Source organism: Medicago truncatula, chromosome 2 (assembly GCF_003473485.1).
Source record: "Medicago truncatula cultivar Jemalong A17 chromosome 2, MtrunA17r5.0-ANR, whole genome shotgun sequence".
Taxonomy (NCBI): Eukaryota; Viridiplantae; Streptophyta; class Magnoliopsida; order Fabales; family Fabaceae; genus Medicago; species Medicago truncatula.
This window is the reverse complement of record NC_053043.1, coordinates 33433221-33577068: the sequence shown is the minus strand read 5'-3', so window position 1 is coordinate 33577068 and position 143848 is coordinate 33433221. Positions and strand designations below refer to the sequence as shown.

Genomic DNA, 143848 nt, shown 5'->3' with positions numbered 1-143848 from the left:
TAAGAAATTGATTCGTGTGAATAGAGATACTTGACTAGCTTGTAGTTACAATTAACAAAGTTTATACAGGGCTATCGTTTTAAATAGGATCCCCACAAGTAGACGGTGGGGATGATCCCCTTAGATTAGTCTTTGCTTGGGCCGGATATCGAGTTTAAAATAAAAATAAAAAATCCTCTGGTTTCAAAAGACAGATAAGAATAAAAATATCATGTGGCATAATCACGTAAAATCCATTCTTAGTGATAAGGAAAAAGAAGGAATGCTAATTGCTAATCAATTATGTGGCATAGGATCATTGAGAGGGATATAAAGCCTAGTTTGCCAACCAAAGATTATGCAGCTGAGGTTTTCTAGAGCCCTGTGGGATCCATTTCCCTATCAATCATTCAATGCCTTCTTCTCCACACATAATGTGACTTATCAATTGTCATTGTAACCTCAACCAACAAGTAGTGGTAGAGACTAGAGTCTTCAAGAGTCACATGAACTCATATGTTGTCCATCTATATAAATCGACCTGTCATTTAATACAATCTGTCCTACCTCTCTACACAAGCTCAAAGCATGCAATGTCACAGTAAATTTAAAACTTGATTTATAATCAAATATCAAGAGATGATTAACGTATATTTGGATAAACAACTTAATTAAGTGTTTATAATTTATATCGTAAGTGTTTCCCATATAAATGTTTGTGTATAGGCTATTTCTATAACAAGATAAAATCAAATCAAATAATTTTCATGAAGTTATAAGTTGTTTTCATAAACTATCATGGAGAATCGATGGAAATAAGCTGAAAACAGCATGTGGTGATGTCATAAGTTGTTTTCATAAACTCTCTCAAACAGTCTCACAAATACTTACGCCAATAAATAAGTCAATTCAAACAAAGCCTAAAGATAAATGTAAAAAACAAACTAATGCAGCAACTAATGGAAGATTTATTTGAATTTATGGCTTTCAGCCTAGGTTCACAGTTACAAGCAATTTATGTGTGAAGAGAATAGGTCAAGCATGATAAAATTTACACTAACAAACTCGGGAGGGTACTACAACATAAGCTCTTATACAAGGTTGTGAGAACACTGAAACCGAGGGTGGGAAAAAATTACAAGCTGAAAATTGTCTTACACGGCGACTGGTGTGGCTTCATCAAGGGCAAGGACACCTGGAAGCTCTTTGCCTTCCAATAGCTCCAAACTTGCACCACCACCGGTGGATATGTGGCTCATGACATCGGCAACTCCTACTTTCTCCACAGCTGCAACAGAATCTCCTCCTCCAATAATAGTTGTCACCCCCTTTCCACTTAGGTCGGCCAACTTCTTTGCAATAGACTGAAAAAAGGGTAGAAAATGTAAATTATGTAACCGGCCGTGCAAAGTATAAAAATAGAATCTGTGGTAACGGTAGATTGACATTTGAATCATCCCAATTTCAAAACAATACTTTCATCATGTAAACGCATAAGCATACAATTCGCAAGATTTACGTCCCTTTTAGGAGCACCAACTCCTACTCGATGAAGCGGTGACACAGACACAAACATCGGACACGAGACCGACACGTAAACACACACTAACAATAATTTTAAAAAAAATAGAATTGATTCAATGTAACTACATGTGTTTATGTCAGACACCGGACGTCCGGACGTGTCTTCAATCAAAAGTGTCGGTGCTACGCAACTCAAACCACGCTTATAAGACTATGCATCACTATAGAGTGGAGATATTTTGACTGCAAACATATTTTAAATATAGAATATGAACCAAACTCTTTATGTGATGGTTCTTGCATACCTCTGTTCCAACAGCAAACTTGTCAAACTCAAACACTCCCATTGGTCCATTCCATATGATGGTTTGGGTGGTATCCAATGCTTCATTGAATGTTTTAATAGAATCTGGACCAATGTCCAATCCCATCCAACCATCAGGGATGGCAGATGCTGGCACGATCTGAAAGGGTTAATGCATAATTTAGGTTCTTGCAGCAAACAATTATGAACGAGTAAAAATGCTTAGTTATAATGTCTGTTGCTAATCTAAAGTAGCTTAGAAAACAAACCTGGCTGTTTGCATCAGGAGCGAATTTGTCTGCAATCACCACATCACTTGGCAGCAAGAGTGACACACCCTTTGCCTTGGCTTTAGCAATTAGTGTTGTAGCAAGCTCCAACTTATCTTCCTCTACAAGGGATGAACCAACTGCAAGACCTTGTGCCTTGTAAAATGTGAAGATCATTCCTCCACCGAGAAGAAGGATGTCAACTTTTTCTAGAAGTGACTCAATCACTCCAATTTTAGATGAGACCTTGGAACCACCCACAATTGCAGCAAATGGCCTTTTTGGGCTTGATACTGCCCCAACAAGGTAGTCAAGTTCCTAAAACATGAAAATATGCATGTGAAGTATAATTATTAGATATACATTTAATTAAAAAATTGAACACTAAGACCCTGTTTACCTTCTGAAAACATTTTTAATTATCATTTTCAAATGATAATTGAGGAAAATAATTGTGATAGGCTGAAAATGGAAGACAGGTTGGAAATAATGCATTTTCAAAGACAACGAAAATAACGTTTTGGTATTTTCAAAACTTCTGAAAATGTTCGATATGTTTTCCAAAATTGTAAAAGAAAATGGTGAGGAAAATATTGAATCTAATATTTATCTTGTGTTTATTAGATGAAGTAGAGATGAAAACATGAAACACGGAAAGTAAATGGGACCTAAGTTTTCCCCGGAGAATGATTCACATTTGACATGAAATTTTACTTCATGTCAAGTAATCAAACTTATTATAAGATAAACAGTAAAAACAGAAAGTAGCGGTTATGAAGTTCAGAAACCTTATTTTAGATAGTTTGCATAAAATTTGGATTAGCCATTGATGTTATTTAGTAGAAGAGGAGAGATAAACCAACCTTTTGCAAAAGAAAACCAGCAACAGATGGCTTCAAATATTTAGTGACTCCCTCTGTTGAAGCATGGGCCCTGTGAGCAGTACCGAATGCATCATTCACATACAGATCTGCAAGTGCGGCAAGCTTTTTTGCATGTTCAGGATCATTCTTTTCTTCCTCCTTGTAAAACCTCACATTTTCTAGAAGTAGAACTCCTCCGTCTGGAAGAGAAGCTACCAACTTCTCTACTTCTGGACCAATACTGTCTTCGGCCTTAATAACCTGTCAATAATCCAAATGCAAGAAAAGGGCAACAATATTTTAATTACTCTTCAAACATCCAACACGTTTCAACCTATTCCTCAATAATCATTAACCTGTATAAACATACCTCAATTCCAATGAGTTCGGAGAGCCTGGGAACAAGAGGTGCCAAGCTGTATTTGGGAGTGACACCCTTTGGCCTTCCCTGGAAATTTCATCAAAAGTCAGAATCATTCAACTTACAAGTTCAAAACCATAGCGTTTATACAAATTTCATCAGATTTTGCAATGACAAATCACATTAATATTTATATCAAGAGTAGGCATGGATTACAGAGCAGAAATAAAAAGTGAAAATGTAATTACAGAGTGGGAGAAGAATATTTTTTCTTTAAAATACTGAATTCAGATAAAAGCATTTCAAATTGAAGACTCAAGTCTTAACTTCACCAACAAAAAATATGACAAAAGGAAAAAAAAACTTCATAATCATGTAATTGTAAAAGCAAAATCTACCAGATATAACTATAGACAATGATCAAAGAATACATCCAACATGCATTGTTATAAAGATTTTCCTCCTCCAAAGCAAAGCATTTAGATAATGAAACATGGAATCTCTTAGTTTAAAACTCAACCCTTAACATTACAATAAAATGCATTTACATGTATTAACTACAATAACTTTTCAATCATCAACCATGATAACTTCAAACTTTACCCTCTAAAGTGCATCCCTTACATACTTCCGGGTCAAATTAAAACCCAAATACTTTATAAGAATTTGAGTTCTATCTCTATCTTATTTTTTTTCATGCCTCCATCTCCATACTTCATCATCTCCATAATCTTATTCAACATCTATCTCTCCATTCAAGCGAGATATGTTAAGATCTACTAAACTCACCTATTCTAATTTTCTTCAAATTTTCAGTCCCTAACTCAAATTCAAAACAATTTTTCTTCAACAACCTCAAAATATCAAATTTTTACTACATTTCAATTTCAACTAACATTCTGATTTCCATTAACATATAGGGAAAAAAAAAGAGAGGTGTTGAATCTAAGTAACTCGCGTACGATCCATATGTGAGTTACTCAGATTCAACACCTCAAAAGCAAACAGCTCACTTGTAATAAACAAATTAATTAAGAGAAATGATATTTGAACAACCATTTTTGACAACTTTCTCTCTTAAAACACAGAAATGCACAAATATAACAAATCATAGCTGGTTCAAAATATCAATTCTTTTTTTTCTTGAATTTAATTCATAGACAGACAGTGTAAAATAGTTTTAACACCAACATCCAATCAAACACTTCAATCAGATGTTGTCATTGCATACAAACTAATCTCAAATTTCTTACTTTACTATGGACCTATTTGGATAAACAACTTATTTGTAGCTTATAGCACAAACACTTATCATGATAAGCATTTGTGCACAAGCTGTTGTTATAGAAAAAGATTAAAACAAAAGTTATTTTGTTTTTGTATATGATATAAGCTGTTTTTATAAGCTATATTGGGGAACTTGTGAAAATAAGCCAAAAAAAAGCTCATGAAAGTATTAAGTTGTTATCATAAATTCTCTCAAAGAGTCTCGCAAAAATAAGTCAATCCAAACAGGCCATAAATACTCAGCTACCAAATCCACATTACTCCTACATACATCATACAAAATTTTCACAGTGACTAAAATGTGAATAAGAGATCATTAATCAATTCAATAAAATGTGAGAGAAATGAAATATACCAAATGACTAGAAAGAATAACTTTAGCACCATTCTGAATTAGATATTTAATAGTTGGAATAGCAGCACGGATCCTAGTATCATCAGTAATATTCTGATTATCATCAAGAGGAACATTCAAGTCAGCTCTCACAAAAACCTTCTTTCCCTTCAATTCAGCACCACTCAAATCTCCCACACTCTTCTTCGCCATTGACACCACTCCTCTTACTCCTCTCCCGCTTACTGTCCTCACCTTCGACGCCACCTGCACCGCCAACAGAGGGTCAGCTGCAGCGAACCCAAGTCGGCGAAGTGGGCGGGCGCCGAGGAATGAGGAGAGATGGATGCGGGAGGGGCATGGAGTGGTGGATGGGGAAGAGGATTTAGTGGTGGGGAGGAGTGAGATGGTTGTGGGGGCTGTAGCTGAAGCCATTGTAGAGAGAGAGAGAGTGTGTTTGTGTGAGATTGTTTTGGAGTGAGAGTGAACTCAATGAAGGAAAGGGGAATATAGAAGAAAGATGTGGACGTAAAGATCAAAGGAAGAACGATTGGGTGTGGTTTGGGGATTTTGGATGTCTCTTATCGTTGAAGTGAGGTTCTAGATCTTCCTTGCTTTTTTTCCTTACATGTCTTTCATTTCAGCCTCATTTTTATTTTTATTTTTTTTAAATAAAAATGAGACTGAAATGAAAAACATGTATTTACATTTTTGTTATATGTATGTTAATGTTAATTTTTATTTTGGTTAAATATGTTTTTAATTCTTGCAAAATCATGAGTTTTTAAGTTTAATTCCTGTCAAATTTTAAAGGTAATTTTAATCCTCCAAAATATTGTGGTTCGTAAAAGTGGTCCCTATTTTAAAAACTTTTTACAAAAAATAGATAATTTTAGTCCTTCTAAATAATCCCTATAAAATGTGAATAGGGATTAAAAGTGAATAAATTTTTTGTAGAGATTAAACTTGAAAATTTGTAATTTTATAGGGACTAAAAACATATTTAACCTTTTTTTTAGTAAATAAAGAATTAACCCAAAATTGTAAGTTTCGTCAAATACCTCCGACATTAACAAAACTTTAATCACCTTGCTGAAATTGCACATCGTTAATCAATTTACTCATTTCGTCAAATTCTTTTGTTACCCAATATGACGTGACATATGTGGCACTGCCACGTGTCTGACGTGTCATGCTACATCACACGTGATAATTTAAAAAAAAATTGAAAAAAAAAATCGGGATTTTCTTTATGGTTATGAACATATACCCCTGAAATTTTGTACTTATGTGCAAAATGCCCCTGAATTTAAAAATTTATATATTTTTTCAGATCTTTGACTCAAAAGATATTATTTGGAAGAAAAAAATATCACATGTGACGTGGCATAACACATCAAACTCGTGGCAGTGGCACGAAGACTGTCAAATGTCATGTCATGTTGACTAACAGAAAAATTTGACGGAGTGAGTAAATTTATTAACGTTGTACAATTTTTAGGCGGTAATTGAAGTTTTGTTAATGTTATAGACTAATTGACGAAACTTACAATTTTGGAAGTGTAATTGTCTATTTACTCCTCTTCTTTTTTCGGATTATATGGACTTTTGTTGTATGGATAGTTTACAAAGTTGAAAGATTAACTAAGTTTGGTAGCTTAATTGATTTAAGTGAGATAAGTAATAGAGATTTTGAATTTAAATTTGAATGAAGAAGTAAAATATCAATTTAACAACTAATTATTTATATTTGTCTAACACACGATTTCAACATATATATCTCTCATACATTTTTCGATCATTATAACAAAATTTTGCATTCAAATCCATTCAATTAATGATGTATATGGTCTTTCCTATAGATCACGTAATCATTTAATAAATAAATCTAAAAGGTTGATAAACTTATAATAGTAACTGAAGTGTCTACTTTTTTACTTTCTTTTTCAATAAGTCACACGATTTTTAATACAAATGATCGTGTTGAACGCCAAAAGAAGTGTGATCAACGCAACATATTCTTCATGCTTCTTTCCCATCATGGTTGGTTGTCCTTAGGACTATTATGTCCCTCGTGATTAAGTTTTGGGGTTTGTTATTGTTCTAGATATGGATATGGATACTACTCTAGTTATCATAATTCAGACGACAACAAAGTATTCAACTAAGCCATATGTTACTTGTATCACATGTGATATTGTTGTCCTTACACTTCTTGGAAATAATTAGAATTGCTATCTATGATTCACCTCTAAGCCTTGTCTCAAATGTGAACATTGTAATGGACTCGGACACTATTGATCGACGTTGGAAGTTGTATGATAGGCCTCCATGACCAGCAAATATGGCTAAGGTTGATCCTTCAGACACTGTTTAGACCACACCTCCTCATCAGGGCTCTCCAACAAGCTACGAAGATTTCCTTTGATGGTGTCAGAGTAATCAGAATATTAGTTTTACTTTTACTGCTTCATTTGCACGCGTTGATAATTCATTTGTTTTCCTTTCTCAATAATCTTTTCTTAACCCTTGGGTTCTTGATTTTAGTGTGTCCAGTCATTCTACTTATAATAATAAATAAAAGGTATTGTTAACGAGTGTCTAATCTTTTAAGTAATTATTTTTTTTAAATGTAAATGTTTTTCAATTTCCAATGCATTTATTACATAAATTTTTATAAAAAGTTACTCCATCCGTTTCAAAATATAAGCAAAATTCACTTTTTAGGTTCATTCATTTAATGATGTATGTGATTCATATTATGGACCACATACATCATTAAATGAATGAACCTAAAAAGTGAATTTTGCTTATATTTTAAAACGGAAGGAGTATTACTTAAGGTCCTTAACCAGTGTCCCGGAACACAAGTTAACACTTTTCTATTGGCTTTCTACATATGTTTTTTATAACTTATGTCAATGGTTTCAAACCCAATCCCAAGGGATAGGCACTATCTAAATCATCATTTGTTGTTTTTGTTCTTTGTGCACCTACTTGTCTATTTAATTTACATTTATTAAGTTATTTAACTTGTTTATTAAGTTATTTAACTTGTTTTCATAATTGTATTGTTACTTTCACTAATGATAATGTTATCCTGCAATATCGGAGTTCCTATAATGAATGAGGCTCCCAAAGCAAATCAAGCCATTGTGTATGAATTGCGCCGTCAAAATGAGAATCTAAAACACAGAATAATAACTACAATAGGAATGAGTAACTAACAAACAAACAATCTGATGAGGAACTAGAAGATTCTCAACCGATGTGTCAGGAATTCTAGAAAGCCACATCCTGTAGAAATACGCATGTTTCCATCGTAACCTAGTTAGTGGGAAGTAAACACCATAAGGTTACAACGACCAATCTGTTCAATATTTGTCTAGGTCATTCAAAATCTCTTCGAGACCACCTCTCATGTTTCAGCAAGGCTACCATCCGAGTATTCAGCCCTTAGCATGAGGTGTTCACGGGAGCATTCTAAAATGGATAACTGCCAACGAGGGGCAATCAAATACATTTTTTCTGTTGAACTATTTAATATTTATCATGGTTTGATATTGGTCGTGAGTAACTTTATTCAGTGGATTATTTGTGAAAAAAATTCTTTAGAAATTCTTCATCTTCTTTAACATTCAAATCACTCGCATGTGCACGCATATACTTATTTGTTGGTGAAGATTTCTTGTTTAAATGAGCTTATTTCCTAACATCTATAAAGAAATAGGATGAGGCAGAATGTGTTATTCATATTGATGCTCAAAGGCTGATTTATATACACAATGTACAGCTTGTCCTACATCAGGGTAATTACACCAAATCCCTGGATATCATCTAAAGAGGGAAATATAATTGAAAGCAATTGAAACCAAATAATTACACCTTAATGACAGTAAATGAGTATCAACTAAATTAGTCTCCAATATTATTCTAATACCCCCCCTCAAGTTGGAGAGTGGAGATGAAGAACGCCCAACTTGGACAGCAAAGAATCAAATTGACGTTTTCCTAGAGCCTTTGTTAGGATATCTGCAAGTTGTTTGGAAGTATGAACATACAGAGGTTGGATGTTACCCTTGACAATTTCATCTCGCACAAAATGACAATCAACCTCAATATGTTTTGTACGTTCATGGAGTACCGGATTATTGGCAATATGGAGGGCAGATTGGCTGTCACAGTAAAGACTCATAGAATCAGCATGCTCAACACCAAGAGAGCTCAACAATCCTTTCAACCACTTGAGCTCGCAAGTAGCTGCAGCCATGGAGCGGTACTCAGCTTCAGCCGAAGATTTAGACACTGTAGTTTGCTTCTTAGTCTTCCAAGAGATGGGAGAACTGCCCAACATCACAAAATAAGCTGTCAAAGACCGTCTAGTGAGAGGACATCCTGCCCAGTCCGCGTCACAGTAGGCATACAAGCGTAAATCACAATCAGTTCTTAGCAGAATCCCTTGCCCGGGATTACCTTTTAAGTAACGGACAACCCTAAGAGCTGCATTCCAATGCTCAATCTTTGGATTCTGCATAAATTGAGCGAGGATGTGAACACAGTACGACAACTCCGGGTGAGTAACAGTCAAATAGATAAGTCGTCCAATGAGACTCCTATATCCAGTTGGATCTTTGAGGTCCGCCCCTTCAACAAGGGCCAACTGATGGTTTTGTTCAATAGGAATGCTCGCAGGCTTTGCTCCAAGAAGTCCACAATCAGATATCAGATCCAATGCATATTTGCGTTGCGAGAGAAAAATACCAGTGTCATTCCGTGCAACTTCAATACCAAGGAAATATTTCAACTTTCCAAGGTCTTTCATGTGAAAACAGTTGCCCAAATAATCTTTAAATTTATGTATAGCATCACTATGATTTCCTGATATAATTATATCATCAACATAAACCAAGACATATATCTCAGTGTTACAGCGACGCAGCATGAAAAGAGAATAATAAGAATAGGACTGTTCGAAGCCATAAGTTTTCAAGGCATCTGACAATTTAGCAAACCAACATCTAGGGGCCTGTTTCAAACCATACAATGATTTTCGAAGACGAAACACCTTACCGGGTGATTGTTTCTCAAAGCCAGGCGGAAACTTCATATACACTTCTTCCTCCAAGTCCCCGTGCAAGAACGCATTGCGGACATCCATTTGATGTAGTTGGAAATTCTTGGCTGCCGCAATGGCTAAAAATGTTCGAACTGTCACCATCTTTGCTGTGGGAGCAAATGTCTCATTATAGTCAACTCCTTCAACTTGTCTGTTGCCATGAATCACCAATCTTGCTTTGTGCCGCTCAATGGACCCATTTGAATTATATTTGATCTTATAGATCCATTTGCATCCTATAGCTTTCTTTCCCGGTGGTAAATCTTCAGTTGTCCATGTACCATTTTCCTCCAAAGCTTGAATTTCTTCCTTCATGGCATTTCGCCATTTCTCATCCTTAACAGCCTCGACAAAAGAATTTGGCTCATGCCCTGCAGTAATTGCTGCCAAGAAAGCACGATGCTGTACAGAAAATTTGTCACAATTAAAAAAGTGTGCAATAGGATAACATGTACCTGAGGATTTAGAATGAAGCAGTGAACCGGCTGAGAGGCTTACAGTAGCAGTGTGTGTGACATGATTGTTCAGACGTGTAGATCGCTTCTTGAGTCTGTCTCCCCGACCAAGAAGTTCTTCTATTTCAACACTTTGCTGACACTCCAATCTTTCACCTTCATTTACGTCTTCTGTTGTCTCAATTTGCTGCTCTAGAGTATGTACTTCCTCATTACTTTGAATGCGCTCAACATCATTTCTCAAATTCGCACCTGCAGCCCCCAAATCATTTGTAGTCACGAAATTTCTTATCTCATTCCCTTCCTCACATTCATCATTTTGATCAACCGGCCAACCCCATTCATCTATGTGTGTTTCACTTATCTTTTCTTTGCTAGAAAAAGGGAACACATCTTCCATAAACTTCACATTCCGAGATACAAAATACTCTTCAGTTTCAATATCATACACTTCCCACCCTTTTTTCCCATAGGGGTAGCCTACAAAAATGCACTTTCGACTCCTACTATCAAATTTATCTCGCCCCCTATTTTCATTGAGAGCATAACACAAACATCCAAATGTCCTAATTTGTGTATATGCAGGCTTAGCATCAAACAACACCTCATAAGGAGTTTTCCCATCAAGTAGCACAGAAGGAGTTCTGTTAATCAAATACGCAGCAGTAAGTATACACTCTCCCCAGAACTTCAAAGGCAAATTGGCTTGAAACCTCAATGCCCTTGCCACATTCAGTATATGTCGATGTTTTCTTTCCACCCTTCCATTTTGTTGAGGTGTATAGCGAATTGAAGTTTGATGGAGGACACCACTTTCTTGAAAATAGCTTTTCAGTCCTCGAAACTCAGTTCCATTATCACTTCTCAAAACTTTAATTTGTTTGTTATGTTGCCTATGTACCATAGCAAAAAATTGTTTAATAATACGAGGAACTTCATCTTTTGTTTTCAATAAGTATACCCATACCGCACGCGAACAATCATCAACTATAGTCAAAAAGTAAACAGCACCACAAGAGGCATATGTTCTGTAAGGTCCCCATAAATCACAGTGAATCAAATCAAAACAATTCTTTGCATTATTGTCACTCAACAAAAATGATTCTTTTATTTGTTTAGCCTTAAAACAAACATCACAAGTCTTTATTCTACTATCAATATCTTTTTCAGTTACATCAGGCAACATACTAGTTATCTTAGATGATGGATGTCCCATTCTTCTATGCCATAACTCACAGAATCCAACTCCATTTGCTTGGTGTTATCGCGATTTTCGGGTGTCAAGTCATTAATTAGGCTTGAACCTTTCAATCTTTGATATTCTCTATTTTTTCTTGGGAAGGGCAAAATTGAGAAAAAACCCTTAGAGTCTAAGTTCGGGGGTCGTTTTCGCTACGGGAAGGTGTTAGGCACCCGGAACGATTATGGTATTCCATAAGAACCGTTCTCCTAAGTTTCTTTCTACGCTTTATTTTTTATTGCCTACTTATTAAAAAAAGAAGTTTTATTTGAGTGAAGAATGGGGGGAGAGAAGATGATTGAGATTTTATTTTACTTGGCTTGGAGGAGTTTTAACTCATTGCCTACGTACCCTTTTAAGGGATCAAAACCAAACGTAGTTCATTCTCGAAAATTGTTTTTGTTTTTGTTGGTTGATTTTAGGTTTGAAAAAGGAATTTTGAAGAATGGAGACGAGAGGCCTCAAGGGCATGAGATTTGGAAAATGTGAGGTGGAATTAGTTACTTTTTGCAAAATAGAGTCTAAGTATGATTAAAATTCATTAAGATTTTTACTTAAGGAAATAAAAGGAAAAACGAGGAGTTTTGACTCCTAATTTGGAAAAAAGGTTTTCAAGTGAGGTTATTCACATTTTTTTTTGGGAAAATGATTTTTGTCTAAGCATTGTAAAACCTAAGCATACATCTAAACATACATTCCCTAATCATGCATCTAGAATATCCATGTGGGGTGTGTGCATGTGTCGGTGCTCGTGTCGGTGTACATCACTTATAGTGTCCATAGTCCTTTACATCGAGTCCTAAATACATGCTATGGTCTTGCAAGAATTTTAAAAGATGAATTTAAACTAGCCTAAAATATTACATAACCATTGGAAATACAAAAAAAGGAAAAATTGCAAGAAATAAAACCTATTCTAATAGAAATGAGAATGATGAGGTGAGATGCTATGAGATGAGTGAAACATGAGTCAACAATGTTAGCAAAACAAGATGAAAAAATATAACATGAGTGATAGGAAAAAGTAATCAATTGAATATGAAATAAAATGGTGAAGAAATGGTGAAAATAACCAAGATATATTGAGAAGAAAAGTTGCTTAAAATGCAAGAAACACACAAATCATACCAAAACAGTAGCACAATCATAAAATCAACATCACATTTATCATAAAATTGTATACTAATTGTTCATAACATGTGCCAAAATTTATGAGGAAAAAAATATGGCAAGAAATTCACAAAAATTAGGTCAAAAAGAACAAATTAAACAAGAAAATGACATCTATATTTTTATCACTTTTTTAACATGTGAAAAGCATCATAAAAAATATCAAAAATGAATTAAAAAACAATAGGAATTTTTCTAGAATTTTTGAGAGAAAAAATTGAGCAAGTAGGGGTTCAATCAGCAAGAAATAGGGTGTAAATAGCAAGAAAAAGCAAAAAACGTACAGGAAATAGGCCCAAACCAATCTCACAAAAATCCGGATGCACAGGGACCATCAGATTGATCCAGGAAGCTAAGACCTAGATCTAAGGGCTCAGAATGAAGGAAGACAAACCGGACCGGTCTAAGCGCCTATATAAGGACACGGACTCCGGTCCAATTCATTTCCTTTCCTTCTTTCTCTCTCTAACTTGCACGCTCTCTCTCTCTTCTCTCTTCCCTCCTCGCCGGTTTCTGCAGGAAACGGCTGGAGAGGATGAAGATCGGCCGGAACCTTCAAAGGTCCGCCGGAATCTTCATCGTCTCCGGCGAGAACTCCAGATTCCGATGACCTAAATTTCCAGATCTCACCCAAACTAAACCTAAATCACTCGTCTCTTCAATCTAAACACAAATCTGATATTAGAATTGGCATGCAAGCTTTGAATTGATGTAGATCGGAGAAATTGTTTACGGTTTTGAAAATAATTTTAGGTTTTTTGAAATTTTTTGAAAGAAACTTTTTAAAACCTCAAGGATCTACATCGATTCGTCTCTGATGATGTTCTTGAGAAGGAAGGGATGAGGTTTGAGTTTACCTGTGATTTTCTGGAAAATTTCGAATCAGAGATCCTTCAGAGATCTTCGATTTGATGCTGTTGTTGACTTCGTTCTTGAATCCGAAAATAAATCGGTGTTCTTGCTTCTTCTTCTTCACCGGTTTAGATCTTCATCTTCTTTCCCTCTTCTTCTCAGATCCTTCGTGATCGTGCTTGAGTTCGTCACTGATGGTGATGAATTCGCACTGGAATTGCGAAGGGAATGGTTCAATGATGATGATTCAGTGATGAATCACTGAGAACCGTAAGAAAATCCAAGAAAAACGGTTGAATTTGGATGAATTTTGATGAATTTGTGAATTAGGGTTTGTGATTTTTCTCTATGTTCTTGATGATTTTCTGGGTTTCGATCTAACTGAATGGAGAGAGAGAATCTGATTTTTGTTTGTGATGTGGCGTGTATTCTATGGCTTGACTCTGACACTTGGCTATTTATAACCTGCCACTTGTGATCTTGACCAATGAAATGGTGACACCTGTTATGAACTTGATTTGGCTCGGCCTTGGGCAATTTGTGCTTTAAGGACCTTTCTGCAAAAAAGTGAAATTGAGGACTAAACTGCAATATATAAAAAAAGGACTAAAAAGTAAATTTAAGAATTTTTGGAATAAAATGCAATTCTGGAAACTATTTGAGGGACCAGAATGTAATTAAAATAAAATTGAACTAAAATTGGTAAATTGAACAAAACGTAAAGTGAAACAAAAAATAAAATCAACAAAAGGACTAAAATGAACCAGTTACTGACATGAGGTATTTTAAAATACCTCCCTGCCGAAATTGTGACAGGAAAAGACCAAAATGCCCCTAGGGACTAAACTGACCCAAACTGACTCAAATGCAATTTTTGAAATGATTTTTAAACAAAGACTCAACAATGATTTGTACAGACAAGTTGAAAAGACTCAGAGGCAAACACAGGGACTAAAATAGGTTCCACTGCAAGAAATGACCGAAATACCCTTTTGTATGATTTTTTGAAATAAAATGCAAGAAAAAGTAATGCGATGTTTCAGAGAGCTCTTAAATGACTTATAATGCAAGAACAGACACTTTGAATAATTTTATGTAAGAAAATCGAGCTTGAACGTACTTTGAGACAGAGACGGTAAACTATGCAGGTGAAACGAGAGTAAAGATTCAGAGTAAGACAACAGCGAATTGACAAGTATCAGTGTTAAAAAGGAAATTTAAATGAGTATTTTTAGGTCCAAAATCAGGGTATAACACTTGGCATGCACGAACTGGTGTCACCACACTAAGCACATAAAGCCCCTCAAATTGTTCACCCGCTCCAATCGTCATCCTCGAAGTGCGGTCCTGTATAACACACATTGTTTTAGTAAAGTGAACAATATAATCAGCATCATCTAAAAGTTGAGATATTGATAGGAGATTGCAATTCAATTTAGGGACAAAAAGAACATGCTTCAACATCAACTTGTCACCAATAGTGACTGTTCCTACTTTCGTTGCATATGTTTGTGTCCCATTGGGCAATCCAACAGGACAAGGCTCTATATCTCGAACATCATTCATGTAAACAAGAGCGCCAGTCATATGATGGGAGGCACCCGTGTCAATAATTCATGGATTCTTACCTGTCAGTCTTGTACTAGTCCCACCTTTTTGTGCATTAATCGCATTGAGAAGAGCATTCCACTGCTTTGAACTCAATCCCGGCAATACCTGATCATCTTCATCCTTTCTGTCATTCATCACTGCTTTAGTGTCATCAACAACTTGTGCCATATTCACCTTTGCATTATTGCCTCTTCCTTTTCCTGCACCACTAATTGACTGATGCATCTGCTTTCCGCGTCCAACCTCACGACCTTCATATCGTGGTCTATCTCCCCACCAATTTGGATAACCCACCACTAGAAAACATGTGTCGACATCATGCCCAAGACGTTTACAATGTGAGCATGGTCTCTGGGACCCTGTATGAGATTTCTTTTCCCATCCTGATGTTCTTCCAGACTTGACAGCAAAGGCGATTGGATCTCCACGTTCTTCCTTACCTCGCATCATCATGCCAACTCTCTCCTCTTGCACCACCATCTGGTATACCCTGTTTAGATTCGGCAGCGGGTCTAGACTCAAGACATTAGACCGCACAGTCCTGAACTGAGAATCATCAAGGCCCATCAGAAACTGGTGAAGCTTCTCCTCTTCTCTCTTCTTGTTCAGCGCTGCAGATATGCCGCACTTACACCCATTGCATGTGCAAACGGGTATTTTGTCGAGATCATTCAGTTCATCCCACAACTTCTTAAGCCGTCCAAAATAGGTCACAATCGAGTCTCCATTCTGCTTGCAATTCGCCAATTCAGACTTTAATTGTTGGATGCGAGGTCCATTTGAAATAGAAAACCTCTGTTCAATATCATCCCACAATTCTTTCGCATTCTCCCTGTATGTGATTGTCGATCGAAGTTTCGGTTCAATCGTATTGAGAATCCATGAAACAATCATGGAATTGACCGTCCACCAATCATCAATTTCAGGAGCAGCATCATCAGGTTTTTCAATCGATCCGTCTACGAATCGAAATTTTCGTCTTGCCCTCAAAGAGCCTTGGACGGCACGAGCCCATTCATCATAATTTTCACCCTTCAATTGTACCTGGGTTATGATATTTCCTGGGTTATCATTTGAATACAGATCGTAGGGAGAGATTTGTTTCCTTTCATCTTTGTTGGATTTGTCATTTATCTTGTTGCCATCATCCTTTTTCCCTGCCATACTAGTCATCGACAGGTTCTCAGGACCTAGCTCTGATGCCATAAAGAAATAGGATGAGGCAGAATGTGTTATTCATATTGATGCTCAAAGGCTGATTTATATACACAATGTACAGCTTGTCCTACATCAGGGTAATTACACCAAATCCCTGGATATCATTGTCATACCCCAAATTTGGACCATTTAAAATCTTCTTTGTCCATATTTTGAAATAGTCCACATTCTCTTCTATTCGTTTTTTTACCATTTAAAACTCGTGTTTTTCTTCTTTAATCATTTAAAAACTTTTATCTGCATTTTTATAACTTTTTGAGCGCATTTTATAGTCTTGTTAGTCATAATAATCAAGTCATTTTAAAAGGTTTAATCATATTTTAAAAATCGCGTCCTTTTAATCATTTCAGACAAAATTTCGGCAGGGAGGATACTTTGAAGTACCTCATGTCAGATTTCGAAGGGACTTTTTTTTTTATTATTATTAATTAATATTTTATTTTTATTTTATTTGTCATTTTTTATTTTTCTGTTTTTTGTTTCTTATTATTTTTATTTGTTAAGTCTTTATCCCCAAGTCTCCAACAGGGGTATTTTGGTCTTTGATGTGTACCAGAGCCAACCCTATTTTGTCACTATAAGTACACTGTCCAATCATTGGGGAGAGGGGGCTGCACTGAATTTCACACTAATACATTTTTACGGCAGCCAAAAATTATCTTGGATCAAAAATCACTTTTCTTTCATAATTCCTAAGAACACTTCACCGATTATCAAGAACAATCAACACAAAATTTTCCACCAGTGAAACAAATCGTATAACTCGCAACACATTTTCTAACCGATCCATTCAACCACAATTTACCAACAACTCAAACACAACAAAATCATCATCATAAAACCTTCGTACAGACTCGGATCCATTCATCCACAAGGAGCTCGAAAGACAGTGTTACTGCACCATACTAACCGTTTCGTAGCTAAACAACAACACAACCCGTTCTTTGAGCAGATCCGAAGTAAAGGAAGAAGAAGATCGGACCGAAACGTAGAGTAGATCGGACCGGAACAGATCGGACCGGAACAGATCGAAAGCAGAGACAGAGGAAGAGGTAGAAAATTCTTCCTTCATTTTCTTTAAGTCAAGATCTAGCTTTTTTCAAACATTTTCTTCAAAAACTAAGTTGATTTTCGTAATCTAGAGAAAAAAGGATATCTGAAAATGTAGAAAGTTTTTTTGAACGGAGGTGTTTCGTTCTCCGACGCGGCGGCGCCGCCTGTTGGCCGGCAACCACCACGTCGGAAGCTGCAGCTCACGTCGGAGAAGAAGGCTGCACTTGCAGACCTTCTCTCACTAGAAAATTTAGAGAGAGAGTTTTTGTGTAGTTGTGTTGTTTTTTTGGTAAAGATTCTTTTTATACTACTATATTTTTGTACTTTCCTGTACACGCGCGTATACTTCAATTTAGTGCTCCCTCGCGTTGTGAGTCATCAGATCTGGATCGTTCCTTGATCTGATGGCTATTGTCTGTTTTGATTTTGAATCATGTGTGTGTCTCTTTGGATGAACATTGGTATGCTTTTTGTTTAAACCGTCAGATCTTTGATCTGACGGTCACTGTGTTTCCTGTGGTATTTTTTTCTATTTTTGTGCTGTTTTTTTTAACCTTTGGATCGTTGATCCAATGGCTGTGATGAGATCTTGGGATTCAGATCTGGACCTCTGGATTCATCCAACGGTCCAGATTAGATTCTGCTGAGCCAATATTTTTTTATTTCTTATTTTTAATTGTCTTTATTTTTAAATACTGTTTTTTTACACTTTTTGACATTTTTGTGTTTAGAAAAAATTCCAAAAATATTGTTCTCACCATTTTAATTTTCTCTAATTTTTAAAAATCTATCCTATTTGTTTTCTTTTAAATTTTTTTGTTTATTTCTTATATGATGATCTTAATTGTTGCTTGTCTTAATTCCTTGCTTTTTATTACTTATGTCTCATTCACCATGATATTTCTTATGCTTACTAACGATTTAATTTTTGTTTTGAATCATAGCATGCACATTTAATTTTCTCATCATTTTATTTTGTCATTGACTTAGTGTGTATAAATAGGAAATTGATGTAAGTTTTATTTCTTGCATTTTATTTTGGCATAAAGGCCTTAGGGTTGTATTTAGGAATTGATGTAATAATGTAGGTAACACAAGCACCGACACTACCACAATTTATTTACCGCTTTCCGCTCGTTTTTCTACGACGTTACGTTAGTTTTCACCGTTAGTTTAGAAAAATCATTTTCTCAAAAAATCAAATATGCACAACTTCAAAATCATTTTCTTAATAACATTTTTCCTTTATTTTCTTAATCAAACTCTCAATCAATTTTAATTCAACTTCAATCATTTTCAAAATTTAAAATCAATCAACCTCACTCATTTTTTTTTATCTCATGCCTTGAGGCCTCTTTCTCTTCTTAAAACCCATTTTCAAAAATCTTAAAATCAACCTAACCCACCAAAGAAATTTTTTAGTGGAACTACGTCGGTTTTGATCCCTTTCCCAAAAAGGGTACGTAGGCAGAGGACTTGTCCTTCCAAATCAAATAAAAATAACCAAAAACATACTTCTTCTCCCTCCATTCTTTCACTTAGATTTTTTTGGTAATAATTTTTTCAAGTAAGCCAAACGAATTTAGCACAAGATAATCTAGGTAAGCGGTTCCTTCGGAGTACCGAAGTCGTTTAGGGTGCTTAACACCTTCCCTATTCGAAACCAACCCCCGAATCCAAAGTCTCGATAAGGGTTTTTACTCATTTTTTCCCTTCCCACGAATAAAAATTGAGAGTTCAAAGATTGACGATTCAAATCAATCAATGGTTTGATATCCGAAAATCGGGGAGCACAATCATCTAAAGAGGGAAATATAATTGAAAGCAATTGAAACCAAATAATTACACCTTAATGACAGTAAATGAGTATCAACTAAATTAGTCTCCAATATTATTCTAATAATCTATTTTCAACTTGTGCTTAATCAAGGCAACCGACGTGCATATTTTATGTCTAAATTCAGACGCTCTTTAAGCGCGATCTTTGTCTTTCTAAAAAAAAAAACTTAAATAAAGAAAAATTAACTAGGAATCATGTGACAACAATTACCTTAATTATTAATCATAGTCGCCCGAGACAAGATAACCATGAAGACCGATAATATAGACAAAAAAAGTATTATAATTTTTTTGAAAGAAAAATGTTATAACATTTTATTATTGATAATAAAAGTATCAATAGAAGAGAGTCTTTCAAAATAAGTGGTGGAACTGACCGATAATTTGTCTATCAAACAAGAAATTAATGAAATGTTGGAGTGACTTACATGCAAATATTTGTATTCTTGTTCGTTCGATTCTAAGATCATTCAAGCGCTTCATGATTTAGCAATGATAACTTACTTTACCAAAATAACAAATATTTTGTTCTTTACATAAAATACAACAACCTAAGAACGTTTAAACGAGATGACACAAATATCTTTTAACTTAATCAATTTCTGAATTCCTTTAGACATGCAACATAGTTAAACTTTAAGAAGAGTTTGTCACTTAAACTTTGGTTTATGCGGTATTGGGAAAAAAACAACAAAAAAAATATTTTGGTCAATGTATTAAAAAAAAACTAATATTTTGGTCAAAATCATTTTTCATCCTCTCTGTTTTGAAAACAAAATATATCATAAAAGTATCCTATTAAATCATCAATATAATTTTTTTTAATTATTCTTCGTTTTTAATGTTTTTCGATGACCATGTCTTCCTCTCCCTCTCACCTCCAAATTTTCCCTCATTTTCTCACCTCCCCTCAATTTTCCCGCACTTTCCCTCCGGCGACACGCAATCCTCTCCGTCTCCGACCACTCACCGCCTTCAAAGAATGGCGCGACTACGAAGAAGCAGTAAAACGAAAGGACCTCGCGGGAGCTCTCAGTTTCCTAAAATCCCTCGAAACCGAACAACGCGTAACTGCGGAGCCGTTCACCGATGGAGATTCTCTGGTGGCCGAGTTGACTCGGTCTCGGTTCCGTGAGTTGGAGATGTTCGGTCCGCAGAGGGATTGGGAAGTTCTTGATACGTGTATGAATGCGGATAATATGAAACTTGTTGCGAATGCTTATAAGTTTCTTAAGGATAGAGGTTTTTTGCCTAATTTTGGTAAATGCAGAAATATTGGTGAGTTTTCAATTTTAATTGTTTATCTTCATAGCAGAAAGTAGAGTTTGTTCAATTATTTTATCGTTCTGAATAGACACTAGTAATCCAGGGGCCTGAATGTGTAGGCTTGTGACCTCGGAGTGTGCTTAGGGCTCTATTTGGTAAAAAAATAGCGGATAATTGATAAGTTAACTTATATCGGATGAACTTATAGTGGATAGCTGATAAGCTAGCTTATAGCTGATTAGATTTGTAGTGTTTGGTAAAAAATAGCGTATAACTGATGAGTTAACTTATATCGGATGAACTTATAGCGGATAGCTGATTGATTTATAGTGTCTGGTAAAATTAGCGGTTGAACTAGCTTATAAATATGAAATGACATAAAAAAAATATTTAATTAATATTTATTATTATTTTTTCGATTAAGATTACATGGGTAAAATTGAGATAAATAATGATAAGCTATAAGCTTTAAGCCATAAGCTACTTGAATTAGCTTATTAAAAAACGCTATAAGCTAGTAAAAATAAGCTATAAGCTCGTGAGAATGTGACCGTTATTGAACAGGTCTTTTTTGCTCAAATGAGCTTATAAGACATAAGCTATAAGCTCAAAAATATGTCTTGCCAAACACACCCTAGGTCTCAAATTCAACCTCCTGATGCTAGCAATTCCTGTATTGGTCCAGTCCATAGAGGGCTTGGCTCAGGCTTCAATTGGGCTCCACTAGTAAACAATGAGATTGGTCTCCGGATTAGTCGGTCCTTGGACTCGAGACCGAGTTTCCAAAAGTAAAATAAAATAATAGAGACACTAGTGTTTTCTATCACGGATTGCAAAAAATAGTAGTTTGTTCAAATTTTGCTATGCTATAGCGCTAGTATTTGATAATATTTTATACTAAAATACTTATCACATAACAATAGTGGTTTGTTAAAATTCGATTACTTTATAGAGCTATAGTATGGCAACTATTTGATAACACTGATAGACATACACATAGTGTGAGCCTGTTTTGGTATTCAATGGATGCAATGATGTTACTCTGTGAACATTGGATGGTTTGATTACACGATTTTTGTTATATATGAAACTCAGAGTAAATCCCCAATCTATGAAAAATTTGGCAACTGATGAACAGAGTGATGACTGAGATTAGTTCATTTGAATGTTAAATTTTTTGCCGTCTTTAAAATTTCCGAATGTTAGTCCTTTTTGTTAATATTAACCAATTACATTACTTCAAAAGATTGAGGGTCAATTTGTTTTAGATTTTGGTAGAACCGATGTTATGAAAATTGATTTTGAAAGATTTAGTATCAACAAGTTGTTTTTTACTTGGCAATGATATATACTGTATAAGTTTTCTTAAGCACAATGGGTGCAAACGCATCACAATAGTGAGAGTGATCCAAACTAGGTTTGTACCACAAGCACCAACAATGGTATTGTAAAAATGAGCTTAGAAGAATTGATTTTTTAGATGATAAAGTAGAATCACTTTTAAAGTGTAATATATAAAGAACGGTGTTGTTTATGGCGGATGACAGTCCATGGCAAAGAGCCAAAAACCCGCTCTACCAGCTGCTTTGTGGCGCCGTCATATTGGATTATGGCGGAAAATCCCAACATATCAGCCAAAAATGGGCATGGGACAACAACACAGTTCTTTATATATTACACTTTAAAAGTGATTCTACTTTATCATCTAAAAAATCAATTCATCTTGAAATTCAATCAGATGTACACAATTGTCATTACCCAGTTTTCTTCATTAGCACCACACCAAACCGTTGAACAAACATATGGTTGATGTTTGTTGTTCTTAGGGATTACAGTGGGGCTTTTGCTTTCTCAAGGATTCACTCTAAAACTCAAAACCAATCTTTTGTTATCACTTACCACTTCGCTTTAGGAGTGTTTCTTTCTAACATGTATGAGTGTCTCTATGATCAAGTTGTTTTCATATTACCCCCATTTGAATTTTAGTATAAGGTAGAGTTGTGTGTTAGATATAAATCGAATCACAAACTTTTGTTTAACAGCATATTAAAGAGAGCTGGTCCTTAAAAATTGGTAAGATTATGAAAGTGAGAACATAGTCTTGGTTATGTTTGTTTGGTGATTAATTCTATTGATGCATTTCCTCTAGCTATTATTGTTATTCTTTTTGTGCCATGAACTGCGTTGAGAAAGAGAGAACATGAATTACATGTGAATGAATCCACTCATATTAGCATATAGATTATATGTACTCAATGTTGTCAAATAGAGGCTATACCGCTATCGTGGTGCAATTGTGTTATAGCCAAGCTGAAGTTTAACAAACCACTAATATTCTGCAATACACGATTTAGTACTAAGTTTTATCAGTTAGTGGCTATTGAAATCCTAATTTATGATTCTAAGTATTGACAAGCATTGCCTCTGCACAAAGTAGGAATGGGAACAATAAATTGTATTTTTATCTCATGCTAGAATTGCTAAAAATGAGAACAATTCAGATCAATTTTTCATGCAAAATAACCAAGTAAAACATGATTGATTATCGGTGTATGTAAGAAAGTACTTGGACTCTGTTTTGACTCGATCTGGAAAAGAATTGCGAGTTTGTTTTCTAAGTTGACATGAGTCTCAAGATAAAGTGGATAAATTGGCACTAGTATCTATTAGTTTTCAGGACTAGATTGACCTAGTAAATCATGTATCAAAAGGGAGAAATTATGGTCTTCAAATACGAGGATGGTTTCCTTCAAAAAAAAAACGAGGATGGTTGCAGAGTTGGTAGAGGTCATTAGACTTACAGCTGATGCCAATCATCTGACCTAAATTCTGGCCGTATAGGAAAACGTCTTTAGTTCAAGATATGACATTCTAGAGAGCAAGTCAATCAATTAATATCGGTAAAAAAAAAGTCAAATTGTAACATATAGTATCTGACTAACCAGTTAATGTGACCTTCCTTTATTCACTTTCACATGCAGTGAACATTTAACTAGGAAATTCCTTGACATAAATTAGAATTTGAACAGTTGTGTCTCAGTGACTATCGCAAGGGCGATGCTTGTCTGTCCTGGTCAGGTCTAGTTTTTTTCTTTGGCGTTGGTTGTTTTTTGTGTGGCTTTTTCTGGTGTGTTACTGTTAATTATTTCCCATACATTATTTATTGTGGTGTAAACTTTGATAAAGCTTTTTGTTGCAATAACTTACATTTTCCCTTTGTGTATAGTTTTGGAGGGTCCAAGGAATGTAACACCAGATGTCTTGAGCTCCTCAACTGGTTTGGAAGGTGCATACATGAGTTTTTGACAATAGTTTCTCCCTAGCTATAAATTGCTAAAAATTCCTGTTTTAGTCATGTTACACTTCGAATTAGTAGCATTTATACAATTCTATACTGCCCAAAAACTGGTTTTTCTACTTAACTTTTCTTTCCTTCTTTTGTCCAGTGACTAAACTTGCTCCAAAGAAGTGGGGTCTCTCGGATGGTTCAAGCACTGCTTTGTTTGCTTTTTTTGGTGGCGTGTCTTTTCTTATTTCACAAGGAATAGACCTCAGGCCCAACCTTGCAGTGATATTAGGTCTAGCCTTTGCAGATTCTATATTCCTGGGAGGTACCTGTCTAGCTCAAATATCAAGTTACTGGCCACCATATAGGCGTCGAATCCTCATTCATGAAGCTGGACATCTCTTAATAGGTATATTCATTTGTTTCTTAAAACTTCAGAGGTCACGTCATATTTGATTCCCCATTATTATATGCTGCCACACCTTACATGGCCCCTCCTAATAAAATTTCAGCTTACCTAATGGGATGCCCAATTCGAGGGGTGATTCTAGATCCAATAGTTGCAATGCAAATGGGTATCCAAGGACAGGTATTTTTTTATTCTTTTTGTTCATGATATGATAACTTATTGGTTCAGATGATTACTTAGTTCCTAGTATACTTCATCTATTTGACCGGACAATTTTGATACATTTTGTCATTTCAAATAAAATACTTAAGATTTTATCCTCGTTTTGATTCTAATCCTTCTCTGCATGGTACTATTCTTTATTTGCAGAATATGACTGAATTTCTTTTTACATTCATTAATACTAGTGCTGCTAGTATAATTTCGGTGATCAAGCAGCAATGTCATCAATAATGGATAATGTGTGATTTGTTTTTTTTAATAATTACATGCTTCCAAGCCAACAAGTATAGATTCATTTCATGTTCTGTAGTTTTTATATGCACAAAATGCTTCTGTATTTTTAAAAAGTTCTTCCATTATTTGACATCATTTTCGTTGCAGTAAATCTTTGTTTTTTAGGCAGGGACTCAGTTTTGGGATGAAAAAGTTGCCAGCGACCTTGCTGAAGGCCGACTAGATGGTTCAGCTTTTGACAGGTGAGTATGAGTATAGTAATGAATAAAGATATATTTTGAATCAAGCACTAGTTGAAGAGTTACAGGTGATATTGAATGCTGCATCAGTTAGGGTGGATTTACCTTGTAATGCATGATTAGACGACATTAGTCAAATAAATTGTGTGTGATGTGCCTTAGACTTCATTCGTACAGTTCTTTTTGCCTTATAGTTTGGAAAACAAACATTACAATTCATCATTGCTCTCAAAGTTTGATACCTCTTTTAGCCCTATTAAAGCTGCAGGGTTTCAGATAGAGGAAAAAAGACTTTGAATTATGATTGTAGTTTGATATGCTTGGTGATTTGATACAATACAAAACACTAAACACTGTTACACAAGACTACAAATCCTAATTAAATAGGAAAACAAATTGATATGACCTGGGATGAGAAAGTTGGTTCGAAAGGACACTTAGCAAAGAAGTAGCTAGGCATATAGTGGGGGAAGTTTGTGTTAAGAGAAATAGAGAAAGACAAAATGGGAATTTCCACATGGCTGAGCGTGAGAGGAGAGAAATGGGGAAATGAGCTGTGTAAGGGAAATTCTATTATAAGAATGCTGAGTGGTGAGAGAAGGGTAGCAAGTAAAATCATGAAGTTTGTTAAGGGAAGAGCATTGGTTTTCTGAAGGATCTTGCTCTGTGGACAATAGGATCTTATTGTATTTTCTTTTGATTTTCCAAAATTATACACTCTTAATTTGCCATTATTGCTTTGTCTTCTTCAATTTACTGTCTTTGTAATCCGGGTTCACATTACAAATCATGATAACAACAAAAAAATATGAAAACAAATTAGGAGATTGTTTAAAAATACGCTTGATATGTTTTATTTTTTTGAAGAAGGCTTGATATGTTTTATTATATGATATTTCATATCTTCTTACACTCCCTCTCATGCTAAAGCCTCTTAACTTTAAGCTTGTTACAAACGTAACCTTTGAAAGAGAAAAATAAACAAAATGTAAAATTTGTTATTGAAAATCAGTAGATCCAGATCATCATATTTACAATTGAAGTCAATACCAAATTGCAACTGAGACCAAACCAGTGCCAAACCACAACTGAGAAAAACTAGTGCCAAATGCAACTGAGATAAAACAAGTCCAAACCACAACTGAGAATAATAAGTGTTTTTGAAGAAAAACTCCAATCGTAGGTTGGATCGAAAATACAAGGACAAATCAGAAGATCATGTGGAGTTCCTACTGGAGCTGCAAATAGTGGAAAAACTAAACTTAAACAAGAGACACCCACAATCTTAAAGTGGTCTCCATAGATTAGAACCAGAAGGTTAAATAACCAAACTTGACTAGCAGCGTGGCGAATAGATGCCATGAAGGTGGTGTGTGGACCTCACATGCCTACGAGAGCAAAAACTTGATGCTTGGAAAGCAACATAATGGTCAAAAAAGGATTATGAACACAATTATTATTAGAGTCCCAAGCATTACAAAACATGGTAGCATAGTGATGGGACATGCCATGGAGGATGGTACACTGGTACCATATACTGAAATCATAGGGTATTTGATAAAGAGGGAAAGTAAATTATTAATACTTCGAATTATGATTGTAGTTTGATATGATTGATAACTTGATACAAAACCTATTTATACTATTTACTAATAGAAGACTCCAAATTCGAATCTAATAGGGAAACAAATCATGATAACAACAGAGAAATATGAAAACTAATATTAAGAGATAGTCCAAAATACCATCAACGTACTATAAGACATTTTCAGATTTTCCTTTCTCCTAACAAGCCCAATAGAAGATGCTATCTTTGTCTCTATTTTCCTAAGCTATTAATCTCTAGGTTTGTAGAACTGTAAAAGTGAAATAAAATGATTTTATTACCGAGATAGTTCTAGATTCTTCAGTTATCAATTTATTTTCCTATTTCAATTCTACTTGCTGTATCTTTATTCTCTTACACTTGCCTTCTTGCCCAACTAGCTATGTCCCAATGGTGATGTTAAACAGAAACAGTTTATTGTCTGGAGGCTTTAGCCTAAGCCCCCCCCCCCTTCACGCTTGCCCTTTTTTCATCTGAAGTATCTTGTTTTTTGTTTTGAGCATTTCAAGTGATATGTTTTATGTAATCAATGGTTTAGGTACTGTATGGTACTTTTTGCTGGCATTGCAGCTGAGGCTCTTATTTATGGCGAGGCAGAGGGTGGAGAAAATGATGAAAATCTATTTAGAAGTGTCTGTCTTCTTCTTGAGCCTCCATTGTCTGTAGCAGAGGTCTTTCCACAACTGGTTGCTCTGATTTAAATTTGCTGGTGCTTTTGATTTTTTCATCCGTGATGCTAAATTTTTTACCTTAACATTCTTGCAATAAACAGATGTCTAATCAAGCAAGATGGTCGGTTTTGCAATCTTATAATTTGCTCAAGTGGCATAAAGCTGCACACCAAGCTGCTGTTAAAGCATTGGAAAGTGGTGGCAGTCTGAGTACTGTAATTAGGAGGATCGAGGAGACATTGTATTCTGAAAAATGAACATTTGAAGTTTACATAAAAGAATTGCCTTTAAGTTGCATACAGGTTAGCATCTCTGTTGTTCTTGCAAGCTACTCACTTTTTCCTTTTCGGAATCTTTCAAGTAATTTGCTATGTTCATTTTCTCTGGGACAGGGTTATCACAGATTTGCAATGGATTTGACGTGGAACTGGTTTATATTTACCATTGTATACTTGCAGATGCCGCATGTATAAGATCTTGTCTACCATAACAGAATCAATCAAATGACTAATTTTATGTTTCAGCAGGTGACATTATTGAGGTTGATCCCAAATTGTGTCCAACGTGGTTAGATATGTAATACCAGTGGAAATCAAGTCATTGTATTTGTGAGAATGATAGCTGAGTTTAGAGAGGTTCTAAGCCGTGCATAAGATTTCTGTTACAAATTATAGAAAATGGTTTGTAAATAATAGTCATTGATAGACAATTGTTATTTACTGTTTCAATAAAAAGACAATTGTTATTTACCATGTTCCATAATGTATTAGCAAAAGCTATAAGGTCCTTTGTAAAAATATTTTAGGTATATATTCTTTATTAATTGATTAAATGAAACAATTAAATTGATTTTGGATTTAACAGTTCACCATTTTTCTCATAATTTGTAGTTTTCTTGCAGTAATTAATGGTAATGCAATCACACTAGCACGCTGAATTGCCCCGTCCCATGTGTTCCGTTCCTACACGAGATTGTAAAAAAAGTCTTTTGTTAGTGTTTTTATTATGCGAGACTCTTCTTCAATTTTACCTATATTAGGTCTCAATCCCAGATTTAAGAGAGCTGAATCCCAGGTGGAACAATAGAAAATGTTTGTTGACTACTATTTCAGAAAAATCATTTCAAGTTTTGCATGACATTGAAAAATCATAAATATGGAAATATATTGACATGTGACATCACATGCAAGAGGGAACGATAGATTGCCTTTGCTTTTAAACCAGTGCTTGGTTTATGCAACCAACTTTGCTTGTTTAAGTCCCAAGTTAACTAATCCGTTTGAAATCCTCATTCATCAAAAAATTGGTTGCTGAAAAGAAACAAAATCATATTCTAAGTTGCTTTACTCGACAAGAGGAGATGGTAATCCCATCCAATTTACAAAGGATGTATATATATAATACTATGAGGTAAATCCACACAAATAATTTTTCTTACTCATTGTATATATGTGTAATATAATTGTACACTTAAAGAGTATACTAATTAAATTTATGACAAGACAAAAAATTCAACTTGTAAACTCTATAAGTGTAAAATTATTTTAAATATACATTGTTACATCAATTAATGAATATGAAAGCACATGAGTTATTATATTCATTAATTTATGTGACAACACATTATCAGATAAATGTGTAAAATAATTAGACAAAGTATACTAATTAAACTTTATAACAAAATATTAATTTTTTAATTGATTTTTGTATAAAATATAAAATAGGTTTACATTGTGCATATTCTATGATTCTTTTAAGACTATTATTTTTTTCACCCTATTGCCTTCTCACGTACCCAGTAAATTTTTCAAAAATGCCCTTGTGCAATTCGGATTCTAAAATCCGAACGATGCTTATGTAAAATCAGTCATCAGACTCTCTCACATTTCAGCAGTTTTGAGTTTTGCTTTTAAAAACAACAAAAAAACTAAGTAAAAAATGCTAAAAACTTGTCAAATAAAATCATAAAAATATAAAAATACCACCAAAAAATTCTAAAAATCAAATAAAACTAATGCAACTTTTTTCAGATTTTTCTAAAAATATGAAAAAAAATTAAAAAATGAAAAATGGGTCTAAACGATGGAATTTTGAATTTTGAGGGGCGGAGTCCCATAAGAGGTCTCTTCTAAGGGAGTCATGGTCGTTGAATTTTTTCTGATTTTATGGGAAAGTTTCGGAGCAATCCGATCAAGTAGTCCGAAAACCCGATTTTTGACTATTTACAGGCCTACTTACTATTAAAGTCACTAAACATTCCATTTTACTACTTTTAAATAAGCTTAATAGGCCTCAAAGTCTATTTCAGTGTATGACTTGTCTATCACTACTATAAGGCCTTAAAAGTCTATTTCACTATAACGCTTTAAAGCCTATTTAAAAAGTCCACTATGAAGTCTAACATGCATAAACAGGCCGCCCTATTAGGCTTTATAGACTTTTTTGATAGCCTAAGCCTGACCTATTTACTTAAATAAGTTTTTTTAAAAAGCCTAAGCCTAACCTTTTTAATAAACAGATCAGGCCAGGCTTAAACAGGTCAAGCCATAGGCCCCTGTAGGCCGGCCTGGCCTATTCCCAACCCTAGTTGTGGCTCTGGAGTCGTTCAGTGACTTCATTTAGAATAGTATATATAAGGCAAGCAATTTCAAAATGTTGGAGTAAAATTTAGAGCGATTACAAGACAACTCTCTATTATGACATCAAACTAAGGTTTCAACCCCACGTCGAATAATTACCACAGACATAATATATTTATATATTGTTGACTCACGTTATTGAATCGTTAGGTTTGTAACCTGTCTTTTAATATAATATAGAAATTTTAAATTTTATGTGGATAAAATTATTTTTTGTTGTTTTAATGTCTTGAATTCAAAAGATAAAATTTGCAAATTAAACTTTAAAAAAAGGATACTTGTTAGCATTTTTCTATTGTTATTTGTTTGTTCTTTTCTTTTTTTAAGGAAGGGTTTGTTCTACTTTTATTTATTTAAAAGTTAGATTTGTATGTATTTTTATCTTTTATTTCTGGATATTAGTATCCCAATTTTAAACTGGTTGAAGATATTTCAACATAGTTTTACATATTTTTGTGTTAACTGAATATTTCTGCATGCAACTGTATAGACTAATCAATCATGCTAAAATGATCATAATGAGTTAGAAAATTCTCATTCAAGTCATTTAACATTGTTTTTTTTCAAGAGTTGGATTCAAACCCAAGATCTCCGATTAAAATGAAATAGACTATTTAACATCTCATCCAAGTGTTCTTGTGTATAGATGTTCACATCCAACCCGATCAAAAAATAAGTTAAAAACCTCACAAAATTGAAATTTATTGCATTTATTTGGATGTGCTTTTGCCACAAACGCTCAGATCTTTGGATCAAATTTTTGATTCATTTTTTAAAATCAAACCAAACTAAACTTAATCGCAAGCATAAATGTCAATAATTATTTTATGTTATATTTTACATCAAACTTATGATTGTACCATGTCTTTATTTATAATATTAATTTTAATATATTTTTTTTTTTGTAAAATTGTAATTTGAATATTCAAAAATTGATTCAAACAAAACCGCATAAAATTGGACTAGAGATTGTATTAGATTTTTTAGAAGTCATCCAAACTGAAACACGAATATTTAGATTTTGGGATCATGTGATTTTTTGGTCTCATTTTTTATCTTCTATTTATGAATTTCATTTTCCCCATTTTAAAACTAAGGTTTTCCTCCTTAAAAAAACTAAGGGTTTCCAATCCATTTTTCAGATATTTTTGTAATTATTTTGTGCGAACGGTGTATCTTTGATGGACTTTGACCAGTTTTTTTCTTCTTCCGAAGAGACATCGTTTTCAAGATCTAAATTATTGTTTGTTTTCTTCTGACCATGTGCAGAAACCGACAAAGTTTTTGAAAGGCAAAGAGAATACAACAAATCATTTCAAAAGAAGTAAAGGAAACCTTGAGTACGTTTCAACGAAATTATCAATTAGAGACAAAGCATTCAAACCTGATCAAAACTTCTCAATGAAGAATTAATGCGCTGGTACATCTTCAAACAACAACTCTATTCTCTTTCTCCTATCTAAACCACCAAATATGGAGCTTCTCGAGATTTGTATATCAAATCGGCTACAAGCATTACTAGTTTTACGTTAGCAATATTACACAATTTGTCTCTTAACTTAATTTCAATTAACACTTTCATCATTTATCTTTTGTTTTTCCCGACTTAATCATTTATCAAGTAACACTTTCGTCCTTAATATTTTTTATATACCAATTTAGTATTTTATATTTTAAAATGTCAACATTGTTATTTTTTTTGAGCAAAATAAAGAAATTCATAATTTTTTTTTATAGAATTCATCAAACGCATAAATAAACCTAAATATTCATTATACAAACATAAATATCTGAATTTCATTGAGAAAAAAAAAAAAAAAGAGTTTCATTGAAAAAAATCTAGTAAGAAAGGACAAGCATGTTGATATTTTATAACATAAATAACCAAATTGAAAAAAGAAAAAGAAAAAGGACGAAAGTGTAACTTGATTATAACATAAAGGATGAAATTGAAAAAATTAAAAAATAAAAGTCAAAAGTGTTAGCTAAAATTAAGTTAAATGACAAATTATTTAGTTTTACCTTTTACATGCTTATGATATCATCTTTTTGAAGTTTGTGTGTACACACACATGTCAAACCTACGAGCATTATACTATCTCTGTTCCATATTAGATGACCTAGTTGATTCAGACACACATACTAATGAATATTTTTTTATCTTTAATTATTTATTTGAAAGAATTATGAAAATTTAATATTTTAAAAATATTAATCGAGACGAATCCAACAACATTTTATATGATATTATTTATCTTTGCATATTACTAGAAAAATATGGTCAAAGTATGTCAAGTCAAAATTACAAATTGTCAAACAAGTCATCTAATAAGGGATGGAGGGAGTATGTTTTGTTTTACTTGGGAAGAATTGATTACAAATTAAACTTAGAGCGATGCAATACATCACGAGAAAATTTCTCACAAATGCATAGGTCCTTTGCTTGTCAACACTGTGAGTTTTAAGTCTCAAGTTAACTAACCCATTTGAAATCCTCGTTTCATCTGAAAAATTTTCACGGTTGCTATTTGATTGCTGAAAAGAAATGAATTCATAGCTTAAGTTGTTTCACTGGACAAGAGAAGGTAATCCCATCCAATTTACAAAGGATGTATTCATATTATACCATTTTCACTATGAGTTAAATCGACACACACAATTGGTGGTAAATTAGTTTTAGCCCTCTATTTTTTCATGGCACACCATTGATTTGAAAATGCAACAACAATAGAATGATATGACAAAATAGTAAATTTTTAATGGATTTCAGTATAAAACAAGTTTACATTGTGCCTATTCTTTGAATGTTTTGAATATTGCTTAGTTGTTTCTCTCAAACTAGGCCATTTTGCTCAATGAGATAGAATGGAAATCAACAATATAAGCTGCTATGTGTTGTTAATTTCGATACATGGCTCTGGAGTCATCACATTACCTCATGTAGAGTATATACGGGGCAACCAATTTCAGCGTTGGAGAAAAATTGAGACAGACAAAACCTCTTCGAACTAAGACTCTAATCCCACATAGAATAGTTATCACATATATAACATATTTATATATTGCTGATGCATGGTATATTGTAATGCAAACTTATAAACCTACTTTAATTTTATTGTTGTTCACTGTCATTTAAGATTGAAGTAGTTTGAATAGTTTGTTTTTTTATTTATTTACAGAATGTATTTTTGTATTTTTTTAATCTTCTTTTCTCCCTATTTTAAAACTATGGTTTTCTAACCTCAATTTCATATATTTTTATAATTATTTTATGTGTGATTTGAGTTTTAAAACTGTAAAGATTAATCAAACAAGTTAAGTAAGATTACAATGAGTTATGACTCTCTTTTAAGAGATCTAACACATTGCTAAAAAAAAAAGAGATCTAACACATGAAAACAATTAAAGGAGTTAATTAAAACAAAAGTGTTATTTAGCCTTGTTTTTAAAATAGATTTTAACTTGAAGTTTGAATTTATAACTTGTTTTTATATTCAGATTTATCGTTGAACTTACTATAATGTGATTTTTTTATCGATGAAAGTTTAAGTGGGTGGGTTCCAGAACACACCAAAATGGATGAAATGTTTGAATTTGCAAGGAAAAACAATGGAAGGATCAAAATTACAAATTTAATAAAAAAGGAATATCAAAATTATCATTTTTTTTACAAAAATAAATATATTCATTCATTCAAATTGATAGAGTACATCGTTACAATACAAATTTAAAATTACTAAAAACAAAAAGGATGATTCTACAAACAAACTCGCAACATCTATGCTAATAGCATAATGACTATATTACAGCCACCAAAATACTCATGTTTTTGAATCTGTAATGTTGATGACGCAAAAGTCATTGATTGAATATGCACTTCATCAAAATTAATCTTTTAACCTGAATCAAATAAACACCGCACTAAGACGGGAAATAAAAAACACACTGCTTAAAAACGGGAAATCAAAATAAACAAAATCGTGTTAGACGATAAAATCACAAAACCAACGAAAGAAAGCTGAAAATATATGAAAAAATTTATTTAATTAAAAGAGAAAGAAAAACAAGTTGACGGCTAAAGTTTTGGAAAGGGAAAAGAGACTGAGGATAAAAGAGATGTATATATTTGTCAAATTTATTTAAAAGTAGCTTTGATTATTTTGGAAAAGGCTAGATATGTTTTAAGCAATGTTAAATATATTTTTGATCTCTGATCAAAAAAAGAATATATATACTATTGATCTTTGTAAATTTGGGATCTTCTATGAAAATTGGAGGATCAGAGTTTTATTTTTTTTGACAAAAATAAACAATATTCATTCATTCTAATTGATAGAATACATTTATACAATACAAATTTAAAATTGCTAAAAACAAAAATGATGAATATTGCGAACAAACTCACAACATCTATGTTAATAGTATAAAACATCATAGTACATATGCCTACAAATATGACTATATTCAAGCCACCAAAATACTCATGTTTTCAAATCTACAACATTGACGACACAAAAGTCTTTGGTTGAATCTGCACTTGATCAAAACTTTTAAAAATCAAAATAACAAAGTCGTGTTAGACGACAAAATCACAAAACCAACGAAAGAATGTTGAAAGTATGTGAAAATAACTTATTTAACTAAAAGAGAAATAAAAACAAGTCGAATTGGTGATTTTAGGTCAAAATTTATCCTAAATCACCCCTAATATATCACGAAGAAAATAAGTTGTGACGACAAAGGTTTTTGAAAAGGAAAAAGAGAGGGAGGATAAAAGAGATGTCCATGCATACTATTTTTTTTTTTTTATATTTTTATAATTAAAATGCTTAACTTTTATCTGTATATATATGTCAAATTTATTTAAAAGTAGCTTTGATTATTTTGGAAATGGCTAAATATGTTTTTTTAAGCAATGTTAAATATACTTTTGATCTTTATAAATTTGGGATCCTCTATGTTGAATCCTTATTTAATTTTAGTAGTTTTTTAATCTCTTTCAAATTTTCTTGCATACAGTTTTAATCTTTGTAAAAATCAAATTTGTGTTAATTATCCTTTTTTAGGGGTTATTTAATTATGGGTTTGTCTAACATGTGCAATATTGCACATGTTAAGGCAACTAAAAGTAGTAACTTTTCATTGAAAACCAACAATTATTTATTAAAAGTTACATATTTAATATAAAAAACACAAGTTCCAAGTCAAAGTTACTACTTTAAACTTCTTATCATGTGCAAATTTGCACATGATAGAAAAACCCTTTAATTATTCATAAACTCTTTCATTTTCGAACGATCATTTACAAACATGTTTTTTTTTACACATTTGCAAACATGTTTGAAACATTATAAATTTTTTAGATGAAAAAAATTCAAAATAAAAGTAACTAAAATCTGAATCTATATCTATATCTGATTTTGAATTTTTTTATGACAAAAGTAAAGTTAATTTATGTCATTAATCAACCATTGTTCAATACAATTTTTTTTTTTTTAAAAGGGTTAATAATACCTTACCCATGGCTTACCCTTTGTAATATAGGTTATCTTCGGGTTTACACCCTGTAATTTTTTTTCTTTCTTCCGGATACCCTCTAACCTGCCATTTTCAGATTTTTTTTTTCTTCTAAAAATTTTAGTTTTTTGAATGGCCTATTAGAGGGATATTTTGAAAAACTATTTTTTTAGAGGAGATAAATAATTTTTTTTTTACAAGGTATAAACATTATTGTCTCCGTGAACTTAACTGAGTTGGTAATGACAATGCATAATATATTACAAAATTTGAAATTCAAATCCTATACACCATTAAAAAAAAAAAAATACTATTAACCCAAAAATACGATGACCAGTTCAAAAACATCAAATTTTGAACTTACCCTTATTTTCCTTTTGCAAATAAAAGACGTAAACCCTAAACATACATTTTCCTTTTAGCTGCCTCCTTCTGCCTCTTAATTTATTTTTCAGCACTGTCTTCTTCTACTTCATCAGTCATGGAGCAACCACAACCCCTTGTAGACCAAAATTTTCCACTCTTTAAACCATCTCGCAAACCTTCCATTAACCCTACACTCCCCATTTCCAATAAACCTCAAAACGACGTCGTTACACACGAAACCCTTAATTCAAACCCCGAAAACACCACCGCTACATTCTCCGATCTCGGCCTCTCCGAATGGGCGGTAAAAACCTGCAAAGAACTCGGAATGAAAACTCCACGGCGCGTGCAGCAACACTGCATCCCTCAGATTCTAGCTGGCCGTCATGTAATCGGAATCGACCAAACTGGAAGCGGTAAAACAGCGGCATTTGCGCTTCCGATTCTGCAGCGGCTTGCTGAACATACGTTTGGTGTGTTTGCGCTTGTGGTGACGCCCACGCGCGAGCTTGCGTTTCAGTTGGCGGAGCAGTTTAGGGCGCTTGGTTCGTCGCTTCGGCTTCGGATTGCGGTGGTTGTTGGTGGTATGGATATGCTTAGACAGACTAAAGAGTTGGTTGCTAGGCCGCATCTTGTTATTGCTACTCCTGGGAGGATTAAGGTTTTGCTTAAGGATAATCCTGAAATTGCTCCGGTTTTCGCCAGGACTAAGGTAATTGGTTAATTGATTATGATGAATTTGGTGATAACTGTGTTGTTGAACTTGTTTTGATGTGCTAATGAAATTGATTTTAAGCCGTGTTTGGATAAACAACTTAATTTAGCGCTTATAGCATTAACACTTACATGTTAGGCCTTATTTGGATAGACAACTTAACTTGCAAGTAATATCATAATTGCATCTTATGATAAGAGCTTATGTTTAAGCTACTGCTACAGCAGAAGATAAAATAAAGTTAAATTTCGTATAAACTATTAAGTTGTTTTCAAAAGCTATCTTGGAGAGCTTGTGATAATAAGCTGGAAACAGCCTATGAACATGTTATTAGCTGTTTTAGTAAGTGTTTATGGCGGTAGATAAGATCAAATAATCCAGTCCAAACAGGCCCTAAGTTATTTTTATAACACAAGATAAAAAGTTAAGTTAGTTCTATAACTATGACAAAAGATTAAAGGAAAAGCCATACTATTCCCGCATAAGCTAAAGGCTATTTTCATAAGTTATCATGACGAGCTTCTGGAAATGAGCTGAAAAGAGCTCATGGACATGTATATACATTTTTTGTTTCTATAAGCTCACTCAAGTAGTTAGTTAGTCACACAAGTGCTAAACTCAAATAAGCTAATCCAAGCAGCTCCTTACCCAAGTGAGTACAAATCTATCCATGATTGGAATATAGAATCTCTTTTGCATGTGTATGTGTTAGTAATCAAAATTGGATAATGTACTTGAATGGTTAAATATTAGAAATAATTTTGCATTGCTTTGTTTTAAAACATAATTAATAGATTAAGCATTATTATGATTATGCTGATATTTATGCATTGCTTTTGCAGTTTCTTGTCTTGGATGAAGCAGATCGAGTCCTGGATGTTGGTTTTCAGGATGAATTGAAATTTATATTTCAGTGCTTACCAGAAAACCGGCAAAACCTATTCTTTTCTGCAACAACAACTAGTAATTTGCAAAAGTTGCGTGAGCGTTATCAAGATAAGTTGTATGCCTTTGAAGCTTATGAAGGGTTTAAGACGGTTGAGAACCTTAAGCAACAGGTTGTATTCATCCCTAAAAATGTGAAGGATGTATATTTGTTGCATATCTTGTCTAAAATGGAAGATATGGGTATTAGGTCTGCCATCGTCTTTGTCTCTACATGCAGGTATCTTTCTATATGATGTGTTTGAATTTTTCATAACCATTTTTTGTTACATGTATTTTGGCATGATATTCATTTTTATTCTCAAGTTCATAACTCTTTTTTTTGGGGTTGCTATAGTAATAGAACCATGTTGCCACTTTCACTTTTTAGAACATTTGATTAAACAACCCTGCCTGCTATTTTTGTTTTTTTTGTAGCTTATATTGTACTTCTGTCTTTGATTATTTTATTTTTATTTGATCGTTAGGCTGTTATGTGTTTGTCTTCACTTCCCTCTTCCTCAGTGTCATTGTAATACCAACATGATAAAATTTGATTGTGTTAGTTTTGCATTTTCCTCTGTTTTCCCCTCGTTTGTTGTGGACAGTTTATTGGCAATAACTAGATATTATTAGCATTCTCTATGATTCTGAAGGACAATAAACACAGTTTCAAGCTTTTGGTTGTTGCCTATCCAGAGTCTAGTCTAATAATTAAATGTTTGTTTGTGGATGAGATCGTCTCTCATTAAATAAAAGCTTTCATGATGTGCCGATTTTTTTGATTTGAAGTCCAGCATTGTAATCTTGGTAGTAGGCACTTGGCGTTTTGATGTTCCCTGCTTGTTAGTAGACATAGGGTGCAAGTAAGATTTCTTTCCTAAAATATGGGATACCCGTCTTTCAGCAGATAATGTGGACCATGGTTTACTCATTAATAGTTGGAAAGAATTCTGTGTTACTTTTAGTTAATGATTTAAATATAAAGACGAGTTTTATTTAGTTGTATTCTATAGCAATTTTTTCCTCTGTTGCCTTTTCTACTTGTAGCATATTATAGTGGAGGAATTGGTAGAGTTAATCTTTGGTTCTGTTTTTACTGTTTATTCTTGGACATCAGAACTATTATTCTGAGTCATGCTTGCTTACTCTTGGTGTTGAAGTAGGAGGTCTAATGGTTGAATCCTTTATGACGATTATAACTAACAGATTATCCTAGGCAATTATATGTCCTTCTCTTTGTCTAAATATTTGTAGATACTCTAACAGTTCCCAAATTGCAGAGATTGCCATCGTTTAAATTTAATGCTGGAAGTGCTTGATCAAGAAGCTGCAGCTTTATATTCATTCAGATCACAGGCTCAGAGGCTTGAAGCACTTCATGACTTTAAATCGGGAAAGGTTCCTGTATTACTAGCAACTGATGTTGCTGGCCGTGGTCTGGATATACCTACAGTTGACCTTGTTATCAATTATGATGTTCCAAGGTTACTTTTCTTTTCCAAATTTGTTTTATTATTTGTTTACATTTGAAGCATTTGATGAAACAGATTTCGGCTATTCATATGTAGGTTTCCAAGAGATTATATCCATCGTGTTGGTCGTACTGCAAGAGCAGGTAGAGGGGGACTCGCTTTGAGCCTTGTTACCCAGGTAAGAGCAAACTTTGTTGTTTTTTATTTTCTATTTCACTTCTGATCACAAAACTTTCACGTGGTTTTCAATCCATTTCCTATCCCGCCCCCCGTTACATTTTCTGAAAGCAAATGGACACACCCTTACAAATTTCTTTCTTTTGTTTGAAGTCGAGTCTTCATTCATTGAATGCATTGGTTTTTTCCTTGTAATTCTCATGTTGACTGGTTGCTACGTCGGCACCATTTGTATGTTGAACATTGCTTCTCTGTCCACCCTATATAAATAGATAATGGAACCCAAAGCCAAGAAATTAGATGTCATGGTGAAAAATTTCATAAACATGATGAAAAATTTCAAATTTTTGGCTTGGAAGCCCTGCCATCTCCATGCATTCTTTATATCAAGTCCAGCTTTGGCTCCCTCACAAACATTACTGTGAAATAAATGTATTTAATTTTATGTACCAACACATACATCATGTTTAGGATCTCAATTATTCTAGTTGGATTCAAATGGTTATTTTTTGCGAACTCATATCCTTAAGGTTGTTAATTGATGAAAGCGGGACTGTACCGGCAAATTGTTTAACTATCTACCCTTTGGCTTGGCATGGTCCTTTGTTCGTCATACAATTTAGTTGTTAAAATTGAACCTTATTTTATTGCCTATGTACAAAATGGGGCATGTCATGCAGATGACAAGTGATTGCCTTCTTTGTCTCATTTATATATTCCTTATCCTTATTTTTACACTTGCACTTACATCCGTTCAGACATTAACCTTTTTGGGTTAAAGTGGTGGATCCTTCTGGAAGTTATCCAAAGCATTCACCACTTATCCCTTCCTAGTTACTTGCTATCTTCTAAACTACAAGCTTATTTATATCTTGAAATTTTGAACATCTACATATAATGAGCAAGTCGAGTCATTGCAGCTGTTTATTTTTTTAATACTGATATTTGGATATTATACTATGCACTGAACTATTCTAGTTTTTGAAGTGTAGTTATGTAATGGTGTTGTAGGGAGATCGATCTTAAAGATATTTTGTTAAAAAAGAAAGGATGATTGTGTGGTGCTGTTTTTTTCCCCCTTTTCGAACATTTTCTACTTGACAGAAACATAAGAGTTATTGATTTGAGATGTTTAACCAGAGTTAATTACCAGTAGATTCTAAACTTTACTTGTTGAAAAAACCTAGAGGGTATGTTTGGATCCCCTATGCTGCTGGTGGATTCTCAACAACTGAATTCAATATCGAGACCTTGGCTTTGGTGATGTCAAATGTCCTTTCCGTAGCTTTAAAGAGGTTTACAAGACTTTTCTTAAACTGTACATGTGTCTTGGTGGAGACCCTTGAGTATGCTGTAACTTGCATCAAGATGTTCTATCAACAATTGATTAGTACTTCATTTATTTTCAAACCAAATTGTGTTCAAATCTATGGTGTCTTCTGCAAATGCATCACAACAGAAACCGCTATTATTCATAAATCATACATATGTTCCTCTTTACTAATTTAATTTCAATTCTTTACACATGAACTTCGGCCAAGAGAAAATTATAGTTAATAGGCATATAGGTTGTTCAGATACATGTCTGGATTTGGGTTTTTTGAAATATTTAAGATATTAGTGTTTTATTGAGGGAAAGTTTTAGGAAGTAGTTTAATGGGAAGATATTAGGAAAGTTATGAAGTGTTTTATTGGGAGGGAAAGACCAAGTTCTCTAATTTTTTGAAGGGAGAGACCAAGACTCTCGAATTTTTTGGAGGAAACTGTTGTTTGCTGTATCTATCCTTGATTTTTTTGGGGAGGAAACCAGATCTAACTTTGTAATTAAATTCTGGCCACTGAACCAGAATTATTCAATAAAAGCCAGTATTCAATTCAGTTTCCTAGTTATGATTATGTTAGAAACTGGTATCAAATTACAATTTAACTGTAGAAACTGACCTTTACAACAGAAATAGAATTACACTCACTTTATAGAATGCACACATTTTAGGATTCTGCCATTTGTTGTGCATTGATTTCCTCTTTTGCCACCATTTGCAGAATGATGTTGATCTCATTCGGGAAATAGAGACCCTTATTGAAAGGCAACTTGAAATGATTGAATACAAAGAAAATGAGGTCCTTTCTCTCATGAAAAAGGTATGTTTTTACAGGTGTAGCTTGTCTGTCTAAGCATTGAATTGCATATTAGATATTATTTGATTCTAGCTTTTTATTAAAATGATAATTATGTGCTATGTAAGACTTTTGATAAAAAAAAAAAAAGAATCCCTAATGACTTCTTTACTTTGTGATGCATTGCAGGTTTTCAGTGCTAAGAATGTTGCAAAAATGAAGATGATGGATGATGGGTTTGAAGAGAAAGCGAAAGAGCGGAAAAAACAGAAACTGAAAATGCTAGAAGAGAAAGGATTATTGAAGCAAAGAAGTAAGAGAAAAAGAAATAAAGAATTTCCAAAGGGAAATAAACAGGAAAAAGTGGAATTGGATGCATCAGTAGATTTAACATCACTAAAGAAAAGGAGTAAAAAGAGAGAATAAGTTGTTATATCTAGGATCTAGTACCTAACATGATTGTTTCTCTAAACACGAAAAGAATTTGAAGATTGTTGCTCCAAAAATCAAGGATATCAGACAAGGTGAGATGTATTATTTTTTTGGTGGTGAAAGGCGAGATATATTAAAGTGGACTGAGAGGAGCAAAGTCCATAGTAATGTTTCACACATTTTTGTATCACATCTTCTATTGATGTGCGATTTTGGGTATCGCAAGATATACTAACATTATATCTTAGGAGTTGAGTACATTGTAATAGTCAACCGGCGACAAGCAGTACAGATTTTGACTTGGTAAATTATTAGCATTGTTTTCCTCTTATAATGTTTAGGTTTTTATGTGGTTTCCATTGTATTATTATTAGTAGCCGAAAGATTAGCACTTACGTGCATCTTTCCTTTTTCAGTGACGTGTATCTTTCCTTTTTCACTCCTTAAAATATCACCCTTTACCCTATACTATACTATCATGTTTTCACTTCAATCAAATTGAGAATGCACTTGATAATAATAGATTAATATCCACGAACAAGAAATTATAATTGGGTATAAGCTTCAAAATTATGTGGTCAATGACAAGTCCTGAAAATGTGAGGTAGACGTATTTTAAGTCGGAATAACAAAATCTCTGCTTATTCATTCTACTCTCTTTCTCATGCCTAGACACATGATAACTGGCAAGTTTTAGTTGATATTTAGAATTGGCTTAATACATGCTTTGGTCCCTTAATTTATTTTTGGATTTTATTTTGGTCCCTTAACTTTAAATTGTCTCAAATTGGTCCCTTAAGTATGTCTCCGTTTACCAAAGTAGTCCCGTACGTCAGTTTTTTCCAAAAAACGTTAAGTTTGTCAATGTTGGCATTACACGTGAGCCTATCATTTGATGAGATGGAAAACCTTGTCAGCAGTATAAAAGGGTAAAGAAAAGAGAAAATTAGGGTTTTGTTTCTCCTTCCTCACCCAATCTTCTCTTCCATCGTGACATCCTTCCTTCCTCCTTCTCCCACCATTCTTTTTCTTCTTCATTGTCCAGAATCCAGCTAAAAATGTCGAACCACACTACAAAAACTCAATGGGTTCATGATTCATCATATGCATCTGGTTCGGTTGGGTCTAGTTTGAGAAGAAGGTCAGTACCAAATTGTAGGTGTGGAGAAAATGTTGTCATTCGAACTGTAACTGATGCATTGAATCCAAATTGTGGGAAGAAATTTTGGGGTTGTAGAAACTATAGAAATTCGAGTGACAAAGGATGCAGTTACTTTAGGTTAGTTGACGAAGATGATGTTATGGATGAAAGGGATTTGAAGATTGAAAAACAGAAGTTGAAGATTGAAAAGCAGAAGAAAAAGAAAAACAAGTTGAAGAGTGATTTAGCAAGAACAAGGAAATGGTTGATAATGGCTTTAATTTTTGGATTTGTATGCTTTGGGATTGTGTTGGTCTTAGGAACAATGTTAGTTTGCAAAACCACATCCATGATGAGTGGAATTTATTTGAAATAGGGACACAAATGTATTTTGGTTTTGCTATGAATGAATGAATGTTTAGGTTGATTATAAATGTAATGTACTGATGAATGAATGTAATGTGTAGTGTTTGATGAATGAATGAATGCAATAATTTGGATGAATTATGTTTTATTGATGTTCTGTTTAAACACATATGTTGATAGGAACCTTTTAAGATGATATAATAGTGTAACTGGAATTGGTATAAAATGCTACAATTAAGTTGAATTGAAACTATAACTTGGAAAAGGGCTATAACAGAAACTGTATTATAGGCTGCTATAAGGCATTAAAAAGTGCTTAATAGCACATCATTCCATATATTAATAAGTGCATTACAACAAAGTAGTAGCAATGTTACAGCACTAAGTGCTTAACAGTTAAAAAGTGCATAGACATTGCTAACCAAAAATAAAGTCAAAAGTGCTTAATAGCACATATTACATCAGTTAGTACTTAATAGACTACTTAATACCAGTTAACCAAAAATACATTTAGAAGTGCTTAATAACACAAATTACATTCCAAGAGACATTCACAATGCTTAATTTCTAAGGCTGAGATGCAGACCCTGCCCCTGCCTTCTTTGACAACCTCTTTCCTTTCTTTTGTGCTTGTGTTGGTTGAGTTGCAGCAACTTTGTCCACATTTTTTCTCTTCCTAGGTGATCTCATTTTCTTTTGGATTGGTGCCTGAGATGGTTGCGTCTGTGACTGAGAAGCTTGTGGCTGACCTAGTTGTGCTTGATTCACATTCTTTCTCTTCCTAGGTGATCTCATTTTCTTCTGAATTTGCGGTTGAGATGACTGTGCTTGAGAATCTTGTGTCTGTGACTGAGAAGCTTGTGTTGCCTGTGCTGGTTGTGCCTGAGAAGATGATGCACAAGCTGTTTGTGGCTGAGAAGATGATCCATGTGCTAGTTGTGTCTGAGAAGATGATGCACAGGCTGCTTGTGCCTGAGAAGATGATCCATGTGGTGGTTGTGCCTGAGCAAATGATGCCTGTGCGGTGGTGGAGGTAGTGTGCATGTTGATTTGTTGTGTCCAGTTTGCTTGCACCTACTACACTTAATTCCATAACTGGCTCTCTTCATCTGTTTGTCATCTCTCATCAGCTCACTTGCATCCAATCTTCTCTTCGTTTTAGGTCTACCTGATTGCCTTTTCATAGGTGGTGGTTGAAGATCAGTGCATTCTGTGGTCACCCATAGATCTTGGCCATTTATTGGGAAAATGTTGCTGGAGTAACATTCTGCATATTGCTCTTTCTTGAATATTGATGGCACATAATCAGCTATCTTGTAATTTTTATACTTCATGCAAGCAATGGCATGACAGCATGGCAGTCCTGTCAACAACCATTTCCTGCAATCACAAATTTTGTTCAACAAGTTTACAGCAAACTTGTCTCCAGTCTGTGACATATGTGTAACCTGGAAATCATCATCTCCACCTTGCCTACATTAAGGTTAACATCATATTAACACCATATTTTACCAGATGAATATAAATAAAAGCAATGATGTATTAAGTAACTCATACCTTACTAGCCAGTTATTAGTATATGAAGATTCCTTTTCAAGTTTTTTCTTGATATTTGGCAGCACCTCACCATCAGCATACTTTGCAATTTTCTCCCTATTGAGCTGCCACCTTTCCATCACATACACTCTGATATCCTCCAACATAGACACCACAGGCTTTGACCTTGGAACAACAATAACAGAGTTGAATGCTTCTGATATGTTATTTACTAGTGTGTCATACTTTGAATCACCTTTAAACATTGCCCTAGTCCAGAGCCTTGGTTCAATCTCACACAGGTAGTTAAAGGCTTCCTCACTTATTTCCTTAATTGTCTTCATCTCCCTCTCAAATTCACTTCTATATGTTGCCTTTGCTGCCCTTCACATCAAATCTTTCAATTTTTTCCCAGTGCGTCTCTTCCTAAAGTTGTTGTAGAGGTGTCTGACACAAAACCTCTGCTCAACTCCAGGAAGCAAAGCATCAATTGCTGGAAAAAGTCCTTGTTTAGCAAAATACAACAATTACAGTTAACATATGCAATTAATTACTAAATATAAATATTTGAACATATTCAAGAAAATTCATTAGTTAACTTTACCTTTTGCTGATCACTAATTATAGTGTAAGTTTTGCAAAGTCTAGTGCCACCAAGATTAGCTATGAGAAGCTCCAAAAACCATGTTCATGATTCTTTATTCTCTCCTTCCACGATAGCATAAGCAATTGGAAGTATTGGTCATTAGGATCCATTCCAATTGCAGTCAATAGCATTCCACCATAAGGGGTCTTAAGGAAACACCCATCAAGACCAATTATAGATATGCACTTGAAGAAACTATCCCTACACCCCTTAAAACACACATACATTCTTTGAAAGTGAGGACAAACTATATGGTTAGGAGATTCTAGGTCAGCTTCAGAACCTACATAAGGGGTACCAGTAATGGTTACAGATGATTCTGGATTGACTCTAATTAATTCTTTACCATAATCATGTAACCTTCTATATTGCTCTCTAAAGCTACCTTCAACAAATTCAACTGCATAGTTCTTTGCCCTATAAGCCTTGTATTCGTTGACATCCATTCCCCACTTCTGTCGAGCCCTCTGCATAATTGTAGTAACACTTAGGTCCCTATTCTCTCTAACCCTTGTGTGTAGTTTAGATCCTAACCATTTAGAGTTCATCATCTTAATTTTCCACCCTAGTGCACATGTATGCTCCCCTATAATTTTCCTCAATTGCCACGTTTCCTCACCTTCAATTTTACCACAATACATTTCCCATTCACAACCATCACCTTTGCAAGTTACCCTCATTCTCTTCAAGTCATTTTTTTTAAACTTCAAATCTCTAGCATTCTCAACAGCAAAAGTTCTAACAGCAAGCTGAAAATCAACCTTAGTCATAAATAAAGTTCCCACCTCCCATTCATACTTTTTCATACTATTTGGCATCTTAAAAACTGGAAATTGTGGATTTCCTGCATCATTTTCATCACTGTCAGACCCACTCACAAGCTCATCAGAGTTGTATTCTTCCAGATCACTTAATCCCTTGTCCTCCACAACATTTGATTGGCCTACTTCTCCTTCATTGTTAACAGATCTCCTAAAATGTTCAATTATATCATCTTCAAAGACAGGCTCTTCACTTGTTTTCTTCTTCTTAGGCCTTCCTCTTCCTCTCCTATTGCCAGAGCCTCCCTTCTTCTTTTTCCCCTTCTTAGCAGTACCTGATCCCTCACCTCTTAAGATTTTAAGTCGGAATAACAAAATCTCTGCTTATTCATTCTACTCTCCTTTGGATGCTTAATCAAGGCTTGGCCAAGTCAACTTTGATCCAAGCTCAAGAACATCTAAGGTAGGTACTCGTTGAATATCTAAATGACTACCAACGAATCAAGCCTATAGTCAATATGCTATTCACAACTGGTGACTCAATCTCTTGGATAATTAAAAACGATCTTTGATGGTCTCCTTGATGAATCCAAATTAACTTGTTATTGTGGTTCAAAACTGTTGTTGAACTTGAAAGTATCAACTAGTAGTTCTATCTTTAACTTACACCTACTTATTTTTTTAGGAGTATTTTAGCAATATTACATAAGCTAGATTACATAAGGAAAATTACTTTACTCTTTTGAGCTCTCAATTTTCTAATTTGCATATTCATAATACAGTATCAGTCACATTTTCATTCTTGTGAATTCCATTCCATTCCTGCACTTTCTAGGGTTTTATTCTTGATTCTTGCACTATCTCTACATCATGCTATTATCAGTGATATCTCCGCCTCCAACTTCCAATATCGATTCAATCTGCTATATTCATCCAAGTGAAGGTCAAAATTCAGTGGTTGTTACTATTCCATTGAATGTATCTATCTTGTAAACTACCTTTCTTGGTCTAGATCCACTCGACGAGAACTTGGCGCCAAGAACAAGTTATCTAATTTCATTGATGGTACTATACCAATTACTAATAATCTTCTAGATTTGAATCATTGTGCGTGGGAACTATGCAATCATTAATCCATTCTTGAATTAAATAACTCAGTTTATGAGCTAAATTCTTAAACAATCATGTTTTTCTAGAATGCTATTGATATTTAGATCAATATAGTCAGGGACAAGGGAGACCCTGATATTTAGAATGCATAATTTATTGTGAAGGAATTCTGTTGCCAAAATTAAATTTTAAACTAATTTTTTTTTGTCCAACATATATACAGTTTTATATGCACCCCACTATCTTGGATGATATATGTAGCTATATCGTGAATATGAAATTAAAATACCAAAGCAATTATTTTCATAATAGTAGAGACTCGTGATAGATAGGTTTATGTTGACAAAAAAAATATGCACATGTCATAGGTGAAAGAAACTGTAAGCTCCCATTTTGTTTTTACATGTTCATAGAAAAAAGTTATAATGCTTCTTTATCTGCTTTGACATTATGTCAAACTCATAGAAATTCACCTTTTAGCACACATTAAAGCCCTCATTGTACAACCCATCCCTATAGTTAACCCATTACACAATATAAAATAAAAAAAATTAGATCATGTAAAGAATATGAATAATCTTAGGTGCACAAAATTTGCATGCTTGGAAAATATCTATTCATAGGATTTGAACAAAACTTTGAAGAGATTAAACGTGTTTATGCGTAAATTTAGAATCAAAACCATAGGTCTAATAGAAAATTGGGAATGGTTAGCTGTTTTTACATTAAAAAAAAACTCGCTACTGGTTGGATGTTTCTTTCGTTAGCCAGTTCAGTCTGTAATATTGTTACAATAGACATAAATAATCAAACAGTAGTAGTGTTACTGTTAACTCCTCCTGCTCCTTGCTGCAATGGAATTGGTTCGTTCCCATGAGAAGAAGAAACATTGGCATCATGGAAATCAGTTAAAAGCTTAGAAATCGAGAGGAGCTGATCAAAGAAGTGGTCACTGGTCAGAGATAGGGTTGAGAAGCAAGTCAATGTGCTTCTTCTTATTCTACTGATGTTTATAACCGTTGTCTTTTGAGGCAAACCCGAGGATAGGGAGTGGCTGCCGGATGAGGTTAAGAAATTCATCATAGGCAGCCACGAGTTTCGTCAGTCTTAGGCTGGTAGATGCCTTCTTCATCGTTAACGATAGCGGGGTGGCTTCATTACTTGAAACACATAACTTGCTCTGAATTCGGTTTTCTTAATTTCGCTGCAGTTTTGCGTGTACTTGTATTCCTTGAAACTCAATGATTTTGCCTTACTCCTATCTTCTTTCATCTTTCCCAAGCAACCCTAATTCAATCAATTGTCTTGACTTTCTGCTTTTGCGCTAGTTACTTCTATAGAGAGATCGCAAGAGAGAAAGAAAGAGGAATTATGCTCTTTATTCAACACATTTTGCTCATTCCAACCGAAAAGAGCAAAATTCACGCTAGTGTTAAATTTATGTGGGTTGCCTCAGACTACGTGCTATTCTAAGAACCAGCAGAACCTCATTTCCTCGTTTCCCATATAAAATCCTAAAATATCTCTTAAATCACCTAAATCTAAAATTTATTCAACCTCAAATCAAACAACATTCCAATAATAAGTAAGTTTTCATAATCAAATACCATTAATCTTTTTATGTTGATATGTTAGATTTTTTTATTTTTTATTTTTTATCTTAAATTAGATTTTTTTAGTTTTAGGGTTTTGTTTAAATTTTAATATTTTTTGGCAAGAAATGGTACAATGTTACATGTAAATGACGTATATTGCTTAATTGTTTAGATACTTTGATGTTTGCATGTTTATGTTAAATTTTTGGTTTTTTCTAGATTACCTTTGAAGAATGGTGGGTAATTTACCCACCGCCCAATGAAAATGAGCAATTTGTTGGTGGGGTCAAGATAGTTCATGGATACCACTTAAAAATGTGCTTATGTGGCTAATGTGTATTGGTTGAGGTAAATTACCCACCATTCTTCCATGGGTACCCTAGTTGTCACCTAAATTTTTTCTATAGAATTAGATTTTTTTAGTTTTAGGGTTTTGTTTAAATTTTCATTTTTTTTGCAAGAAATGATACAATGTTACATGTAAATGACTTATATTGCTTAATTGTTTAGATGTTTGCATGTTTATGTTGTAGTTATGAGTTTTAGAGTTTATGTTTATTTTGCACTCCAAATGTTTGATGAAATATTTGAATGAGTTTTTCATTGATTGTTTAATTTTTTTAGGGTGTAGGTAGGTTTGAAACAATGACCAATTTGTTCAGTGTTAGCCTACGCTTCAACGGTGAAAATTCTCAGATGTTCAAGGTTCGGTACATTAATGTCACGTTAAATGGTCTCAATGATCAACTGGGTGAAATCAACCAAGGATTCAATCCCGGAGACACAAAGAGGGTGAAATACATTTGGTATGAACGTCCAACGTTGGACGACAGGATAATAGACTTCAGTAGGCTAGAACTAAAGAACGACGACGACCTGAGGAGCATGTTCTCGATTTTTTGGCAACACAACATGTTACCGTGGATCGATATGTTTGTCACGTTGCTGAGATCAACTGAAGATATTCTCAACAGTTTGATTCCGCCAGAAGATCGTGATTAGGTAGGGAATGCACCTTCCAACTACAACAATTGACTTACCTCTGAAGTTGGATAAGGTCAAACCTGTTGAACAACAAATCTCAAGCATTCACCCGAAAGTTATATTGTTCCTTTTAAAAAATTAGGTAGTGATTTGCAAGCCCCTTTGAAAAGTCAAAAGATCAAGAGAACACAACATATATTATATGCAGAATCAGCTATATAAGTTATGATATTGAATTCCTTCATATAAGATGAGTGTCACGGAATGCACCTCTAAGAGAGGTTCCTTTGAGTTTGATCGTGCTGCTCTATCAATTGAAACTTGTTAGTTGGCATGACAGTAAGATTAAACTCCAAAGAACCTTTTAGAATGCATTCCTTTATGTGATGACTCTTGGCAAGGCAAGACCTAAAGACAAAGAGGCTTGTCTCTCTGCACTGTTGTTTTTAATTTTTCTTTTTTTAATCTGGCTGTTACTTGTTTGTTGATTATGGCTACTGTTCTAGTATTTGATATAACTAAGCAGTTAACTGTTTGTTGATTATGGTTACACTATAAGAAATTTTCTAAGTCTTTAAAAAAACTATTTTTCTAATGTGAATGACGGGAGTAATCGTTGTTAAGTCTCATGAGTCTTCAATTTAGTTATAATTTACATTAGTCCTCAATCTATATAAGAATTTTATATTATATTGTTATTAAATTATTGTCGTCATTGAGAAAAATAAGTATGGTTTGTTGGGTTTCTTACCATTTAAAAGTATAATTTTAATTACAATTTGCTAGTATATTATAGAATAAATATGTATATTTTGTACTTTTATATTGTAACAAATTATATTTATCCTTTGATAACACCAACCGTATAGAAAATATAATATAATTTTTTTTATCTTTTTAAATAAGAATAACAATAAATCAACAAATTGTTTAAGGGTATAATTGAAAGTGCAAAACTCACTCCAAAATCATGTATTCTCATTATATATAGTTTATATTATTATTACTAACGTTCAGATGGACATTGTCGGCTTTTTTTATTGTGTAAATGCATACGGTAGTTTTTATGAAATATAGATTTCGATTAAAATTATAATTATAGATATTTTGCATTTCATATTGTAACAAACTATATTTATATTTTTCAATCGTACGAACAATATGGAAAATATAATATAAATTCTTATCTTTTTCAATGACATCAACAATATAGTATTTGTTACACTTTTATTTTAAAATTTAAATTTATTCTTATCTATTTGTTACATGTGCTATTTGTATTGAAAGTTGAGGGTAATTTTGGAAAGAGAGAAAAAATCAGTCAAAAAATGTCAAAACAACCTATTTTCTTTACATATAGTATATAAGTATAATTATTATTTTTTTTGTTTTGTTTTGTTTTTAAGAGACTAAAATGAAATATATTAAACCCAACCAAAAAAGCTCTTCAGCACAAGATGTACCGAAGAGAGCTTATAACAATAACAAAGTTACATCAAATCGAAGTCCAAAACAACATAAGAGAAAACAAACTAATTTACAACCGATGAATAAGAAATATGAGGCTAAGCTGCCAAAAATGATAATCAAACTTGGAAAGTAACATATCTCGATTTCAACCATAAAAAAGATCGTAGCTTAACCTTCTCACACAAAGATTGTAAGTGATCTTCCCTATACTAGACAAAGATTAAAAGTAGAAATTATCCAAATATTACATCGACACATAATCTGAATTTGAACCATCGTGTCAAAACTGACACACAATCTTTGTTGTTTAGTTAACAAATTTTTTGTTGTTGTTAAATCTAGGAATTGTGATTGATTTGTTGGAAAATTGACATATAATTATTATAAGGTAATAAGTAACAAGAAATATTAGCATCAAATTAATAGAGCTCTAAATATAATAGAATAGAGAACAAGTAAACTTATCGATTATTGATTGAGGCGTGGAATGCATTGGACTTAAAAGTATTTCGCCACCTTGGATAAATTATCCGATGCGATAGGTCTCATAGCTAATACTCTCCAGGATACAACAGTCGCTTCTTGCTAGCACCGCACATGGATTAACAAGGTCTCAAAAACCACTTATGGATGCTCATGGGAACTTATTATATATTTGTTATTAGAGACCAAAAGTAAAATCTAGAGAAGAAAGCAATTAACGTGTAAGTTCTCTCTACCTCTCTGTAATCACAACCCACATGATAATATGAATGTAAAAAGAAGTTCCTATTAAAGTGCAAAATGAAACCAAAAAATTAGGGAATAATTGCTACTTAATCAAGCTTGTAACAGTTAAACTTGGAGTAGAAAAAACATGGCTTGGCTTGATGACTTAGTCAAGAGAATAAATCAATTGATATAATAATTAATAATAATAAATAACTTTAAAATAAATTATAAACTAAAATTCCAACATGATTTTACATTCATCAAAATAGATCATATAAAAAAAATGGAAACATACTAAATAACATAAATTAAACATAAATTAAAAGTAGACATTATCTAAATGTTACATCAAGTCATACAATTAGAAAACTACAAGGTAGCACGGGCACCCTACCCCTACAACAATAGATTATCCCTCCATGAACCACTTGCATAATCACATCCAAACTAAGCAAGTCGGACTTCCCTACTCCACCTCACCACTAGCATGATTGTTCTGACAAGGTCTTTAATGCGCCCTAACCGTTCATTGATGTCTAGACACTAGCAATCTCCCTACTTCTCAACAACCTCATCAAAGGTCTTCTTTTCAGGTGGAATCGTGATAAGAACATTCTTCAACGGAGGTATGATGTGTGGATGTGAAACGACAGTAAACCATCATATATATTCAGCTTCTGTCTCTACGCCAATCAAGGCATGCGCAAATCCCGCGGTCTCAACATATGATCAAGATAATGCACGTAGCATATGATAAATCGAAGGAATGAGACTTTACCTTGTGTTTGGTGTTAGAAAAGGCTTCAAATGTGATGCTTTTGAGCAAAAAACTTCAAGAATCACCCAATGTTGAATTTTACAATTTTAGGGCGTGGGAGAAAAGTTTTAGAGCAAAAGAGAAACGGTTGAAAAAAGAAAAGTTTATTGATTTCGAGTTATATATATATATATATATATATATATATAGCACGGGTTCAGATTATACAATCTGAAACATGATTCATATTATATAACCTGAGCAAAATGTATTTTGGGGAAAACATATGGCGTGTGAGAAGAGCATAGGGTGAAAAAAAGTAATAGCCACCAACAATAACCATGACAATACATAAGGTGTTAAAAAAACAACCAAGAAAATTAGGGATTTGGATTTCCTGCTGTTATAGCAGGATGCTGTAACAGATCAGGGCCATCAGATTTAGATCAACAACTCAGATCATTTAACTATGTTAAACTGCTGTCTAATCTGAACCGTTCATTTTGATATCAATGGCTGTGATTTATTACAGCACCAAACTGTGTGCTTTTTTACAGCACCAAATCCTGATCCGAAAATTAGCTTGGTAATCTCTAAATATACCACCACAAGATGCGGGACCATGACTACCATGAGCAATGCCATAATGTTACACTTAATCCAGAGGTAAACCGGAGGGAGCCACATCATATCTTTGATCTTAGGAACATTAGGAGGATGGATCTTAACATAGAAAGATTCAAGGATCATAAATCAAAAATGCTAGAAGAAGCAACAATATTAGCGTAATTACCACTCAAAGATACATTTGAAATGATATGGAGAAGAAAATCAAGTTGCTGAGACATTGGCTGATCAAGGCCTTACTTTGACTTCTTTAACAGTTTTTAATGTTTAATAAATAAAAAATAAAATAAGAATTCTTTCTTTTATGTTTATCTTTTTTGACGAAGTTTTGACTTAATTGGTCTCCTCCATTTTGTACCTTTTAATATCTTGCAATATATATTTTGGGTGGGATAACACTTTAGCTACCTCCCTTTTTTGTTTTAAAAAGATGGAATGATAATTTTTTTTTTAATAGAATATAGAATCTGTTATTACAATCATTTTAGATGAAAAAAACATCAACAATAGACTTATCAAATAAAATTTCACTATTTTCATCTTGGTATATAAACATTCTTCAAGCCACATGATTAAATCTATGCGATAAGTTGTTGTAATATCATAGGGTGAATTTGCATATTTGGATAACATACATGGAGATATAAAATATATAGTGGATGAATATGAGAAATTGAATCAATTTTGGAATTGAATTCACATGTTCTCAAATGGAACCTTGAAAAATTAACATTAACAATTAGTAATTATATAAAAATAAAAAAAGAAAATCAACTCCATAATCTACCCAACGAGTTTCACAAGATAAAAGAGTGAACATTAAAAATAGTGTTCATAACATTTCTCACTTGAAAAGTAGACGACATGACTTTTTCCCATCCTTAAAAAAAATACTTCTTCGCAAAAAGATATTATGGATTGATTATTATAGTTACCCATTTGAGAGGTATATCAACATTGAGAGAAACATATTTTATTTTATTTTTTAAATGACAAATGTTAGTAACTAGTTTTTTTATTTTATTTGAAAGGAATGTTAGTAATTACTTATCAAATTAATTTTTAATTTCTCATTCGTTTGAGTTTGAACTAGGATCTCCATTTTCTTTTCCGTTATCTTGAGCCAGTTTTACCGTGAAAATATAGAAGTCGCAAATTGTGGCATCAGGTTGAATGCGTGCGTTGAGTGAGCTTGCATTGCTGAAGCAAATAGAGTCTTAATCTATTTATTTTGGTTGAGTTTATTAACCATTCGCTTAAAAAAATGGACCTTGTGAATACGCACAATTTAATATTTTTTTTTCTTTTCCTCCTTTGAACAAAATCATACAAAAGGTATTCGAAATGTATATGGTAATTTTTCATTTAATGAAAATCATCTTTTTTACTATCATTAAATAAAATCTTCTTTTTTACTATCATTAAATAAATATCTTAAAGAGTAAGAATTCACACACACAAAAAAAGTATTTTTAATTTTTTTTTTCTTTTCCTCCTTTGAACAAAATCATACGAAAGGTATTCATAATGTATATGGTAATTTTTCATTCAATAAAAATCTTTTTTTTAAAGAAATATTTTAAGGGGTAAGAATTCACACGCAAAAAATATTTTTGAACCGAATTTTGAATTAACCACAGATAAACTGAATTTGAATTTTAGATATTATTTTTGTCAACTTTACTTATTTTTCATTGAATTTTGGATTAACCCATCCTAATTTTGTTCATCAATTTAGGGGTTTAAAATCTTCTCTGTTAAGGAAGAGACACCGCGTGGCCCGTTCCTTTTTGGTCTATAAATACAAACCTTCTTCACTCCAAAATCTCATTAACCCTTTTCTTCTCAATCGCTATTCCTCTTTCTTTCTCTCTGTTTTCCGTTCTCTCTCTCTCTCTCTCTCTCGGAAACAATGGTGGAACAACAAGTTTCATCGGAGATGAACAAACTCACCATCTCAGAAACAATGATCTCACTCATCACCTCCGACAACGTCGTTTTCAAAGTCAAACCCTCAATTGCAAAGGAGATGGCAACGGTTCAATCCTTCGTCGACGAAAGCGATGGAAAAATTACAACTGTTCCTCTTCACAATGTTACGAGCTCTGAACTTCCCTTGATAATCGAGTATTGCGAGAAGAATGTCGCTGGAGAGATCAACAAGGCCTTCGAAGCCGAGTTCGTGAAGAATCTCGACAATGAAGAGGTGAAGGATCTTTTTCTTGCTGCTAATTACTTGGATATGAAGAAGCTTCTTGATTTTACGAGTCAGGTTATTGCTGATCGAATTGCGAACAAGAGTGTTGAGTATGTGAGGAAGTATTTTGGAGTTGAGGATACTGAGTTTTTGCCGGGAGAAGAGGAAAAGCTTCGTGAAGAACTTGCTTGGACTTTTACAGGAGTTGATGAAGATGAAGATGAAGATGAAGACGAGGACGCCGATGAAAAGATTGAAGATAAAGTTGAGAATAAAAAAGATGTTGAGGAGGATCAAATTGAATAGAATAGTTATTATGATATGTTTTTCTTATGAAACATAATTAGGGTTTTTTTTCCCCAATGTTGAAATCATGAATTGAAATTACAAATGTTACCTTTGCCCTAATAATACAATTTGAGTTTGTTTGTGGTTTTAGTGCGTTGGTGGTTCTTGTTTATTCATAATACTTTTACAAATCAACACTAATTTTCTTGATTTTGGATTCTTATATGTCAACAATGCGTCATTGTTGAACTATTCCTTTGATTGCGGTCACAGATGTGATTGTGCTCATTACAGTTTAATAGTGTGAAGATTTGAACCAAAATGGCTGAAATCCTCTGATGTGGTTCATGATTTGGTCACAATCCGGTTGTACGCATGATTGAAAATCACACTGCAATGTTGCGAGGATATTATAACAGCAACATTGCGACAAGAACAACATCTCTGCCGCAATTGGGGATGCCGACTGCAATTTAAAATTATGCACAGGGCTAATGACTTTTTGTAAAGTTTTCCAACCTATAGCATTTGAATAAAAAAATTCGAGACTTAAACTCAAATCAATCTTAATGCAAGCAGAAGATTTAAACACTGTTTCGAAATTGTGGTTTGGGATCGCAATAGCTGCTATAATATTGCTGATTTTGAAGTCTATGAAGCTACATTGCAATGACAACATTTTCCTACATTCTACTGGAATCTAAAAGTCCCTAGTGAAACCACAAACACTATTTAAATCCATCGATCTAATTGTTTGAGCTTAACCACATTTTCTCTTTGGTTTTGTAGTTGGAACTTGTTGCATGCACAACAGGTGCAGGCTCTACTATTTAATATTTGTTAATGGCCATCGAATGAAACAATGAAAGAAAACAGAGTTGTGAAATTGAGTAATGTATTTAATATTTTGTTGTATAGAAGGTCTTTGTTTGTGCCTTCTCTCTTTATTTTCTTGATCTGTGATGTTGATTTAGGATTGAAATGCAGTTGAAGAATACAATGAGAGGGTCTTCCTAAGAATCATTGGCTATTCAAGTTACTGTAGGAAAAGTAATCAACTAGGGACATGTCTAATGCCACTGGTAAATGATAATGTCGAATGTATAAATTCGTTGAGAAATGTGATTTACATTATATTGGGAATTTAAAAGTTTTTAGATTGTTATATAACATTGTTTATTTGATTAAGATATATGGAATATGGATGGATAGTTTTGACCCATAATTCTTTCATTTCGTTGTTCTTCCAGTAAAAAGGCATCGAGATATGGAATGTCCAATTTGTTTTAATATATCTCTTATCGTGGTCAGCTATTGGATCGAGATGGTGGAAGGATGTTGCTTCAAAAGAAGAGGTTGTGGGGTCTAATTGGTTTAAAGGGGAAGTGGTTCGTAAGGTAGGAAATGGGGGCTCTATGACTTTTTGGCATAGAAATTTGTTTGAATGGGAAAGGCTCTTGGTAGACAATCTTTTGGAGCTTTTGGCCGGTTTTTGGTGGGAAGAGAGGGAGAATATGTGATTATGGGGATCGGACGGGGGTGGAGAGTTCTCGGTGAAGACTGTGTATGCATTGTTGGAGAATTTGTTGGTGTGGGAAAGTAGTACGGGGAATTAGAAGATATAGTTTTTGAGCAGTTGCAGTAAAGTCCGGCTCTTTCCAAAGCTATAGTTTTCTCTTGGAAACATTTTGGACCAAAGTCCTATTAGGCGGAACTTAGTGGCGTGTCATGCAATTCCGCAAGATGCATTGGCAGGTTGTGTGTTCTGTGACGGGAGGGAGGAAACGTCAAACCATTTTTTTCTTCATTGTGATTTGGCTTTTTAAGGTGTTAAATGTGTTTAGTAAGCTTGACATTCTGTTAAACGTGTTCAGCTGAAGAGTTTTACTGGGGAAGGGGCTATTGGTTGATTTGGCATTCTGTCATTTGGGTTTTTCGGAAGGCAAGAAATAAGAAGATTTTCAAGAATTCGCCTAGAGGATGTGATGATATTGTGGTTATATTAGTCGATTAAAAGCGAGCCCGTGGTTATATTATGAATGGAGGTCGGATCCGGGGGATTGTTTGAATAGGCAGTGATCAGGCAGAGGCGTCAAGGTGCAGCTACATCTGTCTACTGTTGTTGGCTGTCTGGTGCGGTGCTGCTGTGTTCCTTTTTTGCTCTGTTTTTTTTTTTTTTTTTCTCTTGCAGTCTGTTGTAGGGATCTTCCTCTGGCTTTTTGGTGCTGTGTTTCTTGTTTCAGTTTTGCTGTCCGATTTTTTCGGCTTCTGGTTGGTTTGGGTGTTTATGTGTTGCTGTATTTTTTTCTGTGTTTTTGGCTTTTTTTTCGAGAGGACTCAGCTGGTTTTTAACACCATGCTGTTTGTTCTATTCTTGTATCACTTCAGCTTGCACAAATAGTTGGACCAAGTTACTAGTTTCATATATATACCCAACCTCGGTCGGTTGTAATTTAACCTGGTCCTTGCAAATATCAAATGTTTTGGTTTTAGTCTTTACAGATATGTAATCTTTTGTTTCGGCCACAAGGACTAAAACCGAAACCCTTCATATTTGGAGAGACTATTTACATATTTAAACCTAATAATTTTCTATAACGATATTCTGAAATCGTTAGAGCTTACCTGAAACCCACTTATCTCTCCACCTTCTAAATATTTGTGAGTCTATATACAACCTTAGAGCACTATTTGTGATTCTATACAAATTTCCTAATGCCTCACGTTTATTTGACTGATTTCTGGTTTTCATTTAAATAACCATATGTTTTTCATGCATTCGTTCAACTTTTTTGTTTTTGAAGAAATGCATTCGTTCAACTTTGTTGACATCTATCTACAACTATATTAATAATTTACCACAACTTACAAAACAGTGATGGATCCAGAATTTACCACTATATTAAGAAGACACTGAGCCACAAAAAATAGTTTGGGCGGGCCATGAAAAGTTTGATTAAATAACTCGGGTACTTTAAAAAAATAAATTATATAGGGGGTGTTTGTTTCAAGGTTAAGAATGACATTCCCGGGAATACATGACTAGGGAATAATTATACCCATGTTTGTTATGAGGTTGAGAAAAAAATATTTCTGGGTATAAAGATTCCTGGGAATGGAGTAACTTCCCATAACTTCCATTATTTCCATGAATTTATTCTCATGTAAAGAGATGAGAATGTGCATTCCCATGATATTATGCATAGATTTAAAAAAAATAAAAATTGTAACTTTCAATTTTTCCAGGAATGCCAAGTTATTTGCCAAACACTTTTTTTAACAAATACCCAAGAATCAAATTTTCATATTTTCATTCCCGAGTATGTTATTCCTGGGAATAATTTTTGTTTCCCAAAAACAAACGCCCCCATAGTTTACTATTGCTATAAATTACGGTTTTTTTAATTTATAATACAACTATTAATTGGAGGAATTTTCAATTGACAAGACAATATAAAAGGATATTTGAAACCCCAGAAAATTAGAAGATATGTAAACCTCTGCTGCCCAACCAAGTATAAGCATGACAAAAATCACATGTCACTTTTAGAACCGCCAAAAACTCAAACCATTGAAAAATTGTTTAAAAACTCGTAAAATAGACCTATGATTTTTAATTTTTGAATTTTTCAGGTGGATCACTACACCAACTAAAACCGCAACAAAATTGTTTAAAATCTCGCAAAATAAACCTAGGATCGTTAGTTTTTTAATTTTTCCTAATGGGTCGTGGCCCACCCCAGCCCATAAAGGGCTCTGCCCCTGTTATTGTTAGAGTGTTACTTTTCCCACCCTATGCCTTTCCTCGCGCGCCCTATTTTTTTTCCAAAACTACCCTCGGAGCATTCCGGATTATAAAATCCGGAGATGTCCGGATTGTATATTCCGAAATCAACCAGTACACAGAACTGAAACAGATTGGCATGTCATTGTGGGTTTTATCATTGTTTTTCAATAAATCATTATTTATGTATGTATAAAAGGCAATTAACTTAAATATTATATCAAAAAATGATTATATATATATATATATATATATATATATATATATATATATATATCATTATACCAAAAAAAAGTTGAATTTATATCATTACACATTTCTCTATGGATAAGCATCCAATGCCTTCTAACTCTTCAAAAATATTCCTTGTTTCAGTCTTCTATTCCTTCTGCACATTGCTGTTTTCAAATAATAACTAAATTCTTGTTCTTCACTTCAGACTCTGATGAACTCTGACAGTCAGTTTCGGATGGTCTTCAGACTCTGATGTCTTAGACTCTGACTTGCAACCAAGCTTCCCTTGTAAATACTTTTTCTCTCATTTTTTCCTCCAGAACCAATACCTAGTTTCAAGACTTATAAGTTTTATTCTATGGTCCTGCACACTTGAACAAATATTAACATATTCAATTGAACTTTTTTTTTTTTTTTGGTCAAGTTCAATTGAACTTTTAATTCCTTATTATCATCAAAACTCAAAGAGGCATTGTTAAACTCATTTTGTTTGTCCCCCTTTTTGATGATGACAAACACAAGTATTAATATTCAATTGTTATTAATTTAATTAACAAGTTAACTTTAGGGTAGGTTTGTAATCTCCCCCTAAGACTAATAACTCTAATACCAAATATTCAAGGGTGTGGCTGTTAATAGTTGTTCTTGAATATGACATTTTTTCTGTTTGAGAATTATGTGTATTTACCTACTTAATGTATCATTCTTGAGTTATGGATTAGATTGTTCATTGATTTTGTCTAAAAACTATAACGTATTAAAATACATAGCTTCTAAAGGTGCATTGCACCATTGTGCAATTGATATATCAAGTATATATTGCCCATGTATATAGTTTACTATTCTATTTTATTTCATTTAGAATTTGGTAATTTTTCTTACCTTCAATTATGTTTAATTTTGTTAGACATTTTATCATTCTGGAACATAGTTTTATTTCTTTCTGTAAGCACCTTTGCGCAATTTATGTACCCCTTTTATTGTTTTATTACCAATTTATATTTACGTTTGATGCATTTAATGTACTATCTTTTTGAAAAAGATAATGAAAATTTTATTGAAATAAAGAGTAAAATGGGATGCAAAGTGGAGAAACTCTTGGGCGAACACAAAGATTTGGACCCTCTATTTGGTCACAGACACATAAAAAGAAAAAAGTAGAAAAAATAATAATTAAATAATAATTCATTTTCAAATGATTATAACATGTCCACTTTTTTGTGTGTGTGACCAAATAGAAGGTTCAAATCTTTGTTTCCACCCAAGAATTATTCTGCAAACTGTGCACATGCGCAGTAAAAGAATATATATTTACTCAAAACTCATCCTCTATATTCAACTGCCTACAAGAGTTTGAACTTTTACCGATTCAGGTGTTTTTCTTGGTTGTTTTTTCTGCATAACTTGGAGCTGGCCCAAGGTAATTTACTGAATAATTTGGAGCGAGTGTGAAGCCTTTTTTTGCATAGTTTGTAGCAGGTTTCCAGCTTGTCAGCTGCTGTTGTGCAAAAAAAGTGTTTTGATACTACAGCTGCAATGTAGCGGCGTTTCTATAAAGGTGTTCTAGAAAGCATGATGCATAGTGAAAGACACATGTTTTGTTATTTTACTTTGCAGATAATCTGTTTTCAAAGCTTAAGAAAAGGGGCAAGTCTGAAGTTGTGTGGGTTTATGTTCAATCACATTTAAAAGGGTTATAGTGTACTATAATAAGTAGCATTGAGTTTTGTTCGTTCCATTGTGGGTTTATGTTCAATCTTTCCTCCTGCAAGATATGGAAGCGAAGATTGACAACATGTTGTAACAGGGAATTGGTCTTCATTTTGAGAGTGGTTAAATCATTGTTGATTGGTGCTCGAGTAGCCTCTATTAGCAACCATGCTAAAATATATAGGTGCACAACACATGTGAAAAATGTTGGTGCATAAAAATTACAATGACTGGAAATTGTGCAGGCCATGATCTCTTGCAGTTGAAATATGGGATTAGAGTAGAGCAGGTTGAAGATCTATTGATTGATGTTGTAACAAGTAGTGTCATAAGGGTTAAATGATATTTGCTTGCTTATAAGGTTGGGCAATTGTCAAGTACAATTCAAAATTCAAAGAAGTAAACTTATATAAGTAGTTTAGGTTTGCAAGCTGAATGCTATTTTGATTATTTACTGTATAGAGAAGTATTTTGTAATGTATGTATTATATTACTTATTTATAGAAAAATGTATAAATCCCTATTATTAATATTATTATTATTATAGTCGATAAGGTCATTTACCATAAACCCCTATTAAATTAAATCTCATAAGGTCAATTTTTTTCCTATAGCTTATTTACTTTGAATGAAAATATATAACATAACTTATTGAAATTTATTACGGTTGATAGGACCCTTGCGTCGCACGGGTCAAAAGTCTAGTCTTTTTGAAAGTAAGTTAGTGTTTATGGGATCTGCTAGGGGGAGTTTCATCCAATCTCTCTTTTAGGTTCTTTGTATAAGCTGGTGGATAAAGTGTTGGCCTCAAGGTTGGCCTCTGTGATGGATAAAATCATCTCATCTACCCGGTATGTTTTCCTTAAAGGTATGCAATTGATGGATGGAGTGGTGGTGGTGCTTAATCAGGTTGTGGATCTGGCCAAAAAATCTAAGCATGATTGCCTCGTTTTCAAAGAAAGCTTATGATTCGACGAGTTAGAGTTTCCTAGAATATCTTTTGAAGATATTCAGTTTCGATGAGAAGTGGTGTGCTTGGATGCGCGCATGTGTTTTTAGAGGTAATCTCTTAGTGTTGGTGAATGGTTGCCCAACTCAGAAAATTCCATTTAATGCCTTTGCAAATTAAAAATTATGGTGTACTGGATTATGATTTTAAAGGACAACTTTTAAAAAAACCTTGAAAATTTTAAAAAACTTTGCAGAATTTTATTAACTTTAATGATTTTAAAAAATAATTTAGCTTATATATGTGGCTGCTAAGGTTCTGAAGGTCATCTGACAAAAAAAAAAAAAAAAACTGAAGGTCATATATATATATGGATTTTGTGTAATCCAACAAATTCTTTTTCTGTTTTCCCTGGTTATGCAGGACTTCAAGTTTCTCTGTATTTTTTTCTTTCTACTTGAACATCATAAAAAATAATCTCTCCCTAAAAAAAACAACTCTAACCAATTCATCTTTCAATTGCTTTCTTTGTTGTTAAAGTCTGTCTTATTTATTTATTTATTTATACTTTTATGGCGACAACACCCAACAACAGTTTTCGAGGAAGGTAGAAACCCTAGATCTAAGAAATTCACCAGCGACTTCAATGGCGCCGAAATCTCAATGCAGGAGTTGTTGTTTAAGAAATCAAAATCGACATCCTATTCATGGTTCAATTATCTTGAATACTAATTTTGGGCTTTTCATTTATTCATAATATTTTCTGCATAATAATATTTTAAAAGAAACATTTATTTTGAGATAGAAGGAGTGATATGTGTTAACAAAGGTTAACATAATTGATAAGAAGTTACATCCTAGTTTGAACTCCTTCTTTAGGGAGTGATTGGTAAGTATTTATGTCGGTGTTCTCTAAACTTTGAGGTTTGCGTTGACTTTGATAATTTTTGTTGTACGACTCACATAAACTTTATTCCATAAAAAAAAAAAAGTAACAGTTTATGGTTAATTATAAGAGAAACGTTAACTAGCGCCTCTGAATACTAGTTAAGGACCTTAAATAGTATCTTGTTCTTCATTCAGGGAATAAAGTGACTAATTCTCCTTTACAATAATAGTAGTAGGTGATATTTTTGTTCAAATAAAAATGTACGCATTTGCTAACTTAAACCTTTATATTTTTTTGTTGGTTTAAGTTAGGAAACCCGTATATAAACAACAAATTGTTTTTAATTTAATTTTGATTCTTACACACAATAACAAAAACCCCTGTAACAAATGGGATATTCAGGAAAGGTACACATAGAATCTGGACAATCGTTAGCAATTATACAAGGGCGATCTGTATATTAAATATGAATAAATGAATGTTATTAGAAGGGGATCGAATATTAAGTATTTCATCTATTTTTAAATATAAATAAATTTTATTTTTTAAGTTTATTCAATTCAAATAATCTGAGTGATGTTTCCATGGTTCCATGCAATGTTGTTAAGTACTCTAAAATGTTTGTCAAATTTGAAACATTCACAGGGATACTTACTTTGCATGATTGTTTTCACAACTTTATTGGTATTCCTTGCAATTCTAATTCTTTTCGGTGTGATGAATTTAATTTGATTACAAAGGACTCTTCAGATTCTTTTGATCAAAGAGGATCGTCCCTTGCGACATATTGTTTGAGATCACAATTGAAAGTACCAACTTACCCCATGTTCTAAGCTAAATGAGGTATGTGTGGTTTTGGATGCCTTACCCCATCGGTATGCTTTGAGACTTGTCCACTTTTTCATCTTCTTTATGTACCTCTTGCCTCATTTTCATGTGTTTACAAAGTCACTCATATGGGTTGTTTTTTTCACTTCCCATTTGACCCCGGTGGAAGTAATATTATGCTCTTCATGCGTTTGATTTGTGTTTTCTCCTTGTAGGCTATGTTGCATAAAATTCGAGGACGAATTCTCTTAAAGAGGGGGAGCATGAAGAGGACCAATATGTTATCTTTCTTTAGTGAATCTTGTTTGTAATAAATAGTTTAGTTTTAAAATTTAGATTACTTTTAATTTGGAGTTGTATAATGCTCCTTGTTTTTCTAGTTTCTTATTGGGCCTTATAGGTGATGGCCAATGAGTAGGTATAAATAACAACTTTGTTATCATTTTGAAGGAGGTTAGTACAATTTGATATTTTCAATCTTTGATTGAAGGGAGATTTAGAATTGCTATTCTAGGTTCTTGGATGAACCAAATCTAGATCCTTATCAAGAGCATCTTATTCTTGTGGCGGATCCGCGATTCGATCTTATCGTTCATCTTGAATGTGGCGATCGTTCTTCCCATTTCTCATCTAATTCCATTTGTATGTTTTCTTTTTGTATTCCTAGTTTGGTCAATTTTCTTAGATTTTCTATCATTTTCCTTCATTTTCTATCTCAATTCAAGAAATTTACACTTAGGTTAAAGATTCTTGTATGGTGAATCCTTGTTGGATCCACATCCCCGCTTTAGCTAATTTATGAGCAACCTTATTTGCTTGTCTCCGTACAAACTCAACAGTCGAGTTTTCATAATAATGCCTAAAGAGAGTTTTACAATTTTGGATAATGATACCAAATTCGGTAACATCATGTCGAGAAGATAAAAAACTATCCACCACTCTCTTCACATCCATCTCAAAGTCAATAGGTCCCAAGTTGAGCTCATGCACCCACTCTAGTGCTGAAATCAACCCAAGAGCTTCTTCAATATGAACTTCACATATGGGACTAAACCAATCAGTTTTGGCAAGGACAAAAGTACCATGTTCATCTCTAATACACATACCTAATCCAATCTTGTTCAGGTGCTTGAAAAAGGATGCATCAATATTGCATTTGTATCTACTTGCATTTGGTTTTGTCTAGGGCTGGCAATGAACCGAACCAACTCGATTATAGTTCGACATTCGACTCGATATTTAATCCGTTGAACTTAGTTCATGAACCTAACGAGCTGGACTTGAGCTGAAAATTAAGTTCGTTAATTAAATGAGCTGAACTTGAGCTACATATAGTTTGACTCGTTAGGTTCATGAGATGACTCCATTATTGATTATATATATATATATAAATCAATTTGAGTTAGTTTTAAAAAAAAAATTAATTTATCAAAATAATTAAATATTAAAAAGAAGTTAGAAACTTTTGGGTTCCGCAAGAATGATTATGAAGCATAGGAAATTACAAACTTTACTTTTTCTATAAAAAAAAACATTAACTTTTCATATCCTTTAATCTTTCACATTCCTACCCAACTATCTACCAAAAACTAAGCATCATCTTCTCTTTCTACGGGTGGCAAAAACCAAGTTTCCTCTTATCTCAAAAACTAAGCTTTCTATGAGTGGATAACCGTAGAACTGAGAAGTAGCAATAGGCTCCATCAAAGAAGAAAATTGTTGCTCTTGATGTTAAGTAGGTGGAGCAGGTTCTAACAGAAATCACATTATTCCCTTGATGTTAAGTAGGTGCGTTTTTTTTTTTATTAAATTGACAAGAAGCTATTGTGGATTTAATATCACTGTGATTGTTTGCATTTATGCTCATTGTTCTTGACCTTTGGATAAGAACTTCTGAGAAAAGAAAAAAAGATGCATTGGGTAAAAGTCACTGATAGTATGTTGTTAAAACTTGATAAGGAACAAGACATAAATGAGAATATAAATGTACTGTGATGCATAAGCTTTTGTGGATATATGTTTGTAAAGATAACATTTTTGTATTGGGTAAAAGCCACTGATTAGAAATATAGCATATATGTTGAGTAAGTTTAAGGTTTTGTGTCTAAACACAACTATGATATGACATTTACGGACATATGTATAAGGATTTTTAGCATAGTCTAGGACCTTTTATTGTTATGCTTTTAACATTAAACGATTTTTCCTTTATTAAGTTGTATATTGATATGTAGCATTTTTGAGGATGTTGATCCACTTTCTTGTTTGTTGTTCAAAATATTGTTGCTGTTTTAGAGTTCGCATCATGTTTGAAGTTTGTTTCTTTCTAAATGAGTAAAGATTAAGTTGAAGGTTGTGGCAAATGTGGCTGAATACAATTTTGTCTTGAAGGGAATAACAATTGGAGTTTAGAAGTAAAATAATATTATGAATTTTGTTCACAGCTAATTGAATTTTGTTGGATTTTTTTGTCTCTGTTACTTGTATCTAATATTTTTCTTCGTATTTATGCAACCTTTAACTTTATATAATCTATGTCTATTATATGCATGCTTGTGGAAACTTTTATTTTAATTCAATATTTAATTTTAAAATATATATATATATATATATATATATATATATCAAAGATCTATAAATTAACTTTTTTTTATAATTTTTTTTGGACGAGTTGAGCAACCAAACTGAACCTAACGAGCCGAACCGAACTGTTCGTGAACTTTAAACGAGCCGAACTCGAGCTGAAAAAATAGTTTGTGTTGAACTTGAGCCGAGTTTCGAGCCGAACCAATTCTTATCAAGTCGAGCCGAGCTCAGGCAGGTTCGGTTCGACTCGACTCATTTCCAGCCCTAGTTTTGTCCAACAAATATTACCATGTTGTTGCCGAGGCACAAAATCTGTTTGTTGCAGATTTCTAGCCAATTTCCACTCATGCAAGTTATCTTTCGCGCGACATAGAACAAAGGTGTTTGCATCTGTAACCTTATTCCACACCTTATTGTACCTTTGCTTCCAAATGCTCCAAAGAATGTAACAAAAGGTTGCTGCATCTTCGGCTGCCAATGATGAGATAAAACCGCAAGTGCAGGGTCTTACCGAAGTAGTATAAAAGAGTATCGTTCCGACAGGGAGTAGTTCAATTCAATTAACTTTTTAGAGATGATTAGAAGAGAGAAGAGAATTGTAAGTTGGGGGTTTTCAAGCGTTTGAAAGATAATAATAATAAAAAGAGCCTTGGGATCGTTGGTTTCCTCTAAATGACAAGTCCTTCTCAAACCAAAACTATAAGCTTATAATGTTATGTTAGACCTAATTTCTCAAGACAGTTTCTCTTATGTTCCTCTAGCAACCAAGCCTATTTCGTTGACTTGATTACTATTAGATTTTGGTTCCTCTAACAACCAAGCCTATTTCGCTGACTTGATTGTTATTAGTTCCCTTGAAGATCGAAACTATATGTCTCAAAGATTGCAAAGCCTATTTCGCTGACTTTGCAATCCTTGTCTGAATTCACTTGTTCGAATATCAAAGCTCCACTTTCGTTTTATGAATTGATATTTGGAATAATGGATAAACAATTATCAAACCCTCCACTTTCGTTTCCACAGTTTGATAATGGTTGATCCATGTTAAGACGGTGAATTCAGATAAGAAATTAGGGTTACATAAGATTAAGGCTTAGAGCTTGGTTTGATTAGGATTATGTCATTTAGACTTATCCAACAATCCCAAGACAAGGAGAAGTCTACTCACTCATGTTCATCGTAGACATGGGGGAGAAGAGAGAAAGCATAAAAGTAAATGACAAGAAAGTAAAGGAAAAGAAAAGAACTTTAATTAGAAAAGCAATTGTCACTTATTGTATTCCAAGTAAAGATGAATATTTGTGATGGATGGCTACTCTATTTATAGCATTCGATCGACTTAAAATCTAAGCTATTACATTTGGGCTAAAAATAGAGTAGCTTAAAATCTAAGCAAAAGCAGCAAAAGGCACTTTGGAGGGTGGCACGGCCGTGCCAAGGCTAGCACGGGCCGTGCCAAGCTTCTGACTTGTGGGAGACATATTTTTGTCTCTCAATCTTCATATTTTTGCATCCAATCGGCTCCAAGTCCTTTTCTTTTGTTCCAAGATTCAATCCATCGAATATTCTTTCCTGAAATATAATAAAATGCAATTTAAAGTAAACTATCCTAAAAAGAAAATAATACTAATATAAAATCAAATAAAATCTAAATAAAACTAAACTAAAAAGCATATTAAAATAGTCAATAAATGACTCATCAAACTCCCCCACACTTGAATCTTTGCTTGTCCTCAAGCAAAAGGCATAGACATGGCAGCAACAAAAGGATTAATATATGACACTTTAAATAAAAGCTTATGTCTCCCTCGAGGTTTCATTTCAATGTACACTAATCACAACTTCAAGCATTCCTTGTAAACTTATTCAACCCGACAACAAATTTCAAGTGAGTGTGTGTGTGTAGTCCAACCATTTTCTTGCTCCTGTATGAGATGGATATTATGAGGAACAGGTTCTAACCTTAACACTAAAATGACCGAGAAAAATCTTTTCTTCATTTCATATAAGAGAAGTGGGAGAGTTAAGATAGGCTTGATGAATTTATACATTTGGGGGTTTGTAGATGCCTAGGGGCTATCATTTCACATTGAAAGTCCGTGAGGGGGTATCATTTCCTCCAAGTTTCTATGATCACCCTAAGTAGTGCTACAACTTGTTTACTTCACTTAGGAAGTTCCTCTTTTTAGAGGGTTTAATTCAAGCACAATTTATTTGAGAAGTCATCACCACATTTAGGAAGTTAGTGAGAGGGTATCCTTTCCTCCACGTGTGGTGATATTCTTCCGCCCCATTTCGGTTTACACATTTCATCACATTAGAATTATTCCCACATAAACTTATACTACTTTTACTCTGAAGATTTTTAAGGGTCCAAGTTACCATTAAAGTTAGAACGTGTTCCTTAAAATACCTATTCATACACTTACTCAAGGATTGCAACCAGGTGTTTTTCTCATTGGAGAATTAATTTCACAATAAAACTTGATGTGGGTATAGCAAGAATACTTATAACACAAGAAATCACTTTCATGTACAAGAAACGACCATTGAAGAGACAACAAAAAATTTATGTCATAATAAAACAATAAAAACGAGCTGCTTAATCATGCCTTTCACAATAAAACATAACAAAAGAATAAAGTTCAAGGGAGTTTGGAAACACTACGACTAAAGACACTTTATTAGGCTCCCCCCACACTTAGGAGAAGCATTGTCCTCAATGATTCAAGATAGAAAAATAAAAGAGAAGGAGAGGAAGAAGAAGAAGAAGAAGAAGAAGAAGAAGGAGGAGGAGAAAGAAGGGAAGAGAGGAAGAGGAAAGCTCACATTTTTATCATTGGGGTCCATATGGAGGACCTTGGAGGTGAAAGTGGTGCATCATTTTCCGAAGCATTTGGTTGTTTTCTTCGGATATGCGGTTGCCCCTTTGGACATTGTTCCTTATGCCCATTAGTTCAACACCTTGCCTTTGTTGCTCGGTGCTTATTCTTTCGACCTCGGTAGTCATCCATGCCCATCTTGCATTTTCATGTGTGTCACCTTCATCAGGGTCATGGTGCTCCTCATCATGGTGCAATTGTGCACCTTCCTCTTCTTGGTGCAAGTGTGCACCTTCTGCTTCTTCATGATGTTGGTCTATGTGCACTTGTGGGTCATCATGAACATACAACAAATTTTCTTCCACCTCGGTGTTAGTCCGAGATGGGTTAGGCAATAAAATCAAAGTGGGCACATTGAGCTTGAGTGTATAAACAAAGGGGATTCGGGGTTTTATGAAATTCATAGAGATAAGGGTTTCTATGTTGAGTCTATTGTTACCCTCAATCTTGTTTATCCCTTGGTCTTCACTCACGCCTAACCGTCTAGCTATGTATGTTATGATACCACCAACTACTATTTTTCCCCTACTATCGGACCTATTTCCTATAAGGGAAAGGTAGTCAAGCAAGTAAAAACAAGTGTTAACGGGTTGGTTGTGCAGCATAGCCCAAAGCATGAAGAGTTCATCGTTCCTAGTGTTCCCTAGTTCTGTCCTTCCCCTAATAGTGCAAGCCATTACCCTTTGAAGGTACCTAAGTACGGGGTTGTGAATGTTGCTAGCTTTGTTGGCACGTGTGTTAAATTGGTCAAGACCTGTAATTCGCTCCCAAAAGGCGGCGGGTTGATAGTTAACCGGTTTCAAATTTTGTTCCCAAGAGTCGTGGATGAACCCCGCATTGGCGAAACCCATCTCATCACAGAAGTGTTGAAGAGACATCTCGTAATCAATATTCATAAGCCGGAAAGAAACTCTATGATTAGGGTTATCGAAATTCAACCTATCTTTCGTAAAAACAATAGAACTTAAAAATTCATAGGTGAAATTCTCGTACCCTCTCATAGGTTTCAACATATCAACCCATCCTAACCTTTCTAGCAGATTAAACATATTATCTTTGATTCCTAGCTTATTCAAGTCATGGTTATCAGGGTATCGGCAAGGATGTAAAGGTTTAGAGATTAGAATTTTATACCTATCCCTTTGCTTGTTGTCCCTGAAGGTGATGCCATGATTCTTAGCTTGCGTTTTCTTCTTTGGAGGAGTTCCCCCGGATGTGCTTGCAACTTCTTTACCACTTCTCTTTGAAGCCATTGCCTTGACCTTGCTGTTGGTGTGGTGGTGGTGATGGTTTGGGTGTGGGTTGTTTTGGTGGAAAAAGGTTGGTTTAGTGATGTGGTGAAGGTTTAAGTGAGTTTGAGGGGTTGGGTTATGGAGATTAGTGAAAAATTTCAGGTTTTTGGGTTAGGTTTATGGGGGTTACGAATTTGGGTGATGTTGTTTGGATGGGTGAGATTGGTTTTTGAATGGGGGGTTATGATTGAAATGGTATTTGTGATTGATTGGTGATGAGATAAAACCGCAAGTGCACGGTCTTACCGAAGTAGTATAAAAGAGTATCGTTCCGACAGGGAGTAGTTTAATTTAATTAACCTTTAGAGATGATTAGAAGAGAGAAGAGATTGTAGATTGGGGGTTTTTAAACGGTTAAAAGCAATATAATAAAAGAGCCTTGGGATTGTTGGTTTCATCTATATAACAAGTCCTTCTCAAACCAAAACCATAGGCTTATAATGTTATGTTAGACCTAATTTCTCAAGACAGTTTCTCTTAAGTTCCTCTAGCAACCAAGCCTATTTCGCTGACTTGATTACTATTGGATTTTGGTTCCTCTAACAACCAAGCCTATTTCGCTGACTTGATTGTTATTAGTTCCCTTGAAGATCGAAACTATATGTCTCAAAGATTGCAAAGCCTATTTCGCTGACTTTGCAATCCTTGTCTGAATTCACTTGTTCGAATATCAAAGCTCCACTTTCGTTTTATGAATTGATATTTGGAATAATGGACGAACAATTATCAAACCCTCCACTTTCGTTTCCACAGTTTGATAATGGTTAATCCATGTTAAGACGGTGAATTCAGATAAGAAACTAGGGTTACATAAGATTAAGGCTTAGGGCTTGGTTTGATTAGGATTATGTCATTTAGACTTATCCAACAATCCCAAGACAAGAAGAAGTCTACTCACTCATGTTCATCGTAGACATGGGGGAGAAGAGAGAAAGCATGAAAGTAAAAGACAGGAAAATAAAGGAAAGGAAAAGAACTTTATTTAGAAAAGCAATTGTCACTTATTGTATTCAAAGTAAAGATGAATATTTGTGATGGCTAGCTACTCTATTTATAGTACACAATTGTCTTAAAATCTAAGCAAGTATATTCCTAGAATATTCCTCGGTAGATTGTGCGCCAAAATAGAATAGCTTGGAGTCCAAGCAAAAGCAGCAAAAGGTCTCTGGAGGGTGGCACGGCCGTGCCAAGGCTAGCACGGGCCGTGCCATGCTTCTGACTTGTGGGAGATATATTTTGTTTCCCAATCTTCGTATTTTTGTGTCCAATCTGCTCCAAATCCCTTTCTTTTGCTCCAAGACTCACTCCATCCAATATTCTTCCTTGAAATATAACAAATTGCATTTTAAAGTAAACTATTCTAAAAAGGAAATAATACTAATATAAAATCTAAATAAAACTAAACTAAAAAGCATATTAAAATAACATATAATTGACTCATCAAACTCCCCCATACTTGAATCTTTGCTTGTCCTCAAGCAAAAGGCATAAACATAGTAGCATCGACAGTTGAATCAAATGACAAATTAATTAAAGCACATGTCTCCTCAAGGGCTTAAATCCTAAAATGTACATTAATCACAAACTCAAGTATTTCTTGAAATCTTTATTCTACCCAACGATCAAGTTTCAAGTGAGTGTGTGTGTGAAGTCCAACCCTTTTCTTGCTCCTGTATAAGATAGGTATAACGAGGAAACATGGTCTAATCCTAGCACTAAACTAACCAAGAAAAATTCCTTCTACAATTCATATAAGAGAGATGGGAGTTTTTTGAGAATCTTAGTTCTTTTGCCATATGCACATTTTAAGTTCTTTATTTAAGGAACAACATTTTCACGTAGAAGGTCGGAGGGCCTACCCCCTTCCCCAATCTAGATTCAATGATATTCCTTAAAACATCGTCTTCACGTAGGAAGTCGGAGGGCCTACCTCCTTCCCCAATCTAGTTTCAACGACGCTTTTTAAAGTTTTTCTCAAGATAACAATCACCTTCACGTAGGAAGTCGGAGGGCCTACCTCCTTCCCCAATCTAGATTCAGTGATGAGATCTTGGAATTATTTGGCTTTTTGGCTTTTTATGATCTCCCTTATACTCACTTATACTACTGGCGCTTTGAGAATTTTTAAAGGTTAATGCACCATTAAAACGTGTTTCCTTAAATTACCTATTCATACACGTACTCAAGGGAAGCAACTTTGTGTTTTTCTCATTGAAAAACTTTATTCACTTTAAAACAAGATGTAGGTATATCAAGAAGGCTTAAAACACAAGAGTTTGCTTTTATGTACAAGAAAATAAGAGGAGACAATGAAAATTTTTGTGTCATGATGTTTTCAATAAAAATTAGCTACTTAATCATGCCTTTTACAATAAAACAAAACAAAAGAATAAAGTTCAAGGGAGTTTGGAAACACTACGACTAAAGACACTTTATTAGGCTCCCCCCACACTTAGGAGAAGCATTGTCCTCAATGATTCAAGATAAAAGAAAAATAAAAGAGAAGGAGAGGTAGAAGAGTGAGATAGAGATTGAAGAGATAAGGTGAAAAAGAGGAAGAGGAAAGCTCACATTTTTATTGAGGTCCATAGGGAGGGCCCTGAAGGTGTAAGTGTTGCATCATGTTCCGAAGCATTTGGTTATTTTCTTCGGATATGCGGTTGCCCCGAAGGACATCATTTCTTAGCCCAGATAATTCAACACCTTGCCTTTGTTGCTCGGTGCTTATCCTTTGTACCTCGGTTTGCATCCATGCCCATCTTTCATTGTTGTCGTTATGGTCATGGGGCTCTTCTTCATGGTGCATGTGGGCACCTTCTTCTTCACCTTGATTATGCTCTTCATGTACCTGTAATCCATCACCAACATACAACAAATTTTCCTCCACCTCGGGGTTAGTCCGAGATGGGTTAGGAAGTAGAAATAATAGTGGTATGCGAAGTTGAAGTGCATAAGTCATGGGTGGGTGAATCTTAATGAAGTTCATAGCAACAAGGGTTTCAATATTAAGTCTATTGTTGCCCTCAATTGGATTTATCCCATCTTCCTCACCTACTCCAAACTTTCTAGCGATGAAGGTAATGATACCACCGACTACTATCTCAGCTCTATTGTCAGGTCTAGCTCCTATGGAGGAAAGGTAGTCAAGTAGGTAGAAACAAGTATTAACGGGATTGTTACTAAGCATTGCCCAAAGCATAAAAAGTTCATCCGTCCTAGTTGTTCCTACTTCTTTTCTACCCCAAATGGTACAAGCCATGACTCTCTGGAGGTATCTAAGCACGGGGTTGTGAATGTTACTAGCCTTATTGTTGCGAGGATTGTATTGCCTTAACCCGGTAATGCGTTTCCAAAAGAGAGCGGGGTCATAGTGTTCTGACTTCAAATTTGGATTCCAAGAGTCATGGATGAACCCCGCATTTGCAAAGTCAATCTCTAAGCAGAAATTTTCAAGAGACATCTCGTAATCCATATTCAAAAGTCGGAAAGAGACTCTATGATCGGGGTTGTCAAAATTCACCTTATCCTTCGTAAATTCAATAGAACTTAAGAATTCATAAGTGAAATTTTCGAAGCCCTTCATAGGTCTAAGCATATCAACCCATCCTAAATTTCCTAGTAAGCTGAACACATTATCCCTTAGTCCTAACACACTCAAAGTATAAGGATCTGGATATCGACAAGGATGCAAAGGTTTAGAGATAAGAATTTTATACCTGTCCCTTTGCTTGGTGTCCTTGAAGATTATGCCATGATTCTTGGCTTGAGTCTTCTGCTTTTGTTGTGGTCCACCGGAAGAGCTTGCTCCACCTTTCCTAGATGGCATTTATCCGGAACCTTGGTTGACCGTTTGTGTTTTGGGTAAGGGTTGGGTGTTGGGGAAATGTTTTGAGTAGAAAAGGTTGGTTGGGTGATGAGGTTGGGGTATGAGTAAGTGGTAGGAGTTGGATTGGGTGAATGGATGAAGAATTTGTGGGTTTTTAGGTAGGTGAATGGGGGCTACGAATTTGATGATATTTGGGAGGGATGGAGGAAAAGTTGTTTTTGATTGATGGGTTATGATTGAAATGGGTGTGTGATTGATTGGGTGAAGAAATTATGTGAAATGGTTAGGTTTTGGGGGAGATATGGAAGCTTTGAAATTCTATGGTTATGGAGGTTTGTGAGAGAAGTGTAAATGGAGAGAGAGTTTGTGGTGGAGAATGAGGGAAGAAGAAGATGAAAAGGTGGCTTTATCCTTACCTGTTGTCGGGCACGGCCGTGCCAACCTTAGCACGGGCTGTGCCAACATTCTGGAATTTTTTTGCTGGTTTGGATAGGCAAGGTCTGGCACGGCCGTGCCAGTGTGAGCACGGGCCGTGCCAAGGTTCTGGACATGGGCCTCAAAATTTTTCTCGTTTTCTTGAATCACCTTCGGACAATTACCTACAAAATAACTTAAAAACAAAAACGAAAGCAGTTAAATACGTGGGTTGCCTCCCACGAAGCGCTTCTTTATAGTCATTAGCTTGACGTTATAAGAAAGTGTCCTTAGAATGGATCAAAGAGGTCATGTTGTGTAGATGGCGCTAATAAGCGTTCCTTCACATTATGAACTTTAATCATATTACAAGAATAAAGGGCGGGACCTTTCATATAATTCTCCAACTCAAATCCTATCAACTCATTACTCACTTGGAAAACAATCCTACCGTTTTGAACATCTACTATAGCACCCGCAGTGGCGAGAAAGGGTCGTCCTAAGATTATAGGGCACGCATTATCCTCATCTATGTCAAGCACCATGAAATCAGTTGGGATGTCTATCCCTTCTATCTTAACGGGGATGTCCTCGACATATCCGACAGGTTGGATATCAGAACGATCGGCTAACTTCAATGTTGTTTCGGTAGGCTTTAGCTTGCCCAACCTCAGCCTTGTAAAGAGGGGTAAGGGCAACAGACTAACACTAGCTCCTAAGTCACACAAGGCTCGGTTGAAGGTTTCATTCCCTATCATACAAGGGATGGCAAAACTTCCTGGATCTCTAAGCTTTGTAGGTGGCTTCTTGATGATTGCACTATTGTCCTGTGTCAAAGCTATTGTTTCATTATGATCTATAGCCTTTTTCTTTGAAAAAATTTCTTTTAAAAACTTGGCGTATAGAGGCATACGAGACAAAGCTTCAGCATAGGGGATTTTAACGCAAATCTTTCGAATTATGTTAAAGAGTTTAGTGAATTGAGCCTCCAAGTTGAGCTTAGTAAGCCTTAAAGGTGTTAGGGCTTTGTTTTTATCAAGCGGTTTCTCACTTTTTATCACACCATTCTTACCTAGACACCTGACACTCTCCTTCTTGACACTTTTGGCCTTAGTAACAGTCTCTTCTATCTTACTACCCCCTAGAAAAATAGCGTTGACATGGGCTTTGGGGTTTGTTTCAGGCTGACCAGGAAAGACTCCTGGTGTTTGAGAAGAGGTGGCCACTTGTTGGGCCACTTGGGAGATTTGGGTCTCAAGCATTTTGGTGTGCGTGGCGATGGAATCAACTTTGGTATTGAGTTTGGAGAGAGTCGTTCAGAAATCCTGTTTGGTTTTTCAATTCTTGAAGATTTTTATTTTGATTTGCAATGCAATTTTCCAGTAAAATCTCCAAACTTGATTTCTGAGCCACTCTCTGGTTGTTTGTATAGCCAGGTGGTGCTGCTTGTCCATAGGAACCTTGAGGATTTTTGTAAAAATTTTGATTTGGCCTCATTCCTTGGTTGTATTGAGCGTAATTCAGTTGCTCAATGTTGGCAGCACTACCTAACTGACAATCAACACCTATATGACCAGTTATACCACAGATTTCACAAGGAGGGGATGCAGAAGAAGGTGGGACAGCATTAACATTAAGTTTTTCAATTTTTTGTGTTAATGCCTCAACCTTAGCAGCAAGGTGGTTATATTCAGAGACTTCGTGTATACCTGCCTCTTTCTTAGAGGGAGTAGGAGTGGTGACGGCTCTTTCGTTGGTCCATTGGTAGTGATTCTGAGCCATGTCCTCAATCAAAGCATAAGCTTCCGTGTAGTTTTTGTTCATTAGAGCTCCACCTGCAGCTGCATCAACAGACATCTTAGTGGTATATGACAAGCCATTATAAAACGTGTGGACTATAAGCCACTTCTCTAGGCCATGGTGGGGACAAAGTCTAAGCATTTCCTTGAAACGCTCCCTTGCCTCATAGAGAGACTACCCATCTTTTTGATTGAAACGCGTAATTTGGTCTCTAAGCTTAGCTGTTTTAGATGGGGGAAAGAATCGGGCGAGGAATGCTCGCCTCATATCGTCCCATGAAGTAATGGAACCGACTTCTAGGGAATGGAACCAAGCGCTAGCTCTATCCCTTAAGGAAAAGGGAAAGAGATGAAGTCTTACGGCTTCTTGGTTCTCTTTTATGGTGCCACTGAGTCTAAGGAAGGAAGAAATATGGAGATTTGGATCCTCAGTGGGTGATCCAGAAAACTGGTTTTGCTGCACTAAATTGAGTAGTGCAGGCTTGATTTCGAAGTTATTACCCGCAACCGTTGGGTACACGATAATAGCTTGTGGCTCTTCCGTTGAAGGAGTAGCATACTCTTTGAGAGTACGTTCAGCCATAGCGGTATTATTTTGTGCCTCTCTCTTTTTCTTATGCAAAAATCTTTCGATCTCAGGAATAAATTCTCCGAGACTTTTACTTCTTCGCATAAGAAACCGAGAACCCAAGAAGTTAGTGGTAAAAACAAAAAGAAAGAAAAGTAGAAGAGAAGAGGAAGAGAAAAGAGAAGAGAGTTCTAATCACAAATAAAGAATTAATTAAATTAGTTTACTCCCCGGCAGCGGCGCCAAAAACTTGATGAGATAAAACCGCAAGTGCACGGTCTTACCGAAGTAGTATAAAAGAGTATCGTTCCGACAGGGAGTAGTTTAATTTAATTAACCTTTAGAGATGATTAGAAGAGAGAAGAGATTGTAGATTGGGGGTTTTTAAACGGTTAAAAGCAATATAATAAAAGAGCCTTGGGATCGTTGGTTTCATCTATATAACAAGTCCTTCTCAAACCAAAACCATAGGCTTATAATGTTATGTTAGACCTAATTTCTCATGACAGTTTCTCTTAAGTTCCTCTAGCAACCAAGCCTATTTCGCTGACTTGATTACTATTGGATTTTGGTTCCTCTAACAACCAAACCTATTTCGTTGACTTGATTGTTATTAGTTCCCTTGAAGATCGAAACTATATGTCTCAAAGATTGCAAAGCCTATTTCGCTGACTTTGCAATCCTTGTCTGAATTCACTTGTTCGAATATCAAAGCTCCACTTTCGTTTTATGAATTGATATTTGGAATAATGGACGAACAATTATCAAACCCTCCACTTTCGTTTCCACAGTTTGATAATGGTTAATCCATGTTAAGACGGTGAATTCAGATAAGAAACTAGGGTTACATAAGATTAAAGCTTAGGGCTTGGTTTGATTAGGATTATGTCATTTAGACTTATCCAACAATCCCAAGACAAGAAGAAGTCTACTCACTCATGTTCATCGTAGACATGGGGGAGAAGAGAGAAAGCATGAAAGTAAAAGACAGGAAAATAAAGGAAAGGAAAAGAACTTTATTTAGAAAAGCAATTGTCACTTATTGTATTCCAAGTAAAGATGAATATTTGTGATGGCTAGCTACTCTATTTATAGTACACAATTGTCTTAAAATCTAAGCAAGTATATTCCTAGAATATTCCTCGGTAGATTGTGCGCCAAAATAGAATAGCTTGGAGTCCAAGCAAAAGCAGCAAAAGGTCTCTGGAGGGTGGCACGGCCGTGCCAAGGCTAGCACGGGCCGTGCCAGGCTTCTGACTTGTGGGAGATATATTTTGTTTCCCAATCTTCGTATTTTCGTGTCCAATCTGCTCCAAATCCCTTTCTTTTGCTCCAAGACTCACTCCATCCAATATTCTTCCCTGAAATATAACAAATTGCATTTTAAAGTAAACTATTCTAAAAAGGAAATAATACTAATATAAAACTATATAAAATCTAAATAAAACTAAACTAAAAAGCATATTAAAATAACATATAATTGACTCATCAATTGGGTGGAAAAATTTTGTGAATTGGTGAGATTTAGGGGGGGGGGGGGGTTGTGGAGGTTTGAGGTTGTTTGGTTATGGAGGTTTGAGAGAGAAGGTTGAAGGTAGAGAGATGTTTGTGTTTGAGAGTGAAGGAAGAAGAAGGCCAAAAGGTAAGGTTATACCTACCTGAGATCGGGCACGGCCGTGCCAAGCTTAGCACGGGCCGTGCCAACATTCTGGAATATGGGCCGGTTTTGGTGTGTCAAGGTCTGGCACGGCCGTGCCAGTGTGAGCACGGGTCGTGCCAAGGTTCTGGAGGGTGAGGCTTTAAAATTTTCTGTTTTCTTGAATTCTTTTCGGACAATGACCTACAAAATAATTTAGAATAACAAAAACAAAACAAAAGCAGTTAAATGCGTGGGTTGCCTCCCACGAAGCGCTTCTTTATAGTCATTAGCTTGACGTTAAAAGAAAGTGTCCATTAGAAAGGATCAAAGATGTTGTATTGTGTAGATGACGCTAAAAAGCGTTCTTTCACACTATGTTCTTTGACCATATTGCAATAATAAAGGGCGGGACCTTCCTTAATGTTTTCAAACTCAAATCCTACCATGTCTTCACTCACTTGAAAAACTATCCTACCATTCTGAACGTCAACTATAGCACCCGCAGTAGCGAGGAAGGGTCTTCCTAGGATCATAGGGCAATCATGGTCTTCCTTGATGTCAACAACCACAAAGTCAGTTGGGATGTATATCCCTTCTATCCGAACGGGGATGTCTTCAACATATCCAGCTATTGGGATAACAGAACGGTCGGCTAACTTTAATATCATCTCGGTAGGTTTCAACTCTCCTATTCCCATCTTTTTAAAGAGGGATAGAGGCAACAAACTAACACTGGCTCCTAAATCACACAAGGCTTTGTCAACGGTCTCCTTCCCTATCACACAAGGGATGGCAAAACTACCTAGATCTCTAAGCTTTTGGGGTTGCTTCTTGACGATTGCACTACTTTCCCTAGTTAAAGCTATTGTCTCTTTGTGATCTATAGCCTTTTTCTTTGAAAAAATTTCTTTTAAAAACTTGGCGTATAGAGGCATACGAGACAAAGCTTCAGCGAAGGGAATCTTAATGCAAATCTTTTTAAGTATGTTTAAGAATTTAGCGAATTGAACCTCCAAGTTGAGCTTAGTAAGCCTTAATGGGTTAAGGGCCTTGTTCTTATCAAGTGGTTTCTTTATCGCACTCACCTTACCTAGAAGCTTAACACTCTCTCCCTTGACACTTTTAGCTTTAGTAATGGTCTCTTCTAACTTACTGCCCCCAAGAGAAATAGCATTGACATGGGCTTTGGGGTTTGTTTCAGGTTGGCCAGGAAAGATTCCTGGTGTTTGAGAAGAGGTGGCCACTTGTTGGGCCACTTGGGAGATTTGGGTCTCAAGCATTTTGGTGTGTGTGGCGATAGAATCAACCTTGGTAGTGAGTTTGGAGAGAGAGTCGTTCAGAAATCCTGTTTGGTTTTTCAATTCTTGAAGATTTTAATTTTGATTAGCAATGCAATTTTCCAATAAAATCTCCAAACTTGATTTCTGAGCCATTCTCTGGTTGTTTGTATAGCCAGGTGGTGGTGCTTGTCCATAGGAACCTTGAGGATTTTTGTAAAAATTTTGATTTGGCCTCGTTCCTTGGTTATATTGAGCGTAATTCAGTTGCTCAATATTGGCAGCACTACCTAACTGACAATCAACACCTATATGACCGGATATACCACAGATTTCACAAGGAGGGGATGCAGAAGAAGGTGCGACAGCATTAACATTAAGTTTTTCAAATTTTTGGGTTAATGCCTCAACCTTAGCAGCAAGGTGGTTATATTCAGAGACTTCGTATATACCTGCCTCTTTCTTAGAGGGAGTAGGAGTGGTGACGGCTCTCTCGTTGGTCCATTGGTAGTGATTCTGAGCCATGTCTTCAATCAAAGCATAAGCCTCCGTGTAGTTTTTGTTCATTAGAGCTCCACCTGCAGCTGCATCAACAGACATCTTAGTGGTATAAGACAAGCCATTATAAAACGTGTGGACTATAAGCCACTTCTCTAGGCCATGATGGGGACAAAGTCTAAGCATTTCCTTGAAACGCTCCCACACCTCATAGAGAGATTCCCCATCATTTTGATTGAAACGCGTGATTTCGTCTCTAAGCTTAGCGGTTTTAGATGGGGGAAAAAATCGGGCGAGGAATGCTCGCCTCATATCGTCCCATGAAGTAATGGAACCGACTTCTAGGGAATGGAACCAAGCGCTAGCTCTATCCCTTAAGGAAAAGGGAAAGTGATGAAGTCTTACGGCTTCTTGGTTCTCTTTTATGGTGCCACTGAGTCTTAGGAAGGAAGAAATATGGAGATTTGGATCCTCAGTGGGTGATCCAGAAAACTGATTTTGCTGCACCAAATTGAGTAGTGCAGGCTTGATTTCGAAGTTATTACCCGCAACCGTTGGGTACACGATAATAGCTTGTGGCTCTTCCGTTGAAGGAGTAGCATACTCTTTGAGAGTGCGTTTGTAACGCCCACTTTGGTTTAATCGTTATTTAATCGAGTTTAGGCCATTATATTATAATTATATAGTATATGCGTGATTTTGTTATGTTTTGGTGATCCACGATGAATTTAGTGATTTGATTGATGACGTGATAAGTTATGAGTTTTGGAGGATTTGATAAGATTAGAGAATTTATTTTATTGTTAAATAAAATAAAGATTTGAAAAGTATTTAGTTGAGGGCTGTTTTGATATTTTAGATAGTTTTGGGGGAGAAAGTGAGATAAGATAAGTTATTAGAAAGAGATATAAATAGGAGAGGACCTAATATTTTAGAAACTCATTGTACGTGAAAACTTTTGGAAAAGGGAGAAAAAGCTTAGAAGGGAGAAGAGCATAGAGAGAGCTGCGATTTCTTCATAACCAGGTAAGGGTGAGACTAATAATTCAATAGCATTGATTGTTGTAATTCTGATGATTAATTGACAAAGTTAGGATTGATTTAGAAAAGTTTTGGAATTAGGTCAAAACCCTAAAAAATTGATGATCAAACGGTAAAACTTGTTTAGATTGATGTAAGAACCGTCCTTTAACCTTAGAATATGTTTAGGATGAATTCTGGAATCAAAATTAGGCTTTGAACCATGTTGTGTGATGGATTTTCGAGAAAAACCCTAGTCTGCCCGTGCTTCTGTTCATCGCTCGCCACGGCGAGTGATGATCCTCGCCTCGCGAGTGATGAACTTCATCGCTCGCCACGCGAGCCCCTTTCTTTCGCCTCGCGAGTTGTTTGGTGCAACTCGCCATGGCGAGCAACCTTTCCTCGCCTCGTGAGCTTAGGCAGAGTGCATGTCATATTTCGTGTTTCAACCTTTTTAGTCGAATCTTGTATGCCTTTGAGTACCTGAACATACCTAGCATTGATTAGGAATGAATGTAGGATCAGAGGGAACCCAGAACAAGCTTAGTTTGGGAGTTGAGTGGTACTCGCCACGGCGAGTAAGAACTCTCGCCTCGCGAGTACAACCAGAATGTAGTTTCCTGAGTGTTTGTGCGATCTGTGTCGCACTTGTTGATCAAGAGTGAACCCCTAACTGGTAATGAGACCTAGTGATGTCGTTTAATGCAGACTGTAGAGTTGTTTAAGTTATATTAATAATAATTGAATATGAACTATTGTATTGTATATTCATGCAAGATAAGAAGATGTGATAATGATACAAATTATGTGCTTTGATATAATGATATCATCTTGTTATGTGACCTGTTTATGTTGCTTCCGTTATTTAACTAAGTGCATAATTATATGATGAAGTTTAGCTCCAAATTATTGGATGCATGTTGATAAGTGATTACGATGTTTTGTTCATATGTGTCCATGCATAGCATATCATTGAGCTTAGTCCTCACCACGAAAATTAGGAGCTTTGTCCTCCGCACGTTTTATAGGAGCTTTGTCCTCCGCACGATTAAAGTATATTAATACTTATGATGACGATTGGTACCACATGCATATAAGGAGTCTAGGAGCATTGTCACATTGTCATGATTAAGATGCCTTGTTGATGATGAATGGATATGTGATTACGTGATAAGTGTTCATTGATTATGTTATGTTGTTTATAATGATTGGATATATGATTACGTGATAACTGTTTAGCATTTATGCAAAGTTAATAATGGAATGATTATGATGTTAATTTATGATTCGCAATTACATTGATTAATGTTATTTTATTATGAAATCTCACCCCTTCTGCTTGAAAATGTTGCCCTTCGTATGGGTAACTTGCAGGTGATCGTGCTTAGTGTACAGTTGCCATCGTGAGTGGCCTTGCCTTCACTGTGTCGTCTAGGTCGCTCTGATACGTAACGGGATGGGGTTTAATGCTATAACATGCTTCATTCTTTTACGTGAACTGCTTATGTTTTGATAAACTCTTTTGAGATACTTGTTGGGCCTGCGTGCCAAAACGTTTATGATTTATGTTTATGATTTTCCGCTGCTATGTTAAAGATATTTGTGAAGGTTAAATTATCATTTAACTGTTTTTGGATTACGTTTCTATGTGATATCCCGTTTATGGTTTTTACTCTGATAATTGTTTATGAAATTTGTATATTGGGAAAACGGGGTGTTACAGCGTTCAGCCATAGCAGTATTATTTTGTGCCTCTCTCTTTTTCTTATGCAAAAACCTTTCAATCTCAGGAATAAATTCTCCGAGACTTTTACTTCTTCGCATAAGAAACCGAGAATCCAAGAAGTTAGTGGTAATACAAAAGAAAGAAGTAGAAGAAAAGAAGAAGAGAAGAGAGTTCTAATCACAAAGAAAGAGTTAATCAAATTAGTTTACTCCCCGGCAACGGCGCCAAAAACTTGATGAGATAAAACCGCAAGTGCACGGTCTTACCGAAGTAGTATAAAAGAGTATCGTTCCGACAGGGAGTAGTTCAATTCAATTAACTTTTTAGAGATGATTAGAAGAGAGAAGAGAATTGTAAGTTGGGGGTTTTCAAGCGTTTGAAAGATAATAATAATAAAAAGAGCCTTGGGATCGTTGGTTTCCTCTAAATGACAAGTCCTTCTCAAACCAAAACTATAAGCTTATAATGTTATGTTAGACCTAATTTCTCAAGACAGTTTCTCTTATGTTCCTCTAGCAACCAAGCCTATTTCGCTGACTTGATTACTATTAGATTTTGGTTCCTCTAACAACCAAGCCTATTTCGCTGACTTGATTGTTATTAGTTCCCTTGAAGATCGAAACTATATGTCTCAAAGATTGCAAAGCCTATTTCGCTGACTTTGCAATCCTTGTCTGAATTCACTTGTTCGAATATCAAAGCTCCACTTTCGTTTTATGAATTGATATTTGGAATAATGGATAAACAATTATCAAACCCTCCACTTTCGTTTCCACAGTTTGATAATGGTTGATCCATGTTAAGACGGTGAATTCAGATAAGAAATTAGGGTTACATAAGATTAAGGCTTAGAGCTTGGTTTGATTAGGATTATGTCATTTAGACTTATCCAACAATCCCAAGACAAGGAGAAGTCTACTCACTCATGTTCATCGTAGACATGGGGGAGAAGAGAGAAAGCATAAAAGTAAATGACAAGAAAGTAAAGGAAAAGAAAAGAACTTTAATTAGAAAAGCAATTGTCACTTATTGTATTCCAAGTAAAGATGAATATTTGTGATGGATGGCTACTCTATTTATAGCATTCGATCGACTTAAAATCTAAGCTATTACATTTGGGCTAAAAATAGAGTAGCTTAAAATCTAAGCAAAAGCAGTAAAAGGCACTCTAGAGGGTGGCACGGCCGTGCCAAGGCTAGCACGGGCCGTGCCAAGCTTCTAACTTGTGGGAGACATATTTTTGTCTCTCAATCTTCATATTTTTGCATCCAATCAACTCCAAGTCCCTTTCTTTTGCTCCAAGATTCAATCCATCGAATATTCTTTCCTGAAATATAATAAAATGCAATTTAAAGTAAACTATCCTAAAAAGGAAATAATACTAATATAAAATCAAATAAAATCTAAATAAAACTAAACTAAAAAGCATATTAAAATAGTCAATAAATGACTCATCAGCCAACACCTGCAGAATTTAAAAACAATCGTTTTGCTGTCATATTCTTGGCTTAAAATAGCAGAAATGGAAGAATATCCTTCCCAAATACTCCAAACAGAACAACTACTTGGGAAATGAAAAAAGAGGTGAAGAGTATCCTCTTCTTCCGAGTTACACAATGAACAAACAGTATCACAATTAACCCCATTGTCTCGGAGTCGCATTCGAGTTGGAAGACAATTCCTACAAATTCTCCAAATAAAGTTTTTAACTTGCGGTGCCATTTTTAGTCTCCAAATTATATCCCAAGAACCAGAAATCTTAAAATGAGATACATCAAAAATTTCTTGCATACACATACGATATGCACTGCTAACCGAGTATTCACCATGACTTTGAACATTTTTTTGTTAAACAAATGAACAATATTGTGAATACATATCCATTAAGTAACGATTATTTTTTTTATCAAATATCTATAATTAGTTTGTTACAATATTGTCTCAAGGGTTATATTTATAGCCTTTCTTTGACTTACAATATTGTAACAAACTATAAAATATACCCTTGGTTGTATTTATAGCCTTCCTTACAAATTTGTTTTTTTATAAAATATCTATAATTAGTTTACAAGTTGTTAACACCAAAAATAAAATATTTGGTCGAACTCATGATTATGTTTTCGACAAGGCAGATGGGTTATTTCGACAGGCTGTAAAGTGCAAATGGATTTCGACCAATAACATACATACTTCGACATACCACAATTTAGACCAAAGACAAGGAGAAATAATTCGAAGTTGCAATTGGAGCGCATGTCGGGAAACAAGGCTGAAGTGCAATGAAGATTATTTCCTAGTGTCTTAGTGCATGGAAGTTATTTTCTAGTGTCTTAGGAGGTTATAGGAAGTTATTTCTACTTTTAAATAGACCGTAGAATTTAGTGGTAGTTTTCTCTACAAAGTCTATATATATATATCAGTTTGTAATTATAACAATTGGTTGGTTTCTTGATTTCTGAAAAATCTGTAACACCCACGCCATGGGAGCAAACGGGTTCATGAGACAAATTCCGACCACCCTTTACATTCCTACAATTTAATATCATTGTTCTTGTTTTACTTTCCTTTTTCGTTTGCATTTCTTTTCATCTTTACTCTATTTCTTTTAATTTTTAACATGCTCACTTGAGCAATTTTCTATCATGTTGTCATGAGACAATTTGTTATTACAAGATGTTGGAAGCCATTCTGAGATTAATGTTCTTAAAGAATGCATGAAGTGATGTCATAAACTGCGAGGCTTGAACGATCCCCCTTTAAAAATACATTAGTCACCATCGATCGACATTTATGTCCTAAAACCATTGATGGATAATGAAGTTTACATTACCAAAAATCGGTGTATACACAAGTCTACAAAATTCTTACAATATTGTTCTCAAGGGTTGTATTTATAGTCTTTTTTTGGCTTGTTTTCCGGCCTTGGGCCCTAAGTAGCTTAGCCCCAAGTTCAGTAGGCGAGCGCTATAAAAGCTTCTAGAAGCTAGGAATGGCGGTCTATTTATGTCTCTTCAGGCCACAGGCGCATTCTAAAGGGTTGGCGAGCCTTTATTGAAGGCTAGCGAGCGCTTAACAAAATATCGGTGGTCCATAACCCCCAAGCACGAGTCTTAGGACAAGGTGAAGTGGTTAGGTTTGCTGGCACGAAGTACATATTTATTGGTGTGGTTCATTAGTCATCTCATTTTGATCTGGCAGCTAACGTTTGGCGAGCTTATAGTTCTATCGACGTGTCAAAATCTTGGCTCATTTACGACAAATCCTTAAGTGGCATTTACGACAAACATTTTAAATAGGTTTTCTTTCACCTTTTCTCCACCTGCTTTCGTTAGTACTTTCTCATTTCTTCTTTTTTTTTTTTTTTTTTTTTTTTTTTTTTTTATCTTCATTGGTGCGTTACTCTTGGTGCGATTTTGCTTCTTCTTTGTTCGATCTACAATACATTGTAATTTTTGTCCAAGTAACCTTTTTGTGTGCTCGCATTTTGTCATAAAGCTTTCATTTTTTTTTTTAATTTTTAGCTATGGTTTTGATTAGATAGTGCGATGAAATGGGTAGGAATAGTAGAACTAGTATCGTTTGAAGAAATATGTAGGCTATGGAGAGATAGCATAAACCATGCTAAGATTTCAGATGGAAAGATTGATTGAGTGGTTTTCGAACAAGGATATTATGGGCATTTATTGTTAGGGGAGTTGTCCAACAGTTCCGAGAGTGATGAGGACGAAACTTCCGATAATGATTGTGTTTTGCTTTATTCTTCCCAGGACCTCTGTGTAAGAAGGGAATTTGCTACTCCATGTCTTCCAGTGAATCAGTGGGAGAGGTGTTCATTGAGGGCATTACGTGTGTGGAGTCGATTTATACAGACATGAAGCACGTGCCGTTTTTACGGGTAAGTTGGATATTTCATCTATTGGAAGGGAAGAATACGTCGTCTTAGAGGCGCGCCATCAGGGCAAGAAGGTATGCCTTCAACACTCTTAAGGAGTAAAAGACGAGATTTTTCATATGTATGTTGTCGTTTTTGAAGACTTAGGCGTAAGGTTACCTTTCACTTTGTTCGAAGCTGACGTATTGAAGTATTTAAACATGGCCCCTTCGCAGCATTAGCCTAATAGTTGGGCCTTTATAAGGGGTTTTGAGATCTTATGCGACAGGTTTCAGCATTTTGTGGGTATGTTCTTCTATTTTTATGGTATGAAGGGGGTGGAGAAGCTCTCTTGGGTGTATATCGGAGCTCATTCTAACAGGAAACAAGTAGTACTCACTACAGAAACTAAAGGGAAACATATAAGGGTGTTGTGGCCGCCATCAAGGTGGATGTCGAGCAAAATTTCCATTGCGATGGACTAGCAATTGAGAAGTTGTGTTACACTAAAAACACACTTAGAGCAAGTGTACTCTATCGCAGAAGTAGTATAAAAGATTATCGTATCCACAGGGATTAATTAGCAAGTACTAAACTAATTAAGATTAATTTATTATTTAGACGAACAAGTAGTAGAATAGTTTCGGTAACCAAGTAAAAAGTAACGACGAAGAAGGATAAAAGTGCGAAGATGTAAATCAATAGAGAGAGGTCTAGGGTCACGGTTTCACTTGCAAGTTTCGATTCCCTAATGTCTAGTTCTAATTCAATTCCTTTATTTTTATTCATCACCAATCCCTTTACTAAAACTATTAATCCGTTTGGTCATTCGTGATTAATATTCTTTTTCTTAAATTAACACTTTGTTTGGTCATTCAAAGAGTTGAAACCAAGAAAAGCATAAAGCGCGAAAAGGTTGAATGATTGGAAGACTAAAATTAAGGTTTGATCATGCAATAATTCTAGTCTCAATTGTCCTATAGGTCCACCAATTAACTGCAGTACGATCGCTGATCAATTAACTGATTGTTAACATGCAAAGGTTTGGTCATTCCTAATCATGTAATAAAATCAATAGAACAAACTTGATTGGAATAAAAACTGAAATTCAAATTAATAACTAGAATATTACAAGGTCTCTAAACTTGCAAGATCCACCTAAACCCTAGAAAATGATTTAGCTATCCATGAACAAGAACACTAAAATTGAAATAGGATTCATGAAATTAGAGTAAGAGATAACCCAAAATAGAGTGCAGATTTTTGCTCCAACTTCAATCCCTACTTCAAGATCTTCAAACTCTCTCGTGTTCTCTTCTGTCAATTCCAATCCTCTCTGTAACGTGTAGTGTATGTGTCATCTCTCCTGTTCATTTGAAATGCTCTATATATAGCCCTTTAGAACTCAATTTTACACCGACCCCAAAATTACTTCATAGTAAGGTTTCCTTCACCGTCTTCCTTTTTGTTTCTTGTGCTAGCTTTCTGTTCATTTCTCATGATTGTGTGCAGAGCCACTTGTTTTTGGAAGATACAAAATCTATAGCTTTCTCCTTCAAGTAAATCGCCGCCTCTGCCCTTCTATTCTCTCATTTTCTTTCTTTTTATTTTGTCATCTATATCATTCAATGTAGAGTCTTAGCTTTTCCTTGTTTAATTGACCGCCCTTTGATCATTTGTATACCATTCTGCCTCTTTATCTCATGTAGTGTGATATGCCAAGTTGTCAACCACTCATGTTAGATAATCACATGACATTGTGCCCCTGTAGTTGTTTTGATTGAAAAAGAAAGTACATACACACATACTAGTAAACATAGACATATAAGTATAGATATATATGGATTGTAATCTAAATAATATAACATATTTCTTTCTTTTTGTAGTTCTCTTTTCTAATTTCTCATATATATATAAATAAGGGAAAATAGATAACTATCTAATTAATAATGACACGAAATGAAATAAACTATACCCAAAAAGTTAATATAAACTATATAATTAAGTGGTTTATCATTGTGCGTATATGAGAAATATGTGGATTGTTTTTTTGGAGAAGATGCTCACTATGAACATCCAAGAGATTTTGGATTATGAGGGGGATTTTGTAGGGCTCGATACTTACTTGCGTGAGTATCTCTTGTTTAAGCTTTGCTCCTCTTGTCTTTGCTTTACTTGTTCTTTTTTTGTTACTTGTTCTAATCTATGTACTTGTTTGCTTCTTTATACCTACAGAGGCTATGAACCCTATAACTGTTGTAGAGCGGAAACAATATTTGAAGGTTGCTAAGGCTAAGAAGGACTCTGAAGGACATATTCAGAGTGACCCTTCTGGCGTCGTCCATAGGAAGCCAAAATGAAAGGCTGAAAATACTTCAAAGGAGGGGTTGTCTGAGATACCACTGGATGTGGGGGGAAAGAAATCTTCGGTTAACAAGAAAGGGAAGGCGGGGGCCAAGGAGGCGAGCACGAAGGATGCTATTTGTAACACCCTCAAACCCCACATGCAATATTTAATAATAAATCAACAGATAAATACAAGGTTCAAGGTGTTACGCCTTCAATAATCCAAAATCATGCATAATTAATTTTCATAATCATAGCGGATTTATAACATCAAACCTCATAAACTCATTGTCTCAAAATCTCAATATACATTACCATAAAACATTAAAGTTTCTCAAATGCATAGAATTCATAAAAGAAATAAAAATTAACTCTTGACACATCCTAATCAGAGCCTACAACTAGACTCCAAAAGCAAGCATAAAAGTGAGGAAGCATCAAGCTATCCCTGGGTACTCATGTCGATCACACGTCTTGAATATGCATGTCTACAACACCCAAAAGAATGATGTAGGCGGAAACTCGTAAAAGGGTGAGAAACACTCAACAAAGGAAATCATGAACATAAAAATAGATTCAAGGCACCAACAACATACATATGATACACTTCAATAATCAAGATCATATTCCCGTGTATATCCTTTTAGTTAACAATCATATCAAATTCTCAAACCATGGATACAAGATATCACAAGTTTATGCAACATCAATTACCACCAAGTAAAGTAGAAATACTTCATCACCATCAATCACCAAATGATCACAATTAGCAATTTCGCAACATCATACAAATTCATCAAACATACGAATCTCAAGTAGACACATATGCATGCAATGTTCTAGACACGACTCTACATACATGCAGTATCATTTTTGGATCTCGAAGTTCTATTACTGATTGATCCCATCGTCACTCATCGTCACTTAACATCTTCACTTAAACTTGACCATGTATACATGAACATATGACTCAACAATGCATATATTCATACAATATAACACGTCATGAACATCATCACTTTATACAAATATATTTTCATTGTCACTAGTCAACATCATCATTTTTCATCGTCACTTTATAAATGTATACTCATCATCACACATAATCATTCACATCAATAGAGCAACACCACTTCATTCATTCAACCTACGTCTTGGACGATTCGCCACTTAAGCTTACTTAATCAATGATTCTTTCATTTATCCATTAACCTATTTCATCATCCTATATCATCTTATCACCAACATGTCATCATTTACAAGTTAACATGGCATAGTTTATTATTCCATAAGTCTGTCTCTTCCTCATATTTCACCAAGTTCGTCTCTTTTCACATTTACACCTAATTCAATTTACTTCCATTCTAAGCTAGGTATAATCATTCGTAAACATTCAATTATACTACAACTAGAACATCGACCCATGCGATGCACGCGTCCAACCAACAAAAATCGAAGAATAAGTTAGTGTTATACCATATAACTAATAGTGCACACTAACAAACATAACATTTTTTTTGAAGGAACTAACAAACATAACATATAGTGCCCACTAACTATGAAACTTCTATTAGTCTGGCTAATAGGAACATATAAAACATCGACAATGAAATCATAATTAACCATCTCAATGACTACGTTAACTTTATCATCGACTGAAAAAACAATAAGGATAAAACCATGTCATTTTGAAAGTGATTATGCAAAAATCTCGGCTGAAAAAAAATACAAATAAACATGAAGAAACAAACTTAAGCATGATCACCTATCATATATTTACTGAAGTTAATTAGCAACACTAAAACTTTAAAATAAAATAAACAAAATAAAATTTGAGAGTTAAATTCATCAACTCAACATTATAGAAGATATATTCATATATTTAAAGTAGTTAGCAACACTAAATCTATCCTTTATGAACTTCACAATCCAAAGAGTATAAAAAATAATTGTTTCATTTGGAAAGTATTGTAGAATAATCCTGCTTTATTATTTTTCAAAAAAAAAATCCCTGCTTTATTATTTTTTTTAATTGAAATTCAATAATTCAATATATAAACCAAAAAAAGAGTACAAGAAAGAAAAGGGGGACTATGCCAAAACGTTTTTCAGAAGGTGTTGAATCTAAAGTTGGGCATTCCCAGCCTATTCCTAGTGTACTCTCCCCTAATGAAATCAGGGACACTATCAGACCAAAATAAATCAAAAGAACCTAAAGATAGGCCAAGGTTAGCTAATCTGTCAGCACAAGCATTGCCTTCCCTATATATGTGAGACACCACTAATCTCATGTTTCTCAGTTTTACAAGACAGTTATGCCATCTATTTCTTAGGCTCCAAGTAATTGTAGAGTTTGTCTTGAAAGCCAAAATGACCAGTTGAGAATCTGACTCCAGCCAAACATTCTGAAATCCTCTAAGATGAGCAATCTCAATCGCTGTCATTGTAGCCACCAACTCGGCATGTAAAGCAGAATGAGCTCCTAGGTATTGAGTGAAACAACCTACACAAATGTCATCTGAATTTCTGAAGATTCCCCTTGCAGAAGCTTTGTTTGGATTTTTGGTGGACGCACCATCAGTGTTTACCTTAATCCAAGAAGAGAAAGGAGGAAATCATATCACTTCTTTAATTGTAGGAGCTCTAGGAGGTTTGATGTTGACTTTGAAAGCTTTAATGATACTAAATTCCAATATGTCCCCTCTAGCCGTTTCCATTGAGTTGTTTCCTGCAATAGAAGTTTGAGCAATGATATTGGAAATGGCTGACTTCCAGTGCATGGATTTGTCTTGGAATCTAATTATATTTATTCTTTGCCATATGGTATTAATGAGGCTGATAATACATGCTTTTATCACCAAGTTACATTGCGGGGACCAATTTCTGTCTAATAGAGACCAGAAATCCATTGAAGAGTTGAACTGAATTGAGATATTGAGAATGGCAAATAACCAGTTCCAGAGTTGCATTGCAAAAGAGCATTCAAAGAATAGATGAAAAGAAGTTTCCCTATGAAGATTGCAAGATGAGCACATTGAGGGAGAATGAATACCCGTTGACATCAAATTCTCATCTGTAGGCATTCTATTATGCATCAACCTCCATACCAGCAGCGATTTTGATGGAGGGATATCATGACTCCACACCTTTTTGGCCCAGCTGATGTTTTGTCCAATACCATATTTGAACTCAAAAGCATCCTTAGCAGAAAGGTTTCCATTAGTAGTGTTCTCCCAAATCAATTTGTCATCATAAGCTTCGATGAAGATGATTACTTGTTCAACAATATGTTTCACCTCAGGAAAAGTGTTTAGCACTGATGAGGGTATGTTCCACTGCGAGTTTACAATGAAATCACTTACCTTAGCAGTTAGATGAGGGTGCAGATTATCTGGGATGTTCAGTTGGGAAACTAAAGGTGCTCCACACCATTTATCAAGCCAGAAATTCACATTGCTGCCAGAACCAAGTTGCCCTGCTTTATTTAATGAGTGGAACCAAAAGATAAGTTCTAATGCCATTAAAAAAAGTGATGGGACATGTCATACTCCAAATTTTGACTACTTTTCTCTATTTTTATCAATTTTATTCGTACTTTTAAAGACGGGAATTTTGTCGTCTCAGACGAAATTTCGGCAGAGAGGTATTTTAAAATACCTCGTTTGGTTCCGAAAGGACAATTTTACTTTTTATTAATTCATTTATTTTATCTTTATTATTATTTAATGCTCTTTATTTACTTTTTTTTTTTTTTTTTTTTACTTTTTTTTAGTGTTGTTTTCATTTTTATTAATGTTTTATTCAAAGTCACGTTTTTTTCTTTAAAATAATATTCCTTTTGTTTTATTTTTAAAGTCCATTTTTTTAGTCCTCTTAATTTTCAAGTTTAGTCCTGTCCACATGGCAAAGTTTAATTGGTCCTTTGTCCTAACTTTTTCTCCAAGTTTCTAGTGCATTGCTGTCCCATTCATTGGATCCCTTTGAGGGGTATTTTGGTCTATTCCATGTATCAGAGAAACCCTAGTTTTGTCACTATTTAAGGTCTGCATTTATTGCAGTCTTCCAGATAGTCAGAGTCACATCAGAGTCAGAAATTCATGCAGCTCAATCACTGCACAAACACGAAATTATTTCTCTCTCAATTTTAGATCAAACCCCAAAGTTTTTCCAGAAATGATGAAGAACAGTATGAACATTCAACCACCACAAATTACATAAACCATATTTCCAGTAACATTTCGAATCACAAACACAAACTATACCAACCACAAGCTCGAATCCGAGCCAAATCCGTCATTTACAAGCTCGAATCCGAGCCTATAACAACAATTTCATCATTTTTTTCCGGATCTAAAGAACATCCACTCAAAACACAAGCATTCGAAATAAAAAAGGGGAGAAGAATAGAGACCGAGACTGACTCGTGAAAGAGAAACATAGCAGCAAGTGTAAGAAGTTTTCCTTTACGAAGCAACGTTCTGCGATTCAAAATTGAAGGTAAATTTCTCGGCTGGAACTTTGTTTACAAACATAATTCCAGTACCATGTTGTTTGTCTACTCACGTTTTCGTTCGAATATAGGTTAAAAAATGAAAATGTTTTTTTGAAACTTCAGTGTTAGATCTATCCAAATATTAAAAAAAAAATTAAGTTTGGTGGATGTTTGAAACTCCGACGCGGTGGTGCCACCTCCGGCCACCGTGCCGGAGTGAGCCACCTTGTCGGAGAAGATGAATAAAGGTGGTGGTTCCGGAGTAAGCAATCTTTTATCTTTTGTAATGTTTCTAAGTTCTGGCTTTTTCAACCCTTAGTCTTTCGACATGTCAAACTCTATCGGCACACTGAGCCATATCTCTCAAGTGTTGAGTGTCTAGTTTCTTCCTAATGGAATAATCTAGACCACCAGCGGCCACTTCGACTAACTCATGTTCAGGCACTTGAGTGAAACATCTTGCCTTTAATAAACTAAATATATTGAGATAATCATAAATGGATTCAGTGGAATTCCTCTTGACACTCGTCAATTCTTTTAGATTTATCTTAGATTGGCCCATGTAGAATTGTCCATGGAATAACCTTTCTAATTCGGTCCAACTTTGGATCGAATGAGGTGCAAGAGTAGTGAACCATGTAAAGGCATTCTTTGTTATAGAATTTGGAAAATATTTCAACCTCAAATTCTCATCATTTTCTAGATCTCCTGCCTCTGTCAAATACCTTGTGATATGTTCGATAGTGGACTCACTGGTATCTCCTACAAACTTGGTGTACTTAGGAATTTTATAACCCCTAAGAAGTTCAGATTGTAATACCAATTCCGGAAAAGGAGAAACAAAGTTTGGCATATGTAGGCCAATATCTAAACCATTTTGAGCCATTATATTTTCGACCAAATTGGCTATATTGTTATGCACTCCTATGTTTTGTTGTTGGACATTCCTAACAACTTCATTGACATTATTATTTCTATCCACCAAGATCACTTCAGGTTGACCCTAAATTACTGGTTCGACCAGTTGAGGTACATGATGTGGCCTTTGAACCATTGGTTTGATCAGCCACAACAGTTGTTGATATTGGATTTGTGTAACCGGTTGGGGGGTGCAAAGAAATCTGCTATCCTCCCCATTTGAGTGGTTAAGGCTTGGTAACTCCGGTTTGTGTCCCTTATTAAAGGATTAAATACATGACCAATTTGTTGTGTTAACAAATTAATCATTTCGTGGTTACTCTCATCCATTTTTTGTCTTAACAAATTCATCGAATCTGTTGTCAATGTTGGTAGAGTATTCCGACCAAATATGCTAGAACTTGAGGGACTATGTACGTTGTGCATTGTGAACGGGTTTGCTTGGTCTGCAAATGCAGACGCACTATTATGTACATTTGCCATCATCAGAGTTGGCATACCATACAGTTGTTCCCTAGAAAGGTTCTGCATACTTGTATTTCGATCATCAAGCCTATGCTTGACTAGAGGAGAACTTTCAGGCTTGGTAGTCGAAGGAACACAAACAGTGAATGGGGGTATAACGGTTCCCATTTCTTGTCTTGTCATCGGAACAAACGTAGAAACGTTTGAGGGAGCGGTTACTCCTATTTCCGTCGAAACTGGCATAGCCATAGTTGCCCCTGTAACGCCCACTTTCGTTTAATAGTTTATTTAATCGAGTTTAGGTGATTATATTATAATTATATAATATATGCATGATTTTGGTATGTTTTGATGATTTATGATGATTTGATCGATGACGTGATGAGTTATGAGTTTTGGAAGATTTGATAAGGATATGAGAATTATTTTATTGTTAAATAAAATAAAGATTTGAAATTAATATAAAATATTTAGTTAAGGGCTGTTTTGATATTTTAGATAGTTTTGGGGGAGAAAGTGAGATAAGATAAGTAATTAAGAAGAGGTATATAAATGTTAGACCTAGTTTTAGAAAAAACATTGTACGTACGACTGTTTTGGAGAAAAAGGAGAAAAAGCCAAGTTTAGAGAAACCAAGGAAGAGTGCTGCGATTTTCTTCATACAAGGTAAGGGTGAGACTAATAATTCAATAACGTTGATTGCTGTAATTCTGATGATTAATTGACAAAGTTAGGATTGATTTAGAAAAGTTTTGGAATTAGGTCAAAACCCTAAAAATTGATGATCAAACGGTAAAACTTGTTTAGATTGATGTAGAAACCGTCCTTTAACCTTGGAACATGTTTAGGATGGATTATGGGATCAAAATTAGGTTTGAACCATGTTATTTGATGAATTTTTGAGAAAACCCGTAGTCTGCCCGTGCTTCTGTTCATCGCTTGCCACGGCGAGTGATGATCCTCGCCTCGCGAGTGATGACCTTCATCGCTCGCCACGCGAGCCCTTTCCCTTCGCCTCGCGAGTTGTTTGGTGCAACTCGCCATGGCGAGCAACCCTTCCTCGCCTCGCGAGCTTAGGCAGAGAGCATGTCATATTTCGTGATTCGACCTTTTTAGTTAGACCTTGAGTGCCTTTGAGTGCCTGTGTAACGCCCTCTCTAATTATTTGATTATTTTAAATAAGTTTAGAATATACTTATATGATTTGTGTGATTTATATGATTTATTTTGATGAGTGATATTTTGTTATGTTATATGTTGATATTTATTAGTATAAAATAAATGTTATTTATCATAGAAATATATATGATTCGTTATAGAAATATATACATGATTTGTTATAGAAATAAATGTTATTTATCATAGAAATATGTATGATTTGTTGTAGAAATATATGTCATTTGCTATGGAAATATAAATGATTTGTTATGGAAATATATATATATGTTATAGAGATATATTTGTTATTTATTATTGTTATAGAAATATTTTATATATATGTATATATTAGAATAGAATATTAATATTTGGATTTAAGAGAAAAATAAGTAGGTTAAAGATTTATATAAATAGGAGAGACCTAGTTTAGAAAAACATAACGTACGTACGACTGCTTTTGGAGAAAAGGGAGAAAAAGTCAAGAGAATAGGGAGAGACCTAGAGGGGCTGCGGTTTCTGCAAATTAAGGTAAGGGTGAGACTAACTTTGCAATTCTATTAAGTATGTGAATCAATGGTTAGGTTTAACATGATGTAGGATGAGTTTTTGAGGAATTGAAAAGTAGGTTAAAATTGTAGAATTAATGAATGAACGGTGGAAACTTGTTAAAAAGATGTAGAAACTGTCCTTAGACCTTAGATAATGATTTAGATGATTTCTGGAATTGAAATTAGGCTTAGAACCTTGTTAGATGATGATTTTCGTGTAGAAAGTGCATCATGTCCGAGCCTAGATTCATCGCTCGCCACGGCGAGCTATGATCCTCGCCTCGCGAGTGATGATCTTCATCGCTCGCCACGCGAGCCCTTTCCCTTTGCCTCGCGAGTTCTTTTGGTATTGCTCGCCATTGCGAGCAACCTTACTCGCCATAGCGAGCTAAGGCAGAGAGCATGTTGGATTTTGTAATTTCGACTTTTTAGTTGGACCTTGAGTACCTTTGAGTGCCTGAACATACCTACTAATGATTAGGGAACGAATGGGAACGAGATTGAACCTAGAACAACCTTAGTTGAAAAGTTGGCTTGTACTCGCCACGGCGAGCAGATGCTCTCGCCTCGCGAGCACTTCCAGAATTGAGTGTTTTTAGTGCATTGTGAGACTTGAGTTGCTTGGATTGGTTAGAAATGAACTTTAGGTACATAGTGTGACCTATTAAAGATAATGATTGTGAATTGTGAAGCTATATTGAAATGCTAAGTGTTTATAATGTGATTTATTGATTGATTGCATTACTTGAATTATTATTGAATGATCAGGAAGTTGTTGAAAATGAATTGGTATTAAGCTGTTGATATAATCTGATTATGCTGCTATTGTTATTTAACTAAGTTACATGAGTTGTTGTTGATTATCATTTGATATTGTTATATCCTGAGATGTTTATGTGTCGCCTATGTTGCTGTTGTTGGTTATGTGAAATATTTATATGCCTTATGTGGAAGATGTTTGATGTTTAAGTTGTTGATGCTTCACATTAATATTGTTATGTTGTGAATTGCAATTGATATATTGATATCTCTCTATTGTTGTGTGATTTGACTGTGCTACTGCTGTTATTTAACTAAGTGCATGATGTCTATATATATATATATTATGAAATGATGACGTTTAGCTCCAAATTATTGGATGCATGATGATATGTTGATTACGATGATTACGGTGTTTTGTTGTTAAGAGTCCATGCATAGCATTTCATTGAGCTTTGTCCTCACCACGATTAGGAGCTTTGTCCTCCGCACGTTTTAGGAGCTTTGTCCTCCGCACGATAAAAGTATATTAATACTTATGATGACGATTGGTACCACATGCATATAAGTGTCTAAGTTGCATTGTCGCATATGTCGAGTCAAGGTCGTTGTTGATGAATTATCATCCATGAGTTGTTAAGTTGTCGATGAATTATCATCCATGAGTTTGTCGAGTTGTGTTCTACCCATGTGTTGTTAAAGAAGTACCTACGAAGATTATACGATGTGAATTATATGATGTTGACTAAAATATTGCTATGTTGTTTAACATGTTGATTATGATACTGTTATGTTGCTACGTTGTTTAAGATATTGATTATGATATTGTTATGTTGCTATGTTGTTTAACATGTTGATTATGATACTGTTACGTTGCTATGTTGTTTAAGATAATGATTATGATATTGTTAAGTTGTTATGATGTTGTGTATAATTGTTACTATTAAGTGATGAATATGTTGTTCTATATATGATTAATATTATTAAATGAATATTATGTTATGTTATTGATGATGATCGAATGTTGTGATTACTTGGTAATTGTTTATCAAAGATGCTATGATGTTTAAGATGATATTGTTTAAGATGTTTATGTTGAAGATTTATGATGTTGATTTTGGTGTTAGTATGTGTTGATTATATTTTCATAAGATGATGAATACGTTGTTGTTATATTAATACAAGAAGATGAATATGTTGTTGTTATATTATTATATTATGAAGAGATGATGTATATATAATTATTATTATTATTAAGTGAATATCATGTTATGTTGTTGTTATATTATTATATTATGACGAGATGATGTATATATAATTATTATTATTATTAAGTGAATATCATGTTACGTTGTTGTTATATTATTATAAGAAGATGTTTATGTTATGATGTAGATAATTATTACTATTAATAAGAGATGATTATATTGTGTTGTTTTAAAGTTATTAGTGATGATGATTACATGATGATATCTATGAGTTGTTAAGTGTACTTGATGATGTTTATGTTAAATTGATAAGTTGTCTTTTATTAATGAATTGATAATGAGATGTTTGATGAATAATTATTGTTATGAATTAATGATGTTGTTATGTTGTATATGAATTAGGATTAAGATGTTGTTATGCTATATATGAACTATGACTATGATATGATGATCTATGTTTGTTACGATTTGGTTAATATGTGTTAAATGATAATTAGAAGTTGGTTGAGTTATTAAGAATTATTACATGAAGAATTATTATTACTAATAGATGAAGTTATTTGTGTTGTTAAATATAATTATTGAATTATATGCTTGATATTATTGTTTTGTGAAATCTCACCCCTTCTGCTTGAAAATGTTGCTCTTCGTATGAGTAACTTGCAGGTATTAATGATTAGTAGAAGTGGTGGCTCAAGTGTCTTTAGGTGCTCTGATACGTAACGGGATGAGAATTTGTTATTGCTTTCTATTCCTTACGTATTGTTTCTGAAGAGTTATGACTATGTTTTTAGAATAGATTTTTATGACATAATTGTAAAGAGGCTTTAGTGCCAAAGACTGTTTTAGTTATTGAAGAAATTCCGCTGCGAAGTATTAAAGATTTTGTTATTGAATTTTAAAGGATAAATAGTTATTTATTCAGTTTATGATTTTAAGAAAAGAAGTGTGACATTCCGTTTTTGTTAATTACTCTGATTAAATAAATGAAATTTTCACGTTGGGAAAACGGGGTGTTACAACCTGAACATACCTAGTATTGATTAGGAATGAATGTAAGATCAGAGGGAACCCAGAACAAGTTTATTTTGGGAGTTGAGTGGTACTCGCCATGGCGAGTAAGAACTCTCGCCTCGCGAGCACAGCCAGGATGCAGTTGCTTGTGTGTTTGTGCGATCTGTGTCGCACGTGTTGATCTAGAGTGAACCCCTAACTAGTAATAAGACCTAATGATGACGTTTAATGCAGTCTGTAGAGTTGTTTAAGTTATGTTGATATTAATTGGACATGAACTAATGTATTGTATATTCATGCAAGATATGAAAGCTTGATAATGATGCAATTTATGTGCTATTGATATAATGATATCAACTCGTTTATGTGACCTGTTTATGCTGCTTCCGTTATTTAACTAAGTGCATAAGTATATGATGAAGTTAGCTCCAAATTATTGGATGCATGTTGATATGTTGATTACGATGTTTTGTTCATAAGTGTCCATGCATAGCATCTCATTGAGCTTAGTCCTCACCATGAATATTAGGAGCTTTGTCCTCCGCACGTTTTATAGGAGCTTTGTCCTCCGCACGATTAAAGTATATTAATACTTATGATGACGATTGGTACCACATGCATATAAGGAGTCTAAGAGCATTGTCACATTGTCATGATTAAGAGGCCTTGTTGATGATGATTGAATACGTGATTACGTGATAAGTGTTTATCATTTATGTGATTTTGTTCATGATAATTGGATATATGATTATGTTATAACTGTTTAGCAATTATGCAATGTTATTTAAGGAATGATTATGATGTTAATTTATGATTCGCAATTACATTGATTAATGTTATTTGATTATGAAATCTCACCCCTTCTGCTTGAAAATGTTGCCCTTCGTATGGGTAACTTGCAGGTGATCGTGCTTAGTGTGCAGTTTGCTTTCGTGAGTTGGCCTTGCCTTCACTGTGTCGTCTAGGTCGCTCTGATACGTAACGGGATGGGGTTTAATGTTATAACATGCTTCATTCTCTTACGTGACTATCATGTTTATGTTTTATGATGTTGAACAATTATTATGTTTTGTTAAGTTGATTTAACTCTTTTGAGATACTTTATTGGGGCCTGCGTGCCAAACTGATTTATGACTTCTGAACTAATATTCCGCTGCTATGTTAAGATTTTATGTGGAAGTTAAATTATTATTTAACTGTTTTTGGATTACGTTTCTTTGTGATATCCCGTTTATGGTTTTTACTCTGATAAATGTTTAAGAATTTTGTATATTGGGAAAACGGGGTGTTACAGCCCCCACATGGTTCGACACGTTTAAATCTCCTAAAGGAGAAGTCGCTTGTAAAGATTGTGCTTGTGAAGATGATTGTGAAGAGGATGAACTGGCACGAGCCATCGATTTACCACTTCTCAAATGCATACACAAACAATTTGTTGTTTTTAGCAATAAAGTTACCCAGAAATAGTAACGAAATCCTAAAAACGGATCTCACCAGGGAGATGGATTTTGAAAAAGTTATTTGAAAAACATCCCACCGTACGTGCCAATTTGTTTGCCTGTGTTTTTGGCAAACTACAGGCTAGTTCTGATTATTACAAGTGAGACCGAACTAGAGATCTCAGGAGCATGTTGTGCAAAGGTTTTGATCGAAAAAAGGTTTTAAAAAAGAGCCACGAGATGCACTCAGGTTACTTAGAGAGCAGGACGGGTTTCTAAACAAAAGGCACCGTCTCTCGATAGGTTTGAGATTGCGAACAAAAGCAATATAAAGTAAAAAAAGAAAAGATAAAGACTTTAAGCACGTAAACTTAAAGGAAAGGTATAATGCATTACATTAAAATAAAGGTGGTATACAAATCAGTTTACATACATTCTGTATAACTCGTTTCCTTAGACGCCGGTAGTTTGAGTGTTGTAGAATTCTATAAATGATTTACGACCCATTTTCCGGCTTGGAAACACTTATTTATACTAAAATAACTGATTGGTGAACCACTAATCCATGACCAACACCTCCTCCATCTTGGGCAACCGCTTGCCCCACGTTTCCAATAAGGAAACCGTTTCCAAGTTTGAAATCGTGCTTTACCGCCTTCATTACTTGACTTCGACGCGATCTTTGTTCTATCGAACTCCATGTTATGCGCTCTGGCTTGTTATCTTGTCGAAATCCTAAACCTAGAAATGAGAAAGTCTTCGATTCCTGCAAAGTAAAAGGTCAAACAAATGTTGACCATATTAAACGAGCCTGTCAAAATTTCAGGCTAACAAATATATAGTCTAAATTCTTATTTTTGTAATGACACCAACAACAATCGTTATTTGTTTAAGGCTATAATTGAAATAATGAAAAAGTCAGTCCAAAATCTCATATTTTCTTCTTTATATAAAGTAAGTATAAACTCATATAGTTTGTTACACTTTTTAAATGATAAAGGAAAAAAAATAGAACATATATATATATATATATATATATATATATATATATTCATATCATGTTTGTTATATTTTTTTTAATATTTAAATTTATTCTTATCTATTTATTACATGTGTTATTTGTATTGAAAATTAAGGGCATTTTTGAAAAGAGAAAAAGCCAACCCAAAAGAGCTGAAGTAGGTTATTTTCTATATATATAGTATAGATATAGATAGAAAATAATGTGATTGTAACAAACTATAATTATATTTTTCATTGTTATCAACAATATAACAAACACAATATAAATTCTCGTCTTTTCGAACTACACCAACACAAATTTTTCACTCTTATATTGTAACAAATTATACTTATCTTTTTCATTGTTATCAACAATATAACGACCATAATATAAATTCTTGCCTTTTCTAACTACACCAACAAAATAAGTCAACCTAATTTGTTGTACTCCCTCCGGTCCTATTTATGAAAGACGATTGACTTTTTAGATACATTGAATAATTTATGTATTTGGTAAAGTAAATACATGAGTTATTCAATGTACATATAAAGTTAAGCGTTTCTTGTAAAAAGGACCGGAAGGTGTATTTTCTTTGCATATAGTATCTATAGATATAATTTTCTATTTGACCTAATTAGTGTAATATACATGGCCTATGTTTGACCCGGTTGGTGTATTTTCAAATTGGTGGCTCGTCAATCGGGTAATTTTCCCAAAAGTTCGTAACCCTATTTTTAATATACATGGCCTATTTTTTTTAACAAATTTAGGTTAAGATATTTAAACACGCCTTGGACAAATTTCGTAACCCACTGTTCCGTTTTATTTGCTCTGCTTTCCACACAGCACTCGCGTTATTGCTCAGAAGTTTGAGAAATCAATCCATGGCTGCGATGAATGAAAAGGTTAGTATCTATGTTCCTGAAGATATCGTCTTCTCTATTCTTTCAAAACTACCTTTGAAATCTGTGAAACGGTTTACTTGTGTAAACAAACTTTACACTCTTTTATTTGAAAATCCTTATTTTGTGAACATGTTTTACAAAAATATGGTTTCCAAATATAATTCATTGTACGATGAACCATGTTTCCTCCTAAACCATGAGAGTAGCAATTTGGAAAGTAAGTTGTATTTGATTTCTGGAAAGAGAATTGAGAACAAAGTGCCATTGAACTGGCCACATCCTTTTAATCAAAACCCTGGATATAATTACTATCAGCCTTTTATTGCATCTTCTTCTGTTAATGGCACTCTTTGTATATACGATGAAAATGATTATCATCCAACTATTGTATTGTGGAATCCCGCTACCGATGAATTACATATTGTTCCTAAGGACCACGATTATTATGTTATTTCCGACTTTTCTGATGATAGAGACATTACCTATACTGTTCATGGATTCGGTTATGACAATGTTAGCGATGATTATAAGATTATTCGATATGTTGATTATCATGGAAAGCTTGACACTCTTTGGCAAGGCCCCTATTGGGAAATATATAGTTTAGAGAGTAACTTTTGGGAGACACTTTATGTTGATATGCGACATCGTTTTTGGAGTTCGGTAGGTGCTGGGGTTCACTTGGATGGAGTGTGCCATTGGTGGAGCAAAGAAGATTGTGAAACATATGTGGTATCATTTAACTTGAGCACTGAAGTACCTGTTACCACTCTACTGCCCTCAGAATTGCATGATCTAGATCAACAACATGTTAATAGAGACTTGGCGGTGTTAAATGGGCATGTAATTATGATCTCCCGTTATGTGAAGACCACTTCTTTCCACATATCAATATCAATGTTGGGTGAGCCCGGGGTCAATGAATCATGGATTAAGCTCTTCGATGTTGGACCCTTATCTGACATTAAGGGGTTTATTGGAGCAGGGAGGAAGGCCGATATATTTTTAAAAAAAGCTGATGATGAACTCGCATATTTTGATTTAAATACTGGAGTAATTCAAAACATTGGTGTTAAAGTAAACTCATCTTGTTCTCAAGTAGTATTTTATAAGAAAAAAATTCCTCCAATCGGAGGAATCCAAAATTAGTTGCTTTTGTCAACTAGATTTAATGTCTAGTTTTAATTCTCAAGGTTTATGAGAATACTTATTAGGATTTAACATTTTATCATCAAATTGAATGATTTGGTTCTTTTAAATGAAATTCAGATTATCAGTTGGCTATGTTATATTTTTTTATAGATTGACCAGCATGGACTCAAACATTTGAAGTGTGGCGAAGTGAATAATCTGGAATTCTAACCCCGACCCCTAAATATTATTGTCGTTGCAGTTATCACCGAGATTTTCATATAGAACTATCTGTTATATTTGTTATCAAGTATAAGTGAAATCTTAATTTCTATAGTATCCTCGTATTGTTCTATATAGTTTTTATGGTTCTGATTTCTATTTTGATTGAATGAGTGATATCTTCTCTGTATATATATCAAACTATATATATCTTCTCTGCTATCTTTTCTATTTATGTTGGAAAAATAAAATTATTTTGGAAACTTTTGGTGGTGTTCTAATTAAACTATATACCAGTTTAAACTTCAATACATCTTGCTCGTATTTTCTATGCACTATATTCCTAAATATATCGGTTTGAATTAAATTATAATATATGATCCTCTCCCTATTTCTAAATTCTTTGGCATTTGATAATTCTCCCAAAAAAAGAAAGAAAAAAAAAAGGCATTGATGTTTTCCTTACTGTAATTATGAGAGCTCCGCAAAGTTGATTTGATATTGATGAATACTGGAGATTAATACAAAACGTAATCAGGATGAGCCTTGTTGAGGAGAACTCTATTTTATGGTTCTGGTGTATTTTAGGTTTCAGCCGTCATAATTTACATTCTTTCAAAAAATATGTGTGGAAACTAGTAGTTTAAACTGCCGGTCAATTTTTTTAAATAAAAAAGCTAGTAATTGCACCTAAATCACAATTACCAGTACAATTATAAATTATTTTTCAAGTATTAATTGTAATATTACATAGTAACAAAAAGTCTAGCAAGTCCTCTTCTAAAAAACAAACAGTCTAGCAAGAAATTTAATAGAACGATGTTAGTATAGTCATTAGCAAGGCGTTGGCATTTCTTAGCTTCTTTCTGCTTAGCTCTCTGCAGTAACTCTTCATATAAAATCTTTAAAAGAAAAACTAAGTATCAAATTCTGACATCTTCTTGATTGAGATATTTTTTTCAACATGCACATGAGATTCCATGTTTGTGAAGTTAGTCAATGACATTATAAGGAGTCGACAACAACATCAACCAAGCTTTATGGGGATGACTTCATAAGGAAGCACATACATGATTCTACAACAACAACAATAAACCATGAGAGGGAATCAAGAGAGAGAAACTTTGGAAGTGGGTGGCTCCACTAAGGGTTTTGAAAGTGACAGAGTGAGAAATTCACCACCATAGATTACCTATTTCCACCACCTTGACCAAACAACAACCACTTTGATTTTTACCAACTTTTATGAGGAAGTAAAAACCTTTGAGCCGTGGAAAACTTGCTTGTTTTGAAGGGTAGGGGAGATGTTCATCCCTAAGAAGTGGAACAGATGGGGGAAGAGGTTTGGTTTTGTGAAGTTCAATGAGGCGAGGGATGTGGAGGAGTTGGAGCGGAGGTTGGGGAGGGCCTGGGTCGGATGCTGCTGTTGTCCAGAAGGAAGGAAGGACTGAAACTCACCCGAAAGTGAGAAACGCAACGGTTGTGCACACTAAATTGTTCAAGGATGCTAGGCTCCGGTGACGGCGAAGCCAGGGTTGAGGATGTTACAACTGATCCGGCACAAAAAAATACATCCATCGGAGACATCGTTGGAGAAACACAATAAGTGTTACAAAATTATATTTGTATAATAAATAATCAAAAATGTTTGTGATGTTTGCAGACTTTAGTGAGGATATATTTGAATTGAGTGTCTTTCCTACCATTGAAGAAAGGTCTTCCAATTAAAAATTGTTTGAAACACTTTGGACCAATAATAGAAAGTTTAATCGTAGGTTGATTATAGTTATGCAAGAAGACTGTGCTTTATTAGGTTTGCTAGAATTGAACTAACTGCGTTTAGAAAAGTGAAGAATATGTAATATCAAGAAAACACCAACAACTGTGTTTAGAAAAGTGCATGAACAATATGCAATATAAAGAAACAATCAACTGTACTCGTCCAGTTTGGTATTAATCAAAATACAAAGGAAAAAGATAGCAAAAACTCATCCATGTTGGGAGCAAAATAATTTGAAATTCTTAATTAATTGATATTAAGAAAAATCATCAATAACAAAACTGAGTTGTAAATCAAAAGAAAACGCCACAAAAAGGACCTTGTGATGCGTGAGTAGAACAAGGAAAAAGAACGACATCGCAAAGTTCAAAACAGCGTCGATTATTAAGAAAAAAAGCGTCGATTTGCAAAAATGACAGTGGTCCAAGAACCAACCAAAATCCCGCAAAAATTCTTCAAAACAGCCCAACTGTCAACAAAATCAACTTTCCCATGCCTCATTTTCCACAACTAACTCAATCTCATTTTGTTTTGGATCACGCAATATCACAAGAGGAGAAGCTTGAAAACCAAACCCTCTTGCATAGAATTCATGCAGCCTTCCCTCACTATATGAAAACAATTGTTTATGATCAAATATGTTAGTATTGTAAAAAATAAACACCAGATATATTATAGAACACTATAAATTATTTTTGTTCTCGATAAGCTCTATACCTACGGCTGAAATCCGTAGGTCAAACCCAAACGTTTTGTCCTATGGACGAAATTAAATTCCGTAGGAATAGGTACATTTTTGTCCTCGAAAACACTACCGTAGGTATAGGTATTTGGGGTTATACCTACGGTAAAAGAACATCTACCTATGGTTTTCGGCTGTCACTAAAAGGCAAGTTTCTTGTAGTCTGCAGACTAAATAGAACATTACTTGATTTTTTTACTTGTCAGTTATCATTAGTATTTTCTTTTCAAAAGTTCATTAGACAGTGTGGGAAATCTTGAGAATTACAAACATATAGAGGAAGTTTAATAAGTTGAAAACGATTTCCACGGCTACATATATGTTAAGTAGGTAAAAAAACCTAAGTACAGTTGTAAATATAATAATCTAGTCAAGTTATCAAGTTATATGTGTACATAGAATATAAAAAACAAAAGCACACTTCGTTGCACTTAATAAAAAAACTATACGTCCTCGTGAGCTTAGCTCAGTTGGTTAGAAAATATGCAAGGTCCGGGATTCAAAACCCCGGCCACCACCAAAAAAGTAAACAAACTATACGATAATTTTTTTTATCTCCAAACTGCTTGATTCTTTTCGACACAAAACATATATCGTGAAGAAACTTGAACCTATCAAGAGAATATCACATGGACAACATAACTAAAAGAATGCACAACACAAATAAATCAATGACAGTCACACAGAAGCCCAATTAAAGTATTTTTATTAAAAGGAAAAATAAAGGTATGCGAATGATGGACGAATTGGCAAGTACACCAAATCGTAACAAGTAAAAAAGTCTCATTAAATTGTGTGTTTGGAAAAATAAAACATTTAATTGAATGTAGGCAAAAATGCAAATAACAGAAAATAAATGTTGAATTAAGGACCTTATTGGTTAGAAATTCACCATTTTAAGGTGACTAAGTGGGATGTCAGGGTTTGAACCTTGAGGCTTGCATATATTATACAATGTTTATACATATCAATGTTATTTAAAAGTAGCGTTCAAACGGGCACGATGCGATAACGCGTGAAAATCACGAATAATAATTTTATAAAACTTTGATTTAAATTATAGGTACTATTAGAAAAACGGGCAATCACATGCTCGTCTTTCCGCTCTTTTATTGTATTAATGCGTGTAGATTATCAATGATATTTAATAAAAAAATTGCGAGTAAATTGCAAATGATATTTTATATAAAATAAATAAATTATATAGATTAAAATTATAAGTATAGATATTTGTGACTTTCAAATGTAACAAATTCAACAAATCATATTTATCTTTTTCAATGACAACAATAATATAACAAATATTTTTATCTTTTCAATAACACCAACAATATAACATTAATATTAATGAAAGAAAAAAATTGTATAAGGGTATAATAGCAAAAACAAAAAAGCTAGCCCAAAATCCCCACAAAGTGCCCGTCTTTCCGTTTTTTTATTGCGCTAACGTTTAAAAATTATAAAAAGTTATTTTTTATAAAATTTTAATTTTGATTAAAAGTAAAATTATAAATGTTTGTTGCTTTTAAATTATAACAAAATAAACTAACAATCTTAAATTATAACAAATTTTAATTTTAATTTTGTTATATTTTTTTAATATTTAAATTTTTTCTTATCTATTTGTTACATGTGTTATTTGTATTAAAAGTTTAGGGCCTTTTTGAAAAGAGAAAAAGTCAACCCAAAAGAATTTATTTATTTTTTGACAAGAACCCAAACGAGCTAAAAGGGGGTTATTTTCTTTATTTTTTTAATTTTAAGAGGAGTTATTTTCTTTATAAATAGTAAAGATATAGATACAAATAGCAAATAATGTAAATTTTTCACTTTTATATTATAACAAACTATACTTATCTTTTTTATTGTTATCAATAATATAACAAACATAATATAAATTCTTGTGTTTTTGAACGACACAACAAAATAAGTCAACCAAAATTGTTGTATTTTCTTTGTATATTGTATCTATAGATATAATTTTATATTTGACCTAATTAGTGTAATATACATGGCCTATGTTTTTTAACAAATTTAGGTTAAGATATTTAAAGACGCCTTGGACAAATTTCGTAACCCACCGTTCCGTTTTGTTTGCTCAGCTTTCCACTCGGCACTCGCGTTATTGATCAGAAGTTTGAGATATCAATCGATGGCTGCGTCCAACGAAAAGGTTAATATCTATGTTCTTGAATATATCGTCTTCTCTATTCTTTCGAAACTACCTTTAAAATCTGTGAAGCGGTTTACTTGTATAAACAAACATTGGACTCTTTTATTTGAAAACCCTTATTTTGTGAACATGTTTTACAATAATATGGTTTCCAAATATAATTCATTGTACGATGAACCATGTTTCCTGCTAAGCCATAAGAATAGCAATTGGGAAAGGGAGTTGTATTTGATTTCTGGAAAGAGAATTGAGAACAAACTGCCATTGAACTGGCCACGTCCTTTTATTCGAGACCCTGGAGGATATAATTATCCTCTTCCTTTTATTGCATGTTCATCTGTTAACGGCACTATTTGTATCTACGATAACATTGATAGTCATTCAACTGTTGTATTGTGGAATCCCGCTACCGATGAATTACATATTGTTGCTGAGGACCACGATTATTGTGTTATTGACGGATTTTATGATGATAGAGACATTACCTATACTATTCATGGATTCGGTTATGACAATGTTAGTGATGATTATAAGATTATTCGATATGTTGATTATCATGGAAAGCTTGATACTCTTTGGGATGGCCCCTCTTGGGAAATATATAGTTTAAAAGGTAACTATTGGGATGCAATCAATGTTGATATGCCAAACTGTTGTTGGAGTAAGGTAGGTGTTGGAGTTCACTTGGATGGAGTGTGCCATTGGTTGGGAATAACAGATTCTGAAACATATGTGGTATCATTTAACTTGAGCACTGAAGTGTCTGTTACCGCTCTCATTCCCTCAGAATTGTTTAATTTAAAATGGGTTGATAGAGACTTGGCGGTGTTAAATGGGCATGTAATTATGATCTCCCGTTATGTAAAGACCACTTCTTTCCACATATCAATATCAATGTTGGGTGAGCCCGGGGTCAATGAATCATGGATTAAGCTCTTCGATGTTGGACCCTTATCTGACATTAAGCGGTTTATTGGAGCAGGGGAGAAGGGTGATATATTTTTTAAAAAAGATGATGATGAACTAGCCTATCTTGATTTGACTACCGGAGTAATTCAGAACATTGGTGTTAAATTACATCCATATCATGATTTTTCTCAAGTAGTGTTATATAAGAAAAACATTCTTCCAATTGGAGGAATAAAAGAGTAGTTGCTTTTGTCAACTAGATTAAATTTCAATTTCTTTTTTCCTTGCATCAAAATTTCAAGTTTTAGTTCTCAAGGTTTATGACAATACTTATTAGAATTTAACATTTTATCATCAAGTTGAATGTTTTGGTTCTTTTCATTGCAATTTGGATTGCCAAGTTGCCTATGTTATATTTTCTTTGGTCAAATAACTTAGTAACTGAACTCCGGTAACTGCATGTTATTGTTTTGCCGCTATCAATTGAGTTGTAGATTTATTATCACAAGTATAAGAGAAATCTTAATTTATATGGCTTCCTCGTATTGTTTTATACTTTTTAAGTTTTTATTGTTCTGATTTTTATTTGATTGTATGAGTGATATCTTCTATATATATCAAACATTTTAATTAAAGTATTTTTTATTGTTATATTTATGTTGGAAATAAAGTATTTTGGAAAAGTTTGGTGAAGTTCTAATTAAACGATATACCAGTTTAAACTTCAATACATCGATCATGATTGTATTTTCTATTCACTATATTCCTAAATATATCGGTTTGAATTAAATTATAACATATCCTCTCTCTCTGTTTCTAAATTCTTTGGCATTTGACAATTCTCCCAAAAAAAAGGAAAAAAAAAAGGCATTGAAGTTTTCCTTACTGTAATTATGAGAGCTCCACAAAGTTCATTTGATATTGAAGAATATTGGAGATAGAAAGGTGTAATGATACAAAATGTAATTAGGATGAGCCTTGTTGAGAAGACAAGGAGACACATACATCATGATACAATAATTGATAGAATGGGAAAATAACATGTAAAAATGGCTCAACAATTATATCCAAAATGAAGTTTCAAATTCAACAATCATAACTAACCATTGATTGAATGTTCTGTGGTAGATTTAGCTTTATATCAATAATTAACATGTAAAATTGGCTCAACATTTATATCCAGAATGAACCAAACCAAGTCGAACGAAAACATCTAAAAAAAAGTTGAAAATGAAAGAGATAATTGAATTAGGGTCAAGTCTGTTTGGAAAACGAATGAGTTATTTTTTTTTTTTTCGAATGGCAAAAATAAAAGTGGGATAGTGAAAGGGAAAATGAAAACACCTAATGTTAAAAGTGGCTAACAATTGCCCTTAAATATCTTTTACACCCTAATTCATCAATCAAATATTAAAAAATGGGTCATGTTTGACACTTGTTAAAGATTTAAAACTAGAAATGATTGATAAAAGTTATGTTGAAAAAGTTACTTTTTACTGTTTTGAATCCACAAAATTTTTAAGGTAACATTTCCATTTTAAACTTTCTTAACAAGTTGAAAATAACTTTACTCTGAAGGATTTTTGGATTATAGAATTCGAAATGAGTTTTCACCTTTGCTTTTTGGTGAAAATAAGTTTTTAACAAATTTGGATTATGCAATCCGATCACAATAATAGTTCAAATCGTCAAATCCAAAACACCTAATGTATAGGGCGTGCTTCTTATTTGTTTTGGATTATACAATTCGAACACTTCATATGCCCCCTCATATTTAAATAATTCAGGTAAAAACCAATCAGAATTAAATGAGCACAACCCCTCAGGCATCTTATAGCCAGAATTAACCGAAAACACTCCCTCAACAAAATTTGAAGAACCTCCCTTTCCCACACAAAGAGATCCCTATGTGAGCGTCCAACTCCTCACATCGTCCCTACTATTCCACAGCTCCCCCACCCTAATGTTCTTTTTATTCCAAATCACTAAGAGCCTCGGAAAGAGATCACGAAGAACACCTTCGGAAAGCCATTTATCCTTCCAAAAACTAGTTCCCATGCCATTTCCCATCTTTTTCATCACCTCCGTTTTGAACCAATACACACCATCACATCCTTCCACCAATTCGAAGCAAAATTAGGCAAAATCTCTCCACCCACTTCCCCCAAAGTACCGACTCTCTCCCCGTATTTATCCTCAAGCACCCTCTTCCATAAGGCTCCATCCTCCTTAATAAGCCTCAATCTCCATTTATTAAGGAGGATGAAGCCTTATGGAAGAGGGTGCTTTTCAAGGTGTATGAGTTTCAATGGTTTTGCCGGCCTTCCAAAAACTGCTGCGCGAAATTTTTTGGCCAAGATCGGCCGTTTTTCAAGATTAAATGTGATATTTTGGCACACTCCTGCTTCGGAGTTGGAGTTAGTCTCGAGACTTGATGCCCCAAATTAAGCCTTATTTGTGGGTTTTTCTTTTTTCCTTTGTCATTCTACCAAAAACAAATTTTGTAAAAGAATTTTATAGTACAACCATTTTTTACTATAATTATTACAAACAAGCATGTTCATCTTTCAAATTTTATAGATAAAAACTATAGAAATTATTTTGTTTTCCTATTATTTTTAAAATGCAAGTTCTTTAATTGGTAAAGAATAATAAAGAGATAAAAATAAAATAAAGGGGGCGTAAAATTCAAAGAAATAATATTAAGCAGAAGGCCTTGATCGGGCCTTGACACCTGATCTATTAAGGTGTATGAGTTTCAATGGTTTTGCCAATTTCTCTATCTATAAAAAAAAAAATGATTATGAGTCAAAATCTAGATTAATAGTACCCTTTAATTTCTCGTGACAACTAGAATGTGAACACCATAAAAAAATATTTTTGATAAATATAAATGGTAAAATTGAAAAGGGAAAAGTCACACGACTTTTTTATCCTCTTTATATAGTATAAATTAAACCCATTTAATATATAATATCTTTGATCAAATATATATTTTTTCCTAGTATATATTTCAAATCTCATCTATATCCTTTGGTTTATTTCTTTGTGTTGAAGCCGATTTGATTTTTCCTCAGGTATGATGATCCTTTTCTACTTATATTATAATCCTTTTTTTATTTTTTGTATTTTATGTTTGTAGTTCTCAAAATTAGTCCTCATTGTTGTAGACTAATATACCTGAGACGTGGTAGATTTATCCATAAGTCTATTTATAATGTTTGATTCATATATTATATATATTTTTTAAAAGAATATGGGTCAATTGTTTCAGCAGATCAAGTTGATAAGTTTCTTCCATTATTTTGATGTGAATATTTTAATTTTTCTTTCACATATGATACTAATCAGACAATCATATCCAAATTCTTGTTTATGTGCCGTGATCATTGCATGTGTTAATTGATAAACCATGGACTATTTCGATTGGACTTTTTTTTGGGGCACTTAACAATTGAAACTATGGTTTTAAATTGTGTCTGTAATATAAAAGATTCATGCATGATTGCAACAACAATCACATTTAAAATCATGCTTGAAACCATTTGTGAGGTGCTTTTACTTGGCTTGAACATGTCTAACTTGTTTTTTGTTTTTATTTCAGGATAATCCACCCTTGGTATTTGTAAATCACATTCAACTCCAGCTAATCCAAATTGAATATTGCTTGGACCAACGTGAGTTAGTACTGTCCAACATTTAATTCCTTCAATTTAATCATATATCAATGATGATTTTTTTTTTCTTTTATGTTTAAATATACATTTAGTCCAAACAAACAGCTTTGCTATATACCACAATTAAATACTTCAAGAATAAATCACGAATCACATATATTCCATAGTTTTTAACCACTCAAATATCATTAAAATGAAAATCAATTACTGCATATTCAAAAGGTAACCTTCTATCACATATTCACTTTTATTTTGTCCCTCCTGCAACAACCTTAGTTGCCAACCCCAAACTTACACTCTTTCGGACGAACAAAAATGCATAATCATTTTAACCATTTTTTTTTTATTTTTTTTTACGGTAAACCATGATTATCATTACCCAAACATGTTTCCTATTGCAATGGAGAGTGGCTGAAGCATCTAGTTTTATCTATTGGTTAAAAAAATGCAATTCGTGTATTTCTTGTGAAAATATTTTCATGAGATTAAGCATTTTCCCCAAACAAATACACACCTGTTTTTTGTTTTTAGTTCTTGCAATTGTTTTTTCGTCTTTGTAAATATACATTGTTTCACTTTTGGTCCAAATTATTTAAAAAAAAAAAAAAACTTTTTGTCCAAATTAATTTGTTTTAGTCCCACAAAATGTGTTCATGTAAGAGTTGGTCTTTGTAATATTAGTTGCGGGAATCAATTTCAGTTTTAACAAATCTTGCAAAAACTATAAGTCAACAAAATGGGCAAAAACGAGGTATTTCTACAAATACAGAATTTTTTTTTGGTCCTGCTAACCGCTGCTTCCGGGCACTGGTTAAGTATACCATGAATGAGAATTATTACCATAAAAGGAAACTGCTTTTGATTTTATTATAAATTAATTACACAATTTCAATGCTTTAACTACTATATAATTTCCCTTTTCATATCCTTAACCGATGCCCCCGGTTAGCATTTCCTTTTTTTTTTTTTACAAAGACTTATAACAAAACAATATATTTGCAGGAACCAAATACTACATATTTGTTAAAGTTTTTAATATATGTGTTAATTTGTTTTGGATTTGTCTCCATGCTTGAATTTACCTCACTTTGCTTGTAACTATAATATGTGCAATTAAAAATATAACTCATTATTTTGTTAAAAAGTTTAATGACTAAAAAATTCACACTTTAAGGTGAATAGGTGGAGAATACAGGGTCCGAGCTCAGACCGTTCCATAAAATGTAACTCATTTTAGATTCTTTTTCATAGATAGCCATTATAAAAACACACTATCATTCCTCATGTCTTCAAATGAATGCATATTTACAATGTGTGTAACCGTGTTTGATCTATCAAAAAATAAAATCTGTATATTTTGAATGAATCTTTCAAAACACTTTGAAAATTTAGTTGGTATATTATCTGGTAATAGATTGAGTTGGTATATTATCTTCAAAAAATATCTTTAAATAGATTGACATTTTATTTCTTATGAAATTACTAAAAGTCTTGTGTGTCATTAACTTTTTTTTTTGAGAGATTTTTGCTATTTACTTTTGTTAGAGCTCTAATTTCTGTATTTTAAATAGAATCATTAAGAATGGAATCACAAATCAAGAATTACTTGGAGAAGCTTGATGAACTCATGGTTTATACACGGACGACAAATAGAGCTGCTTCTGAAGCTATCACTTATTCAGATGCCTTTGATGCATAAGCTAATAGAGTGAGATGTGCTTTTGATTTTTTATTTTTCCCTGTTTATTGTTGCCTATGACATTTAATGAGTTATATGCTCCATCATTTTCATCTATGTTGTAGTATGACTCAAATTTTGATGGATGAAGAATATTGTTGCTAAAAATATAAAAGATTTGTTTCAAATATATTTTGTGCTGAAGATATATTTATGAACAATAAATATATTTTTATACCATATGAAGGAATATTTGATGCAAATATATTTTGAAAAGGAATATTTGATGCAAATATTCTTTCACTGAAGGAGAAAAAAGAAATGTATCTTCAGCGTGATATCCGTTCCAAATTTATGAGTTATATTTCTCTATAAATATAGATCTTGTATCAGATGTAAATCTTTAGGTAGAGAGTCTGAAAACAAGGGTTTGGAAAATAAACTACGTTTGTAGAGTTTTCTCTTGGCAACGAACACTAAGGTTGGGAGTGATTCACCTTGGAAAACACTATTAGGATTGAGTCTCTTGGTCACGGGAAGAGATTGAGTCTCTTGTTTCCAAACTATTTTTATGGTTCAACAAATTTACCTTTTTTAAAAAATTAACACTATCTACTTGATATTGTATGAGGAAAAAATAGCAAATATTCCAGTTTAGTTGATTGCACTATATAAACGAACTGACAGAAAAAATTACCTTGCACTTGTCACCATACATCATGCAAATTTTAAACCTTGATTGCACTATATAAACGAACCGACAGAAAAAAGAAAAAGAAAAAGAAAACTTACCACATCCATAAGTAATTCATCTAGTTTAGTTGAACATATATTAATCAACATGCCATGTCTCGAGAAGCTTCAATCAACAAACCTTGTCCAAAAATTTCCATTGTGTACATTGGATTTTGGTTTCGACACAAATTAAAACTAGGTAAAGTTTGAAGCTCTCCAACTCCAACCAACCTAACAATCTCCATTGATGTTGCATCAACCCGACCAAATTGTTTCAAATATTAAATATTATCGAGAATTTCGTACTTATGTTCCTTATGTTGATGCCATACATTTCTTCTGCAAGTTCAATTTTGCACAGTTCTTACATAGCTGAACGTGCACGATCAATGATTTTATTGTTGATCGGCGTAGCAAATATTAAGACTCCAGGGAAAGGTCACATGCTCGTTGCATGTTGAGTGATGCGGTGGAGTTTGGGTAGAATGTTCAAAATTCCTAACCCTAGAGTTTGGTTGGTATAAATATCTGCGAAACGTATCAGGTGAGAACTAATACTTAATGTGAAAAACGAATACTTAATGTGAGAAACGAGCATTAAGTCATTAAGTATCAATTCCAAAACTCTTCGAAAATTTTATATTTAATCTACTAAGGCTACAAAATTTAAGTTATTGGTGCAATGTGTTTATGTTTCTATAGAAATATTTTCGAAAAATCATTCAATAATTCAAAGGATACACGAGTTGACTTAACAAATAAAATCGTTGACGGAAAAGTTGACTTAACAAATAAATTCGTTGACGGAAAATATCCACGGAACGTACGTTGAGAACTAATACTTAATGCTTGTTTCTCACATTAAGTGTTAGTTCAATTCTAAGTTCAATTGTTGATGTTCCAAGATGTTTTTTTTTTTGTTACACCGAAAATGAAAATGAATGAAAGTGAAAAGAAGAAGATAGAGATTCATATATATAATAATAAATAAATGAAATTGAAAAGAAGAAGATAGATGTTCATTTATTTATTATTATATATATGAATCTCTATCTTTTTCTTTTCACTTTCATTCATTTTCATTTTCAGTGTAACAAACAAAAATCATCTTGGAACATCAACAATTGAACTTAGAATTGAACTAATACTTAATGGAGAAACAAGCATAGTTCTCACCATTGTTCCGTGGATATTTTCCGTCAAGGATATTATTTGTTTAGTCAAATTTTCCGTCAACAATTTTATTTGTTAAGTCAACTTGTGTATCCTTTGAATTATTGAATGATTTTTCGAAGATATTTCTAGAGAAGCATGAACACATTGCCCCAATAAGTTAAATTTCGTAGCAGAGGTAGATTAAATATAAAACATTGAAAGAGTTTTGGAACTAATACTTAATGCTCGTTTCTCACATTACATATTAGTTCTCGCCTGATACGTTCCGCGGATATTTATACCAACCAAACTCTAGGGTTAGAAATTTTGAACATTTTACCCAAACTCCGCTGCATCACTCAACATGCAACGAGCAAGTGACCATACTGGAGTCTTAATATTTTCTACACCGATCAACAATAGAATCATTGATTGTGCATGTTCAGCTATCAACGAATTGTGCAAAATAGGACTTGTAGAGAATAATGTATGGCATCAACATAAGGACAATAGGTACAAAATTCTCCATGATATTGAATATTTGAAACAATTTGGTCGGGTTGATGCAACATTAATGGAGATTATTAGGTTGGTTGAAGTTGGAGAGCTTCAAACTTTACCTAGTTTTGATTTGTGAAAATCAAAATCCAATGTACACAATGGAAGTTTCTGGACAAGGTTTATAGATTGAAGCCTCGTGGGACATGGCATTGGTTAAGATAATTCCAACTAAACTAGTTGAATTACTTATGGATGTGGTAAGATTTCTTTTTCTTTTTCTTTATTATGTCATTTCGTTTATACAGTTTTTGCATATTCTTATAGTGCAATCAAGGTTTAAAATCTTGCATGACGGTGACGATTTGCAAGGTGATTTTTGAATTGTCGTCAACTGTTTTTTATGCAACTTAGATCAATCAAAATTGGGCTGTGGTTGCGAAGTCATAAGAAACATTTATGACACGATTTAGCTCAACATCACGAACATATATTGTTTTAGTTTACTTCTAAAGTGTAATTAACTTCAACAATTAACCATAGTATATCTTTCTCTATCTGATTTTTGAAACCATATGTATTTTCATTCATTTTCTTGTCATTTCATTTTGGCGTTCATATTCAACATGTCAATCAGAAAATGAGAGCAATATTGGAGACACCAAATACACAAAATTTTCAGGACCAAGCAAAGGAGAAAACAAAGTAAAGTAGATTAACTTCACTATGCTGGTTATTCGTATGTAATATAAATCTTACCTCTAAAAAAACTATTTTCTTCAAACAGTGTGAAGGGAAAGTATTGAAAAGGACAAGACCATTCCTACTTCTTTATCACATATGAAGGTACTATGATTTTACTCCTTGTCCAATTACCATTGTTGAAAGATTGGACAACATCTGAAGTTACCATATTGTAAAGATTTTATACCCGTGGATATATATGTTAATGTTTTAGTGAAAATCAAGGAAAAATTTCATCATGTTGTTGACCAGACGAAACTTTTTTAATTGTTTTTTTTCAGAATGGTTCCACTTCAGCTTTAGGTTTTACATCTAGACTTGAAACCATTGACAAAACCACCTGAAAGAGTCTTTGAGGTATAGAGACCACATGGAAGACTGGTCTGAAAATGAACTTGACAGTTTGTGGATTGTTGTTCGAAGGGATGGTAAAGGAAACTGGGAAGCGCAATATCAGCAGATCCGTCCAAGCCACTCTTGAGGAGCAAATTTCCACAAGAGCTAGCTAGAAGATGGGCGAAGGAGTCCTTGAAATTGAAAATTAGCACTGCAACTACAACAAAGAGTACAACTGCAACTAAGAATGCAATGAGGATTTCTAATTCTTCAACCAACGATGAGGTTGAAGTTCAGCCTCAATTTATATATATTGTTTGGTTCCGTTGTGCAACAAATGAAGAAAGCAGGTAATGACACCGGTAGTTCTTTGGAAAATCCTATTATGATTGATGACTGAAAAAGGTTGCTAACTTCAACAAATTAGCAACTCTTAAACTTAGTGTCATAGTTTTGGTTTTAATCATATACTTGTCAATGTCATAAATCTTTTAATGTTTATGCATTCTTTTTGTTTTTGATTGTTAATGTATGAAATTGATGTGCTAATGTCTATTTCAGAATTATATTAGTGTTCATACTCCAAACATATTGAAATAATTTATATCAACTAAGTACTGAATACTATAAGAAATAGTATGTCGAATGAGATGATATTAACTATTTGTGAAGGAAACCATAAGGATCCTTATTGTAAATCTTTATCATATTCTCTCTCCCTCCCTCTCTTTTCCTTGTTCATTAATTCTCAAGTATTCCATAATGATTTTATGAACTTTTTTTCTTAATTGTAACTTAACTAAATAGAGAATTTAATTAGTGTTAGAACATCAATCTGGTTCAAAGAAAACCAAACACAGAAACACACAATATGTGATGACAGAGTTCGGCCAATGCAGCTGCAATATCGTTCTATAATCAAACTTAAGATACGAATTCGATGATATAACTGGATGATATGAAGGAAAGGAGTCTTGTATGCCATGGATTAGAGTTACACGGAAAAGCATAGTATTCTTGTATAGCATACTGGACTGATACTTTTTTTTTGGAGTCATGTTTTGTTAATTCTTCGTAGATGTTGATTCGGTCCTTAACACGAGGAAATTGGAAGGTGTTAATTCTGAAGCATTGGTTTCTTTAGAACACATTTTGTTAGCAAAGTTCATATTTAGGCTGATGAAATGAGCTTCTTTATCATGTTTCTCATGCCCTATATATTCATTTAAAGGTTCTGAACTTTCTGAAGTTCCCATATTTTCTTTGTTAGCAAAATCTTGATGGAATTGCAAAAGAAAAGAAACAGTGTATTTTTATGTACCGGAACAGATGCATATTTAGATCTTATTTTCAAATAGATATATATTAATGATAATTTGTTAAATGATTTAATATCTGTATTAATATGTCTTGGATTGATCTCCATGCTTGAATTTTGCTCACTTTGCTTGTAAAATGCAATTTTACAATGGTTTTGTGTGAACTGTACGTATTCAATGAATGAATCTTTTGTAACATATTTGAATGAATCTTTCGTAACATATTTTTATATTTTATTCAGTATATTATCTTTAAATAGATTGAGATTTTATAAGCTCATAGAACAAGCTTGATATTTTAACACTCTTTCACGCGATATCTTACCTAAATTTTGCAACTATAAGCTCATCTAAAAAGACAAGAAAAACAACAGAATTTTTTTGACAGCCTTGTCTATTAACATTTTTATTAATAACCGGCATTAATGGCCATTTTACAACTGTCTCCGAGGAGATTTGAACTCATCACCTTGACTTTACAATGCCAAACACTTACCATTGAGCTAGAACCTCGAAGTGTAACAACAACAAAACACTGACTGCAGGCAAAAGGTTAGCTTTTGGTTGCTCATTTAAACAAGAAGGGCCATGCTTCTTAACTAGTTCGGCGCACCTATCCTCCAACTCAGTGATTTCTTGAGTTCGGGAACTATTCATCAATGACTCCCGCACCTCTGCACTTGATTCTAATGACATCTTTTGAATGAATTTCAATGCTTCATTTGGATGGACAATAATACCAACCATGTAGACAACACTAGAATAATGCTCCATAGTTGGGACAAAGCCATGCTCCTTTCTCATGGATTCAAAGTGAAGCATTCCCCCATCCAATAAAACAATTCGTCATTTGATTGCAGTACCATGTTTTTAAATCAACTAAATATATCCATTGAATGTCTTCTACACACCCATTCTTAGTGAGCTGCATTACCATAGTATCCCGAGTACCCAAACCGCGCGCGAGCATATTTTGGAACACCTTAACTACATCAACTACAGAACCACAATTAAAATACATCTCCCAAATTATATTGCATGTTCTGAATTTGAGAGGTAACACATGTTTCAAAGCATATCTATGTACGACTTTTTCCTCTTCAAGAGACTTAGTTAGTCTTCCGATATTGTCCCATCAATAGCAAACAAAGATTCAAATCCATGTATAGGGTGCGTTTGATTCAGCTTTAAAAAAAAAAAAAAGATTTTGGGTTAAAAGAATCTAGAGATTTTTTTTAGAGATTTTTAAAAAAATCTAAAGCTATTTTCGTTTGCCTACTACCCATAAAAATCCATTTTAAAAAAAATAATAAGTTTTAAGTTGTACATGTGTTACCTCCTTGTTGTTAAAAAAAAAAAAAAAGATTTTGAGAAAAGCTAATCTAATAGCTTTTCATTTTAGGATCAAAATAGATTTTTTTGATAAAATGATTTTTCTAAAAATCCTAAACAAACACTTAAAAATGAAAAAAGTTAGTATTTTTAAGGAAAAAAAAAAGATTTATTTGGAAAAAAGGCTTAAGCAAACGGAGCCATAAATGAAGCTTTTCCAACACTTTCAAGACTTCTACTATTTCCTTCACTTTACGTTTCATGCAAAAATTATCGAGCCCCTCAAGTGTACCTTTTATATGGACTCTGTTGAATTATTCCATAACTTGAATACCATTCAAACATTTCACTACTCGATGTGCAACAATATTTTGGTGATTGTTGAAATTGACCAATCTTTTGAGTGAGAATCCCGTCAATTTGATTTCAATATTTTTGGTTAAATAACGAGGTATATAATCTTAAGATGAATAAAGAGAATAAATTATAAGAAAATTTCATTAAAAACATAATTTAAAACATGTCATATATACCACCATATTTTAGACTAAATAGTCCATGGAGGGACTAAAACTGTCAATTTAAAAAAAAAAAATATCTCACCATGTTCAATCCTTACAATTTCTTCTCCCTCCACTCTAGCCCCTTTCACCCCATCCTCCCTCACCTCCACATTGCCATCCTTAATGGTCTCAATAGGAGAGCGATCTCGATCAAAGCATGCATAATTAGTCCAAACTCGATATTGCCTAAGCCGAATATTATTTAAAGCTACCAACAATTTATTTTTATCCCTCACATCACATAAAAGAACAAAACCAAAAAATTTCCATCTAACATTTCTTTCGTGGACATGTAAAAGTCCGACAAAATACCACATACCTCAAAACCATTCTTCAACTCCATGTAAGGTAGTCTATCTAGAATAATCGTAAAATAAAATGACAGCATAACATTAACACTGCGATCAACATCCTTTCAACAAGCCATCATCTTAGAACCTGTTTGTTGCTTTCCACCAATCGAAACTTAATGTCTTCCACCACCAAACTTACGGACAACACTATGAACCCTAGCAATAGTGCCAGTCATAGCTGAATGATCACACCCTGCAAATTCTAGTCACGCACCATTTCCATGGTTAGACCGCCCTGTGTCATGAACCCTGCTGCCAGCCTCCCTGCGATCCCCAAACCAAAACCATGACCCATCATTCAAATCTCCCTTTCCACTCAAAACCCTTGTACCACTCCTGTCCTCTATCCTCCGGTCGAAGTACTACCTGACGTCGGGAACCCACCACTGTCCAATCTCCCCTATCCCCCCCCCCCCCATTTTGTGTCAATCCCTTCTTCTCCCCTGGAGCCTCACGGCTGGTGAAAAGGCATGCCGATGAAAACTGAACGTTTCTCCTCATAACTAGAAAAACCAGGCATTCTATTGATTGATTTTCCATATAAAAAGCCTCAAGAAATTGTTTGCAGGATAATAAGATCAAGATTAAGAAGATGAAGAAAAATGCCGATGCATAAAAAGATGATATAAATGCTAAAGCTATTACATACAAAGATGAAGCTTAACAAACACTTTGGGTCGACTTACAAATTGTTGGAAGGAGTTGCATGTGTTTGAAGGGACAATTGAGTTGAGGAAGAACAAGTCTTTTTCTTGGCAACTTCTTCTTTATTATGTTCCAACTGGAGGAAATTTAGCGCGGCGTAATGCTTTCCACCTTCAAGAGATTGTGATTTTTGCGGAGGTTGTAAGGAATCATCAACTCATATCTTCTTGCTTTGTGATTTTGCTCGAGAGGTTTTGCGGAAAGTGTTTGGTTGGTTAGGGATCATGGTGATTATTCCTCAAAATTTGATGGTTCTTTTTCATTGCGTCTGTGAGGAAGCTAGGAACAAGAAGCTACAAAAGGGTTTTTGGTTGATTTTGTCATTTGATTATTTTTTATGTAGGAAGATTGGCTGCATGAATTGAACGTGAAGTTGCGCGTAAGATTGGCTGCATGTTTGGCATCAGATGTTAGAATGGCTATTATCATACCTCTTCGGAAATCAGACTTTATTATTTCAGCCCAATTTTAATAAATTTGTTTTATTTTCTGTTTTGGATTTTCGACCCATTATGTTTTCTTAGTAGGTTTTTCCTTCAATTAAATTTCAGAGTTTCTTACTTTCCGGTAGATTCTGGAATCCTATTTTCATTTACGACAGTGTCAATTTGGGTGTATTGGAAGAGACCAAGGTGTTGTCTTGGAGATGGTGTCTTGTTAGGGTGAAAGCTTCGCCGTATCTTTGTTACGAGTGGTCGTGGAATCCGGTAGATCGCGTAAAGGATGTTCTTGTAGTTTGAGTGTGCTGTTTTTCCCTTTTCTATATGGAAATGTGATAGACGGATTCTTGCAAATTGTTTTTCTCCCTAATTTAAGTTACAGCAGTGCTAGATACCGCGAAAGCTATTTCCACGAAAACCACGATGAGGCAATTTGCAACAGTTACAAAATTGTTTTTTTTTTTTTTTTAATTCTTAAAATAATATAATTTTGGATTTGCCTCATCGTGGTTTTCGTGGAAATAGCTTTCGCGGTATCTAGCACTGCTGTTTTCCTTTAAGTTATTACTTTACGGGAAAAAGGAAAAAAAGAACAAAAATGTTAAAGACATTGACGTCACTGCACCATCAGTTACATGCAATTGCTAAGGTTCTTCTTCCTTTATCCCATCCCATCCCATCTCATCTCAAATTAAAAATTCACTTTCTGATCCCATCTAAGTTCATTTCAGCCACGACGACCATTCAGGTTTGTAGTTCAATTTTCCATCCAATTTTCTTTGGTTCATTTTATTCCTCTTGTTATTTGATTGTTTATTTAAGCTTCCTTGTAGTTGTTTCAAATCATAATTTTCAACAAATTGAAGTTGTAATGCTGATTGATTTTGTAGTAATCAAGAAATATGTTACCTGATCATGAATAACATTGCTTTATTTTTTTAATTTTTTTCTCAATCTTTTCTGCTTTTTGAATTGGGGTGTACCTTGTTGGTGTTTAATTCTTATGCATAAGGAGTTGAGAGTTTTTGGGTTGGAGGTGTTTTTCGAATCCAGATTTTTGTTTATGCACCATCTCTCATTTTTTATTTGATGAATTATCAGGATATAGTTTATTATTTTGCAGTCGAGAGAACAAGATTGACACTTAAAGAGATCACTCTTATCTAGTTGTTTATTCAGTCGTAACCTTTTATTTTATTTTGTTCATCGTTTATAATAATTTCAGGATGGATTCATTTGGGATTATGAAAAGGGATGCTAGAGACTTTCATCATGTGTATGTAAGAAGAAGAAGAGTGGTTCGAGATCTGGATTTAAACATTCCCTTCGGTTCCGAATCTTCTATGCTTGAAACTGATGTTTCGCTTGAAATCGGAGATGATGGCGTAAGTTTAGTTTTACTATTTCTTTTTTGTCAGCTGCAAATTAACATGAATCATTCTTTTTTAATTTTTTTGGTATTTCAATTTGATAGCATGAATCCTTGTTGTTGAATCATTGTAGTTTATACTCAGAGATAATTGTTTTCGAATATTCATAACTGTGCTGAGATTTCACATATAATTCTAGCTATTAAAAATCACATATAGTATCTAAGATAATTTAAATTTTGAACCCCTTCATGAGTTTTCAGATATCATAAGTTCTGTCACAATTTCATTTCCTTCTACATAACTGTGTTGAGATTTCCAAATATCACAGCCTCTTTCTCATACTCTCCATCTAATCTCAGCAGTACGGTAATACCCCGCCAGAAGCGTAGCACTCTAAACCACCAGCCACTTCGCAACCTTCGACTGCCCAACCCACAACCATTACAAGTCTGTGACTGTTTCCACATGATTAACGCTTCTATTACCAACAACCACCACTCACACCCCTTTGCAGCACTGTCAATGGGCACCATTGCACAAACTACGTCACCGACTTCAACGGATCGCCACCAGTCTCCAGCTGCAGCAGTATGTTTGAAAATAATATTAATTATTATTTTAAATAAATTGTTGTGAAACAACAAATAAGTAATGAACATGTTAATAGGCTAGTTTAGGAATAAGTTGTTTGGGTTAAATATATTAAAATGAATAAAAAGGGCAACCCGATGCACTAAAGCTCCCACATACACAGGGTTTGGGAAATGGTTCCACCATTTGGTGTATTGTACGCAGCCTTACCATGTTTATACACAAGAGGCTGTTGCCCGGACTTGAACCAATGACCTTTCAGTCACATGACAACAACTTTACCAGTTGCGCCAAGGTTAAGTGAATAGTTATGTTTAAACTTTTCTATGGTTTAAATATACTGAGAGTGAGAATATATGTATAAATTTTGCTATGTTTGCGGGAAATCCTGTATTCTAGCCTCAAGAAGTCGTGTTTATTATTTAACTTATATAGAATCAAAATGGTTTAAGTAATCTCAGTTTTATAAGCATTAATCAGATAAACTTTGTATGCATGCTTAAAATTGTGTTTTGTTTAGTATATTCCTTTACTTAGCTTTAAGGTACGCATGCTTATATTTTGTTTTGCTTGTAGTTTGCTGCTGGAAACAAATGGCACTGCCCGACTTACTTGAAAATTGATGATGATGAGCTTTCCATGCCCATCAAATATTTGAAGAAATTGAAGTCGAAAAAAGGCATTACATCAGCTGCACCTGAAATCGGTACAAATAGCAACGTGCAAGCAAAACTTGCAGTTATTGATAACCAGGTATCCTTTATTTCTAGCACTAATAAAATGTGAAAGATTGTATGCATAGTTTAGAATCTTTTTTAATTCCTAATTAATGTGAAGTCTAAATTGGTAGTGTGGAATTATTTCCAATTTCTCAACTCTAATGCAAATCATGTATAGACTTACTATATAATGTCTCTTATGCCATTATCAGGTCTGAACGGGGAACTGAGGCGTCATCCTAGTGCATATTGTTTGAGTATGGGTATTATGGTCAAATTAATGGTGATTAAGACTAAATTTTCAGATTACTTTTGTAAAGTATCAGCTTTGTGATTCTGTTGGTATAATAAATATACAGAGGATTTTAAACAATTTCTTGTATCCCTTATTTGATGATTATTAGCCTGGTTAAGTTTGGGTTCAACTTTATGGTATATGAAAAGAATTCCTAATACCGAGCAGAAAGGAATGAACAGGAGAATGATTCTAGTTTGCCCCCTAATCTATTTATTCATGCAGCCTTGTAAATTGTACTCTAGGTCGCATGATTAATGCTCAAGGTCATTGCTAAATCCGTGCTAGGGGAAACAAAGTGAACAAAAAACGTTTATAAAGTATGAAATGATAGAGTGGAAGAAGTGATCAGAAATAGCTGAAGGGGTATCACTTCTTTAAAATAGCAATCAACTACTTTTCCGAAAGAGTTCCAAGTTTATGTATAGTATGTTTTGATTGGCGTTTTTGAACTTGAGCTCAAGGCAGCGCTAAAACTCTTAAAGGAGAGTTTTTTTTATCCATTTGAGTTGAACCTACCCAATTCGATGGTTATGATATCCGGTTTATGAAAATTAAGTTGAACTTATTTTATTGGTTACAATCTTAACCAAACAGACTATTGATGTCTGTCTTAGTCTTTTTTTATAGATAAATCAAGAGTGTGAACTTGCATTAAAGTGACAATACACATCGTAACAAGGTTGGTACCCCTAGAACAACAGAGAAATTCACTATTTTCCTTCTCTTTTCTATTTGTAACTTCTTTATTCACTTCATCTTCTGAGTCCACCTCATTTTCATTTCCTTCCACCTCATTATCATCCCTGTCACCTTCACTTGAAACAGCATTTCCTCCTTGGAAGTTGTGAATTCCTTTGCTTGAAACTTCATTGTTTGCTATCATTGGAGACTTTCCTTTGTTGTGGTCTCTAATCAGTCGTTCTCCTTCATGGAGGTTATGAATTCCGGTAGGGGCTAATCCAAAGAGTATGTCTACTTGGGTGCTACTTCTAGAAAACTTGCGGAGGAAGCTTAATTCTTGGGGGAATAGGTACATGAGTCTTGGTGGTCGTATCGTTCTTCTTAATCGTATATCACCAATTTAGTTTCATTCGAATCCACTTCTAAAAAACACTAAAAACCAAACTTATATATACCAACAGAAGTTGATTTTGGTTTTAAAATATTTTAGAGTGTTAGGAATACTCTATTTTGAACGCTCACTTAACATTCACTCCTTTATAAATGAGTTCTACATTTTAGAAATAATTCCCACGTAAATTGGAAGGATTTTTATGAATTTAACTTAATATAAATGAGAAGGTCTTAGAGAGAACATTGAAAATAGTGTGTTCCTAACCCTCCTCAAAACCACTCGAAATGTTGTTAAATCATATTTATTCACAATTATTTCAGACAACAAAAAATTTCTCAATGGAAACCCTTCAATACAAAAACTGTGACAAAACTGAAACTTATTTCAACCACTAACAAAAAAGAAGAACGAAAGTGTCAAAGTACAGAACTCATGATTCTTCTAAGAAAAATACACAGTAAAGCTGAAAAGCTTGAGAATCACGCATAAACGACAGAAGATGTAACTGAGTCCCAACAGCCTTACTCTCAATGGAAAGATAATTAAGGATACTGAGAATTTTTCATTATTGGAATAGAACAGAACAGCCAATATATATACATTTTAATCTTGTACTTCTAACTAACTTGTACTACATTATGAGAAATGTATTATATTGTGGTAACTTGCAAGGCAAGTTTCAGCTGCTATCTATCTTCTTTCACTATGTTTTGTTCATGTTGCAATACTGGCTTATTTTAGTTATTTTTCCCATCATTTCATTCATCTTCTTATTTCATTGTTAATTTAACCTTACTTGTAATTGTTTGCAATCTTATTTCTTATATAGTTAGTTTCAATGCTGATTGATTTGAATACGAATCTGGAAATGTTTATATGTGGTGCAGGATCATGAGTAACAAAACTTTTTTTTTCTTCTTCTAATCTTTTCTGCCTTTTGAAGTTGGGATTGCTGGTGATGTTGGTGTTTATTGCTTATGCATATGAAAAATACATTTTATCTTAAAATTTGCCTTATTGGAACAATCAAAAGTTCTTTAAGCAGCTTAGCTTATGCGAGAAGTAATGATTCCTTTGCGAGAACAAGGTGGTTTCTGCACCAAGTGATCTCAGATTGTGCGGAGCTTTTATGTCCTAGCAATGTTAGTGATTGTGGATAGTCCATGGTGGAACCAGAAATTCACCATTTCAGGATGCAATATTCTCCATTAAATGCCATAGCGCAGCAATCATTGACAAATTGGGCGTGGCAGTTGTAAAAAACTCAGCCATGAGCTTGGATCCTATAGATGCAAGGAGTATTTATCTGTACTTGTAAATTTTGTTGGATTGATGTGGCCATTGACTGACTTCATTTTTCTATCTACTTGACTTGCCAAGTTGTCTCATTTCATGTGTTTTTACAAATAGCTTTTCGGCTTCCATGATCTTTCTAATTGCGTAAGTTGTTCAAACACATTTTGGTATAATTATAACTTATTTTCATCTACTATTTAGTTGGCATTATCTTAGATGTACTTTGGTTGTTTTTAATTACTTTCATAATGTCATTATATTTATTTCCATATTTACCTGCTGCTATGTTGCTATTAAATGTAATTTTCGCTGGGTTTGGAATTCATATTTTGATTTTTGTTTACTCCATAAAGTAATTTTTAAATGATCGATGTAATAGATTCTGAATTTTGATGGTTTGAAAGTTTTGGAGTGGGAGATTAACATGTAATTACTCCCATAGTTATTTCTTTAGTTATGTGAGATTACTTTTTATGTGTTAACATAATCCTTTATTTAGTTCATCATATGAGAATATTTCAGGATGAATTCATAAGGTGTATGCATGTAAGAACAAGAAAAAGCACTGGTTCTGGAAAAGTTGTATCAGATCTGGATGTAAACATTCCCTTTCGTTCAGACTTTTCTATGGGTAAAACTGATGGCTCACGCGAAATTGGAAATGACGGTGTAAGTTTAGTTTCTCTTTTCCTTCTTTCCTAAATAATTTCTGTGGCATGTATTTTTTGTCAGCTCATAGTAAACAAACATTAGTCAGTCCGGTTGAATTCTAGTTTGTACTCACAGATAAATACTCCTAACTGCCTTAGAGTTCCCCTAAAATAAATTTTCTCATACTTCAAATTATTTCAATAAAATGTACGAAACTTTTTCGCTTCTATATGATGCCATTTTCCCTGAATTGGGTATTGTAAAAAATATTCAAAAAAGTCTTTGTTGCTGCTATGCCTTATAGTACCTAGGATGATTTTAATTTTGAAGCCCTTCGCAGGCTTAAATAATGTAAATTATGTCACAAATTTATTTCCTTCTTCCTAACTGTGCTGAGATTTCAAAATATCAAAGCCGCTCTCTGCTGCTCTTCATCACTTCCATGAGGCAACGTTTGTACATCACAGGAAGCGCAACATTGTCACTTTAAGCGTAGGCAACAAAAAATGCTATTTTTCTTAACCGTGAAAAATGTTGACTACGTCTTGAAGGAGGACACACCTGTGATACCAGTGAGTTTGACTCCTTCCGGATCGAATAGTAACAAACGTAAACAAAAGAATCATTTCTAATATGAGCAGTCTAGGATTAATTCAAAAATTATCAATTAATGACTTTGAAAAGTGCCAATTTTGTAGTCAAGCAAAAATAACAAAAGACTTGCATAAATCAATAACTAGAGAAACTTAACTATTTGATTTAATACATTCTGACATATGCGAACTTGATGATAACTTGACCGGAAACGGACAAAGATATTTTACCACTTTTATTGATGACTGCTCCAACTACACTTAAATGTATTTGATGAAAAATAAAAGTGACGTGTTTGATATGTTTAAAATATTTGTTAAAAAAAAATGAAACTCAATTCAAGAAAAGAATCAAGCGTTTTCGTGGTGAAAGAGGCACTGAATATTTATCACACACGTCGAATGAGTATTATAAAGATCTTGGAATAATTCATGAAACAACTGCGCCTTATTCTCCTGAAATGAACGGTAAAGCGGAGAGAAAAAAAAATATAACCTTTACCGAATTATTAGTTGCTATCATGCTTAATTCCGTTGCAGCGGAGAGAAAAAAATATAACCTGACACTTAGTTGAACTGCCTCAAGGCTGCAAACCAATAGATTGTAAATGGGTTTTGAAATATAAACTGAAACATGATGGAACTGTTGATAAATACAAGGCTAGACTTGTACCCAAAGGTTTCCGACAAAGAGAAAATATAGATTTTTTTGATACCTACTCACCAGTTACTAGAATCACATCCATAAGGGCACTAATTTTCTTACTTGTTGTTTATAACTTAATTGTACACCAAATGGATGTGAAAACAACTTTTTTAAATGGTGAACTTGAAGAAGTAATCTATATGGAACAACCTGAAGGTTTTGTAATCCCTAGACGAGAAAACAAGGTCTGTAAGTCAGACATATATCTGTATGGTCTAAAACAAACCCCTAAGCAATGGCATGAAAAGTTTGACAACTTAATGATTTCGAATGAGTTCAAAGTGAACGAAAGTGACAAATGTATTTATTACAAGTATAATATAAACATATGCACAATCATATGTCTCTATATAGACGACTTGCTCATATTTGGTTCAAACATTCTTGCCATAAATTCTACAAAATCACTGTTGAGTAACAACTTTGATATGAAACACCTAGGAGAAGCTGATGGAATTCTTGGCATCAAGATTACTAGATCAGATAAAGGAATTTCCTTGGATCAGTCTCACTACGTTGAGAAGATCTTAAGGAAATATAACTATTTCGATTGTAAACATGCGAGCACACCTTATGATCCAAGTGTAAAACTCTTTAACAACATTGAAGATAGTGTTAGACAAACTAAATATGCGAGCATCATTGGCAGTCTCAGATATGCTACAGATTGTACTATACCCAACATTGCCTATGTCGTGGGACTCTTACGCAGATTTACAAGTAGGCCAAGCAAAGGAGCATTGACATACGATTGAGAGAGTCATCAGATACCTGAAAGTGACTATGACTTTAGGATTGCATTATCAAAGATATCTTGTTGTACTTGAAGGGTGATTATGACTTTAGGACTATGACTTTAGGATTGCATTATACAAGACACCTTGTAGGATGATTCCAAAGCGACCAGTGGCTATATATTTAGCATTGCTGGAGGAGCTTTTTCTTGCAAGTCTAAGAAGCAAACCGTTCTGGCTTAGTCTACAATGGAATCTGAGATGATTGCACTAGCTACTGCTAGAGAAGAAGCAAGTTGGCTAAGATGATTGCTAGCTGACATCCCTTTATGGGAGAAACAATTACCAGCTGTGTTAGTTTATTTTGATAGTATCGCGGCTATTGAAAAGATTAAGAATCATTATTATAATGGAGACGACAGATAAGGCGTAAACACAGCACGATTAGAGAGTGTATCTCTAATGGAGCGGTTAGAGTTGATTTTGTACGTAATGAAAACTTAGTTGATCTTTTGACGAAAGTACTAAATAGAGAGAAAGTTTAAGATACATCCAGCAGGATGGGAATAATGTCTATAGCTCACTCAGTGATGGAAACCCGACCTACATGACTAGAGATCCCAAGACTTTGGTTCAATGGGTAATAACCAGTCATGAAGTGATAGAACATTCTATGAAAAGGATTAAGAAAGCATGATATTGCAGCGAAAGAAGGATAGGTAATAGAAAATCTTAATGAGATTTATACTCTATGTTGAGTGGGGTACATAGCTACATGATTACCATTGATAGACCGACTTATCACTACTAAAAAACTCAGATTTAGCGACGGCAGTTTTCCGTCGCAAATGATTAAAAATTCCGTAGCAAACGACTTTGTGACGGGTTTTGCGACGCTTCGAAAATCCGTCGTAATAATGGGGGTCGGAAAAATTGACCGACGGAATATCAACTCCGTCACTCATTGCGGCGACTCAGATATGGTCGCAAACAACAAAATTCCGTCGCTAAGCCTCCCACATTATGGATATATGTCACCCAGTTTTCCGTCACAAAATACCGACGTTAAAAATATCCGTCACAAATTACTGAGGGAGGAAACCGTTGCAAATAACTGAGGGAACAATCCCGTCGCAAAATATCTGAGAATTTGATTAGCGTCACAGTGGTATCCGACGCAATACTGCAAGATAAAAATTTTGTGACTTTCCGATTTTCCGTCACAAATAAGTTTTTTTTTTTTTTTTTCCTTAGAATTAGTTTAGAAAATTTCTCAATTATTTCTCAAAACAATTTTGGAATATAAAACAAGGTGATGAAAAATCATAAGATAAAATACATTAATATGATAAAATATGATAAAAATTACATTAATATTTGATTAAAAACCTTTTTGATTGCGTTCACAAGAATCACACTACTTATCTTTTGTATCAAAATATATTGAAATAATTATTAAATAGTATTAGAACATTTACTTTAAACTAAAAGTTATAATTAAATTTTCAAAATAATATGATAAATAATCAAGTAGGTGGACACAGATGTTAATCCTAACTCGAACGATGAGGTTGGTAAGGAGGTAGATGCGAATGGTCTTGTGTAAAAGACTCCATTAATTTCTGGAACTGCTCTCGGAGCAATCGTGAATCCTCCTGTGACTGTTGTGCCTGCTCTCGAGCTAAACGTGACTCCTCCTGTGATGCACGAATCAATTCCTCGTTAGTCTTTAACCGCTCCTTGAGTTCCATGTTTTCAGCTGACATTTTAGATATTGCAGTCCTCATATGCTCATATTCAGATGGTGAGATGCCATCAGATGACCTGGATGAAGAAGGCTTGTATTTTCCTGCCTCTGTCCCCAAACCATAAATACGTCCTTTCTTGTCGACTCCTCCAACTACGTCCAAGAAGATGAAGTTGTCTGACTGATGGTCATTAGACACATCATCCCCCTCTGTTTGTTGTGAGTTCCTTTCAAAAATCCGTCTTTCATATTCATCCTACAAAATTAGAGTTTGTCTTAATTCTTACGTACAAAAATATAAAATTAAATCAATTACTACAATTAAATTCATATACAAACCAACCAATAACAAGTTAAACAAATTAAAACTAGTTTTTAACCATGTTATCATGACTTCTTTCCAAGTGAAGAAACATAAGATTATAATGTTCTGATGTCAGAACCTGATGAACAATAATAAGCATGCATAACATTAAAAATTATGGCACAAAAGCATGTAATATACAACAATATACATGATTAAATAACTAAAAACAATTATAGCACATGATGGCAGAGTTATAGTGTAGCAGCATGCATCAATACACATGAGGACAATTATAAATACTAATTTTAAAGTTTTTCCAATTACCTTGACTTGCCACCAGCATACCAAGTCCACAAAAGGATATAACTAATTCTAGATAATTTTCAATTGTTTTATGTTCATTTGACAAAGGGCTGAAAATGATAATATCATCGAATTGTAACTTACCGCAACCATTTGAGATTTGGAGGATACCCACTTTGATGGATCACCTTTCATTTTGTGTGTCTTTAGATACACTTCCCAACAACTTGGAGTCATGTTTGAGTCAGTTTTCTATAGTACAAAATAAATAGATTAGTATTATTATTAATTTAAATCACTATGCTTTACTGCAAATATAATTTGTTTACTTACTAATCTTTTAGAATGTTCAATTGTTGGAATTGACCCACAAGTGTGCAATGGACCATTAGAGGATCTTCTATTTCGCTTATTAACTGCTGCTTTGTCCTTCCATTTACTATCTTCCCAATTTTGTTCCAATTTTTCACGCAATAGAGCAGGGATCCATTCGCCTTTGTCCATTCCTCTTCGTACCCGATACATTGTATTTTGGTACCCATCAGATGCCTTATGATGATAAGTCTTCTTTATGTCTTGATCATGCTCAGGAAGCCACTTATATATCCTCTGCAATACAAGCAATGTAATTAATATAGGATAAACCGGACAACACGCTAGGAGCTTTGCTCTGGAACTTGTAACTCTTTTGTGAGTTATTAATATTCACCACTATTCTCTTGTTTCTATTGATTTATTCTGTTTTATTAGCTCTGCTCTATCATATATGTTCATTAAAATTCGCTCTTTTTACTTTTCTTCATTTAGCCTTAATTTTTTTTACGTATTTTCCACCTCTTTGATTTAGGTTTGGTTTATTGTGTAAAGGAGCCTCTTTCGCTAATTTCTTGTCTACGTAGTTTTCTAAGAAGCTACTGAAAAAATGCTTATGATTTTAAGCATTTGTTAGGTTTTTCTTTTAGATGCTCTTTTTTTTTTTTGTAAATATTTATCAAACTGGTACAAAAGTGATTATTTTGTTTTAAAAAAGTAATCTTTTTTTATAAGAAACTGATATAAAAGTGATTATTTTGCTTTAAAAAGAGATTTTTTTTCTTCGAAAATGGATACCAAACGAGGAGTTCAGTGAATAGGTAACAAGTTAAATTTACAGATTTCACTAAAATAAATAAACAAAGTACTAATCACTATTGATCTCAGAAACTTACCCATCGCCACGATTCAGCAAGGCAGGACCTCCACCTCGACCGCCTCTAGGCCTGGAACATCCCAAACAAAAAAGTAAATAAGTGATTAAAGATTTCAACAGAATTTTCACCATTGAAGATTTCAACAGAATTTTCACCATTCAAAAATAAATATGTACTCCATCCAGGGTGAAACTAAGTGTCCAAATAGACATTCCCTCAAACATGTTATGTTCTTACCTTAGTTTTGGGATACCACATGAATATGAACAGGGCAAGCTTCAATGATCCTGCAAATTAAGGATGAACAAACACATAAATCAAACAATGATTGTTAACTCCATTCGCACATGCCAGACAACATTATCATATCATATAATTATGTAAGCTGCAATTGAAGTGCTTAAAATGAATGCTACTACCAAACATGCTTCTGATAAAATCACAAGCCACACAATTAGATGCCTCATTCGCATTTACATAAGACTAAGAGTGCAAGAGGTCACAAGAGAGCAGTCATGGTTTATCAGATCTCATATCAGATAGAGACAACGAAACACAAACAACAAAGAATGATAAAAAGGGGAAGATAAAGAAAGAAGAGCTTGAACACAAGAAAATCACAGACAGTTCATCACAAGAAAATACCAATCTGTAACTTTTCAGTGACCTTTTCACAGTCCATTCGTGAAAGACAATAGATGATGACACATTCATCAAATTGATTTTCCCTGATAAAGCAACTCACCATGTAAACTCTCCAATTGATGAGAAATTCGAGCAGGGGTGAGCAGAGACCCTAATGACCAGACGCTTTCATGCTTTCAGTAGCTCTGGTCGTTATTGAGGATGGGAGACAGGGCTGCCAGTGCAACCAGAATGTAACATAAATCATCAATTTGGGGAAAAAATTAAAGGACCTATCTGAGAAAGAGCGATTAAAAATGGATATTCTAATAGCTGAAAAGAAAATGGATGTTCTAATAGCTAAAAAGGGTTTTAATAAGTTCATTCTTTTGATAATTCAACTTAGTCAATTAACAGGAAAATAATTAAAAGGAACTATCAAGAGGTTATAGCAATTGAGGCCAAGCATTCAAATTTCATATAAATATCTTGAACACATCCTAAATTAAACATGGCAATGTAATTGGCACACAGTAGAATTTTCATTAACATTGTAATACAGATCAATGGTCATAGTAATAAACAACAAAAACGATAAGGAGGATTTTCAAATAACATATGATATTGATGCTGAGACTTTACATGCAGTTCATGTGATATAGAATAACTTAGAAGATGTTAAAGGAGTAGGTAAGATGATATGAAATATCTTATCATGCACTTGAATGAAAAGCTACTAATGAAGCATAAACACCATCAGTAATCTTCATCAACACTTCATGTCTTCCCTTTTCAGCCACCTCCCCGTTTTTAATCACGGCTATAGTATCAATAATAGCAGTGATACTAACCCTCACCAAACTGCATGAGAACTGCATGTAGATGACAACATAAACTTCAAGTTACTAACCCTCACCAAGAATTTCATCATTCACTAACTCAAAAGTAAAATAAATTGAAGTCAATATATAACACAATCGAACGAAGAAACACGATTTCATTAATTTGAAAAGGAAAAAAAAAAGGCAACAATCATTAACAAAATAGAGATGAGTTCCTTGTAACTTGAAAATGGTGCCTTGGAGGTAGCTTGAATTTAAACAGTGTACAACTTTCAGATGATAGGAATCCAATAGTCTTACTACGAAGTCAGTCCACAAAACCTTATCATGAGAAGGTAATTGATCAAAATCTACACTCACCTTAACATAGAAGAGTTTTAAGAAATAAACAAATATGATATGATCCTATCATTTCTACCAAACAATTACAAAAGCAAAATATTTTTCTTTCAAAGTAAAACTAAAAGAAGTGTATACTTCATCCATAATTGAAAGTTATCAATATAATACATACCAGAGAAGCTGAGATCAACCACCACAGTCTTCACTCCCTTCAATTCCACATTCAAGAAGCCCTGCCAACCATCAATCGATCTCCTCCGTTCCAGTATGTTAGAGCTGCCACCTTAATGTCCAAAAGAAATTAAAAGCATGTTAGATATAAAACACTATATTTATAGCATTTAAAATATGTCAACTTACAATCCGATACATCAGATTTGTTGATAGCCAAAGATAAATATCATGAAATATATCTATTACCTTGGAGATCATGCTTTTGTTGTCCTGCTTAAACTTCATCAAGAGGTTTATGGTAATTCTTAGGATATATTTAAGCCCGAAAATTTATTAAATCAGCATGACATGTAGTCCATTCTTCATGTTTATGCTTCAAGCATGTTAATATCACCAAAAAAGCGTGTTAAAATCAGCATGACATCTAGCCTAAAAGTTTTGATTCCATAAAAAAAAAAAAAGTCTATGCTTCTTTATAACCAGTGCTTTAAAAATCAATGCTTCTCTACAAAATTAAAAGGCCTAATACCCTAAAAAACCGACAACAACTTATCAATGGTCTTTGATGTCATCAAGTGAAACTCTAGAACCAAATCAGCTATAGAATAAAAAGCATTGTACTGCAATAATCATTCCAAATCAGCTATAGAATAAAAAGCATTGTACTGCAACTTCATCAAAATTAAAAAACAACTACAAAAAGATTAATTTACCAGTAATCAATCCATGTAGATGTCATCAAGTCCATATTTGCATCAGACTTTTTATAGGACCTTGTACTGCAACTTCAATCATTTGAATCTTTATCCTCATAAACCAAAACAAAGTATGAAAGTAAATCAATCAATTTTAGCTTTACCTTGTATGGACTTATGATTGAGTCTATCAATTACACAATTAATTGAATAATAACTACAAATTTTACCTTGTTTAAGCCCCCATGAAATCCATTTAAATTAGGAGTTCTTGAGAACCAAAGCCACATTTTCAACCTATTAAATGTCATATAACTTACCAAACCAAAACTATAAGAATGCATTTGAAAAAAAAAAAAAAAAACTGAAATGAAGTTTTAGTTCCAAATATATAGCAAAATTAATCCCTATTCACATATCTATGAATCCTTACAACCCAAAATTGTTTCACATATATGACGAAAGAACTCAATTCCTAGTGATGCCTTTCCGAATGACCACCGGAGCAATTTCCACCGAATCTGAACATCAATAATATTTTCTCATGAATTAGAAACTCATTCTACCACTTCTCTAACTAGAGTTAACCATAAAATCCCTACATTATTCATTCTAACCTACAAAATAATTTCTAAACGAATCTTCATGTGTAAATAAACACTAATTGAGAATTGTAAGTCGATAAATATACCTCAAAGAGTCTCAATGAGCAACTCTCACAATATGGGTATTCTCCTTCTACTTCAAAGCACAAACCCTAACCCCCAAATTTATACCAATAGAGCTTGAATATGAAGTTGCTTTACTTAGATGATCAATTATTCTTAAGGATGATTGATTTGGTGATGAAATTGGTTGATTTGGGAAAGGAAGGAAAAAGAAATGGAAGAAGAGGAATGAGGGACAGAGAGCTAACGGGAGTGATAGGAGAAAGGAAAGGGAAAGTTATGTGTGTTATGTTTTTTTTTTTCCCCACGTGTGTGTCTAGTAAGTTCTAGTATATCCATTATCATTAATAATTCTCATACTTAATTACTTTCTTTTTTTTTCTTCCAAGAAACGGCAGCTATAAAAATAAACTACTCCCTCCGTTCCTAATTATAAGACCATTTTGTTAAAATCATGGGAATTAAGAAAGTAGATATTTGTATTAAAGTTGTATGTAATCACTATTGTTTTTACAATTTTATCCTTAAGAAAGAGAGTTAATTTATGTTTTTCATATGTTACTTATTGATGATTGAAGAAAAATATGTATAATAAATAGGAGCATGTATGTAAAGAAATAATTAATGTAGTTGGAAATAACAAAGGGGTCTTATAAAAAGGGACAAAAATTTTTCTCAAAAGGGTCTTATAATTAGGGACGGAGGGAGTAAAATATATAAATTATATAATATCCAATACAACCCATTTCGGTGTCGTTCATAAAAAATTTCAACAAAATAATACTAAAAACCGATCATCATATTCAAAGTGATGTTTTACGCATCCCGACTTTTCATCTTAACTTTTCCTATTATAACAGTTTCAAAATCAACTAATAATACATGGTTTCAATGTTACATCAATTCTAATAACATTCAAATTTCATAACAATAGGTGGTTTCAATTTCATTGAAATAACATAAATGATTTCAAAATGAACCAATTTTACTTGATTTTCATAAACACAAGATGATGATAGCTGAATTCAAAAGTTGAGTTAGGTTTGATAGATCTTTCTGATGGAAAATGCCATGAATGTTACTCCCTCCGTCCCTTAATAAATGACCCAGTTGACAATATACATTTTTGACTTGACATACTTTGACCACACTTTTATACTAATTCACAAAGATAAATAATATCATGTAAGATGTTGTTGGATTCGTCTCGATGAGTATTTTTAAAATATTAAATTTTTATAATTTTTTTTAATAGAGAATTGAAGATATCAAAGATAAAACATATACATTGATATGTGTGTCAGAGTCAACTAGATCATTTATTTAGGGACGGAGGGAGTACTACTTTTCATGACAAGTTGCTAGAACATGCTAGTCATGTACAGAAAAACCAGACATAGAGGAAGATTAGCTCATCTAGGCATGCTAGAAGTTGAAGATATGCTTACATTTTACATTTTCTATTAAATTTATCTTGGACTGTCACGTTATTCAGTGGAATTTGTGTATAGAAGTCAATGTGTGTTTTTCTTCTTCTTTTATGGTATTTTTCACATTCACCATCACAATCTAATTCAGATAAAATAATTACAAAGCATGATACTTGTACAGTAATAATAAAGTGATATTGAAACATAAATTCACGAGTAAATTCACATTCACATTTTTCACATTCAATCCTTTAGAGCATCCATAATGGTAGTTCCTTAATAGGGACTCCTTAAATAGACCCCACGTTACACGTCACTTATTTATAATCTATTAAAAAAAGTACCTATTAAGAACTTAATGACTCCAATGGCAATACATTAATAAGGATTCAAATGAAAAATACTTAAATATGCCCCACTAACTTTGCATTATTAAACAAAAATAATTTATTAATTAAATTATAAATTACCTCATAATATTTAATTACAATCCTTAAAAAAAAATTATAAAATATTTATTTATTCGTATGAACTTAAATTTCTACGACATTTGATAATAATTTGAAAATGGAAAAATTAACATTACAAATTTTACATTGCTTGTTAAAAAATAATAATAATTGAAGAAAGGTTGGGATGGGTAGAAAATGGTGCAAGTTGTCCAACTATTCCTATTTATTTTTTCTTTTATTTTAATTTTTTTATAATAATGGTGTAACGGATATAATTTTCTTTTTAAGGGTTTTTTGTACACACATTTTTGAAGTTTTTTTTTTGTCGAACATTTTTTAAGTTTTAATCCCCTATTTTAAAAATCAACTTTTTGATCCCTATATTAAGGAAGTCAACAATTTTTTTTGATCCCCCACAAATTTTGATGATGTCACATCCTCGTTAATGAGGTATAAAAAATATTTTCCATGTCATTATTATTGATTAATATTATTATTTATTTTATTTTTATATTATAAATTAATTAAAATAATTGCCTCCATCTTTACCGTCAACATTCAACACTAACACAAGATTAATCACAATCCATCATCAGCACTCTTAAAACTCAACCCCCAAATGTGTATGTGGTTGTTGGTTGTTGAAGAAATTTTTATAATGAATACTAATATTGTAATATATAAGTAAAATAAAAATATATTTTTTAAATCATTGTGCCAAGTCAGCGTCACATCAATGAAGTTGTTGGGGGACCAAAAATATCCGTTGACTTTCTTAATAGAGGATCAAAATATTGGTTTTTAAAATAAGGGTATTAAAACTTCAAAAATATGTAAATAGGAAGACCAAAAATACATTTAAACCAAATTTAGATTTGAATAAAAAATAAGTAAAAATGAAGGAAAAAAATGCAAACTAGTGAGGTCATGTGTGGAAGAAAAGGAAAGATTTTCAAAAAAAAAAAAAAATCTAAAATAACTTAGTACTAATAAAAATCAATTAAAAAAATCTAAAATAACTTAGTACTAATTAAAAACAATTAAGAGAAATAACAAATGAGTTGCCATGGCCTGGTGGAAAATTGCATTGATTGTAGTTCCAAGGTCGCGGGTTCAAGTCTCATCTCACCCATAAGTTTCCAATTAATTCATATTTTTCATCATTTAATTTAATTAAAAAACGCTAAATTCATTGCGACAGCGTTCAAGGGCGTCGCAAACTATTTGGGGAATCTGCGACGGAATATGTAACGGAATAGTTATATATGGAATAAAACCCTCGCTAAATCCCTCACAAAACTACGTAATGTCACATTTCTGACGGAATTTATGACGGATACGTAGCGACGACACAGACCCTCGTAAAACCCGTCGCTAATGACATGAAAAGAGTACCCCTCACAAAATCCGTCACCATTTGCGACGGAAATTAAACCCTCACAAAATTCCGTCGCTAAAACTGAATTTTCTAGTAGTGTATAAGAATGTGGAACTGAGGCCGATCCTTTGGAATTTCGAGGCAGAATTTCTCGAGCGTTCGTTAAAACTGGGATAGACGTGCAGGGCCATAAACACACGGGCTTTTAGAAAACACCTTAAGGAAAAGCTTTGTGTGCAGATTTTATGTCTGAGATAGAGTTCAATGTTGTAGGGAACTCTTGTTAAATTAAAATAGTATCCACTATGCAAAGGTACCTTTGTTTACTAGCAAATCTTATGGAAACGTCGTTGATGTTATTTCTCGAAACCATTTTGAAGTCAAGTGGGGATTGTTGGAACTCTAGTAACAATAGTGGAAAAGTTGGATAGAATAAACACCTTAGTAAGATCTAGTGTTGGTATGAATTAAAAATGTCCCACATTGGAGAGTCATACTGCCTAGTAAGTGTTTATATAAGTGGGGGTGGTCTACAAGGGTGTTCTCTTGGGGTACCCACTTTAATTTTGTGAACGGGTGAGCGCTTAGAAATTATATATGTTTCACACACGCGACGACGACGTCGCCGTCCGTCCGGCCAGGCCGGGCTAGGCTAGGGCTTGGGTAAAAAAAAAAGGAATATATTTTTGTCACTAGAAAATGTTAAATTCGTTTTTGTTACGAACTCTCGCTAGAAAAGGAGAGCTCGCCTCACTTATCTTTTACCCCAAAATTCACAGTTGATGCTTCATGTGCTTTTCCTCTCTTTTTCCTTTTTCGACTTGTGTTGACGAGTCGTTCTTTTCTTCTTTTACTCATTTTTGTCCCGTCGGTTTCGGGTGGTCTTCATACCATAGAGAGTGGTTTAATCGAACGATTGATTAAACCATACTTGAGGGTGTTATTTCTCGAACGATTACTTACGGTGCAATACGTAATTGAACATGTGAACTGGATTGTTTTATCATGGAGGCGGCATTGTTGTTATTAAAGGTACTTTTCTGAACTCGAAAAACAACAATGCATCATTTGCAGTCCTGTCACCAGCCTCCTTTATTTTTGTGCTTATATATTTTGATGTGAATATTATCTAACCCCGTAGTGGTCGTTTGATTGTCCACC

At 33.9% G+C, this 143848-nt stretch overlaps 9 protein-coding genes, 2 non-coding genes and 1 pseudogene across 13 annotated transcripts; 8 read left to right on the top strand and 4 right to left on the bottom strand.

Annotated features, from left to right (window-relative positions):
* Positions 1 to 924: 924 nt before the first annotated feature.
* LOC11421966 (phosphoglycerate kinase 3, cytosolic) lies at positions 925 to 5497 on the bottom strand. Its single transcript, XM_003596043.3, has 6 exons — positions 4943 to 5497; positions 3310 to 3387; positions 2940 to 3200; positions 2077 to 2394; positions 1809 to 1967; positions 925 to 1343 (listed from the first exon to the last, which is right to left on the bottom strand). Exons 1-6 carry the CDS (start codon positions 5354 to 5356, stop codon positions 1134 to 1136), a joined length of 1440 nt encoding a protein of 479 aa, XP_003596091.1. The 5' UTR covers positions 5357 to 5497; the 3' UTR covers positions 925 to 1133.
* Positions 5498 to 20289: 14792 nt separating this feature from the next.
* Positions 20290 to 28207, top strand: LOC11446781 (uncharacterized). Its single transcript, XM_003596041.4, has 8 exons — positions 20290 to 20753; positions 23968 to 24027; positions 24188 to 24436; positions 24540 to 24616; positions 25058 to 25134; positions 27276 to 27408; positions 27510 to 27710; positions 27801 to 28207. Exons 1-7 carry the CDS (start codon positions 20327 to 20329, stop codon positions 27663 to 27665), a joined length of 1179 nt encoding a protein of 392 aa, XP_003596089.2. The 5' UTR covers positions 20290 to 20326; the 3' UTR covers positions 27666 to 27710; positions 27801 to 28207.
* A 7724-nt stretch (positions 28208 to 35931) lies between these two features.
* LOC11446780 (DEAD-box ATP-dependent RNA helicase 36) lies at positions 35932 to 42186 on the top strand. Its single transcript, XM_003596040.4, has 6 exons — positions 35932 to 36642; positions 37488 to 37810; positions 38853 to 39056; positions 39141 to 39222; positions 41265 to 41363; positions 41529 to 42186. Exons 1-6 carry the CDS (start codon positions 36046 to 36048, stop codon positions 41763 to 41765), a joined length of 1542 nt encoding a protein of 513 aa, XP_003596088.1. The 5' UTR covers positions 35932 to 36045; the 3' UTR covers positions 41766 to 42186.
* Positions 42187 to 45200: 3014 nt separating this feature from the next.
* LOC112419413 (uncharacterized) lies at positions 45201 to 47281 on the bottom strand. The gene is made up of 3 exons (XM_024777064.1): positions 47220 to 47281; positions 45498 to 46570; positions 45201 to 45319 (listed from the first exon to the last, which is right to left on the bottom strand). The coding sequence occupies exons 1-3, from the start codon at positions 47279 to 47281 to the stop codon at positions 45201 to 45203; spliced, it is 1254 nt and encodes a 417-aa protein (XP_024632832.1).
* An 857-nt stretch (positions 47282 to 48138) lies between these two features.
* On the bottom strand, positions 48139 to 48603 carry LOC112419269 (DExH-box ATP-dependent RNA helicase DExH12-like; annotated as a pseudogene).
* Positions 48604 to 55387: 6784 nt separating this feature from the next.
* Positions 55388 to 55978, top strand: LOC11424737 (SKP1-like protein 14). Its single transcript, XM_003596037.1, has one exon. It carries the CDS (start codon positions 55388 to 55390, stop codon positions 55976 to 55978), a length of 591 nt encoding a protein of 196 aa, XP_003596085.1.
* Positions 55979 to 77266: 21288 nt separating this feature from the next.
* Positions 77267 to 77373, top strand: LOC112419581 (small nucleolar RNA R71). Its single transcript, XR_003009708.1, has one exon. It is a non-coding gene; the product is annotated as a small nucleolar RNA R71 (small nucleolar RNA).
* A 3919-nt stretch (positions 77374 to 81292) lies between these two features.
* Positions 81293 to 81399, top strand: LOC112419573 (small nucleolar RNA R71). Its single transcript, XR_003009700.1, has one exon. It is a non-coding gene; the product is annotated as a small nucleolar RNA R71 (small nucleolar RNA).
* A 22587-nt stretch (positions 81400 to 103986) lies between these two features.
* LOC11441783 (F-box/kelch-repeat protein At3g06240) lies at positions 103987 to 105156 on the top strand. The gene has a single exon (XM_003596027.1). The coding sequence runs from the start codon at positions 103987 to 103989 to the stop codon at positions 105154 to 105156; it is 1170 nt and encodes a 389-aa protein (XP_003596075.1).
* A 4878-nt stretch (positions 105157 to 110034) lies between these two features.
* Positions 110035 to 111207, top strand: LOC11445825 (putative F-box protein At3g16210). Its single transcript, XM_003596025.1, has one exon. The coding sequence runs from the start codon at positions 110035 to 110037 to the stop codon at positions 111205 to 111207; it is 1173 nt and encodes a 390-aa protein (XP_003596073.1).
* Positions 111208 to 125109: 13902 nt separating this feature from the next.
* On the top strand, positions 125110 to 127673 carry LOC120578072 (uncharacterized). Its single transcript, XM_039830146.1, has 4 exons — positions 125110 to 125247; positions 125725 to 125884; positions 127040 to 127216; positions 127395 to 127673. Exons 2-4 carry the CDS (start codon positions 125726 to 125728, stop codon positions 127398 to 127400), a joined length of 342 nt encoding a protein of 113 aa, XP_039686080.1. The 5' UTR covers positions 125110 to 125247; position 125725; the 3' UTR covers positions 127401 to 127673.
* A 6283-nt stretch (positions 127674 to 133956) lies between these two features.
* LOC11440781 (uncharacterized) lies at positions 133957 to 139730 on the bottom strand. Of its 3 annotated transcripts, XM_024776862.2 has the most exons (12): positions 139451 to 139730; positions 138990 to 139280; positions 138778 to 138865; positions 138311 to 138437; positions 138063 to 138173; positions 137461 to 137578; positions 136828 to 136941; positions 136320 to 136369; positions 136101 to 136151; positions 135226 to 135501; positions 135037 to 135144; positions 133957 to 134538 (listed from the first exon to the last, which is right to left on the bottom strand). In XM_024776862.2, exons 10-12 carry the CDS (start codon positions 135415 to 135417, stop codon positions 134089 to 134091), a joined length of 750 nt encoding a protein of 249 aa, XP_024632630.1. In that variant the 5' UTR covers positions 135418 to 135501; positions 136101 to 136151; positions 136320 to 136369; positions 136828 to 136941; positions 137461 to 137578; positions 138063 to 138173; positions 138311 to 138437; positions 138778 to 138865; positions 138990 to 139280; positions 139451 to 139730; the 3' UTR covers positions 133957 to 134088. The 3 variants fall into 3 exon arrangements, with proteins under 3 accessions (XP_024632630.1, XP_039686565.1, XP_039686566.1); XM_039830631.1 differs by having other exon boundaries at positions 136828 to 137578; XM_039830632.1 differs by lacking the exons at positions 138990 to 139280; positions 139451 to 139730 and having other exon boundaries at positions 136828 to 137578; positions 138778 to 138872.
* Between the last annotated feature and the right edge of the window lie 4118 nt (positions 139731 to 143848).

Excerpts from the sequence above, each read along its gene's own strand:
- LOC11421966 (XM_003596043.3), bottom strand. The coding sequence starts at position 5,356 with ATGGCTTCAGCTACAGCCCCCACAACCATCTCACTCCTCCCCACCACT. Across the intron at positions 3,388-4,942 it reads TTATTCTTTCTAGTCATTTG|GGAAGGCCAAAGGGTGTCAC; the intron begins GTATATTTCATT and ends TGAAATTTCCAG. Across the intron at positions 1,344-1,808 it reads AGTTTGCTGTTGGAACAGAG|TCTATTGCAAAGAAGTTGGC; the intron begins GTATGCAAGAAC and ends CCCTTTTTTCAG.
- LOC11446781 (XM_003596041.4), top strand. The coding sequence starts at position 20,327 with ATGACCATGTCTTCCTCTCCCTCTCACCTCCAAATTTTCCCTCATTTT. Across the intron at positions 24,617-25,057 it reads AAATGGGTATCCAAGGACAG|GCAGGGACTCAGTTTTGGGA; the intron begins GTATTTTTTTAT and ends TTTGTTTTTTAG. Across the intron at positions 25,135-27,275 it reads GATGGTTCAGCTTTTGACAG|GTACTGTATGGTACTTTTTG; the intron begins GTGAGTATGAGT and ends TCAATGGTTTAG.
- LOC11446780 (XM_003596040.4), top strand. The coding sequence starts at position 36,046 with ATGGAGCAACCACAACCCCTTGTAGACCAAAATTTTCCACTCTTTAAA. Across the intron at positions 36,643-37,487 it reads CGGTTTTCGCCAGGACTAAG|TTTCTTGTCTTGGATGAAGC; the intron begins GTAATTGGTTAA and ends TTGCTTTTGCAG. Across the intron at positions 39,223-41,264 it reads CTTTGAGCCTTGTTACCCAG|AATGATGTTGATCTCATTCG; the intron begins GTAAGAGCAAAC and ends CACCATTTGCAG.
- LOC112419413 (XM_024777064.1), bottom strand. The coding sequence starts at position 47,281 with ATGAAATTAGATAACTTGTTCTTGGCGCCAAGTTCTCGTCGAGTGGAT. Across the intron at positions 46,571-47,219 it reads GTGGATCTAGACCAAGAAAG|AGGTGAGGGATCAGGTACTG; the intron begins GTAGTTTACAAG and ends TAAAATCTTAAG. Across the intron at positions 45,320-45,497 it reads AATAAAGAATCATGAACATG|GACTTTTTCCAGCAATTGAT; the intron begins GTTTTTGGAGCT and ends TTGCTAAACAAG.
- LOC11424737 (XM_003596037.1), top strand. The coding sequence starts at position 55,388 with ATGGTGGAACAACAAGTTTCATCGGAGATGAACAAACTCACCATCTCA.
- LOC11441783 (XM_003596027.1), top strand. The coding sequence starts at position 103,987 with ATGGCTGCGATGAATGAAAAGGTTAGTATCTATGTTCCTGAAGATATC.
- LOC11445825 (XM_003596025.1), top strand. The coding sequence starts at position 110,035 with ATGGCTGCGTCCAACGAAAAGGTTAATATCTATGTTCTTGAATATATC.
- LOC120578072 (XM_039830146.1), top strand. The coding sequence starts at position 125,726 with ATGGATTCATTTGGGATTATGAAAAGGGATGCTAGAGACTTTCATCAT. Across the intron at positions 125,885-127,039 it reads TTGAAATCGGAGATGATGGC|TTTGCTGCTGGAAACAAATG; the intron begins GTAAGTTTAGTT and ends TTTTGCTTGTAG.
- LOC11440781 (XM_039830631.1), bottom strand. The coding sequence starts at position 135,417 with ATGTATCGGGTACGAAGAGGAATGGACAAAGGCGAATGGATCCCTGCT. Across the intron at positions 135,145-135,225 it reads TTGAACATTCTAAAAGATTA|AAAACTGACTCAAACATGAC; the intron begins GTAAGTAAACAA and ends TTTGTACTATAG. Across the intron at positions 134,539-135,036 it reads CCAAATCTCAAATGGTTGCG|GATGAATATGAAAGACGGAT; the intron begins GTAAGTTACAAT and ends CTAATTTTGTAG.